The 122,849-nt window shown below is 39.0% G+C and overlaps 3 protein-coding genes and 1 pseudogene across 6 annotated transcripts; 2 read left to right on the top strand and 2 right to left on the bottom strand.

Moving 5' to 3' along the window:
• Positions 1-14,265: 14,265 nt before the first annotated feature.
• Positions 14,266-26,377, top strand: TMEM35A (transmembrane protein 35A). Its single transcript, XM_035725810.1, has 2 exons — positions 14,266-14,561; positions 24,534-26,377. The coding sequence occupies exons 1-2, from the start codon at positions 14,442-14,444 to the stop codon at positions 24,939-24,941; spliced, it is 528 nt and encodes a 175-aa protein (XP_035581703.1). The 5' UTR covers positions 14,266-14,441; the 3' UTR covers positions 24,942-26,377.
• A 1,482-nt stretch (positions 26,378-27,859) lies between these two features.
• CENPI (centromere protein I) lies at positions 27,860-92,349 on the top strand. Of its 4 annotated transcripts, none has more exons than XM_027609355.2 (21): positions 27,860-27,930; positions 29,259-29,491; positions 30,203-30,340; positions 34,270-34,388; positions 34,675-34,782; positions 47,028-47,076; positions 47,344-47,390; positions 51,138-51,227; positions 51,563-51,691; positions 51,920-52,087; positions 52,239-52,359; positions 53,477-53,568; positions 55,447-55,564; positions 55,653-55,717; positions 60,589-60,683; positions 65,114-65,249; positions 66,145-66,269; positions 67,875-67,923; positions 68,054-68,272; positions 88,591-88,632; positions 89,335-92,349. In XM_027609355.2, the coding sequence occupies exons 2-21, from the start codon at positions 29,272-29,274 to the stop codon at positions 89,434-89,436; spliced, it is 2,232 nt and encodes a 743-aa protein (XP_027465156.1). In that variant the 5' UTR covers positions 27,860-27,930; positions 29,259-29,271; the 3' UTR covers positions 89,437-92,349. The 4 variants fall into 4 exon arrangements, with proteins under 4 accessions (XP_027465156.1, XP_027465157.1, XP_027465155.1 ...); XM_027609356.2 differs by lacking the exon at positions 27,860-27,930 and adding an exon at positions 27,971-28,020; XM_027609354.2 differs by lacking the exon at positions 27,860-27,930 and adding an exon at positions 28,082-28,157.
• A 1,905-nt stretch (positions 92,350-94,254) lies between these two features.
• On the bottom strand, positions 94,255-95,336 carry LOC113931113 (annotated as a pseudogene).
• Positions 95,337-106,242: 10,906 nt separating this feature from the next.
• Positions 106,243-106,509, bottom strand: LOC113931486 (mitochondrial import inner membrane translocase subunit Tim8 B-like). The gene has a single exon (XM_035725845.1). The coding sequence runs from the start codon at positions 106,507-106,509 to the stop codon at positions 106,258-106,260; it is 252 nt and encodes an 83-aa protein (XP_035581738.1). The 3' UTR covers positions 106,243-106,257.
• Positions 106,510-122,849: the final 16,340 nt, after the last annotated feature.

Below are 122,849 nucleotides of genomic sequence, written 5' to 3'. Positions count from 1 at the left end.
AAAGTCGGCCCTTTTTGGAGCCCTAGGGTTTTTCAGGCGTTCGTTCTCCCTCTATTTTATATTGCTACAGAAAAGTGTTACATTCTTATGACAAGGTAAACCTGTTGGGTTTTTTTTTAAGATTTTATTTATTTATTTGACAGAGAGAGACACAGCGAGAGAGGGAACACAAGCGGGGGCGGGGGGGTGGGAAAGGGAGAAGCAAGCTTCCTGCCGAGCAGGGAGCCCGATATGGGGCTCGATCCCAGGACCCTGGGATCTTGACCCCAGCCAAAGGCAGACGCTTAACGACTGAGCCACCCAGGCGCCCCGTAAATGTGGTTTCTTAAGTGGATCCCACGCAGGGCTACTAAATCCTCAGGGCAAGAATTGTTTTTCAACTTCAAAAGACAGGAGGCTAGATACTGATGTGGGAAAGAAAGGCAGAAGGAAACGTAGGTAAAATTAAATGTCCTTATAACCTGCCGCCCAATGACAAAGCTCCCAACTGTCTTAAAGTTAATGCCTTGCTAGAGGCAAAAACAACCTTAGTTTGACAATAGCAAGGCCTCCAGTATCTTGTGAGTCTTCTTTAGCATATGAAAATCCTTTTGGAACTTCCCTTATCTTTACTTCCCTGAACCCCAAAGTATATATAATCAGTTGCTCCTCACAATCCCGAGGCTATAGCGGCTCTTTCTGCCCATGGGTCCTGTCCTGTGCTTTAATAAAACCACCTTTTTGCACTGAAGACATCTCAAGAATTCTCTCTTGGCCATTGGTTCCGGACCCTGCCAACACAACAACACTACTCCAAAAATATATCAGATACCACTAATTCATCTACCAGCTCCTGGACTACATTCAGTGATTCCTCTAATTTTTAGAGGGGTCAGGAGCCCAGCCAAATGAGTAAGAGAATGTTGAAGTATGCACACGTGTGTGCTGTAAAAAAAAAAAAATGTTTTTAATAAAATTAAAATAGTAAGTCCACATTTAATGACACTTAATTTTTATATTTAATAGTAATTGGACTTTAGTGGAAAGCACTTTATAGCTAACATTTCAGTTATTTATTTATTCAAAGTATAACATGCCTATTATGTGCAAGGCAGTGCACTAGCCCTAGTAAGTACAGCAGTAGGTTAAACATGGCCAAGTACCACAAATAACAGCAGATATTAAGTCAGCCAGACCAAAGTTCAAAGCCCAGACTTGCCAGATATAAGCTATGTGAACTGGGGCAACTTACTTAATTGCTCAGTGCCTCAGTTTCCTCATCTGAAAAAAATGTCCATAATAATTGCACCTACCTCACAGGGTTGTGATAAAGAGTAAATAAGTTAATATACGTAAAGTATTTAGAGTAAGCACACACTCATTGTTAGCTATTATCATCCAAAAATAATTTTATATACTGTATATGTACACAAACATGCACACACATGCATATATACCCTTTAAAAAAAGAGATAGATCTTTTACTCCCCATTCCAAAGGCTTGAGCGGGTAAAGGTTTGCCTCAATTCATGGCCTTTCCTAACCACTCTAATGGTTCTTAAGCATTATTTGAACTAAAACCATTGCTTCAGGTTTCTAGGCTTGCACATTGCTATCAAGTGAGACCAGGCTGGAGAATGCACCTTTGGTTCTCTTCTCCCTTTCTCTTCTTTTTTTTAGTCCCCTTTTATGCAGATAGCCAGCTCTAGTCCTTCCTCTACCTCTTCTTCCCTTTTCTTCTTCTTCCCATGCTCTTCAGCTCCATTATCATTTCTCATCTTGGCATTTATTGTTGTGCCTAGCACAGAGCCTGGTGCCCTAATAGGAGCTCAATGAATATTTGATGAATTGAATTGACTCCTCCCCTTGTCTACTTGAAAGGGAAAGGGCATATTTTCACTCACCCCCACCCCCACCTGTTCTGAGCATCCAAGTGAACTGCTTTAAAGAAAGTTTGTCATTTGAGAAGGCAGAACCCTGAAGGGTAAAGAGAGAAAAGAAATTAAGGAAGCTATAATGTAATTATTTAGCCATTAACTCTGTTATATTTATTTAATCTGATAAAGCATGTTCTTCTATAAAAGAGAAATCATCACATTTGTAAGAGGGGCAAGAAATATCCCATAATAAATAAAAGGTTAGACTCTTCAACTGGAAAAGTCAATAAATGGACATGTCAGAGGTGACAAGCAATATTGTTAAATTAAATAAGAGATGAGGCCAAGATAACCTTTGCTTAACTTGGTTATCAGCAAACCAAATCACAACGTGAAGTTTCTAGAAATTTGTCATTCTCACTTTGGTCCAGAGGAGATTTCTGAGAGGCTACGGCATTAGCTTTCAGAAATAAATGTATTAAAATCACTTCCATTAACCACATTCTTCAGGTGTGACTGTGTTAGAGGCTGAGAGGAATAGATGCACAGACCACGCCCTCTAAATTGTGTGACCCCATGGGAAGACTCACAACGAAAGAATACACAATAATGGGCTTTGGTAATTCTAGCAAAGCAATGAAAATCCGGATAGTGAGGGAAGGAAAAGAATGTGAGAACTGAGTTGAATGCTTAAGATTTGTATAACCTGAGAAGAGGTAGGAGCTGCAGCAGGAAAAAAAGAATGAGCAATTTGTGTCCAAGGCCCAGGAGGAGGCAGGCCAGGCTAGATGGGAGGGTTGTACCAAGTCATTAGCTTTCTGGCCTATTAGGTCACTAGGTCAGGAAAGATAATGAAGGGCCTAGAGTGCTGGATGAGGGGCTTGATCTAGTTTTCTTAACAATAGGCAACTAATGAAGAGTTTTTCATGAGATGTTTCTGGAACAGAACTCTAGATGTTGTGTGTAGGATAGATTTTAGGGTGTAGTGGCCTGGAAGTTGAGGGAGACTGCTACAGTCATCCAGATGGGAGACACTAAGTCTCTGTACTAAGGCAGGTTACACTGTGTTCTGTAAGAATTTCTCAAAATGTGGGCTGCGCCTGGGTGGCTCAGTCCTTTAAGCAACTGCCTTAGGCTCAGGTCATGATCCCTGGGTCCTGGGATAGAGTCCTGTGTGGGGCTCCCTGCTCAGCAGGGAGTCTGCTTCTCCCTCTCCCTCTGACCCTCCCCCCTGCTCAAGCTCTCTCTCTCAAATAAATAAATAAAATCTTTAAAAAAAGAATTTTTTAAAAATGGATTAAGAGCCCATCTGCAATGTAATCAGCTGGGGTGATTGTAACAAATGCAGGTTTGTGAACCACCCCCCATACCTACAGAATCAAAATCTCAGGGGGATAGTGTTCAGAAATATTTGCATTTTTAACAAGCACTGATAGTGATGTCCATTAAAATTTGAGACCTACCACCATGCATCAACTGAAATACTAGATGATTAGTTGAAAGTTCAAAAAAATCAAATCGAAAAAGCCCTAAAATAGAATATAGATAATTATGCATCTGAAATTTGGACATAGGAGGACTTTCTAAACTGAAAACCAGTAGGAAAAAAAACACCAAGTAGGTCGAGTTTACTACATAAACCCTAAGAATTTCTATATGACAAAGATATAATTAACAAATTAAATAATACATATCAAAGGAAAAAGATATACAAGTCTGGCAAAGGGTCATTGTCTTTATTGTATAAAGAGCTTATATAAACGGATAAGAAAAACACAGTGACCCCAATAGAGACCTTGGTAAAGGTTTGAAGAAATAATTCACAGGAAAAGAAATATAATTGGTCAAATAGTGCTTTGTTCTACCTCACTAGTAATGACAGAACATGCAAAGTATATAGATTGGCAAAGATTTAAAAAGATCTCTTATTCCTCAAAGTAGACCATGGACAGTGAGGCAGATGCTCTTGCATATTGCTGGTAGGATTGTAAATTGATATAAAGTTCCTGGAAAGCAATTAGAATCAAGAATCTTTTGGGGCGCCTGGGTGGCTCAATCGTTGGGCATCTGCCTTCGGCTCGGGTCGTGATCCTGGGGTCCTGGGATGGAGCGTCCTGGGATCGAGCCCCGCATCAGGCTCCTTGCTAGCAGGAGGCCTGCTTCTCCCTCTCCCACTCCCTCTGCTTGTGTTCCCTCTCTCACTGTGTCTCTCTCTGTCAAATAAATAAATAAAATCTTTAAAAAAAAAGAATCTTCTAAAATATCACATCATTTGCCCCTGAAATTCCACCTCGGGAAGTTTATTCTAAGGAGATAGAGATGTGAAGGGTCTTACAGTTAAAAATTAAGAAAGCATTGGGGCTCCTGGGTGGCTCAGTCAATTAAGCCTCTGCCTTCAGCTCAGGTCATGATCCCAGGGTGCTGGGATCGAGCCCTGCGTCGGGCTCCTAGCTTGGCAGGGAGCCTGCTTCTCCCTCTCCTCTCTGTTTGTGCTCTCTCTCGCTATCTCTGTCTCTGTCTCTCTCTCTCAAATAAATAAATAAATAAATATTAAATTAAATTAAAAAGCATCTTTAAGGTCCAACATTGGAAAAATAGGGAATGGTTATTACATAAAATATGGTCCGTCCATAGACTACTGCAGAGACACTAAAAATGACACTCATGGTATGGTGTTAGAATTCAGAAGGGCATTACCTTTAGGGTGTGGGGAGTGACTGGCAGGGGGAATGAGGGGGCTTCTGAGGTGCTGATAATATTCTATTTCTTCATCTCGGTGCTGGTTATAGAGGTGTCTTCACTTGGCAAAAATGGATCAGTCTGTACTCTTGATATGTGCACTTTTCTGTATGTATGTTACACTTTAGGAAAAATTTAACTTGAAATTGTGTCTTTGAAAAGTTTGTAACGGCATGGAAATATGTGTAGAAGGCAACCTTAAATGAAAAAGGCAGGATAAAGAATTATGCGTTCAGTATGATCCTATATGTATAAAGCAAAAAATGCATTGGAAGGCAATACAACAATTCTTTACAATTGTTGCCTCTAGATAGCAGACTTAGGAATGAATCACTTGTCAGCTTTTCACTTCTGTACTTTTCAAATTTTTTTCACAATGGACAGGCATTACATTGATAATAAGGAAAAATAGTAAAATATCAGAGAAAAAAAGTGAATTGACGCATCTTGGTAAAGCCCGCATAGTCCAGACTATGAAACTGAGAACCAGATTTTATCAGTTCCTGTGGAGGTGATTTAGACTCTGAGGGACTAACTTACATGTAGCAGATTTTTAGGCTACTGGCTTACAAGCCAGTTTCTAGTGACTGAAATATTCTTATCTCCTATCTAGGGTTATACCTACCAGCTATTTATGTACTGGAGAAACCAAACTAGCAATCAGAAGGTCACTTGCAATTTAAACAGAGATGAATGGTTTTGAGAGAGGTCTTTGGGTTAATTGTAACATGCTTTCCAGACCAGCGTTCCTGTTACTTGAAGAGTGTTGGATAAACACTGACTCTCCACTGTTCTTTTTTCCATCACCTCTAACTACTTACCAGAATTTTCTGTCATTACAATATTACCTGCCTCCTATCCTCATGTCACAGTTGCCAAGGTAACAGCTCATCTTACATGAATTACATTCTGGGTTGGTTGCTCCCAGGTGAGATATTGGGAAGCATCTTAATCTCATCTGCAGTATATCTACAAATTATATTTACAAGAAGTTGCTTCAGGGAAGAGTCACAGATGGCTAGTTTCATTCACTGTGAGCTTTTTAAAAAAATTTTTTTTCTATTGAAGAGTCTATCATTTCCTGATTTATGTTTCTAATTTTTTCTAAACTGTATCTCTTAGGTTTGGAGATACATATTACTTTTGGGGCCCTTCAGTTTCCTGATAAACATCAAGGGTTTTTGAAGAGAGTACTTAGGAGAATGGTATGGGCACTTACAAAAAATAAGGAGGTCAGAAAGGGAGTTTTTTGAGAGAGAGAGAGATGATAGTGGAACACTGAGTGAGGGTCCAGTGGGCTTATAGAGAAAGAGTTAACATAATAGGAAAGCTCTCATGTTGTATGTGGGAGGAATTACCCTGGAAACTGTCACCAAACTACCTAGCTACCTTTATGTTCTGGTTTCTAAGGTAACACAGATATTTACTACCTCGCATTTACATGGCTGGTGCTGATGTTCACTTTCTCACTTAATAAGGTCCCAGCCCTTTGCTTTTTATAGTGTTGAAATTTGCAATTCAATATTAATAGCATTCCAACACTGGCATCTCTTCCCTCAGAACTAGATGTAGAGAAATAACAGGGGGACACCTCTCCCATGTCCTGGTCCACATTGGAATGCCATCAGTACCTGAACCTCAGCTTCATGCCTGGGACTCAGCCCAAGGGCACAAATTCTGCAACAACCTAGAGGCTACAATTTCCATCATCTCCAAATCACCATCCCCAGCAAATCTTCAATACTAATGACACTCATCTCTACTTTCTTTTCCTGATGCTATGCACCTGGATTTCTTTTAAGAGCCATTATCAAGTTGAATGGAATGGTAGGACTAGATTGTTTTTAAGATGCCCTCCTATGCTTTTATGTTCCATGATTCTGTGAAGAAATGTAAATGAAATACTTTCTGCCCCGTCCCCACTGAGTTGTTTAAGATATTTTGTTTGGTTTCTGATTTTGTAATTAGGATCTTTTCCAAAGGAATCCAATTATGTTGGAAATAAAAGTGATTATCCCGAGCAGCCCTAATAATAGTAATCAAATAATAATAATAATAAGTATTCAGCATGTATGGAATCCTTATTTTGTGCCTCACTCTGTGCTTGGCGCTCTATGTGCATTATCCCATGTAAGTACCTATTTTACAGGTAAGAAAATTGGTAGCTATATTTTACAGATGAGGTAACTGACATTTAGTGAGGGATCAATAACTTGCCCAAGGTCATGCAGGAAGTGGTGGAACCAGAACTTGAACTCAGCCATCTGATGCTTGTGTCTCCACTTTTAATCTTTCAGCTTTTCATTGGTGGTTCTCAAATTTTAGTGTGCCTCCAAATTCCCTGGAGGACTTGATAGAACAGATTGCTGGGGCCCCTTTCCAGAGCTTCTGATTTAGTGGGTATAGGGTACGGCCAGAAAATTTGCATTTCTAACAAGTTCCCGAGTGATGCTGTTGTTGCTGGAGCAGAGGACCTGTACTCTGTACTCTATAGCCTTCTGTCAAGGACAGAAGAGCCTCTAGCTGTAAGAACATGAGAAAGCTTACACTCTCCTCATGGCTCAGTGCTCAGGGACCCTGGGGATGTTCTGAACTTCAGGTTCCAGTCACTGCCTCTGCCTCTCCAGGAAGACCAGACAAGAGATTCCACCCTGGGGGAGAACACAGTGCAGGGGCTGCGCTCACAGAACACAAGATTACTGCAAATGGACACAGCCTGGGTTAGGCTCAGTTTCTAACCTGGCCCTGACAGCTGGTTCTCTTGTGGAAGTAACTCAAAGAGTTAAAATTGAAGAGCAGTATTTCCCGAGTATAGTTACCTGTCAGTTGGGATTTTGATAAAACTGACACATTCAGTCCAGTGCTGTAGAGGGTCTCGATTAGCACTACTTGTGAAGCTTAGGAAAGAGCCATTACTGTGCAAGCTGTCCTCAGAGCTTGCTGTTCACACCTACCTTATAAAGAACATATGTAGGCAGAGGCACTCACCCCACCATAACCTTGTTTCTCTTTTCACTTTTCACTCTTTTCCCACCATGTGCCTTGTGTTTCCCTGAGATACCGCTGAGGTCGCTGAGTTTTGAGGCAACAGAGTCCAGGGTTCGTTAGTGTGGTCGCACATTAGAAGCAGTTGGAAAGTTTTTTTGAAAATACCAGTGCTGGGGACCCACCCCAGACCAATTAAATCAGAATCTCTGCAGATGGGCCCTGCTTATATGCCTTAAAAGGAAATTTCCAGGTGATTCTAAGGCCAGCCAAGGTTAAAAACCAATAGTGGTCCAAAATATAGGCTCTGCTATTAGGAAGACTCTATTTCTATCTCTACCACTCATAAGAAGATGACCTTGGGCAAATGCCCTCACCTCTTTGAGCCTCAATTTTCCCATCTGTAAAAATTGGCCTAGGACTCTGAAAAACAAACTGAGGGTTCTAGAGGGGAGGGGGGTGGGGGGATGGGTTAGCCTGGTGATGGGTATTAAAGAGGGCACGTTCTGCGTGGAGCACTGGGTGTTATGCACAAACAATGAATCATGGAATATTACATAAAAAACTAATGATGTAATGTATGGAGATTAACATAACAATAAAAAAATTTAAAAAAATTGGCCTAGGTCGCCTGGGTGGCTCAGCTGGTTGGGCGGCTGCCTTCGGCTTGGGTCATGATCCTGGAGTCCCTGGATCGAGTCCCGCATCAGGCTCCCTGCTCGGCGGGGAGTCTGCTTCTCCCTCTGACCCTAACCCCTCTCATGTGCTCTCTCTCATTCTCTCTCTCTCAAATAAATAAATAAAATATTTTTAAAAAAAAAATTGGCCTAATAAGAGAACTCACTTAACAGAATTTTCAGAGCATTCAGGGATCACTATACAAAACACTTAGTATCTGTTGCCTAATATCTCATGGGATTTACACATTTACATGAACTCTTCGCCCTCTGTGAGCATGTGAGTTCATGACCCCTGGTGTAGTCACCACCAGAGACCTCTACAGGTGGAGCAAAAACCTACAAATATGCAAATGATAGGATGTAAGGAATGGTATGGATCAAGAATAGAATTTCTCGGGGCGCCTGGGTGGCTCGGTCAGTTGGGCATCCGACTCTTGGTTTCTGCTCAGGTCATGATCTCGGGATTCTGAGATCAAGCCCATGTTGGGCTCCATGCTCAGCAAGGAGTCTGCTGGAGATTCTCTTGCTCTCTCCCCCTGCCCCTCCTCTCTCCCTCTCCCTCTCTCTCTAAAAATAAATAAATAGACCTTAAAAAAGAGAATAGAACTTCTCATGCCCTAAGAGACAGCAAGGAGGGCCACCTCTTTGTAGGAGCCAGGCACTGGAACTCAGTTCATTTTCAAGTTCAAGCTGAAAAATCCAGTGTTCTGTGGCGCCTGGGTGGCTCAGTCATTAAGCGTCTGCCTTTGGCTCAGGTCATGATCCCAGGGTCATGGGATAGAGCCCCGCATCGGGCTCCCTGCTTGGCGGGGAGTCTGCTTCTCCCTCTCCCACTCCCCCTGCTTGTAATCCCTCTCTTGCTCTCTCTCTCTCTCTCTCTGTCAAATAAATAAATAAAATCTTTAAAAAAAAAATCCAGTGTTCTATTTTGCCTCCAAAGCCAAATAAAGATAAGAATCATCTCAAACCAACAGCTAACATTATGATAGATGATAAAATAGAAGTTAGCATGATGTAGCAGTTAATAAAATGGACTTTTTTCAGACATACCTGGGTTTCAAATCCCAGCTCAGTAACATACAGACATGTGACTTTGAGCAATTTACTTAACCAAACAAAGCCCAGTAATGATAGTTCCTATTTTGGGGCGTTGCCGTAGGAATGAATGAGATAATGTATGTAAAGCACTTATAATGGCATTTGACACATGGTAACCCCTCAGTAAATGATAACTCTCTATTACTAAAAGCATTCTTACTAGGATTGAAGACAAAGCTAAGCTGTTGCCATTTAAAAGTGCTTAGAAATATTCCAAGCAACCAGTACTATTCTCAGACCTGGGCAAGAGGGGCTTCTGCTCTGGCACCCACAGTTTAGAGGATCCCTCATATTACAAATACATAAAAATAAATTTATTAAAGAAGACATGGCCATCTGTGTCACCCAGGATCCCCAGTGTGGCACAGCACATAACCCTAACCCTCTGCTCTCATAATTAACATCCTTCAAATGCAAGGGGAATACTTCCTATTGCTTGCCCTGTGTGCTTGAAACAAAAGGCAAATGCATCCGAATGCCTTGAAGGTTTGTGAGTTATGCTGCTGCTGATATCAGATACTGCTTTAGTGTGCAGGGAGAATTTGAGCAGCAGAAGTGCTTAGTAAGAGAAAAGATAAATCAACCTGTCAAGTCCTTCCTCTCTCAATAGCAATAGATTCTTCCATAACACTGATTGTTTCCCAGTAGTAACAAGCATTGGCTTTCTGGCTTCTCTTTGTGTTCCAATTCATGGTTCCTTGACATGTGGTAAGTGGACCTCCATTTGTACTCTTGCCCCAGGCCAGGCAAATCTTAGAAGCTGGCCTGTAGCTAGCACAGTAAGATATGAAAAAGGAATGAGGTATAACTATTGGAAAAGGAAACAAAAACCATCATTATTTGTAGCTGATTCATTTGTCGCTCCAGAGAACACCCAAGGGAATCAGTTGAAACACTCAGATGTAACTCAGAAAAAAGAGTTCAACAAAGTGACTGAATAGCAATCAATAGTTTTCCTATAAGCCAGCAACAACCAGTTAGAAGATATAATGAAGAAAAAAAATCCATTTGTGATGACAACAAAAAATAGCATAGAATCCCTAGAAATAACTTTTTAAAAAGTTTTTATTTATTTATTTGACAGAGAGAGAGCACAAGCAGGGGGAGCAGCAGGGAGAGGGAGAAGCAGGCTCCCGCTGAGCAGAGAGCCCCGCGTGGGGCTCAATCCCAGGACCCTGGGATCATGACCAAGCCAAAAAGAAGACACCCAACCAACTGAGCCACCTAGGCACCCCTAGAAATAACATTTTTTAAGAGGCATATGCTCTGCACAAAGAAAAGAAGGATATTTGTATATCTCTCAGCAACTAGGATTTGAATAAATGGAAATTGATGCCATATTTCTAGATGAGAAAGCTAAATTTTGTAAGATGACCGCTTTAAAAAATTAATCATATGTTTAATTTAATCCAGTCAAGATTCAAAGTTATTTACCATGATAAAGTGATTCTAAGTTCACCTAAAAGAATAAATAAGGAGTATAGCAATGAAATTTTCAAAGAAAGAATAATAATGATGGGATACTTGGCTTATGAGCTATTAAAATGTATATATAAGTTATAATATTTAAAACATTATAGTATTGTCACAAGAATCAACAAACAAATCAGTGGAATAGAAGCCTTGAGACTGACCTAGTAAAAAGATAAGAACCCAATATACAATAAAGGAAGCATCACAAACCAACAAGGACAGAATTCATCAACATATGAAATGTAAAAAAAAAAAATGAAAGCATAAAACAGCTTTAAAAAGTGCAAGCAAATGTTAAATTTTGAGATTGGGAAGAATTTTCTAAGCAAAAAAGCAATGGAAAAGGCATAAAAGTATTGCTACACTTGACTCCATTAAATGTATTGGCAAAAACAAAGTGGGAAAGATACTTTTTTATTTTTTTTTAAGATTTTGTTTATTTCTTTATTTGACAGAGAGAGAAGGAACACAAGCAGGGGGAGTGGAAGAATGCGGGGCTCGATCCCAGGACCCTGGGATCATGAGCTGAGCTGAAGGCAGACACTTAAAGACTAAGCCACCCAGGCACCTCTGGGAAAGGTATTTAAAACATAATTGATGTCAGTATGATATAAAGAGCTCTTATGAATCGATCAAAAACACCAACACTCAAAACAAAAATGGAAAGGGACATAAACAGCAAGTATACACATGACCAACAAATATATGAAAAATGTTCTAACACACCAATAATCCACAAAATACAAATTTTTATGAATGAAATTGGTGAAGATGAAAAACACTGAAATCCTCAATGCAGAAAGATTGTTTTTGAAGAAAGTTTAATGATACAGAAAAATGCTAACCAGTGAAAAAAAGGCAGGGTATAAAACTGACTCTATAGTAGGATCAAATTTTGAAAAATGAATTTATATATATTTTGTACATAGAGAAATATTTAAGAAAAAGGTCAATTAGAATATTGACCACTAGGGGTGCCTGGGTGGGCTCAGTTGGTTAAGCATCTGCCTTCAGCTCAGGTCATAATCTCAGGGTCCTGGGATAAAGCCCTGTATCTGCATCTGCATCGGGCTCCCTACTCAGTAGGAGTCTGCTTCTCCCTCTCCCTCTGCCTCCTCCCCCGCCCCCCCCCCCCCGCTCATGCTCTGTCTCTGTGTCTCTCTCAAATAAAGAAATAAAATCTTTTTTTTTAAAAGAAAACATTGAAAAGAAAAAAAGGCAGGAAAAAAAAGAAGGCAAGGAAGTTCTCAAAGATTATTAAAAAAAAAAAAGAATACTGACCAATCAGAATAACAATGTTCATCTCAGCATGTTGGGATCATGAGTTATTTTTTCCTTATATTTATTATTAGTATTATTATTCAGTATTTTGTACATTTTATAATTAGTATTACTATTCCCATTATCATGTAATTTGAAAGCAAAATGGTATATAATTCCTATAGTGCCTAATTCAATTGTATGTGCATTGTAGAACTCAGTAATTTACAGGTCTAATCATAATCACAAAAGACTGAAATTCTTCCACAATAAGATGTAACTGATTGCCAAACCTTAAAGCGTTAACCACTCCCAGGGATAATATGTGCATTTAAATTCATCAGTTTCCCCCATCCCCAAGGAAAATTTGTTAGGATCTGGTGCACAAAAGATATTGTTCTAGGTACTATGGGGGATATACAGAAGTTGTTCCTACCTTTGAAATGCTTATAAGCTACACTAACTGTGGGGTGGATTAGGAAGACAAAAGAAGCAAAAAGGGAACTACATCATTATACGTTAGACACTGTGCTAGGCAATTTACTTATATTGAATTCTTACAACAAACTTTTGAGGCGGAATTTTCATAGACATTTTATAAATGTGGAAGTGGAGGCTCGGAGAAGTTAAGTGACAAGTTCCCAGAGTTAGTGGCAGAGCCAGCATTTAAAGCCTGGACCTCTGGACCTGACTCCACACTATTACCTCAATGAACACTGCCTCATCAAAAAGGTGTGTGGGTGTGTGTGTGTGTAGTTAAAGTGCAAAGCAGAATCAGATCAGTGCCATACTTATGATGCAGAGTATGAAGTATATGGAGAGGCAATAGAGCAATGGTTAAGAACCTGGGCTCTTTTTTTTTTTTAAGATTTCATTTCTTTATCTGACAGAGAGAGAGCCCAAGCAGGGGGAGCGGCAGAGGGAGAGGGAGAAGCAGGCCTTCCACTGAGCAGGGGTCCCGAGGCAGGACCGTTGGATCACTACCCGAGCTGAAGGCACCCGCCCAAAGACTGAGTCACCCAGGTGCCCAAGAACCTGGGCTCTTAACCCAGGTTAAGACTGCCTAGGTTTGGGGGCGCCTGGGTGGCTCAGTCGTTAAGCATCTGCCTTCGGCTCAGGTCATGATCCCAGGGTCCTGGGATGGAGCCCCGCATCAGGCTCCCTGCTCAGCGGGAAGCCTGCTTCTCCCTCTCCCACTCCCCTGCTTGTGTTCCCTCTCTCGTTGTGTCTCTCTCTGTCAAATAAATAAAATCTTAAAAAAAAAAGACTGCCTAGGTTTGAATTCTGGCTCTCCCCCACTTACCAGCATGTACTCTTGGGCAAGTTACTTATTTCCCTGTGCCTCAACGGTCCATCCATAAATTGGGAGCTCATACCTAGCTCACAGTGTTGCTGTAAAGATAATGAGTTAATACAAGTAAAGGGTGGTTGTTTAGCACTTAGTAAACTTAGTAAACAGATATTGGTTATTATTTCAGGAAATCAGAGGAGGGAGAAGCCATATCCAGCTGGGACTGGATCAGGAAAGGCTTTGCGGAGATGACATTGAAGAAAAGGTTGAATTTGTTAAGGAATAGTGATGGAGTAGGGAAAGGGAATGTAGGGGAGGTGGGAAAGCTCAGATTGTATGGGGCCCTGGGTAGATAGGAGAGGAGGGGAGGCATGGGAGCTATTGGAATTTAAATTTCCAAAGAGAGGCAGAGGTCAAAATGCCAAATCTAAAACTCTGGAGTTAACAACTGGGCAATAGGAGCCATTAAAGATTTTCCAGGCAGAGAAAAATAAACCTTTTTCAGGAGCAATGGAGCCTGACAACTTTGCAGTTTTATCCTTGAGTGTTAACCCACTGCAGAAACAAAGAAACTGAGGACCGCTCTTTCGACTGAGGGAAAGGGAAAGGGGAGAGAAGGAGGGAGGTTGCAAAAAGGGAGTGAATAACTAGAGGTCTATAGAGATGAAAAGTGCGCCTGGCGGGAAGTGGTGGGCAGGAGGTCTCCCCTGATTCCTCCTTCCAGAGGCAGCCCAGGGACTGACCTCGAAGCATAACCTACTTTCCCCCCATTTTAAGATGTGAAGTTTCCACCTCAGTTTAGGTCTTTAACTACCAGACTGTGCTTTTGGCCAGGAGTAAGCGTAGGGCATTAGGACCCAGAGATTGTTGTAGTGAGAGAGGTTGAATCTCGATCTCTCAATTTTTCTCTCGAGCTCCCTCCTCTCCCTCCCTTTGTCATTCTAGCTGCCTGCTGCCTCCGCAGCGTCCCTCTAGCTCTCTCTGTGCTAACTGCCTGCGCCTTAGACAGACGGGGTGCGCCCAGCGGAGGGATTAGTTGGGACCTGCCTTGGTGACCCCATGGCATCCCCCAGAACCATAACTGTCGTGGCCCTCTCAGTGGCCCTGGGACTCTTCTTTGTTTTCATGGGAACTATCAAGTTGACCCCCAGGCTCAGCAAGGATGCCTACACTGAGATGGTAAGTGAAGCAAACGGGTGACGAGGGACGCACCCCCAAGGGATTGTGAGTACCTCTCCCTTTCTTTCCTTCCCGGTCCGTGGTCCGGTCCTCTTAACCCCTACCCCCACCCCGGACCATACCTTCTCCCCAACAACTTTGCGGCTCCGAAGGAGCAGCTGGACAAGAGCGATTTCATTTGTGGGCTATGCTGGGAGCAACTGTTTTGGAGCCACTGGATGCCAGTTGGGGGAGGGGTCGCCCAGCGAGTACACCCCACCTCCAAGTAAACCAGAAGGCTGAGACCTGCGTAACACCTGTCATTGGCAGGAATCCTTCCCTCCTTCTAGCACACCCGAAGTCCGGGCAACCAGTCTGCAAGTCTGATTCCTTCCCTTGGAGCTAAGAGTTTAGCAATCTGGAGAGTTTATTTATCTTAGGGAAGAACAAAGGGGAAGGAGGGAAAGATCTGGGGGAGAACGGGCTACTAAAACAAGCGATTCCTAGGGGCGGGAAAGGTATTCCTCATCCCTGGCGGAGAGCTGATCCCCTAGCCGCCTGGGCGTGTGTGTCTGTATCCTTGAGACAAAGCAGTCTTGGCCCAAATAAAGGTCACTGAGCGCCTCCTTCTGCCCCTTCTCTCTAGGGAGACCTGGGTGTTTTGTTTTGTTTTGTTTTGTTTTGTTTTGTTTTGTTTTGTTTTGTTTGTGGGCTAATCTGCAAAGTCTGCCTCTTCTTTCCTGCAAAATGGTCCGTAATTCCCACCTTGCCTCCTGTGGATGCCCGGGGTCAGGTCCTCTGCAGGTTTTCCCCTCTGCAGAGTTGGAATCACGGAAGGTGACTGGCCAAAACATTTCCTCTGCAACCTGGGGGCTGGGCTGCTCTCCCCAGTTGGGCGTGAAGAGGACTTGTTCCTATGCTGTAGAGTGTGAGGAGATGGCAGGGGATGTTTCCAGCACTTTCGGTCTCTCGTCTCTCCCCCTGTCACTTTGCCTCTTCATTTCCCCGCCCCAGCTGAAGAGAACCTGCTTCTCACTGCCTTTGCCTGACTGCCAGTAATGGGAGGGAACCCATTACTGGGCTCTCAAGGTCAAGAAGGAAAGGAGCTTAGGGGAGGAACAGGAAGAGGGAGAGAAAAGAGGCAAGAGGGTCTCCCCGTTAGGGCTGAAGCAAGGAGGACTAGCCCCACATGTTGGCAGGAATAAATAGCGCTCTCCTGGAGCCTACTGCGGAGCCTTCCAGAACCCCTCAACGTGAGCTGCAAATAGATGGAGACTGGCAGATTGTAGATGCTCAGAAAATGTTTGCAGGCAGCCCTGGCTTCTGTCTCAGGGTTTGAGCTGGTGCTTTCCATGTCTCTCTCACCACAGGATCACCCTGGGTTGGGGGAGGGTGGCCAGGACTCGAGGGCCTAGGTCTAGCCCCAGTGGCAAATACTAATGTATTTCTCCTTCTCCCTTCCCCTCCTCCCAGCATGTTTGACCAGATGGAATTGAAATCAGGTCAAAATGAGTATCCAAGGCAGCCTGCACTGGGGAGGGGAGGGGAGGTGGGGTAGCAGAAGCCACCAAAGGCAGACGGACAGTGTGGAGGTGAAATGCCACTATATTTTTGTCTTGGTGGTAGTAGTTTAGTGTTAGATTACAAGTAAATGAATATGCTATTGCTTTTCTTTACTTTTCATATATACATGTATTAATATGTTTGTGTGTGCACCCTAGGTATTTTTGACTTTTCCTTTTCCTTAGGACATAGTATCCTTCTTCAGTATACTCCCTGGCCCCCAGGCCCTCCTCAGCTGTTTTAGAGGCCCCCCACCCCACGCTGCACCCTAAGTACAATGTTAGGCTCTGCAGGCAATCCAACTAAGATGGAGTCACCAGGAATCTTCCTACCAGCTTGGCAGGAGCTCACAAGGAGGACCAGCCACAAATGGGTTTACAGTAGGTTTCTTCCTAGGGAGTGGAGCTGTCTATTGCAGTCTACTGAAAAGCAGAAGAAACCAATATCAAGATTTCATATCACAGAGGAACATATTTAAATAGGTATAAGCTAATACAGCTGTATAGAACCATTGTGCGTGCATGCGCGCGCGCGTGTGTGTGTGTGTGTGTGTGTACACACAATTCTGTGCTTATGTGTTCAGGGGCATGGAAGAACTATGTCTAGCTGGGAGGTAGACTTCACAGTAGTATGAAGCTTGAGGAGGATTTTCAGATTGCCTTTTCCAGGGTCCCCTCCTGCATTGAACATTGGCCCCAGGCTGGGGATGGCTGTTCAGCACAGGATCTACGGCACCAGTCCTGGGCTGGCCAAGCTTTATTCTTAAATCCATAGGAAATGGGAAAAATTCAGTTCTAGTACAAAGAAGGGGCTCAATTTATATTTGTTGAATGGATGAGTGAATGAATGAGTCATTGGAGCATTGTCTTGGCTGGTCACCACCCTTCAGAGTTCTCTGGTTGGATCTTGATTCTGTAGTTCAGGAGCCATTTCTTGCTCTTAGAAGGGGGTATGGCCCCGTAGGACCCCAACTCTAGATCAGATAGGCTGATTATCTGGGATTTTCTGTTTTCCATTTAGGAGTAATTCCTCTGCATTAACAGTCATGCATTCCCTGCAGTAGCTTTTCTTACAAGATCTCAAAGTGTTGTTGTTTAAAGATTATTTGTTCTTTAAAACATATCAGTGAGGTAAATTCATTTTATTAGTTATTCTTATTTTACTGATGGATCAAACTGATCCAGTATCATAGGGTAAGCTGTTGTGGGAGCAGAGATTAGAAACCAAGCCCGTGACTGAATATTCTCAGTAGAGGAGTCATTAATGATTACAACTGCCTTTTTGGATGTCAGAACTTGCAACTGATTCTTGAAAATATCTGGCATATTTTTGTTTCCTTTTCATAACAGCTCAACTACACCAATCCATATTTTTACTTTGAAACCAATTTCAAATTTAGATTTTTGGTTTTTTTCTTTTCCGCCACTGTTTTTTTTTTTTTCTTGTTCTAAAACCATTAGCATTATGCTTAGGTGTTGTCCCCTCCATAAAGAATCATTGCTAAAAACCAAACAGACAAATGACTATTAGCTTCTTTCTTGTATACTGCGGAAGCCAGGAATGGTTAATGGAAAGAACACAGGCTTTCAGTCGTATAGGTTTGTGCTTGAGTCCTGCCATTCCTACTGCCTCAGTTTCCTCATCTGTAAAATGAGGATAATAATTCTTCCCTTAGAAGGTTGTTGTAAATATTGAGATTATATATGGAAGTATCTGGTACAGTGTTTACATATAGCAAATGTTCAAGAAATGCTCTGGGTGAAGTGATGGTGATAATTGATTCCACATTATGCAGTGGCTTCCTGACTAATTTGAATGGTCAGTTTAAGGGATTGAAATCAGGCATTTAGAAGAGCAAGATGCTATTTTCATGTGCCCTGGTGAACAGAGCTTTATGCAATTAGCTAATTTTGAAAACTCCACACTTGCTGCCGGTTAATACACAGTGGATTCCATGCAGAACTTCCAGATGTCACTCCGAATTGCCCATTTGGTGTATGTCACCCCATACCTCCTCCAGATTTAGCAGGTGTCATTATAGAGTACTCTAAAGCCCACATGAATTCAACATGACTGATCACTCCCTTGACTAAATGCCTTCATTAATTCACTTGAAATTGGGAGACAGCACTTACAAATGCTGCTAAGCAGTTTTCTGGGCAGTGATGGGGAACATACAAAAGGTTGACTTGCTCTAAATTTGGTATCCAGCTCTTTGTAGCAGTGGTTCCATTCTGTAATCAAAAGGGGCCACATGTAGAATGGTGAGAAAATACCCCAAAATCCTGTCACAATGAAGCCAAGGGATTTTGGCCCCAAGGAAAACAGGGCAAGTTTCTGCTTCTTCGCATCCCCTCAGAGGGAAGCTTTGTTGATTTGGTTGATTGGCTTATCTATAGTTAAATGCCGTCCAGTTTGTATAATCCTGGGGAAATGCTCCAGATACATTTGGGCAGTTTATTTAACATCCTTAGGTAATCTTTTATGCTTCCAATCACCGCCATTAATTGCTTTCCAGCTAGGTGGTAAGATAGTGATTCACTGATGCTTAGACTGCTCTTTGAGAGAGTACTTTCATTCCCTCAGAGAGGAAACTGCCTGTGAGTTGTGAAGTGACTTTGCCTTAGTTCATACAGTCAACCATCCCAAGCTAAACTCCATCAGAGCTGATGCCAGGGCATTGGAGCATTTAAGGTCTCAGTGGCCAACAGCTATGCTTGTTACAGAGCTACCTTTGGGCCTCAAATGCAATCTGGGAAGGATCCAGTTTGGTTAGTAGGACCAGGTTTACCAGCTTCCCCTGTAGGTAGGTACTATATGACAGTGGGAAGTAGAATTGCTTAAAATGTGTTTATCATTCACATGGATATTTGGCAATTAAACACGTGATGGCTTTTTATTGCATTTAAGAAATAATCAAGAACTCACATGTGGCTTTTCCCCCTACAAAAATGCAGGGAAATCATACTGGAATCAGTATACTTTGCAGCAGTTATGTAGCCTTTATGGTCTAAGATAGCAATGAGGCTGAGAATTTTAGCCAAAATGTATTTTTGTCAGTGCCCTCTTTGGCTTTCATAGTTTTTTTTTCTCTCTATAAATTTTAGTGAAGTGTGACATACATTCTGAAATGTGCATCTAACATGAATGTACAGTTCAAGGAATTTTCAGAATACTCCTGTGTAACCAGCACCCATATCAAGAACACAGAATATCAGCTCCCCAGAAACCCCCCTCATGGCCCCTTCCAGTTACTACCTCCCCAAGAGTTATTATTTTCTGACTTCTAACAATATAGGTTAGTTTTACCTGTTTTTGAACTTTATATAGATGGAATTCGCAGTAGATTAGCCTTTTTTTTTCTTTTACCCAACTGGCATAAGTATACTGAAGTGGACCAAACCACTTGGTCTCTGTTCCCATTTTGTCCTGTTAGCTGACTTGGATCAGTTATTAATTGTAACTGAAGATAAATGTAATTAGACAGTTTTGAGCTCTTCAAATAAATGTCATTAATATGAGATCATGGACCCTGGGGTGTTGTGAAGAGTAAATGACAAAAAGAAAAAAGGTATGACTAAAGAAAGGCTCCATATGCTTTTGACTCATGTCTGAATCATATCTTCTCATACCATAAAAAAGGACCGGTTTGATTCACCACTATTATCATTAAAATAATCACCGTGGCTTGCTTGCAAACACATGGACTTCTCGTTATTGTATGGTTCATTAATAATGAAATATGTGTGTGTGTGTGTGTGTGTGTGTGTGTGTGTGTGTGTGTGCCTGCGGCCCTTGTTTGATGCCATGATGCTATGATTTTTTTTTTTACTAAATCTCCAAAATGTTCATTTAATTTACAAAAACGGGAAACCCAGATAATAAAATGCTTAGTAATTTTCTCCAAGCAACTTAGGGGCAAAACTCAAATTGAAATTTAGCTTATGTTAAGAATCTCAGCCCAAGGATATTGTTGGATGATTGCTTTTGATTAAAGGGATTTGAAACATTTGACTAAACACTCCTCTTCCCTGCTTCCCTGCCCTATAAAGAAACTAAGTTTACAGGGTCTGGGTCATTGCAGTGGAAGGGAAACAGACCTAAAAAGTGAATTGTGAGAGCCTTTTGGGAGAGTGACTCAGTCAACTCTCTTTTTTCTTACTATCAGAACAATTAAGTCTTTAGAGCTCTAGTTACTATAGATTCAAGACATGTGAACCTTCTATTGATAGAACTGAGGTGGCCCAGACCAAACACTGATGCGGCTGGCAATAGTAGGATTCTTTTGATGTCTCCATCCTACTCCACAGGAGAAAGAATAAAGGGCTTCCTATAATGTCAAGACTCCATCCAAGCTTAGTCCCATTTCTAACAAATTAAATATTCCCTGTCTGGAGTCCTGGGGAATAGATGCTATCCGTACCTACTCAGCTTTGAACTAAAGATTTGATGAAATGGCTTATCCATGTGCAGTTTCCTCTGGAGAAAGGAAAGGGAAGAAAAGAGGCCACAGCTGTAGTTTAAGAAGTTAGATAAACAACTGAAAAAGTAATATGAAGTTACACCAAATGTAAAGAAAAACAATCACCCAAGTTCTAGGAACTTGATTTAAAGACTGTGGAATTTGGCCCCAGGCTACAGATTCCACTATAGTATAGTTAAGAATCTATTCTTGAATGATGGGTGGTTAGCCTTAGCCAAAAAAGGAGCGTTTCCAGAAGCCACTCAGCCAGCATCTGGAAGTCTTGGCTCTGAACTGACTGTGGGAAACTTATCTTGCCTCCTGTGTGCATCATGTCAAAAGCTTACATTTAGGGTTTAGGAACTGCCTCTTGGGAAGCTTTGTGCTGTTAATTAGAAATAGTCCTCACTTACAAGTGTTAAGGAAGCCTCTTGTGTCTAGATTTTCTTCCCTAATGTTGCCCTGTTACTGTCACCAGAGTGCAGAAGGGGAGAGAGTGGGCAGGTGGCATCTAGTTTAATAGTGAGAGGAAACAGGTACACTTTTCCCCACCACCAGGTGCCCTAACCCTCATCTGTGCTCTGCTCCATGTGGGTCTGGCTCAGTTCAGCCCAGAGTTTTACTCTGCGGACTAGTCAACGTCTCTACAAATTTCTCTGAAAGTCCCTGATTTAACCTAAAATGGGAAGAGGGAGGAAAGATGACTAACACTCTGTGTTTCCTTTACATGCTCAGGAACAGGATAGGGACTAGGGGGAGGTGAAATTTTAAAGACAGGATCGGACAGGGCCAGGATTGGGAAGAGATAAAGCAGGGTTGTATAAGTGCAGAGCTGGATCTTGCATTTATGTAAAAGCTTTGATATTTTGCTCATTAATGATATTATCTACCTTAATCAAGAAATGTTTCTGGTGCCCTCTTAAATTTTGCATTCAAGGCAAGTAGCCTGGCTCATTTCATTTTAGTCTTAACCCTGCTCAGGAAAATGACACTCAGAGAGGTCAAATAATTTGCCTATGGACACCCAACTAGAAAGTGACAGAGATGGGATTTAAAGCCAAGTCTGTTTGAATCAAAACCCATGTTGTTGTTTTTTTTCACTAAACCATTGGTCTTTTAACAGTCCTCATAGAGGATTATCTTGTGCCACTCATGATAATTAATCCATGAAATAAGGTGCATTCACTAACCCAAAAGTGAGAGAAATGACTTAACATTTGTTCCAAACCTAGAGTGTGTGAACACTATTCTAAGTGCCAGATGCTTCTAAGAGGTTAAGTTGGCTTTTTGCCTGATTCTTATGATACTTGCCTCGCATCTGGAACTTTTGACTATTCTCTTCTTGAAAACCTTGGCCCCCATTACCCTGTCTCTCTTGGCTTTCCCCCTATTTTTCTGACCACACTCTCTTCTGTCTACTTTGTGGACTATCTTTCTCTTTCCATTTCTTAAATGTCTGTCACACAATTTTTCCCACTGTACATATACATTCTACCTGGGATACTGATGACTATCCATTCTATATCTTTATTCCAGACCTCTCTTACTGAGCTGCCTACCAGACAGCTCCACTTAGATGTCTTAGAGACACTTCAACTAAAAAATCCAAATTGAGTCCCTTACTCCTTCTTACCCCTTGCCCCACCCCCAACCTGTTCTTTCAGATGCATGCCCAAACCTGGAGAATGGTAAAACCCTTCTACCCGGGTACCCAAGCCAGAGATCGAGATCTTTCTCTACTTATCCCTTTCCCTCAGGTTCCACTTCCAGTATAACACTAAATTCTGTTGATTTTGCATTAAAGGTATCCTTGACTCATTCCCCTTCCCTATATCTCTACTGTCATTACTCTAGGTCTCTTACTTGGTCTCCTTGCTTCCAGGCATACCTCTCCCAATCCATCCTCCACACTTTTTCCAGAGGGACCTTCCTCAAAAGCAAATTATGTTGCTCCCCCTGGCTTATAGGATAAAATCCACCTCCACAACACAACATATATAGTTCCCCATGATCTCATAGTGACACATATATAGACATATATAAGAGGACATATATAGTTCTCATGATTCATGATTCATATCTATCTCCCCTGTCTCATGTCTCACTCTCACCCCTCCCTCTCCCAACCTATGCTGAACTGGGGCGGTGTTTGAAACACCCAAATCTGTTTTGTGCTTCAGGGCCTTTGCTTATCCAGTTTCCTCTGCCTGCAATGCCCTTCCCTTATTGATCTTGCAAACACCTGGACTTCCTTTAATATTCCACTCTAGCTTTTCTCCGTTTCCATCTAGGGAAACTTGACCACTCTGGTGTGGCTCCACTGTATCTACTGCATAATTTTGTTCAGCATCCATAATTTGTCTTCATATAAACTCAAGCTTCAGGAAGGCAGGGCCTTTGAATGATTGACATCTGTATCCAAAGTACCTAGTACAGTGTCTAGCGCAAGGAAGCACTTAATAAATATTGAATGAATTAATGGGTACTTACTGAAAACAAAGCAGTGGGCCAACATAATAAGACACTTGATAAAATCTCATCGATTTACTACAGGCCAATCTGAATACAGTGAAAAATATGATTATCTATTACCCTAAGGTCAATATAATCTTATTACTTTGTAATATATCCAGTGACTCCCTCCTCTATTCTATGATGTCTCCCTTTGGGCTACAATTAGATCTTGTAAAGACGTCTATTATGTGTCACTAACCATGTTGCTTTATACTGGTGTTTAGTGTATCTGTTTCCCCCCACTCGATCAAGAGCTTCTTGACCCTGTCTTGTTTACCTTTTTATCTCCATTGCATAATCCATAGTAGGTGTTCAATACATATTTGTTGAATTAAAATTAGTGAACTTGCACCAGGCTAATCAAAGTAGTGTTTTGTAAAGGCCTGGGACTTTATCTCACTGACCATGAGAATGATTTTTATCTTACTATATTTTAAAGATATATAAGGGGCTAACATTTGCACACATTTTTATTTTTCTATTTACTTAGTACTCACTTTTAATTTTTGCAGATTCCACAAATATAAACTCCTGCTAGCTTTTTTCTGAATTATCACAGATTCCAAATTAAGGAAGTCCAAATTAGTGAGGCTTTATCATACTGTGCCTTGCCTTGTTTTGATTTTGTTGGTATTTGTATGCATCTGGGTTTGGACGAGGCAGGCACTAGAAAATGTGGTTGTGGCTAATCTGTACCAGACTTTATGGGCCCAATAAATTTTCTTATAAATGCTTTTAGTGTTGTTTATGATTTATAATCAGAAAATAATTTTTAACTATAAAGCCAAATTCTCTTTGGTGCTGTTACTAAGTCTTATTTATTTATTTATTTTTTAAAGATTTTATTTATTTATTTGAGAGAGAAAGAGAGAGAATGAGAGAGAGAAAGCACATGAGAGGGGGGAGGGTCAGAGGGAGAAGCAGACTCCCTGCTGGGCAGGGAGCCCAATGCGGGACTCGATCCAGGGACTCCAGGATCATGACCTGAGCCAAAGGCAGTTACTTAACCAACTGAGCCACCCAGGCGCCCAAGTCTTATTTATTTTTAAAGATTTTATCTATTTATTTTAGAGAGAGAAAGAGAGCACAAGTGGGGGGGAGGAGCAGAGGGAGAGGGACAAGCAGACTCCATGCTGAACGCAGAGCCCAGCCCCATAGTCATGCATGACCTGAGCTGAAATCAAGTGTCAGACCCTCAACAAACTGAGCCACCCAGGCACCCTGCTGTTACTAAGGTTTAACTCACTGTGACCTGAGAAGATTGCTTGTTTTTTTCTTATCTTAATTACAAGGCTTTTATTTAGGGGCCCCAGTAAAAAAAAAAAAAAAAAAAAAAGGGACCTGGTTGGGACATAGAAAGGGAATGTTGGGGAAGGAGGCCCTTGCTTGTGTGTCTTTCATTCTAATTTTAAAATCATGGTTAATGTGGCATTCCTTGTGGTATCTCACTCTAGAAACGTGCTTACAAGAGCTATGTCCGAGCCCTCCCTCTGCTGAAGAAAATGGGGATCAATTCCATTCTCCTCCGCAAAAGTATTGGTGCTCTTGAGGTGGCCTGTGGCATTGTCATGACCCTTGTGCCTGGGCGTCCCAAAGATGTGGCCAACTTCTTCCTACTCTTGCTGGTGTTGGCCGTGCTCTTCTTCCATCAACTAGTCGGTGATCCTCTCAAACGCTACGCCCATGCTCTGGTGTTTGGAATCCTGCTCACCTGCCGCCTGCTGATTGCCCGCAAGCCTGAAGACCGGTCTTCTGAGAAGAAGCCCTTGCCACCGCCAGGGCAAGCAGGGAATGCCGGGAATGCGGAGGAGCAGCCCTCCTTATATGAGAAGGCCCCTCAGGGCAAAATGAAGTTGTCATAGGAAAGCAGAAGTGCAAAAAGTGAACCTTCCAGGCAGTTGCCTCCATGACACCCAGGAAGATGTCAGTGTGTGTTTTTCATTTGATTTATTTATCTTGAGGGAAAGGGAAAAAATATAATCTGCAAGTTAATGGTCCTATTGGCTTGTGTACACCTATACCCTAAAATGACCTCCCCACATAGACATATGTGCACCACCTTTAATCACTTTGGGGCAACTCTCACATCTTGCTGCATGTACATGTATACGGCTAACTGTTGAAATGTATTTGTGAGATGGACTCCAGCAAGCATGTGACTGTTTCCCACACAAGATTATGTGTGGGAAAATGTATTTACTGTCCGTGTGCGTGTGTTTGTGTATGTGTGTGTGTGTGTGTGTGTGTGTGTGTGTGTGTGTGCACGCACACAGGTGCGAGGAGAAGGCTCTGATCTTGAACTAATCCTGCAGAGGTATCCTTCCCTTTATAGACTGATTCTAGTGAGGGCAGAATAAAATAAACCTCCTCTAGAGAGAATCCTACTTACTTCTGGTATAAATCAAGTGATGTATTCCTGTGGGATGAGGGAAATTAAGTTGAAAACTTAAATTTACCACTTTAGAAGAAAGTTCCTTCAATTTGAGACACTGAGTTATACTGATTAGCTTCCACTGTAACAGTTGTTGAAATTTTAAATACTCCATATTGAGTTTAATTAAAATAAGGGATATATGCAGTCAACACATAATCTAATTCTTCAAGTGATAAAATTGGAGTTTTATCTTGCCTTTGCCCTAAACCAACCTACTAAGCTCCTTTGCTCACAGTTTGAAATTGAAGCAGTAAACTTGTTACCAGACATCTTTTTTGGGGGGGTTCTTAAGCCAAAAGCTGCCTCACTTCCTACTATTCTCAGCAGAGAATCCCAACCTGATCGGCAGCTGCTCTACTGTTGCGGTTGAGGGAGCAGGGATTAGTCCTGTTAGAAGTCTGTGAATCTCAAACTCTAGCTGTTCTCTTCAATCATCTGAGACTTGACAGAAGAGCTGTATCCAGGGTTTCCCTGCCAGACAGATTCATTACTCCTATTGACTCTTCACTGAACTTTGCTAGTGTAAGCAGAGATCCAAGTTACTCCTGTGGTTGTCTCCTCTACACCTCTTTATCGTTATGGTGGCTGGAGTTCAGCAGGGGGAAGGACATTTGATATGGGTTGGTTGGATTGAGCAGTATGAAACTTTGCTTTCTTCATTCCATACTGCTATTTCTCCTTGTTAGATGTGCTTTGATGGTTTTAACATTATTGTGCCAGGGATGGGGAGAGGGGTGGGGGCATTGTGTGTGGGGGGAGTACAAATAATTGTATTTTCTTCAGTGTCATTGTTCTTGTTAATTGATACCTCTGTCTTATTTCTCTCATTCTTTCAAAATAAAAATTTTTGAAATTTGGAGGAAACTGTCTGGACAGATAATGAAAATATGGGAAGAAAGGGTCATATGAAGCAATTCTGGCTCTTTAATTTTTGATTCTGGATGAGGGAGAAGAAAGAGAAGGAACACTATAATCACTTAGTATACTAACAAGGTTACCAACTTTTCAATCTCATTTAAGTTTCCCCACACTTCGGTGACGTCAGCACATAAGACAGAAAGCCAGAGAATTAGGATCAATACAATTTTCAGGTTTGGGAAGTTCTGCTTCACTAGGTGATGCCAAGGGAAGGTGGAAGAATGAGTTCAGAGAAAATTGCAGGTGTATGAAACAAAGGACTCTCACTCACTATGTGTATCCATAAAGTGGCACACGTTCCAGTGCCACAGACTTGTCATGTTAGGCAAGTTATTTCACCACTCAGAGCCCCAGCTTCATCATCTACAAAAGGGAAGGGGATTGAAGGTTTAAAATCCATTCCAATTCACAGTTGAGTCTATGAAATCATTAAGAGTATGAAAAATGATTCGAGAAATTTTCAGTTTTCCTAGATAAGAGCAGTTTATGTACTGGATAAAATATCACTCAATTCTCCTGCATGATTAAACAAGAGTTCGTGAAAGTACTCTGAAAATCATATAAGGTGTGGTAAATAGTAATTTCTGGTGTAGTCTTTCCCAAATATATCAACTTAATCTTTGATTCTTCATTTCTCCCTAAGATTGCAGTTCCCTCCTACAGTTTTGCCCAGTTTATGGATATGTTTTGGCCTCAAAAACTCAGTGAGAGCCATTTAATCTACCTTTCCTCTTTAATTCCTACTCTAGTAAGAGATTAAACCAGGGACTAGGCTCAGATCTCAAACTAAACCCTTGCTGCTGTTTCAGCCAGTTTCCTTAAGACTCACTGAAGTTAGAAATCGGTACGTGTGGCCTGGCGGGTTACGTGCAAGGTGCCACATCTAGCTTAGGACCCAGGTTTTTGGCAAACCCTGGAAGATATGAATGCCCACCCTCGGTAAAAGAAGGGCAGATCCAGCCGTCCTTTCCTCCCACCCCAGAGCTTCGCCTGGGAAAAGCGACAGCTTCAGAAGTCATAGACTCAATAACCTAAGTCTCTTGTCCAGCAAGGTTCATATTTTCCCTATAAATTCAAAGTCCCGACACTTGCAGGTCAATCTGGGCAAAATTATCACTATAATTACTCTTGTTAAATTCAGGAATCAGGACACTAATTGTCGAGTTTTACGCAAAATGACGAATGCGAACATTATCAGGACCGTGGGAACGGCAGCCAATCAGCTGGCTCCAGCAGCAACGGCCCACAAGTCGCGGGTCCCCTACCCGGGGCGGGCGGGGCAAGCGGTTCTCGGGATTGGGTCTGCGTCAGCGTCCGCGCGCGCGCCTCCTCGCGCCGTTGAGGTGTCACCCAACCAATCAGGCTTCAGCAGAGCGCGCTGCTCCGCCTAGTGCAGCCTGGATCTCTGCAGAAGCGCATGCGCGGGGCGGGGCTCGCCCTTTTGAATCCGGGAGGCGGCGTTGGGATTCCGGAGGCTTTGCGACTGAGGAGTGTGTTAGGTGAGGTACTTTTACTTTTAAGACCGCGCAGAATGGGGGCTCTCAGAGCGGAGGGAATCTCCAGATTTCTGAGCAGGATTCTCCTGCAAGGTGTGGCTGGGGTCGGGTTTTTCCCCAGCTTAGGAATCTGTCCAGTGGGTCGGTGGTCGTGGCCATATTCGCTCTCTGCTGTGGCAGTCTGAGGGGCTGGCTTCCTGAGAAGCGATGGGACGGTTCAACTGGATGGGGTTAGAATCTGCTCTCCCGCGCTGCTTTTTTAGGACCCTAGGAAACTACTCAGAACTCGGAACCTCCCAGTGGGTTAGATAGACGTACCGCTTTCCTGCTCTGGCCTCATATGTTCTTAGGGAGGTGGGGTCGAGTAACGGTCATTCCAACGATTTCCTTAGTTTTTCCCATTTGAAGCCAAAACTTAAAAGTCTTTCTGGGTTCCTCTCTTTCCTTTTCCCTGCATCCAGTTCTTTTATCACGGCCTTGCCCAGTCTGTCTCCAAAACATATCAGTCATTTCCTACCTCTTCCACCGCTATCTTAGGCCTAGGTTCGGACTACAGTCATATTTCTTCTGGACTCGTGAAGGCTTTTTTAAAAATTCGCCTGTTTTCACTCCTTGACCCCTCACATTCTGTTCACACTGCAGCTAAAACGGTCTTAAAACAAATCAGATGGTATCACTCCCCTCTCTCACATTCCTTCCCACCTTACCCCCATAAGTTTCACGAGAGCAGAGACCTTGACTGTTTTATTTTATCCCTAGTAAGTAGAACTGTGCTTTGCATATAGATGATGTTCAACAATTATTTACTGAATAAATGAATTACTTAATAGGGAACGATTCTGTTGTGAGAATCCTTAGTTTGGTCACCAGTTTGACTTTTGAACTATGCCATTTTAATTTAGCACTCACCAAGTGGAGAGCATAAAAGATTAAAAGCAAAATCAAGGCGGGGGGTGGAGAAAAATAGTGGAAAAAGTAAGACTGAATGTAGGAGATGGATTAGTTTTGGATTTGATTATGTGATAGAGCCATTTTAAGAGAACTTGCTATGTTGCTTGTACTCAGTTTTTTCCCCACAAGAAGTCCAGTTCAACTGGTGAATGTTACCCTGGAGAGTTGTTTCTCCCTATTCCTGTTTAAGTCAAGGGCTTCTGTGAAAGTTAACCTTTTTGTTTCCTGAATCATTGTCAGGATTTGTGTGTGTGTGTACTGTTTGTACGCTAGGTATTGTGTACTAAATGTTGGGAATACAAAGCCGATATGGTTCCTGTCTTTGTGGAGTAAAAAGGGATGGTTTGTTTAATGGTAACTTGACACTTGTTTCTGTGTAGAACATGTGCAATAATGTCATCTCAAAAGAGAGTGAAGGACTCTCAGGCTCAAAAGAGGACTTCACAAGTTAGTGATACTTATGAGACTAATCCGGCTGGGGAAGAAAAAGAGGACCTGAATGACTCAAAGCGCAGCTTGAAACATGGACAAGACAATACAGCGGACGATTGTGGACATGCTGATGATCAAGGAGAAGATGCTCTGCAAATAGCAGTGAGATACTTTGAGAAAGGTAAGACAGATAATTTTCCTTATGAAAGTTCTATTTCTGTAAAAATGTCCTAGACTTTTTCTTAAGGATTTTTAAAGGAAAGCATATTTTTGCTCATTCATGCTTTTGTTTATTTGATAGGCATTTATTGAGCGCTTCCTAATATCAGTATGCTGTTACACATTGCGGTTATCTGTGAATCTTTAAAAATCCTGATGCTTGGCATCCACTCTAAGACATTCTGATTTTATTGGCATGGAATGCAGGCTGGGCATCAGGATTTTTAAAAGGCTCCTCTGGGTGATTCCGATTTGCAGCAGAGTTTGGGAACTGTCCTAGTATTGAATCTGCTCATAGTCTAAGTTCAGTGCTTTTAGTTAGTTTAGAGCAGAGATGCCAGGGCATGATTCAGTCCTCACTGAAGGTGCTGTTGCTCTATTGCTGTTAAATATTCTAGAATTTTAAAGGCTTTGAAAGGTTTGGGGGAAGACATTTTTAACATAGAGCTATTTGTTTAGGAGCACCTGGGCTCAGTTGGTTAAACATCTGGCTCTCAATCTCAGCACAGGTCTTGATCTCAGGGTTGTGAGTTCAAGCTCCATGGTGGGCGTGGAGCCTACTTTAAAAAACAAACAAACAAACGCTATTTCAAGTATCCCAAGTTGTAACTGTTGGGGTTGAGGACTGAAAGAATTTTAAAGGTCCCACTATTTAATATTGTTCCTTTTTCAGGTCCCATTAAAACTTCACAGAGTAAAGATAAAATCTTGGAAAAACACTTGAAAACTGTGGAAAATGTGGCTTGGAAGAATGGGTTAGCTCCAGAAGGAATTGACATTCTATTAAATGTGGCACTCAGTGGCAAATTTGGTATGTTAAGGGGATACATTTGTTATCAGTTTGCTATTAGTTTTGCCTTCCAGACTTTGAAATAGATTGTTTATTGGAATCAGTTGCAGTTCTTTATTTGTACTATTTTCTTCATAAAACCAATCTGGTAAGATGATAAAATGGGCCTTTCTTATGTTTAAGCTACCTTATGAACCAAAAGTTTCTATGTACATATGCTGAGAATGGTTAGTTATTACATGTCTTTACAAATAGAATGTATAGGCTCTTGTCACCAAATACATGGGAGTCATTTTTAGTATTTCTCTTAAGAAGCATAGATAACGCAGCTTAAGAGATCATTTAGTCTACTTCATTGCTTTTAGGTTCACTTACCTATGGTAAATTCCTTTTGAAACTGTCTTCATTCCAGTGTGTATGATAGTCAAGATGCTTTTTCTTTTGAGAAAATGCTTCCTTTCCTGTTCTAAGTGCATTTCAAATGGAGGGGGAGAGGTTCTTGGAAGGAAGGAACACCTGGCCAGTATTTTTTTTTTTTTTTTTTTGGCCAGTATTCTTTTGCTTGAGAAGAATCTTTTAACCTACTCTCACCCAAATTCAGACTCAGAAGATATTTTAGGCCTTGAACATCCTCATTTTAAAGGCGAGGAAACTGAGACCCAGAGTGGTTAAAGAAACTTATTTAATGTCAGAGCTAGAACTGGGGAACTCAGATGTCCTAACTCCCCTTGTAGTGTTTATACTGTACCATACTGCTACTGGGTTTTCTACTGTTTTTTTTTTTTTTTTGGAAATATTAAGACATCTATCAAAACTAGATGCTTTATATACTATTTCCTGGCCCTTGCATATTGGATTCCTTTGTGTATGCCCTACCATCGTGTTTTGCAGGGGTGTGTGTTTTAAAGCAACAACACATTACTAGCCAAATTCAAAATATGACTCTCAGATATTTTAGTTCTCTCCTTTTACTTGATTAGTTCTCTGTGTTTTCCTATGAAGAGAAATTTGACCTGATAAAATTGGCTCTTCTTCTTGTAAGTGGTTTCAGATTGGTTCTAATATCTTTCCAGGAACCCATGTTTAACTGATCAGTGTCTATTGAGAATTCTCTCTCTCCCTTCTCCTCTTAAAACATGTATGGGATGTACAGGTGTTTTCTATTTTGGAATTTCCCTTTTTTGATAATCTCAGAAAATAATGGTTAAAAGGTTTTCATGATGTTTGCCAGGTCTTGTGGCAAATGCATGCCTCAGCCTTGGAAACTTGTATATAACAGTTTTAAACACAATCTCTGGCTTTCTATTCTAACTTTTCATTTTTCCCTTAAGCTGGAATTGGTGATGTCAAATATGGCCTCCTTAATTGTTTGTCTCCTTTTAGTTATTTCTGTGATATCCTCCATCACTACTGTATCTTTACCTGTAGCTCTTTTGCTAAGTTGAAATTCATATTCAGGGGCAGGTGTGCTTGCAGTGTCATAATTAAGTATAAAAGGACTTTAGACGCTTTAGAAATTAAAGAGTCGCTGGGAAGTAAGTATTGAGTCTGTATTGAATTGACCCTTTGAATTTGGTACATGTGTGAAGTGTTAGTGGTTGGACTGTTTTAAACTTTAGAAGGGTTAGGGGATGGGAGTTGGGGAGAAAAGAAAATGAAAACAAGAAACCATAGTGGAATACAGAAATTTTTATTCTTATGATTCATTACCTGCCCTCGCTGCTTCCTTCTCCACAGAATGATGGGGTAGAAATTGAGAATTTATGTAGCATGAATAAATTTAGAGATCTAATATACAGCATGATGATTATAGTTAATAATATTGAATACTAGAAATTTGATCAGAGTAGATTTCAGGTGCCTTCACCACACACAAAAAATGATAACGTGAGATAATATGTAAATTAGCATGGCTGTAGTAATCATTTCCACTATGTATATGAATATCATATCATCATATACATCTGAAATATACACACTTTTTTTTAAGATTTTATTTATGGTCAGAGAGAGCATGAGCATACACAAGCAGGGGGAGCAGCAGGCAGTCCTAGGTTTATGACCTGAGCCGAAGGCAAACGCTTAACCTACTGAGCCACCCGGGCATCCCTACACACTTTTTATTTTAAAAATAAAAAAAGAGAGGTCTTCACCCTCAGGAAAAAAAAAAAGATGTGTATAAGATGTTTCTGAGAATGCTACTTGCAGGCAAAGTTAAGATCAGTGATATTTCAGGGCGCCTGGGTGGCTCAGATGGTTAAGCATCTGCCTTCGGCTCAGGTCATGATCCCAGAGACCTGGGGTCGAGTCCCGCATCGGGCTCCCTGCTCTGCGGGGAGCCTGCTTCTCCCTCTCCCTCTCCCTCTGTCTCTCTCTCCCTCTCTCTCTCTCTCCCTCTCTCTCTCTCTCTGACTCTCATGAATAAATAAATAAAACATTTAAAAAAATCAGTGATATTTCAGTGAATGGATGTGATCATCATGCTCTAATACATATAAAACAGTGTTTAAAGACACGTATAAGATGTTTCTAAGAATGCTACTTGCAGAAGTTGAGAACAGTATGATTATAGTGAATGGATGTGATCAGCACACTGTTAATGTATGTAAAACAGTGGTTAAAGACACATGGATCCAAGATGTTTTTGAGAATTCTATTTGCATGAGAAGTTAAGAACAGTGTTTTTTCAGTGAGTGGTTGTGATCATCACATTATAATGCAAGTGAGACAATGTTTACATGCCCCCAAAATTGATGAGATATACATTTAATTCTTGAAGCCTTAATAAGCAGAAATTGATATAGGGTGTATGCAAAGGTATTTGCAACATCACTTCTATTACCAGATGGGAGAATACCATGGGAGCCCAGAGAGTATGATGGAAAGATTGGACCAGTATAGAATATTACTGCTAGCTAATTCCAAGAACAGCTATTCCATTCTGCTGTCCTTCCCACTTTTTGGGAGGGATAGAGAATACAAATATATTAATTTATTTATTCTTAAATGAAGCAGCTCATGCAAGATGTCTGTCAATAGTTTTAAATAAGTCAGAATCTATTGTGCTATTAAAAAATAATAAAATAAAAAAAATCTTCGGGTGCCTGGGTGGCTCAGTCTGTTAAGCGTCCAACTCTTGGTTTTGGCTTAGGTCATGATCTCAGGATCTTGGGATTGAGCCCCCTGTCAGGCTCTGCGCTCAGCAGGGAATCAGCTTGAGGATTTCTCTCCCTTTCCCCCTGCCCCTGCCCTGCTCAGGCGCTCGTTCTCTCTCTCGCTCGCTCTCTCTTAAATAAATAAATAAATCTTTAAAAAAAAAAATCTCTGAAATTTTCCTAAGACTTTTTTGAAGTATATTCACATACCATAGAATTCACTCTTTTATTTTTACTTATTTATTTTTAAAGATTTTACTTATTTGAGAGAGATAGAGCAAGCAAGAGAGAGTATGAGCAGGAGGGGGAGGGGCAGAGGGAGAGGAAGAAGGAGGCTCCCCACTGAGCAGGGAGCCCAACGTGGGGCTCGATCCCAGGACCCTGGGCTCATGACCTGAGGTGAAGGCAAATGCTTAATCGACTGAGCCACCCAGATGCCCCGAATTCACTCTTAAAGCATGCAATTCAGGATTTTTTTTTAGCATATTCTATTCATATGATTTTAGCATATCACCATTCTCTAATATTTTCATCACCCCAAAAAGAAACCCTGTAGGCATCCTTCCTTTTAAAATAGAAATACAGAGCCAGAGAATTTGCTTTATAGTTACATTAGAACTTAAAGTTACATTTTTGTTTGAAACTATGTTTTGTAATGATGATAAGGGATATATCAAATTACTTTTTTATTGCCTTCAGTATAAAGTGAAATTTTTAGGACTAAGAGTGAATAATAGTAAAGGAACAATCAAGATTCTAAAATGTAGTTTAATTTGGAGTTTGTCTGCTTTCTAGGGAGTGCTATAAACACTCGGATATTGAAGTGTATGATTCCAACAACTCTAATATCAGAAGATTCTGTGGTTAAGGCGGTCTCCTGGCTTTGTGTTGGCAAGTGTTCTGGTAGCACCAAGGTAATCTTTTTAAACAGTTTGATGATAAGTCCTTCAGAACCACTTAAGGGCTGGCAAGGAAGAGCCACTTATGGAGTAATGGCAGTGGCCTTTTGTGCAAAGCCTGTAGTTTTGGAACAATATAGCTTGATGCAGGGACTTCGTTCAAGCAGAAATTTTTACTGAGAAATAAAATCTATTATCCTACTTTGTGCTAGAAGCTTCTAAAACAGCCCTGAGTGGGGAATTAAGCTCTCTCCTGTGCCAGTTATATTTCTCTAAAGATAAGCATTTTGTCTCTCAATAGGTACTTTTTTATCGTTGGCTGGTTGCAATGTTTGACTTCATTGATCACAAGGATCAAATTAACTTGCTCTATGGCTTCTTTTTTGCTTCATTGCAAGATGACGCACTGGTAAGTAAAAATTGGACAATGTCATGCATCAGTCAAATGGTATGCTCTCTTGTATGTTGACAAACCAGGTGTGCTTCAAAGAGCCACACGATGCTTTTTTCCTTATTTTAAAATACATCAAACGTATAGAAAAGTAGAAAGCATAACATAACAAACACCCTTGCACTTGTCTTTCATATTAACAAATACAACATTTTTACCATATTTGATTTATATCTTCTTTTAAGGAAATAAAAATGTTATAGATAGAATTGACTCCACATTGGAGTCTCTGCTAATTTAAAGCAGTGATTGCTGTCTTTTCCCTTTAAAACCACTTTGGCAGGGCCCTATGGGTCACTTATTCTACATTTTCTTTTTTTTTTTTAAAGATTTTATTTCTTTATTTGAGAGAGAGAGAATGAGAGATAGCATGAGAGGGAAGAGGGTCAGAGGGAGAAGCAGACTCCCCGCTGAGCAGGGAGCCTGATGTGGGACTCGATCCCGGGACTCCAGGATCATGACCTGAGCCGAAGGCAGTCACTTAACCAACTGAGCAACCCAGGCGCCCCTTATTCTACATTTTCTTGATTAACACTGCAAAAACTTCATCAGAACTAATGAGAAAGAGAGGATTGCTTTTGATGAGATGCCAATGGACTGATTTTGATTAAATAGCATAGTTATTCCCATTGAAAACATTAATAACTCTAAGAAATCAATCTACTGTCCACCTGGAAGACTTTCAAGGACCATCGGTAGTTCATAGTCCCTGTGAATCATTCATCTAAACCAAATTCCTCTTACCTTTGGAAAGGGAATTCATTCATTGATTTCATTTTTAAAAATTGATGTTTTCACTGTCTTTGTTACATTGTACTAGGCGCTGTAGAAGACTCAAAGTTTTGGGGTGGCTGGGTAGCTCAGTTGGTTAAGTGTCTGACTCTTGATCTCAGCTCAGGTCTTGATCTCAGGGTTGTGAGTTCAAGCCCCACGTTGGGCTCCACACCGGGTGTGGAGTGTATTAAAAAAAAAAAAGTTTAGCAGAGAGTTTCTGTATTCCAGGGATTTATTAATCCAGTTGGGGGATTAAGGAAAGCATGTAAAACAACTCAGGAGTTAAATTATCAAAGACAGTATATGATAATGTGAGGATAATTGTGATATTTCCAGGAAGGAAGAGAGCACTGTAAACCAGTGATTTAAAAAAGCATCATAAATAATTTGGGCATCAAGCTAAGCCTTGAAGGTAGAATAGGATTTGAGATTTGATAAAAGGAAATAATATTTCATATGACAGGAACATTTCATGCAGAGTTGTGAGCTGTGTAAATTTTGTTTCCAGAGACCTTAAATAGATCAGACTGACTTAATTACAGTTGTGTCAGGGAGTGGTGGAAGGTAAGTCTGAAAAAGTTGGATGAGGAAAGATTGTAGAGGTCTTTGAAGGTGATGCTAGGGAATTGAACTTTATTCTCTATCCAGGAGGCGGGAAATCACTGATAATTTTTGGGCAGAACATGTTGAAAGCGGAATTATAGGAAGTTGTGTTTAGTAATGCCAAGCAATATGAATAAGGAGAGAGGCTACTGTTGGGAAAACTAGTTAGGAGACTAACATGATAATCCAGGTATAACATGAAGTCCTAGACTAGCAATTCTCAAAAATTTGATCTGTGGGCCCCTTGAGGCTCCCTGATCCAGGAGTTCTGAGAGGTCAAAATTATTTTCATAGCAATATCAAGCTGTTATCTGGTATTTTCATTGAGTTGACATTTGCACTGATGGTGCTAAAGTAATGGTGACTAAAACTGCTTGTGCCTTAGCAAGAATCAGGGTAGTGGGGCCAAACTGTATTAATGGTCATTTTATTCTTCACTATAGTAAAAAAAAAAAAAAAAAATGCTAGTTTCTCTCAATGTCCCAAATGAAGCAGCAAAAATTAATTCATTAATTTTATTAAATTTCAGCGTTTGAGACATGTCTTTAATATTCTGTGTGATGAAATGGGAAGTACAAATAAATCCCTTCTGTGTACTAAACTGCAATTGTCCTCAGGAAAAGCACTTGAGACATTGAGTTGTGAGCTAAACTAGCTGCTTTCTTCATGGAATACCATTTTTACTTGAAAGAATGACTGACATATAAACTATGGTTATTCAGAATGGGTATTTGGCAGATGTTTTTTCAAGAACGAAAAGCCAGCCTGTCATTTCAAAGAAAACAACTCACAGTATTTGTTGCCAATGATAGGATTTGAGCTTTCCAGTGAAAATTATGAGTTTGGAAAATTTGTATCTACCACTGTGAACTTGACAGCTTCCCAATACTTAAACTTTTCTGATGAGATTGGTAACAGTATTAATGAATGTGATTTTTAGATACTATATAATGAAATGTGTCAATATTTGGAAGGTTGGTATAACTCAGTGAACCAGTATTTTCCAGATGACCAGGTATGATGTTGTAAAATTATGCATGGGTAAAAGATCCATTCAAAATGCAAGATATATCAATGAATTTTATGTTTATATGTGTGTATTTAACATTTTTTCAATAGACTTTAATTTTATATAGCAATGAATTGTAATGGAACAGTACAAAGAGAGTTCATTGCTAAGGTTTCAGATTCCACATTGCAGCTAACTCTTAAGAGCCTACCATTTATCAAGACTAATATAGAGGGCGCCTGGGTGGCTCAGTTGGTTAAGCGACTGCCTTCGGCACAGGTCATGATCCTGGAGTCCCAGGATCGAGTCCTGCATCGACTCCCTGCTCAGCAGGGAGTCTGTTTCTCCCTCTGACCCTCCCCCCTCTCATGTGCTCTCTCTCTCATTCTTTCTCTCAAATAAATAAATAAAATCTTTAAAAAAAAAGAGAAATATACAGTTTTCTGAAAAGGCTACTAAAATAGTGCTTTCTTTTCCAACTACACATATCTATGTGAGGCTGGATTTTCTTCATGTACTTCAATTTAGAACATAACAGGTTTAGTGCTGAAGCAGAGAATCCAGCTGTATTCTATTAAGTCAAAAACATTAGAATTTAGAAATGTAAAATTATGTCACTAGTCTTTTTTTTTGGAAAATATAGTTTTCCATAAAATCTGTCATTTATGTTAGCATGTAATGGGTTTATTATTTTTTAATGTATTTTTTTTTAAGATTTTATTTATTTGAGAGAGAGAGAGAGAGAATGAGAGACAGAGAGTATGAGAGGGAGGAGAGTCGGAGGGAGAAGCAGACTCCCTGCTGAGCGGGGAGCCCGATGCGGGACTCGATCCCGGGACTCCAGGATCATGACCTGAGCCGAAGGCAGTCGCTTAACCAACTGAGCCACCCAGGCGCCCTTATTTTTTAATGTATTAATAAACATTTTTAAGTTTCTCCGTTTTTATTTCTAATATGGTGAATATCAATAGATATATAATCCAGATAAACAAAAGCTCTGTGGGATCCTCTAATTTTAAGAATGTAAAGAGTCCTGATACCAAAAAGTTTGAGAATTACTGTCTTAGTCTAAGGAGGTGGCAGTGGGAATGAAAAATTGAAAGGGGAAATTATAAAGGAAGAATTGACAGGATCTGATTCCTAAACTGGATTAAGGGAAGGGTCAGGAGATAAAGATCTGAGGTTTTTAAGTCAGCATGGCTCAGAATGATGGTATCTTTGACCATAAAAGGAAGTTTGTGAGAAGAAGGTAGTTTTGGAAGGCATATAATATATTTGAATTTAGATGTACAAAGCTCACAAGCCATGCTGTAGAAGTTCACTTAATGAACATTTATTAACTATATACTATGCCAGACATTGAATTTAGTATTGGGAATACAAATATGAATAAGACATAATAGTTAATTTATGTGAGGCCTATATGCCAGGTACTAGGTGCTTTATATACACAGTTATTCTGTCAACTTTAAGATGCCATCCTGGTAAGGTGCATCTTTATCTTATGAACCCTACAAAATAATACTGTCATTAAAACTGTCAGATGACATAATTATAAGATTATTCCTGTTTTCAGAGATGTTAAAATGTAAAAAAAAAATGTTAGACTATGTAAAGTATTTTTTTTTTCTGGTCCTGGGGTTCTGAAAGTTCTTTGTATTCTGACATCAGTATTCCTTATAAAATATTTATTGAGGTTCTCCTGGCTGGCTCAGTCAGTAGAACATGAGACTCTTGATCTTGGGGTCATGGGTTCAAGCCCCATGTTAGGGGCTTGAAATCAGTAGAGCTTACTTTTTAAAAAATATTTATTGAGCACCTATTTTCTGTACTTGTGCTGTCCATTTGGTAGCCATTAATCTCATGTGACTAGTGAACAATGGAAATGTGGCTGGGCCAAACTGGAATGTGCTGTAAGTATAAAGTACACACCTGATAAAATGTAGTTTTAACCCATTTAAACCTCTTGACAACCTTAGGAAGTATATACTTCTATCTCTATTTTATTTTATTTTATTTTTTAAAGATTTTATTTATTTATTTGACAGAGAGAAAGAGAGCACAGACAAGGGGAACGGCAGGCAGAGGGAGAGGGGAGCCAGGCTCTCTGCTCAGCAGGGAACCCAATGTGGTGCCTGATCCCAGGACCCTGGGATCATGACCTGAGCGAAGGCAGACCCTTAAACGACTGAGCCACCCAGGCGCCCCATTTTTATCCCTATTTTAGAGACGAGGAGTCTCGAGGCACAGAGAAGTCAAATAATTACCCAGGGTCCCATGACTGGAACCAGGATTTACAGTAAATTATATCATTCCCATTTTAGAGAGGAGACAACTGAGGCATGAAAAAGTTAAGTAACTTTGCTGAGGTAAGCTACCTAGTAAGAGACTTAACCTGGAAGATCTTTAAATGTAGTAAGGGAGAAGATAAGTATAGTGTGATAAATCCTATGATATTATACACAGGGTTCTGTGAGAGTACAGAGGAGAGGTAGCAAAATAAGACTAGGAATCAGAGTTAAAACTACAGGAATCTGCTTTCTATAGGAAGAGAGATACCTCTCCTGACAAGCAAAAAGGATGTGTGTTGATGGATAAAATATTATATTTGAGGAGACAGTATAAATTTTGAAATAGCTCCTGATGGAAATGGGAATAGGAAGTGATTAAAGACAGAAGTTTTGAAGGCCCAGATGGGGTTAGAGAGCATGGATATGTGATGTTACTAATATGCAAGGACAGGCAGTTTCTCCGGGGTTGGACAAGGATGCATGAGAGTGATTGAGCTGTTGGACCAGGGAGTTGAGACAGAAAAGGGAAGAAGGTGAAGACAGAAGAGGGCAGATTGGGAACATACACACACAGCTGAAGTTTGGGATGCCTTGGTGATAGTCAAGATAGGTAGTGGGATTAAAAGCTGGACTAATAGGAAATTGTAGCATTCGAGTTTAAGATTTCAGGAGGGGATGGTTCAATGTGATGACAAGATTCAGAGTGACCATGGGGTGAGAGTTGTTAAACTTTGAGTGAGAGAATGAAGGTTATTGGAATTGAAATTTTCCTGTTTCCTTACGGGAAAATTTGTTGTTGTTGTTGCTGCCCACCTATCGGTTACTGAATGAAAATGTTGAAAATCTCCCACTGTGAAGGCAAATTTGTCAGTTTTTCTTGAAAGCTCTGTCAATTTTTGCTTTATATATTTTGAATCTGTTATTAGGTGTATATACAATTATAGTTTCCTTATTGTTCTGATGAATCAAACCTGTTATGGAGTAAACTCTGTTAGAAATGCTTTTTGTTTTAGTCTATTTTGTATGAGATTGACATTGCTACTCTGGCTTTATTTTGGCTGGAGTTGCTTGGTATATTTCCATCTTTTGGGGTTTTATTTAATCTTTTTTTGTCCTCATGTCTTAGATGTCTCTTTTATTTTTTATTTTATTTTTTAAAGATTTTATTTATTTGACAGAGAGAGATAGCGAGAGAGGGAAGACAAGCAGGAGGAGTGGGAGAGGGAGAAGCAATCTTCCTGCAGAGCAGGGAGTCCGATGCAGGGCTCGATCCCAGGACCCTGGGACCATGACCTGAGCCGAAGGCAGACACTTAACGACTGAGCCACCCAGGCGCCCCTAGATGTCTCTTTTAAATACATATAACTAGATTTTATTTTTAAATCCTGTTTGAGGATTTTCTTTAACCTGGAAAATTAGTTTATTTACCTATGTAGTGATTATTGATATAATAGGAATAAATTCAAATACCTTATTTTGAGCTTTCTAAATGATCTGCTTTTTTCCTTCTTTCTCTCTTATTTTGGATTGATTGTGGTTTTCCCCCTATTCTAGTTTAGAAGTTAGTTATACATTCTGTGTATGTTCTTTTAGGTGTTTTTGTGCCTATTTTAACACGCATACTTAATGTAAAAATGTACAATGTCACTCTTCTTACTATTTTTCTTTTGGCAGATATAGTTATTTTTCATAGAATATATCATTTATGCTAGCATGTAATGGGTATATTTTTTTTAAATGAATTAACAAACATTTACATTTTTCTCAGTTTTGATTTCTACTATGGTTTTTCTTAGAGCCTAAAGGTAACCAGTATCTTTACCTTCATCTTAAACGAGGCAAGGACCTTAGAATGCTTTGGCTCTGGTCACAGCCCTTGCAGATGATATGCTATTGTCTGGTTTTAGTTCTAGCTTGTTCTTCTCCATCTGTCTCCACATACATGTGAAGTAAGCATCATTATTATCTTCACAGTTGATGTTTGTTTTGATTTGCCCACATATTTACCAATGTCTTTGCTCACCATTTATTTTTGCATCTCAGACCTTCAATCTGAGATCATTTTCCTGTGTAGAAATATATACTTTCGAATATTCTTTCAGTGAGAATCTTTTGATAGTAAATTGTCTTTGTCTGAAAATGTCTTTACAATGCCCTTGTTCTTGAAAGTTGGTTTTGCTGTGTGTAGAACTCTAGGGTAACAATTAAATTCTCTCAGGACATTGACAGTATTATTCCACTGGCTCCTTTCCGTTGTTTTTGGGTCAGTCTAATTGTAATCTGTCATTTCTTCTTTTCTCTCTGGATACTTTTTAAGAACAACTTCATTGAAATATAATTCACATATGATACAATCCACCCACTCAAGGTATACAAACATGAAAACATGGTTTTCAGTATGTTCACAGATAACGTGCAACCATGAGAATAGTCCATTTTAGGATATTTTCATCACCTCAAAAACCCCATACCCTTTATCATTCCTCCATCTCCCTATTCAGGGGTTCTTAAAAACTCCTAATGTGTTTTCTGTCTTTAAAGATTTGCCTATTTTTAATCTATTTTCTGTCTCAGATTTGCCTATCCTGGACATTTCATATAAATGAAATCATATGTGGTCTTTTATGACTGGGTTCTTTTACTTAGCATAATGTTTTTCAAGGTTCATCCATGTTGTAGCACATATCAGTGCTTCATTTTTTAACCTGTTACAGTTTTTCATAACTTAAAATTTACCACTTTAAGTGTGTAATTTGTTGGCATTCACTGCATCACAACTGTTTCCAAAATTTTTTCATTACCCTAAACAGAAACTCTACTCATTAAGCAGCAACTAGACATTCCTCCTCCCTCCAGCCCCTGGTAACTGCCTATCTACTTTCTGTCTCTGTGAATTTGCTTATTCTAGGTACCTCATATAAGCAGAATCATATAATTTTTGTGTCTGGCTTCTTTCACTTTGCATAATGTCTTCAAGTTTCATCCAACTTATAGCATGTTTCAAATTTTCATTCATTTTTATGACCGAATAATATTCCATTGTATGTATATACCACATTTTGTTTATCTGTTCACTAGCTGGTGGACTCTTGGGTTGTTTCCACCTTTTGGCTAACATGAATAATGCTGCAGTAAATGTCAGCATTCAAGTAACTGTCCAAGTCCTGCTTTCAGTTCTTTGGATATATACCTAGGAGTGGAGTTGCTGTATTATATGTTAATTCTGTGTTTAGAACTTTGAGGAATCACCAAACTGTTTTCCACAGTTTGGACCATTTTACAATCCCATTAGCAGTGTATGAGGGTTCCAATTTCATCCCATCCTCATGAACACATGGTTTTGGTTTGCATATCTCTAATGATTAGTGACGTTGAACGTCTTCTCATGTGCTTATTGGCCATTTATATATCTTTTTTGGAGAAATGTCTATTCAGGTCCTTTGCCTATTTTTCTAATTGGGTTGTCTTTTTATTATTGGGTTTTAAGTGTTCTTTCTGTATTTTAGGTACAAGTCCCTTATCAGATATATGGTTTTTCTGGGAAGTACAACTAAGCTGGAACCACTCTAAATTCTTCACTTCAGGTTTTCCAGGTCATACCACTAGTGTTAAGTTCAAACTGCAGGCCTATATAGGACTGGTTTGTGGTTGCATATTCTTTGGAGAGGCTTTATTTTCCTTTCACCCAAACCCAAGGCCAAGACAGGCAAGTTTACTTGCTGTCCTCTTCAGCACAGTGGGGTGTGTTTTTATTTCACACCCGTACACTTAGGGTGTAGCTCTTGAAGTTCCCAGTTTTTTAAAGATTTTATTTATTTGAGAGAGAGAAATGGCAAGAGAGAGCACAAGTGTGTGGGGGGGGCAGAGGGAGAGGGAGAAACAGGCTCCCCACTGCATAGGGAGCCCAACGCGGGGCTCGATCCCAGGACCCTGGGATCATGCCCCGAGCTGAAGGCAGTCACTTAACCAACTGGACCACCCAGGCGCCACTGTTCCCAGGGTGGGCCCTAAGCTTTACCATCTGCTACCCCGCTCCTACCTCCCTTTGTAGCTATTAAAGCTCTAAGTTCAAGATTTTTAAGGTTTGGCAGAAATCTTGGGGAGAGAGCTTGTTCAGTATTCAGTGTTTCCTCTTAAACTTTGTGTTTGGGAACTGCAGTTTCTTTGCTTTCATGCCAGCTCAGAAATGTGCTTAAACAGCTAGATACAAGCAGGCAGGGTTATTCAGGGTATCTAATATACAGTATTTCTATAAATGGTAATCAGGTCATTAGAACTGAGAAGGTCAATAAGCTCTAAGGCCAAGGTGATTTGTTGATAAAGACATTAAAATCTTCTGGCATGTTACTGGGATTAGGGTTAGAGTGGAAGACTGGACCTGATGTCTAAGTCCTCTGCTCTGTGAGCTTTTGGAAGTTACTAAGAGGTTAGCAGTGAATAGATAGGGTATAGGTAAGTTGGAGGAAATGAGGTTGGGTGGACTAAGTGTCAAGGAAGTCTCTCATACAAGAATGAAAGAATAGTCCCTTGAAGTAGCAAGAGAAAGTAAGAATGCTCATCCCTCCTGCTTACCCTGTGGTACACAGGAGTGGGTGAATGATGAGTCGTATGTGATTGACTCCTCCTTACCTTTGACATTTCTTTTAACCTCATGTTTTTTTCAGATTATTTATTTATTTATTTATTTATTTATTTATTTATAAGATTTTAGTTATTCATTTGAGAGAGAGAGCACAAGCAGGAGGAAAGGCAGAGGGAGAGGGAGAAGCAGACTCCCTGCTGAGTAGGGAGCCCGATGTGGTAGTGTGAACCCAGGACCCCAGGATCATGACTTGAGCCGAAGGCAGATGCTTAACTGACTGAGCCACCCAGATGCCCCCATACTGTTTTTATTCATAAACTAACCAAATTGCAAAACAAATGAATTTTATGTTTAAGCATACTTTGTAGTGAGAAATACTAAAGCGTGCTTCCCCTTTTCTTATAATAGCTTAATAGACTGAGACTGAGTTCTTCTAGGCAGGGACTGAGCCTTTATAACCCAAGAATTTAGTAACACTATTCATGGCACATAGAATATAAACTTCATAGGAGCAGGCCTTTTTGTCTGTTTTAGTCACTGCGCAATAATTTTTGTTTCATGAGTGAATGAACAGAAGATACTCATAAATGTCAAATCAGTTGCAGTGTACTTGAATAGTTTTCATGATGTTGATGAGTTTCTTGCTCAGCTTGGCAAGCAGGAAGGAGACCTACTTTTTTTTTCTTTTCCCTTTTTCTGTCTCTTAAAAATATTTATTGAAGTATGATATATGTAGAGAAAATAACTTGTATCATAAGTGATCGGCTCATTTAATTTTCATAAACGGAATACATTTGTGTAAATATCACCCTGATCAAGAAATAGGGAACGTGACTTTTAAAAGTGTTACTTCTTAAAACTTTTTTTTTTAAAGATTTTTATTTATTTATTTGACAGAGAGACACAGAGGGAGAGGGAACACAAGCAGGGGGAGCAGGAGTGGGAGAGGGAGAAGCAGGCTTCCCGTGGAGCAGGGAGCCCAATGCAGGGCTCAATCCCATGACTCTGGGATCATGACCCGAGCCGAAGGCAGACTCTTAACGACTGAACCACCCAGGCACCCCAAAGTGTTACTTCTGAAAGTCATTTTCATATAATTTGGTGGGAGCCTGACTCTTTAGTGACTCAGAGGCCGTGGTTACTATTTGTCAGAAAGGCAATTGTAAAGTTTTAGATGTATATGATGTGATTAAAAGAGGACGTCAGACTTATTATAATGCTGGAACCTAGAGCAAGTGATTGTGTGACACTCATTTCGTACCCAGAATGACAAATTGTGTTGCTAATGGTTTATATCCTAGAGATATGAGGTTGTGAGTTTTTTATTGAAAGTTACTGTATTTTGTGGAGGATATATCAGACTTGGTCATAGTATTATGTTCTCTTAAAAAAAATCCTGCTTTTTACAAGTTATGTCCAGAATCTTTTTACAAGTTATGTCCAGAATCTGAACCCATTTCTAAGTAGAGGATAGGCAGTATAGAATGCTGTACTTCAGACTTTAAATGATACAAATGTGTTTAAAGAAAGTCTTTGCTTTCATTGTATTCTCTAGTTCCATTACGTAATTTACTTTTTTGATTTCCTAACATCTAAAGCAGGTGTTGGCAAATTTTTCCTTAATGTGCCATGTAGTAAATATTCAGGTGTAAGGGCCATACTGTCTCTCACAACTACTTACTCCGCTGGTGTAGTGTGAAAGGAGCTATAGACGATACATAAACAACTGTGGCAGTATTCCAATAAAACTATATCTATAATAACCAGTGGTGGGCTGGATTTGACCCGCGGGTTGTTGTTTACTCATCCCTGCGATAGATTATGTCCTTATCTGATAAACAGATGTTCTTAATTTAATGATCTCCCATTTATGGAGGCTTTTTCTTTTATGTTTTATTTTGTGGCTATCATTTTATTTTCTTTTCTGGAAGAGAAAAACTGCCACCCTCTGGTCATAAAGATTTTCTCCTATGTTTTCTTCTAGAACAGGTAGTGGTAAACTTTTCCTGTAAAGGGCCAGATAGTAAATATTTTTGGCTTTGTGGGTCATAGAGTCTCTCTCAAAACTACTCAGCTCTGCTGTTACAACAGTGAGAAAGCAGCTATAGATAATTCATAAATGAATGTGTGTGGCTATGTTCTAGTAAAACTTGATTTACTAAAACATGTGAACTGTAGTTTGCTGACCCCTGGTCTAGAATAAAACCTCAAGAAGTGGACCCTCAAAATGAAATGGTACAAAGGAACCAGTCATTCAGCAACTGAAGTAACAGATTTATTGCATGTATGTTATTTGCCAAACAGAACTAAATGGTTAATTAAGTTATGGTATAGCCACTCCTTGGAATGTTAACATTATTGAAAATGATCATTTGAAGACCAAACAACATGGGAAAATGCTTTTTTTAAAAGATTTTATTTATCTGACACAGAGAGAGAACAAACAGGGAGGAGGAACAGAGGGAGAGGGAGAAGCAGACTCCCCGCTGAGCAGGGAGGCTGACACAGGGCACGATCCCAGGACCCTGGGATCATGACCTGAGCCGAAGGCAGACATTTAACCGACTGAGCCACCCAGGTGCCCCAGGAAAATGCTTTTGAGTGGGGAATCAAGATAAAAGTTTTAAGTTTGTATCTTAATAAATATGGACTACTGGAAGGAATACATGAACTTTTGTTAGGAGGATCTTTTTCTGTTTTTCAAATTGTCTGCAGTGTTTCTATATTCCAAAAGTAGCTTAAAAATGGTATAATGAGGTACCAATTAACACTATTGGCTTTTACCACTACGTTGTAATATGAAAAAGGGAAGCTTTTAGAATTATTGTTCAACAAAATCCTGAAGCCTTTTTACTTAATCAGATTGACATTTGAGGAAAATGTGTTGCCACTCTGTTCAAGATATATTGTCATTTCTCTTTTTAAATTCTTTGTATTTTAACAGTGCCCTTATGTCTGCCATTTGTTGTATTTACTTACCAGAAAAGAGAATGGTGAGTATTTTCATTCCAGTTGTTTTACATTTACTCTGTGGAATTAGCATTTGTATTGGCCTTTATAAAGTTAACTAGTAGCATAGTTATATGCCAAGATTTTGTGAGAATTGTTTTTTAGTACTTTTATCTTAGAGCATCTGCTTACTGGTTTAACTGAACAGAGTGTTTATATTTTTGATGTGTTGTAAGAAGATGCTGTATGAGCCACATGGTTTATTTTTATTCTGAACCCCCACGCATTGTACTTTTCTTTACCTTTTCTAGTTAAACCATTTCGTGTGAGAAAACTGCTTGATCTTCAGGCCAAAATGGTGAGTACCAAAAAGCCCTAAAATTGGCCAGTGTACTCTGTGTGTTAGTAGGCTTTGGGGATATAAAATTGAATGAGTCATGATCTTCAAGGAACTTACTGTCTGAGGAGCTTAGTCAACAGAATAAAAATTCAGAGTAGGACTGGAGTGGAGTCAAGGAGGAGTGGTGATGCTGGAGAGAAATTTTAAGGGATTAATATGATTTAACTAGGCCAAGGAGGAAGAGAAAGGCAGAGGGAACAACATAAGCAAAAACACGTAGATGGCAAACAACAAAACTGTTTAGGGAACTGGGTTGCTACGGCTGGAAAACAAGTGTCAGGGAGTAGTCAAAAACTACTCTATTAAAGTAAAATGTCTGGTTTATTTGTTTGGTTATGTTTTTGTGGATGTGATCTAGGGAAGCATTCCTCTCTGGACACATAAACTTCAGTATATTCCCTGACCATTATCTCTTGTCCTTATAGCTCTCTTGCATTGTTATTTCCACTACACTTGTCAGGTAACAGAAGTCTGTGAAGCTTTGGGTATGAAACAGTAGGAAGTTGTAGTGTCTGTCCTAACTGCTGGAGCCTGCATAACCTACCTGAAGGCATTCACATTTAATGAAAAACACAAACACATGTGCATATTCATTCTCTAGTGCACATAACATGCTTTGTGAACAGCAAAGCATTTCAGGAGAATACCAAAAATTCTTAGCATAACTAAGATCTTATCGATTTGTATTAACTGAAACAACAGCATATGTTCAAGTTTAGAAAATGATTTAGTACACGATTGTGTAAAAATTTTAAACCCAGACATTAAATGTATGGCTTCATTAATAACATTTTATATAGTACATTATTAAATTATTCCATCATCAATGCCCATTTATAAAGATGCATTTTTTTTTAAAGATTTATTGTTCATTAGAGAGAGCAAGAGCATGAGCAAAGGGGAGGGTCAGAGGGAGCGGGAGAAGCAGACTCCCTGCTGAGCAGGAAGCCTGACGTGGGGCTCCATCCCAGGACCCTAGGATCATGACCTGAGCCGAAGGCAGACACTTAACCAACTGAGCCACCCAGGTGCCCCTATAAAGATGCATTTATAATTGTTTTGATTAGCTGAGTTTTGGTGAATTTGGTCAAGTCCAACAATATCAAACCAAGAAGGCATAATGTGCTCACATGTAACCTAACATGTATAGTGGTTACAGGCATAATCTGCAGGTTGGAGCAAATAAATTGAATATGTGAATTTGTGACACCTGCAAAGGCATGTACCCCCTCTATACCCATTCATACCCCATAATTCCCAATCCATGAAGGAAACAAAATACAGAAATTGTCTTTTTTGTGGCAAGCATGAATGGTGGGAAGTGGAGCAGGCATGTAGTTATCATACACACACCAGGTCCTGTTGCGACCAATCTTTGGAACATGGGTGGGAGTTAGGTCTCATCCTAAGGGTTGGTAAGGATGGTTTCTAGGATTCTCCAGGGGGGAGAATGAGCGGCATGAGCCTATGTGACTTGGGCTATGATTTTTTTTTTCTATTTCCAGCTTTTTCTCTGCTTCCTCAGAATTCCTTTCTTTAGTTAGTATGGTCTTTCATGGTAGAGACCTTTCTCAAATGCCTGGCAAACCTTGTTTGTCCATATTTAATAGTAAAGAACTAAAATGGTGATTGGAAACTTTTGTATGTGAGCAGGACTTGTTAATTGTTGGATCTTGATGTTTCGTTGGGGAGCCCCACAGATGGCTGTGTCACTTTTCCCAGAGAGGAATTTTCTTGTTTCCTGCCTAGGGGTTGTATTAGGCTTCTCTAGAGAAACAGAACCAATAGGATGCATGTATAGATGTACAGAAGGATATTTATTATAAGGAATTGGCTTGCATGATTATGAAGCTAGCAAGTCCATAATCTGCAGGGGGGGCCAGCAGGCTGGAGACCCTGGAGAGCTGATGTTTCAGTTTGAGTCCAAAGGTAGTCTGCTGTAGAACCAGAAAGAGCTGGTGTTACAGATGGTCTTGTAAGTAGACTTCTGGAGAATTCTTTCTTGCTTGGGGGAGGCTGGTCTTTTTGTTCTATAAGGGTCTTCAACTGATTGAATGAGGGCCACACAATTATGGAGGGCAGTCTACTCAAAGTCCGCTAATTTAAGTATTAATCTCATCTAAAACATTCTCACAGAAGCACTCAAAATAATGTTTGACTAAATATCTGGGCACTCTGGGGCCCAGCCAAGTTGACACATAAAATTAACTATCACAGGTTATAAACTTGGCTACTAGCACTCTGGGATGTAAGTGGTGGAAGGGGGTGAGGAAGGGTTCTGGTACCCTCCCTCAGCTGTGCCTGTTGTCTAAACTCAGTTTCATCTTCATAGAGTAAAACTTTGATGTTTGTTAGTGTGGTGAAGGAATTTGGGGCTCTAACTGCTTCTTACTTAGGTTTTCAACCACTCCTCCTGTTTTCTGCCCCTCTTGCACTTCTGCTATCTCCACTTTTCAGAGGTATCTGGTCCCTCAAATTCCTGAGCCTTTTTGAGAGTTCTCAAACCTGAATCTGCTGCTTTTGAGCCTTTTTCTGTTCTACTTTAGGTTTTGTTTTCTCTCTTTTGCTAAGTTGGTTACTCTTTGTCCATTTTCATTCTAGGTTCCAAAATCTTGTTGGGGTCTCTCATTTGCTGTTGTATCCGCTCTTGTTCTCTTTGAACTTGTGCTTTATGCCTTTTTCATTCCTTTAGTTTTCAGTGGGGCTTTGGGAGGACCCAGAGTTAAATCCATATGTTCAATATGCCATGTTTAACTGGAATTCTTTTTAAAAAAGAAGAGAGTGTCAACTTTTTAACAACCAAGATATGTTTAGTTAACTAGACGATAAGTTCTAAAGGTCTCTCCTCTACTAAATATACGCTCTATCAAAAAACATTCCAACTCAAAGCAAATACTGATACTAATTGACAATGAGTACAGAGATTGGAAGGTATTTCAGCATAGATAAACTGGATTATTTTGGTTTTGTTATAACAAATTTAATTTCAAGAAGCTGTTATAAAAATAGGAATGCTGTATTTCTAAGCCCCATTTTCTGCCTTCCTTATTTTGTACACTATTTGACTCAACAAAATTGTAATATAATAAAAACAGTTTGGTTATTTCCTTGTAATTCATCTTAGTGGTATGCTTTCTCTGGATAGCCAGATATATCTAACACAGGTAGCCAGCAGTAATGACTTTTGTCATGATAAAATTAATGTTTTTATTAAGACTTGTTTTAGTTCTGTCAAGCTGCTTGACTACGGCATACCAGTTGCTGGATTTCCTAGTGAATTTTCCAGGAATTATGATATTAAGGTTTTAGTATTTTCTTTACCCTGTTTTCTTGGCTTCCGACCTTTCTGTCTAAATCAAGAATGAATCAACTTTGAGTCCTGAGTATGCTACCAGTGAAAGTAAGCCATGCTAGCAGGTACGACTGGTAGACCTAAGGCATGGACAGAGAAGAAGAGAGAAAATATAAAGAAGTAAAGCAGGAGAAAAGGTCATAAAAGAGAAGTCCACAGGCTGGCGAGGGTAGTTTTGTGACCATTGATTTAAATGTCTGGTTATTTATTCTTTGATTTTCAGTAGCATCTTCCTATAGCCATATCACATAGTAAAATTAGGGTCTGAATATACACTTAATCTGTTTACTTTATCGTTACTTTTTTTCCTTATGCCATAGGATTGAAAATTGAAAGCTCTTATTTCATTTCAGGGAATGCAGCCTCATCTCCAGGCTTTGTTGTCACTGTATAAATTCTTTGCTCCTACTTTGATTTCTGTATCTTTGCCTGCAAGGAAGAAGGTAAGGGATTAAGGAGTGGAAAGTCATACTGAGATTGAAATATGTTATTTTGATTAAGTTAATTTGCAGATTTGAACTGAAATATTTACAGCATACTGATTTAAGATCTAGCATTCCAGCACTGTTTCTGGAAAGTTTTTTTTTAGGGATTGGCACTTTGTTTTGATTCTATTTGATGTATTTAATAGATTCTTGATCAGAAAAAAACCTAAATGGATTTGCATGGCTTCAAAATGTTTCATAATTAATATACTTTCAATTAATGAAGAGTTTGGGATTTTATATTGCTTTGGGTTATGGGTACCTACTCATGTACTTTAATCCAATTTTTTTAGATCTATTTTAAGAATTCAGAGAATCTGTGGAAGGCAGCTCTATTTGCTGTGAGGCAAAGGAATCAGGGACCCCCTCCTGAACCTCTAAAGTTGATGTTAGGTCCAGCTCAGGTCCATCCTGTAAAAAGAGTAAGTATCTGAAACCCCAAATGATTTGTGCAGCTTTCTTAAATCCAAACAATAACCATTCAGATGTTTGAAAAGATTATAGATATTTAAATACATTTTAATTGCCCAGGATTCTATGCAAACCACATTCAGACTTCATCAATTGAACCACCTCAGCAATTGCTTTTACATTTAGTTTGTAGTCTGTTTAGTCTATTGACAGATTGTTTTATTGTCTTCCTTCTTTAGAAATGGAATTCTTGCTCAGTTATACCAGTGCTAAATTCTAGTAGCTGCAGTAAAGAATGCGGGAAAAAAGGGATGACTCTTTCTGATTATCTCAGTAGCAATGGATCATTTCCACTAGAACAGCTTAAAAGCTTCCCTCAACTCTTACAGAACATCCACTGCTTAGAGGTATGTGACTGGACCATGTGCTTATCTGCATTTTCCATTTGATCTTCATACCCTTTTATTTTTGTTATATATTTGCTTTCTGATGATTTCCTCGTTGCTATAACCTACTTTTCATATACTTAACAGTTTACTGATTGATATCTCTTTGCAGCTGCCTTCCCAGATGGGTGCAGTGTTGAACAACTCTCTGTTACTTCACTATATTAACTGTGTCAAAGACGAGTCTATCTTACTGAGGCTCTATCACTGGTTGAGTCAAACATTACAAGAAGGTAAAAATTGTTACTTAAAAGCATTAGGTGAATGAGGAAAGAAGAAGATAGTTCATATCTTTTATAAGGGTGACAAATTCTAAATAGGAGGAGCCTTCATATGCCGTAACTGTTTCTCTGATGATCATATATTCAGAGCCGGTATGCTTCCCTTGTTGTAATTTTAGAAGACAGTAAGAAAGGAGGTGTGTTAAGGAAACATTGCTGGATGGCCACCTAAACTCACCGGGTGGCTCCATTTTGATGACCATCATAGTCCAAAGCCTCTTCATCTATGTATGTCCAGAAACTTGCTGTTCAGGCCTCAGAATCATCAGATTAATGCTAACCACACTCAGAGAAGACTAATATATAAATCAGAATATCAACTTATTATTTCATAATAGAAGTAATTCTTTTTGGTGACCAAAATGTTCATGTCTGCCAACAATAGTATCTCCTTTCTGCTATCAGTATAGATGGGAGCCAAATTAGTCATTAGAAGATTTCTTAATTACAGAATTGAAGGAAAGAGCAGTAAGGGAGTTTTTCATCCAGGCCATAGTAAATAAAGCCTGATCATTTCATTCTTCCAAGGGGGTCAGTTTCTCTAGAGATCATATTTCTGTTGACCAGATTGTTTCTTTCCTGGGTAAGCAACTCCTAACTCTTCAAGTATTTAAAGTTGGTTTTAGTTGGTTCCAGGCTAACTCTCCTTTTCCTGCTCAATTTTTCTTTAGATAGGATATGATATAATTAGATTACCACTTACTATAGTTATACCACTCTGAGATTATCCCCAGCTCACCTAGTTGAAGTTTGGGGTGTTCTTAAACTTTTAATTCATACATGTATAGTCTCTTGGACTACTATGTGACTTAAGCTAATCACATTTATTATATGTCAATTTTACTAGTTTATTTTTTCACTCTAAGCTTTCCCTATATCATTAAGTTCTTGAGGATCATCTCACTATCACTTCCACATACGTTACAGTCTGCAGTGCAAGTTGGTTAGGGTGTATAAGACTGATTACTTGTTTATATTTGTCATGTCACTTTAGAGTAGTGGTAATTATGTTTTGTATAGTTTTTATTGTCATGTACCCATATACTTATGTTTAATATTTCTGCTCCAGAATGTATTTGGTACAAGATGAATAATTATGAACATGGAAAAGAATTTACCAACTTCCTGGACACTATCATCAGGGCAGAGTGCTTCTTACAAGTAAGATTCCACTTTCTTCATATATACTCCACGACTTCTACTAAAATTTATTTCGATATCCATTGAATATCTTTTCTTTAGTGCTGGGCATCATTTGTAAACAGTATTTGCTCAGTTCAAAACTTGTTATAAATAGACTTGAGTTGAATTGACGTTTATCTCTGTACTGTTGGATTTGAGGAAAGGATTTGTTAAATTACGCAAATAAGAGAGAAAGGCCTATAAGAGAACAAATTGAAGATGTAATTGAATGCATTCAACTAATTGAATTAGCTGCTAACATAGATCTCATAGGGTTACTAATTGTGTTCTCATAATCAACACATATTTTTTAATGTTCTAGCCAATTAATTATTTGGCATACTTAAGTAACCCTAGTTGTACTTTAAGCTGCAGCTCAGTTATCAGCACCATCAGGAAGCCTATACTCATTGCCCTCATCTGGTTTAGATGTTTGTTTTATATGCTTCCTTAGTTCACTGTGTTTACCTGTATCATGGCACTTTCAGATCTGTTTTTCCACATATGAGCTCCCAGCTGGTGGGAACCATGTCTAACTTTTCTTCATGTACAAGTATTTAGCTTGGTACCTGGTAAAAAAGAGATGCACAATGTGTTGACTAAATCTTAAGGATTTGATGTGAAACCATTGAATTGGAAGTTGGATGTGGATTATGGTGGTGAGGATAAAGGGATACATTTCGGTTGACTTTTAGGTTTCCTGCTTGGGAGGTAAGAAAGGGGGTGTAGAAGGAACAGGCTTGGAAGGAAAGAAATTTGACTTATTTTTTTTAAAGATTTTATTTATTTATTTGAGAGAGAGCACGAGCAGGGGGACAGGCAGAGGACAAGCAGACTCCCCTCTGAGTCGGGAGCCCAGTACGGGGCTCGATCCTAGGACTCTGGGATCATGATGTGAGCCAAAGTCAGACGCTTAGCTGACTGAGCCACCCAGGTACCCCAGAAATTTGACTTAAAAGATGCCTGTGGGATATCTAAAAGGTCATATCCAGTAGTTAGGTAATGAGTCTAGAGCTGAGGAATGAGGTTTGAGCTAGAGATACAGCTTTAGGACTCCTCATGATATAGGTGGTGGTTTTAGCTGTGTTATAGATGAGATTGTCCAGATAATTCATGTCATGAGAAGAAAGTCTAGGATGGAGTCCTGGTGCATGCCATTATTTACTCAGGGAAAAAAAAAGGAAAGTCCTGGATCTTTGGTGAAAGCATAAGCAGTCTACACACTCAAGTGTTCCTTCAGATGGAGCTGCCCAGAGTTTGGATTTGGTCTATGGCCTCTAAGGAAATTATAGCCCTATTATAATATTGTATACATTTTTTAAAAGATTTCATTTATTTATTTGCGAGAGAGTGATTTGAGCAGGGGGAGGAGCAGAGGGAGAGGGACAAGCAAACTCTGCTCTGAGTGCAGAGCCCTACACAGGGTTTGATCCCATGATCCTGAGATCATGACCTAAGCCGAAATCAAGAGTTGGGCACTTAACCGACTGAGCCACCCAGGCGCCCAAACATTTTATACATTTTATTGACTGCGCAAGAGACTGCATATACTCCAGAGTAGTACAATTTCATTTATCTTTAAAAATATTCCATTACTTGACTTTTTACCTTCTTTCCACTTGATATTTTATGGTATTTGAGAAGTATGTTGATGAAGATGGTAATATGTCCAAACATTAATTATCTGGTCCTTTTTACGAGGAACTCTGGCACCTAACCCAAGGCTTTTATTATATTGATGACAAAAAATTTAGTCTAAGGGTAAAACAACTATAGCACAGAATAAACTGGTTGTTTAGGGAGTAGTTATGGACTGAGGAGTTTCATATGAGTTTTTACTGTTGACTTTTGTTATAGGAGGGGTTTTATTCCTGTGAAACATTCCTGTACAAGAGCCTTCCTCTCTGGGATGGCTTCTGTTGTCGATCACAGTTCCTTCAACTTGTGAGCTGGATTCCTTTTAGTAGCTTCTCTGGTATGTATCATGAAAATTTGGGGTCCTTTAATTCAGTGTAATATTAATTAAAATAATTTTGAATAATCTTTTTTTTTTTAATTCCTAGAGCTGAAACCACTTCTTTTTGACCATCTAGCACAGCTCTTCTTTACATCAACCATTTATTTCAAGGTAAAAAAAACTGTCTTGCTTAGATTGAATAGGAAGTATTGTTTTATGGCCAGTGGTACATGATTCCAAACCCTTATTGAAGCAGTGGTTTTCCAGCAGGATTCCCTTGGACCTGGACTTGAGGTGCTGCATTACCCAGATCAAAGTTCATGCATAGAATATTCTGTTTTAAAGATTTTGTTGCGTACAATTTTCCTGAACTGTTTCCACTTGTAGCAGATGACAAAGTGAATGAACAGGTGGCAAATTAGTGTTAATAAAAACAAAGTGGGAAATGCTTAATCATACTTAGTTTGATTGTTGTGGTTGATATTTTTATAGATAGACTTATTTTACAAATATTTATTGAGAACCTACCATGTACTAGATGCCCCTCTTAACACTGGGAATACAATAATGGCCAAAGCAAACAAAACCCCTTTGACATTCATATTGTATATTTAGAACATACTCATTTTCTGCTAATAAAATTGTTCCAACCTTATATGATAAAATTAAAATGTGTTACTATTTTGGGGTATTCCCCAAAAAGACCACTGTGGTTTCCAAGAGTTTTACCCAAGTGAGTTTGAGAACCACTTTGTATAGAATGGTTATTCCTATTCCAGAAGAATGACAATAAAAGCAGTGTTTCTTTTGTAACATTGTTTTCCCCTTAAATCACTTAGCTGTTGGCCACATTTACAGGAAAAATGTTTTGTCCTGGTTAGTGTTTGTCATATTCAAAAGGCACTTTATTAATTACCTGTCACAGTAATTTGGATTTGAGGTTTATTTATATTATTTGTACTTACTACCTGACCAATATCATCATTCATGTGACAGTACATGCCACTTCTCCCAGCTAATGCATTTTTAGGGACTTCATTTTGCAGCCTTTTGTGATTTTCTTCCTATCTTATAATTGGGTTATTTTTTATCTTTTCTCTTATTCCACCAATCTAGAGAGCTGTTTATCTATAAATACTAGGTTGAACCATACGAAATTGCCATTTTTATAGGTCAAAGATGTTTGATCAATGGCAATTTCATATGGTCTAACCTAATAAGTATGCATACATTTATACACACATACATATATTTATATTTGAGAATGGGAGTCTGCGGAGAAAAAGGGATACAGGAAAGGAAACAGTTGGTGGGCCGAGGACAGAAGTCAGGGGAATACTCAGTATTCTTAGCTACAAAGGTGAGTCTGTTTTCCCTTCCTTTTCCTAATGTCCTCCATGCTATTCCTTATGTTCCACATATAAGTGAAACCATATGATAATTGACATTCTCTGTTTGACTTATTTCACTTAGCATAATCCCCTTCAGTTCCATCCATGTCGATGCAAATGGTGGGTATTCATCCTTTCTGATGGCTGGGTAATAATCCATTGTATATATGGACCACATCTTCTTTATCCGTTCATCTGTTGAAGGGCATCTCGGCTCCTTCCACAGTTTGGCTATTGTGGACATTGCTACTATGGACATTGGGGTGCATAGGGCCCTTCTTTTCACTACATCTGTATCTTTGGGGTAAATACCCAGTAGTGCAATTGCTGGGTCATAGGGTAAAATGAAGGGGGGGAATCAGAGGGGGAGATGAACCATGAGAGACTATGGACTCCGGGAAACAAACTGAGGGTTTCAGAGGGGAGGGTGATGGGTGGATGGGTTAGCCCGGTGATGGGTATTAAGGAGGGCATGTATTACGAGGAGCACTGGGTGTTATACGCAAACAATGAATCATGGAACACTACATCAAAAACTGATGAAGTACTGTATGGTGACTAACAACATAATAAAAAAAAGAATAACTCAAATACAATCTCAAAAAATAAAATAAAATAAAAAGATGAGTCGGTGAAAGAACCTTCTCAAGAGGTATGAAAAGAACCAGAAGAATAACAGTGCCAAGGAAACAAAGGGAATACAGGATATCAAGAAGTAGTGAAGTAATAATGTTGCCATATATCCCAGGAAGATCCAGAAAGTTAAGGACCAAAGAGTTTCTTTTGAAATTGATAATACAGAAGTTTTGTGCTATTTTTGTGAGCAGTTTCAGTGAAATGTGGGGGTAGAACCAGATTTCTTTTTTCTTAAAGGGAGAGTCATTTTGATTTTATATTTACCTTCTCAAAGAAGAGACTTATATTCTCATGTTAGCAGTGGGAAGCAAGGGCAGTGCTTACCTCCAGATGTTGAAGTGGGTTATGGAAATGTATTCAGAGGAAACATTGTCCTTGGGTGGTGAGGGAAAGCCAGGATCTGACTATAATAAGACAGAAAGCATACTCTGAAGAATATTGAAGGTATAGGTTTAGATTACCATGGAATAGAAGTTCTGGAAACTGTAATTGAAAGATTTGGGAAAGAGGAAAGGGGGAAACAAGCACAGAAAATATAGAGTATAAGAAAGGATAAGTGACCAAAGGGGCTTTCATTTTGGGAGGTGGCTAAGGATAACAGTAATGTAACATGTAGTAGAATTAGCTAAAGATTCAGTTAATGAGGCTTTTATTATTTATTAAATTTACGTGGGGGGGGGAGCAGAGGAAGAGGGAGAGAGAATCTTAAGCACACACTACGCTGTGTGCAGAGCCCAATGTGAGGCTCTATCTCATGACCCTGAGATCATGACCTGAGCCAAAATCAAGAGTCAGATGTTCAACTGAATGAGCCACCCAGGCACCCCAGTTTATGAGGCTTTTAAAAGGTAAAAGATTATATGATCTGAAGAGAAACCAGAGTATAGTTTATGAGGTTTTTTAATAAATTATTATTACTTTAGCTATTGTATAGCTTGATTATCCAGTTTAATATAACAAATAAATAGTATTTTTAAAAGTCTATTAAAATATTTTCACATTTTCAGTGCTTTTGTTTGTGCTTAGCCAGTTATGTCTATCAGCAAACAACTTTTTTCATTGAAGAATTTTGAACTGAGAAAATTCCACAAATCTACTGTAACAATGCTATTTTCATTGTGGCATGTTAATTTTCTTATTTCTGTCCACATTGATTTATGTCTCCTGTATAATTACAAAAACAGTGGACATAAATTTAAAAACCAGAATACAAAATTCGTCAAATATAGTCAGATATCTAGTCATAGTCCATAGATGTTATACCACAATTAATTTTTTTCTATTATTATTTCTAATTTGTTTCTTTGTAGGAAGAGATAACTATATTGATCATCTTCATAATACAGATTTCTTTATTCTCTTGGCATACATTTCCAGGAATAAAGTTACTGGATGAAAGGGAGTTTGAACATTTTTTATGACCTTGTTACATGCTGGTATTCCTTTGCCATACACAGTTCTTTGAAGGCAGATGGATATAATGGATAGAGTACTTAAATAACAAGGGTCTGGCAGCCATGGAGAAAGAATTGGGGTTTGGGAGACGAGACTAGAGTAAAGAAGACTGACTAGGAGGATAAAGTAATCTCAGAGATGTGAAGGTCTGGGCTAGGGTAGTTACAGTGGGATTAGAAGGAGATGGAAATGTTGGACATTTTGAAAAGAAAAAAAAATGATAGGATTTGGTGACGAAGTAATGCGTGAAGGACACAAGATGACTTTACGATTTCTAGCTTGGTATAGTAAAGGAAGCAGGGATATTTTGCCTGGAGGACTAAGATTTTGTGGGTCCCTTCAAGTAATTGATGGATTGTCCCATGGAAAGAGCAGAAGCCTGTCTGACTTCAGGAGGCAAGATTAGATACAGGGCAGTATCTTTTTACAGGTAGAGCAAACTAAAAATGAAATAAATGACCTTGGGACATAGTATATTTCCTTAGTATATTTCTTGGTGTTAGAGTAGGTTAGGCATAGGCTTAATGGCTGTATCTACTGGGGATATTTATGTAGAGAAGGTTCGTATATAGGGTAGATCTGTGCTTCTCAACATTTTTTTTAACCCACATTTCTCTCATAAACAAAAATCTCATTACTTTAACATGGTGACTGGGTGGATTAGAATAGGTGAGTGGGAAATAAAAGGATTTAAGTTTTCTGATTATGACAGTAATACTGACTACCTTTTCAAATGTTCAAGTCCTTGATTGACACTAAAATAGAACATTGTCTTAGGTGATTCCAAGGTCACTTTCAACTTGAACATATTTATAACTTGAATTTAAGGTATCAGTTTCTTTAAAAAGTATTAATTGAACTGTTCTATGAAGTGAGCATCCCATCAGTGGAGATACTCAAATAGCATCTAGGCCATTATTTGTTAAGGATATGTAATAAAGGTTTCCTGTATTAGGTTTTGGGATGATGAGAGCTTTCACCAAATTTATAGATTTATCCTCATGAATGCTCTGGGCACATCTGTCAAGACTGTATTTGTATGTAAATGGGGCCCTGAGAAATCAAGGCAAAGCCTGAGAAAGGAAAGAATAGAATTGTTTTCCAGTTACAGAAGGTAAGATAAATTTTATGATTGTCAAAAAGGGAGTAAATTATAGTTGTGACACAGGGTGAAAAGGATAGGCAACTCATTTCCATAGCAACTTCAAAGGATCTCAGGGGAGACAGGAAGGAGTGGGTGATACTGTATTTGAAGATGTAATATATGTTATAAATGAATTTAATTTAGAGAAACAAGAGTCTGTTCCTGGGCTGATAAGCTGGGGGCAGTCTTGTAGAGAAAATGGCAAAATAAACTTGTAGTCACATTAATCTGTCTCTTGGAGACTGATCAGGCTGGAGTAGCAGCTATTGGGCTCTGATGCAGAACCCAAGAGCTGGATGCAGTCATCTCCATGGTCCCATTCACCTCTAAGCCTCTGGTTTAATTTGTTAGTTCTCAACACTAAAGTGTGTCTGAATGATTTTATGAATGATTTTTGTTTTGTTTTGCCTTCTCAGTGTAGTGTTCTCCAGAGTCTGAAAGAACTACTGCAGAATTGGCTGTTGTGGCTTTCTGCAGACATCCACATGAAACCTGTGATGAACAGTCCTCTGTGAGTTCTCTTATAACGCTCCACAAGAGATGATCTGTACAAAAATGTTTGCATATAGAGTTTAATAGTGTGGCATGAGACCTTATTGTAAATGCTTAGTCATAGTTTTCTAAAATTTTTTTTGTTACTTTTTGCTCCTCCCTACAATCCTGTGAGGAAGAGTAATTCTTCAAGTTCAGTTCTGTAAATCAGCAAACCCTAAGCCTCTAAGTGACTTGCGAGAGTTACTGTAGCAAAACATTGGAGAAGTGACATTAGAACTTACATCTTTGGCTTCCGTTCAGTTTAGCTCACTTTATAAAACATTTTCTTACTTATATGTAAAGTCAGTCTGATAATGGCTAGGAAAATCTGTAACTTTGCTGTACAGTTTTGTGGGGTTTTTTTGTTTCTTTGGTGTCTTTTGATTATATATATTAATCAATTAATTGATTATATACATTATTTTCACTTTGGAATAAAGAAAGAGCCCCAGATTTCCATTATGTTGATTATTATTAAAGGTGTGCTTTGACTCTTTCTACTAAAATCTTTGGTTTCTCCTATATTATCAGCCACATTATTCTTAACCAACTGAGCCACCCAGGCGCCCACAGCCACATTATTCTTTAACATTAATTTTTAAAAATGTCTATTGTAGAAAATTGCAAACATAATCAAAAGTACAGAAAATAGGGAGATTCTCTCTCTCTCTGCCCCTGCTCACGCTCTCTTTCTAAAATAAATAATCTTTTGTTTTTTTAAAGATTATATTTATTTATTTTTGCAAGAGCGAGAGAGAGCAAGCGGGGAGTGGGGAGAGGTGGGTGGAAAGAGGGAGAAGCAGACTTCCTGCCCAGCAGGGAGCCCAATGCGGGACTCGATCCCCAGGACCCTGGGATCATGACCTGAGCCGAAGGCAGACACTTAACTGACCAAGCCACCCAGACGCCCCAAATAAAATCTTTAAAAAAAAAGTATAGAAAATGGTACAGTGTTGCTTCTATATGTGAATCATCTAACTTCAACAGTTACCAGGTCATGATTAATTTTTTTTTAAGATTTTATATATTTATTTATTTGAGAGAGAGAGAGAGCATGCACATGCACAAGCTGGGGGACGGCCAGTGGGAGAGGGACAAGCAGACTCTCTGCTGAGCAGGGAGCCTGACTCGGAGCATGATCCCAGGACCCCAAGATTATGACCTGAGCTGAAGTCAGATGCTTAACTTGAGCCACCCAGGTGCCCCTAAGTTTTTTTTTAATCTCTACCACTCCTCACTTTCTTCTTCCTTTTTTCTAGATTTTCTTAAGCAAAAAGCAAAACCCAGACATCATTTCAGCTGTTGAAAAATTATAACCAGTATAATACCAAAAGAATTAATAGCTTCATTTTATCACCATTTAAAAACATTTTTATTTTTTTAAGATTTTATTTATTTATTTGAGAGAGAATGAGCGAGAGCATGAGCAGGAGGAAGAGCAGAGGGAGAGGGAGAAGCAGACTCCCCGCCGAGCAGGGAGCCCAGTGTGGGACTTGATCCCAGGACCCTAGGATCACAGCCTGAGCTGAAGGCAGACACTTAACCAACTGAGCTAACCAGGTGCCCTAAAAACATTTTTAATTGAAATACAGTAGATGTGCAATATTATATTAGTGTACAACATAGTGATTTGACAATTCTGTATATTGCACAGTACTAACCATGATAAATGTGGTTACCATTTATCACCAAAGTTATTGCTATATTATTGACTATGTCCCCTATGCTATCCTTTTCAACCCTGTGACTTATTTTATAACTGGAAGTTATTATACCTCCTACTCCCTAATCCCCTTCACCTGCTTTGCCCCCACCCCCACCTCCATCTCTTCTGGTAGCCATCAGTTTGTTCTCTGTATTTGAGTCTGTTTCTGGTTTTTTGTTTCTTTATTCATTTGTTTTGTTTTTCCACATATAAGTGACATATGGTATTTGTCTTTCTGTGTCTGACTTATAAAGAAAAAATAGTTCTTAATATCTTTAAATATCTAATCAGCATTCAAATTCCCTATATTATCAGTCATAGTCTTACTTTATAAGTACAAGGATCCCTTAGCTTCAGTTGCACGTAGTTGCAGTTAGTGGTTAGCTTGGTTACATTAGCTCCTACTTTTCTATGTGTTCTTATCCTTATAGTGATCTCTTACTTTGAGAGGAGCATGGTGAATAGAAGCTTCTTGGGAGTTGCCTGGAAATTGTTTTTAGTTCTTCATATTCATTATTGCAGTGTGTCCATAGATCATGTATGTCTGGTTACTTTTAGAAGGAAATGAAGCATTATGAGTAGTGAAAGCATCTTGTAAGGCTGTGCTTCTCAAAGTCCGGTCTCTGGACCAGTAGCATCAGCATCACTGGGAGATGTTAGAGATGCAAAGTCTCAGGCCTTAACCTAGACCTACTGAAGTAAATTCTGGTAATCTATGTTTTAACAAAAGCTCTCATGATTTTGGTGCTAGCTAAAGTTTGAGAACCACGATCATAAATTAAGTGTTTAGCCTCTTCAAACATCCCAATTCTATTAAGGATAGTATGTTTGAGTTTATAATCTTCTGGCAATTTGCAATGTAAGTCTTAAGGCATCCCGATATAGGAGCTTTACAATTTCTGTATTTCCAAAAATCCTAGGAGCCTTTTTAAATTAGTGTCCTAAATTTTGGGAGGGCATTTATTTATTTTTATTTAAATTCAATTAACATGTAGTGTGTTAATTAGTTTCAGAGGTAGAGTTCAGTGATTCATCAGCCTTATATAGTACCCAGTGCTCATTACATCATAGGGGGGCATTTTAAAAGGAGCTTTGTGGGTGTCTGGGTGGTTCAGTCTGTTGAGCATCTGCCTTCGGCTTGGGTCATGATCCAGGAGTCCCGGGATTGAGTCCCGCATTGGTCTTGCTGCTCGGCGGGGACTCTCCTTCTCCCTCTGCCCCTCACCCCACTCTCTATCTGGCTCGCTCTCGCTCTCTCAAATAAATAAAATTTTTAAAAAATCTTTAAAAAAATAAAAGCTTTGTTTTCTAAAATTCTTAAGCAAATGGACATAAATGTAGATAACTTCAATGTCATAATACCATTTGGCATTTTTTAATACAGGGTTTTTTTGGGTGCAAAATGGTGGTTTTATTAAAGCACGGGGACAGGACCAGTGGGCAGAAAGAGCTGCTATCTATAATACAGTTCTTAGGTTCTCAGTAACTCCTTTTATTTTGGAGATACAGATGTAATGCCATGTCCCTCTCATGACCATATGCCACATGACTGTCAAAGAGGGACTAAATTGTAGTTGTAGATCACGAGGAGAGAAGGGTAGGAAACTGTTCTCAGAAGTGGTTCTTCATTGGGTATTTTTGGTTGGTGCAGTGAATGGGAAGAGTGTGCTACCATTATTTAGTAGGTGGGAGCCAAGGATGGTAAACGTATTACTGTGGGTGGGGAGTAGGAGGCAATCCTGAATAGGGAATTGTTTCATCCAAAATGCCTCTGGTGTCCTGTGGAGAAAGACTTCAGAGGATGCTGTTCTGAGCCGTCATCATTGTTCAAATTATTTCAGACACATTTGCCTGGTGCTGCCAAAAATCATAGTTAAAATATAGTTTGCAAATCGCCAGCTGACTATATGGATGCCCACCTATGTGAATGGTCTCCTAATCTTTCCCTGCTCACTCTGGCACTGAGCCATCAGGGTGGTGGGTAGTGGGAGAGTCATTATTTCTCTGGCTCTAAGACTATATATGCTGTTCTTTATTTCTTGTGCATAACCATTGTTGACTACCTGGATCAGAGGGTAAAGCTATGAAATCACATTTCTAGGTCTTTTCCTAATCCACTCAACAGTGGATTGAAGGACAGGGGTGAGTAGATGGATGAATTGAACCAGTTATACCCATGTGTGATTTAAAGAGACATAGTTCATTGATTTGGGAAGAATATGAAATATCCACATTTGGTTTTTAGTGGAAGATAGAAAGATGCCAAAAATTTTTCTACTTTAGTCTTAGGATTGAATTGAGTTCCAGTTAAAGTGAAAATATTTTTAATAGCATTTCAGCTCAGGAATTCAGGTAAAATTAGGTCTTGATTTGTATACTCAGAAACTAATTTGCTAAATGCTATGGTTCTTGGACACTGGTAATATTATCTAAAGTCTTTCTGGAGCATAATCCTTTATTTCTCTGGTATTTAGTAGAATGGTTGCCGAGGATGTTCTGTGAAATGATCTTAATGATTCTCTGGAGAGCTGTGTAGTTTTATGGTTAATCACTGTGGTTTAAAAAAAGTCAATTATACATTGGAGCACTGATCGTTTTCTGAAATCCTCAACAACTTTTTGCTATCTATTATTTACCTCTAGCTTGGAAATTGTGAAAACGTTTGCTAATGTGGATCTGAATGTCATGATTTCTTATTGCAGAGAGACAACTTTAGGTGGATCCATGAACTCTGTGTCTGAACTGATTCAGTACGTGGGGCGGCTGTCCACTACTGCAGTGCGCTTGGAAAACAACAGTACTTTCTTACTGCACTTTATTTTGGATTTCTATGAGAAGGTAGTACACATCCCATTTTTTTTCTATTTAGATTTTTGTGATGGCTATCTGCTTTACTGCTCTGTTATTTAAATTTTATGTACAACTCTTAGTTGGGTTTTGACCTTATTAGCATAGTTAAAATAAGCTACTTATTTTGAAGTTAATGATCATATTCTCACCTGAATAACTGACTTTCATAAAGTGGATAAACAAGTGCCTTTTGTGAAGGTTCAGGAACTGTTTCAGTGGACATTCCTTGGAAGAATGCTGACCCTAGACAGAAGCCTGTCTCTAGCATCACTTTTTGCTCATTCATTGTACATCCCAGACCCCTGGCAAAAACAAAACAAAACAAAAAAACACCCTGTTGTTTCTTCAGCTCTCCACTTCCAACTTTCAACCACCTTATTTCTCATAGTACCTATAATTCTGGTCTTTGATTGTTTTATAAACTATTTGATGTGGACAGAAATATTATCCTTGAAGTACCCACTAGTCTCAGTTTTCCTGGCTTCCTCCCTGCACTATTTGTCTTGTGTTATATATTTACGTTGAAACATGCTCCTTTGTTTTCCAGGTTGACAGCTAACTAATATGATAAATCAGTATTAATGGGACTTAAGGTGAAAGAAGTGCTCCCTTCCCCTTTCTTCCCAACTTGAAGATCTCTTCCCAGAAAAAAATAGAATATTTTAGTAATGACCTTGTAGAAATAATCCTCTATGGCAAGTGTGATGTTTAGTGAGGTACATTTTTAAGCAGGCTTGTGGCTACCTGTTCTATTTATGAATCAGGCAGGCCCAAATCTTAGGTTCTATTATTGCTTATTCTCTATTGCTAATTCTTTGGGTGAACTTGGTTGAGGGCATCTGGGGAATAATCTATGTACTGATGTTATCATTCTTCCCAAAAGGTGTGTGACATATATATAAATTACAACCTTCCATTAGTGGTGTTGTTTCCTCTGGGGATCTTCTATTCTGCTCTTCTCAGCCTAGATTCCAGTATCCTGAACCAGCTATGTTATATCATGCACAGGTACAAAGCATTTCTATTGTTTTATAAATGAACACATCATACTTCTATCTTTGTTTTTCAACTGTACAATAAATTATAATTTATAAATATACTATAATAAGCTTATTGTATATAATATAATAAAATATTAAATACAATAAGGAACTATTTCCATTTTCTGCCAGAACCTGTGGAAATAAGAAACATGTCTTCCTTTTGGTAATGATCTTCCAATATGGGGCTATTTTAACTGTGTTTTTGAGATATCACTGTGGGGGATATGGATTTAAAGAATTCATAGTTAATGGGAATAAAAGGCACAGCATAGGGAATATAGTCAGCGATATTGTAATAGCATTGTATGGTAACAGATGATAGCCACAGTGAGTGGTGAGCATAGTATAATGTATAGACTTGTCAAATCACTGTGTTGTACACTTGAAACTAATGTAACATTGTATATCTGCTACACTCATTTTTAAAAATTAAAAAATATTCATAGTTAAAGAATCTTGTGCAGTGGTACTGATGCACTCAGCATTGTTCATTCTCATTGCTGTATCTTAAAGAAAAATTAGTCATTTGCTAACAACTGTTTTGGGTCTACATAGCTTCTCTGATAAAAAGAACATTTTTTGGGAGATTAGGGGAGCTATTGCCAATTATATGAAACTAAGTATTATTTCTAATCCCCTCTAGTTTTTCATTTATAGGCTGAAATTACTCTTTTTAGTCCACAACTGTTATAGACCCTTTTGGCAAAACTTGTAGGATTATGCCAAGGTTAGAATGTTTGTAAACTAATTAATAGTTCCCAGGCAAGAAAAAAACATTTTTTTAAAGATTTTATTTATTTTTTTGTCAGAGAAAGAGAGCACAAGCAGGGGTAGCAGCAGGCAGAGCAGGTAGAGGGAGAAGCAGGCTCTCTGCCCAAGCAAGGAGCCCAACGCGGGACTCGATCCCAGGACCCTGGGATCATGACCTGAGCCAAAGGCAGACGCTTAACCGACTGAGCCACCCAGGCGTCCCAAGAAAAAAAACATTTTTAAGTTTCTCCTTTATCCTTTCTACTGTACCTTTTTTCTACATTAAGAAAACATGTTTTAAATCAGTGAGTGCTCTTTTTTTTAAAAGATTTTGTTTATTTGAGAGAGAGAGACAGAAAGCATGAGCAGGGGGAGGGGCGGGACAGAGGAAGAGGGAGAAGCAGACTCCCCCTTGAGTGGGGAGCCCTATGCGGGGCTCAGTTCTAGGACCATGACTTGAGCTGAAGTCAGTTGCTTAACCTACTGAGCCACCCAGGTGCCCCATCAGTTTCTGCTCTTGAACCTCTATTAATTTTTTTATAATGAAACATTAAAAGCATTTCGATCATTGTTTTTTATTTTTCAGGCATAATTTACATACAGTCAAGTGCATATCTTAAATGTATAACTTAATGTTTGAGCCTCTATTTTTATTCTTTGAGAAGAGTGTAGCACAGAGGAATAAAAACCTTAACTAGACAGCTGGGTATTGGTGTATGTGGACATCTGCATATATTTACATTTAAAATGTACACTTTTGTTTATGTTTACATTTCAAAAGCATTTAATGTTCAAAATTTCATTCTATTCTCCCTTTTAGGTATCGTAACAATTTGACTGCTGCCAAGAAAAATGAGTTGGTACAAAAGGTATGGATGGTAAAGCTCTGTGTTAAATCATCAGTGTTTAAAAATTGAGTTTTGGATATATATGATCTGGGAATAAGAAGGAAAGGGAGAATAGGTGATAATGAAAATATTTTTTTTTCTTTCCCAATAGACAAAATCAGAGTTCAATTTCAGCAGCAAAACCTATCAAGAATTTAATCACTATTTGACAGCCATGGTTGGTTGCCTGTGGACATCCAGACCTTTCCAGAAAGGATTATATATTGACCCTGAAGTCTTAGAAAAAGCTGGAATAGCAGAGTATAAAAACAGTTTAAATTTAGTTCATCACCCTGCTCTATTGAGTTATGCTGTTTCCTTTCTGCTACAGGTAAGGGCATTTAAGGGATTTTTAAATTTTATATAGGAATATTATAACAGCAGAAATAGGAAATGCCATAAATTTAGTGTGTCTGAATTGTAAGACGTGTTCAGTCATTCCTTTTTAAGTGTCAACTAGATTTTGGGCATTGTGCTAGGTTCTGGAGATTCAAAGTTAATTTAAGTAAGTTTTTTTTTTATTTTTATTTAATTTACTTTGTATTATTATGTTCAATTAGCCAACATATAGTACATCATTAGTTGTTTTTTTTTTTTTTTGATGTAGTGTTCCATGATTCATTGTTTGTGTATAACACCCAGTGCTCCATTCAATACATGCCCTCTTTAATACCCATCACCAGGCTAACCCATCCCCCCACCCCTTCCCCTCTAGAACCCTCAGTTTGTTTCTCAGAGTCCATAGTCTCTCATGGTTCATCTCCCCCTCCAATTTCTCCCCTTAATTTTTCCCTTCCTACTATTTTTTTTTAACATATAATGTATTGTTTCAGAGGTACAGGTGTGTGATTCAACAGTCTTACACAATTCACAGTGCTCACCATAGCACATACCCTCCCCAATGTCTATCACCCAGCCACCCCATGCCTCCCACCCCCCACCACTCTTAATTTAAGTAAGTTTCTACCTCCCAAGAGCTTGCTTGGCCTTGTGGCAGACAGACTTGTAAATGTTACTATAATACAGAGAGGTGAAATGAGAAAAGGTACAGTCATGAGAAAGCTGGGGGGAGTGATTATTAGTTCAGTTCTGCTTGGGTAGAGGTGGGACCAGGTAAGAAAAGGCTGTGGAGAAGTGGAAGCTCTCATAAAATTCTTCTAGACATGATGGAAAATGTAGGCTAGATAATATTATAATTAGAGTTGGAGTCTTCACCAAATACTGCTGATTCAATGGATATCAATATGCTGGAAGGGAGTAAATGTGGTCTTCTCAGGACTTTATCATCAGCCCTGTCATTTTCATTCCTTACCATAGTGTTAGGTCTTTGTTACTGCATTCCTTTATCAGTGACATGAGGAATTCAAATGGTGTGCATATCAAACATGTGGATGACACAACAGGATGGGATTACAAATACAGTGATAGAATCTAGATTCAGAATTCCCTTAACAGATCGGAACATTGAGGAATCAAACAAAATGAAAAAGAAATGTACAGAATGGGGGAGATATTCATTGAATAATTGCTTAATGTGTGCATGCACTGAACCAGGCACTGTGGTGAACAAGACACATCTGGGTGTTGTCCTCATAAAGCTTATAGTCTAGTTGGGGAGGCAGTCGTTAAATAGACATCTTAGAATAAAGAATGATGAGTAATACAGGGAAAGTACAGAGGAAAATGAAAAAATGTACAGGGGTGCTTACTTGATTCAGGCTTTACAGAAGTGATGCTAATCACAGCTTTGAATGATGAGCATGATCTTGTCAAGATAGGAGCAGTATTTGAACAAAAATGCAAAGATAGAGCAGGGGACAGTAGATTTTTTCTGTTAGAGGGCTAGATGGTAAGTATTTTAGGCTTTGTAAGCCATGTTGTCTCTGTTGAGACTATTCAACCTTGCCAGTGTAGCGTGAAAGTAGCCGTAGACAGTGGATAAACAAATGAATGGAGTTGTGTGCTAATGAAAGTTTATTTACAGAAACAGGTATTGGGTTGGATGTGAGCCATGGGCTATGGTTTGCTGGCCCCTATTTAGAGCTTGTCATGTTTGAGGAACTTAAGTAGAACTGTAGGGTTTGAGCAGGGGTTCTACCCTAACAGAAGTACCCAGGGTGCTTTTCCAAAGTATACATCCTTGATTGTTCCCACCCTGAGACTCTGATTTAATAACGCTAGGGTGACATCCAGAATCTTCTTTTTTAATATAATTATTCTGATACACAGCAAGGGTTGAGAACCACTGGGCGAGCCAGTAGCATGACAGGAGATGAGGTCTTGAAATGTAGTCAGGGACCAGATGGTGAAAAAAGTATTATGTAGGCCTTCAAAAACATATTGATTGATTTCAGTATCTGAATAAAAATTACGTTTTTAAGTACATAGAGGGATTTCAGAGCTGTAGAGTTTAGTGATTTTCTGATATTCTTTCTTCTTTTTCTCACCTTCATAACTTGTCTGATCTATCATATATATAAAAACTTGTTTCAAATTAATAGTATTTATATTACTATTAATGAGAGTACTGGATGAAATTTGAAATAATTTTAGTTCTTTTTGCCTCTGGACTAAATCCTACTAAAACTGTACAGTGCATATACTACATTTTATATATATTTTGATATATTGGTTTCAGTTTCTTTTCATGCTTTAGAGGTTGCTTTTTAAAATTTAATTTCAGGGGCACCTGGGTGGCTCAGTCGGTTGGGCGGCTGCCTTCGGCTCAGGTCATGATCCTGGGGTCCTGGGATCGAGCCCCACGTCTGGCTCCCTGCTCGGCAGGGAGCCTGCTTCTCCCTCTCCCTCTGCCTGCCACTCTGCTTACTTGTGCTTTCTCTCTATCTCTCTGCCAAATAAATAAATAAAAATCTTTAAAAAAAATAAAATAAAATTTAATTTCATTCCTAGAATATGTAAGGCATTTACCTGATTCCAAATTCTGAACTATAGAAATCTCGCTTCCATCCTTGTCTCCTTTTCTCTTCTTTGTCTGTAGGTAGCCATTTTTATTGCTTCTTGTTTTTCCCATCTAGTGTTTCCTTTCTTTAAACTTAGTAAGCATTGTTTGGGGCACCTGGGTGGCTCAGTTAAACGTCTGCCTTTGGCTCGGGTCATGATCCTGGTGTCCTGGGATCGAATCCCACATCGGGCTCCCCTGCTCTGCAGGGAGCCTGCTTCTCCCTCTCCCTCTGTTGCTCCCCCTGATTGTGCTCTCTCTCTCTCTGTCAAATAGATAAATAAAAATCTTTAAAAAATAAACTTAGTAAGCATTGTTTTGTAATCTGTGTCCGATAATTCCAGTATCAGAAGTTTTCATGTGTATCTGTTGCCTCTTTTCTGCTGCTGCTTCCTCATGTTGCTTGATTTCTTTGTGTGTCTGGTTATCTTTGGCCATGTGCTGGATACCTGGAATATTATTTGTAGAAGGAATCGGAAGATTAGAGTGAGATCTTCCTAGAGAGAACTTTCATTTACTTTCTACAGGTACCTAGGAGTACTCTTTTGTGTGGGACTACCCTAATCCAAGTTCTATGCCTAAGGTTCCTTGGATCATAGGTGGATAGACTGCCGGCCTGTGAGAAGGCTAATTTACTTCTGGTGAACTCTTACCTTGAAGGTATAGCCTTTTGGGTTTCCAGTGTAAAGTGGGGGTTGGTTTATAAGAGTTCCCACTTTTGGCAAACCCTGTGCTTTGACTTTAGTTACCTTAGTCCTTTGAAGCTGTGGAAGTGCAGCTCAGTTTTGCAGCTGATTCCTCTGGACTGGCAAATTGGTAAAAGCCAAGAGTGACTTTGAGAATTAGGTTTACCCATTTGGGTTCTCATCTTCTAGATATTGGCTTACCTTACCATAGATTTTGGCTTTCCTTACCATAGAGTTAGGTCTTTTTTACAAATTTTTTTTTTGTGTTGTAGATTTCAAACATACACAAGTACAGAGAATAGTACAATAAACCCCCACATGCCCATCACCCAGCTCAGTATCTACTCCCACCCAGTTTTACTACCCAATTATTTTGAAGCAAATACCAAAGGTTATACAATTTTGCTGTAAATGCTTCATTATATACCTATAAAAGATAGGGGCACTTTTTAAAAATTTGTCTTTTTAAAACAGCTTCATTAAGATACAATTCAAATACAATACAATTCACACATTTAAAGTGTACAGTTCAGTGGCTTTTAATGTATTCACAGAGCTGTGCATCATCATAATATATTTTATAATATTATCCCAAAAAGAAACCCTTAAAACCCTTAGCTGCCACTCCTGTCTCCCCATTCCCCACCCCCATCCTGGCAAATACTAATCTATTTTTTATATCTGTGCAGAGTCACTTATTCTGGAAATTCATCAAAATGAACTCATACAATACATATTATTTTGTGACTGGCTTCTTTCACTTAGCATAATGTTTTCAAGGTTCATCTATGGCATAGCATGTACCATTACTTCATTTGTTTTTATTGCCAAATAATATTTTTTAGTACAGATGTGCTTCATTTTGCTTATCCATCAGTTGAGGGACTTTGGGGTTATTTCCACTTTTTGGCTATTATGAATGATGCTTCTATAAAGATTTGTGTACAAAGTTTTGTGTGAACATGTTTTCCTTTCTCTTGGGTATATACTTAGGCGTGAGAATGCTGGATTATATGGTACCTCTTTGTTTAACTATTGGAGGAACTTCCAGACCGTTTTCCAAAGTAGCTGCGCCATTTTACATTACTACCAATAGTGTGTTTCCAAAGTAGCTGCACCATTTTACATTACTACCAATAGTGTGTGAGGGTTCCATTTTCCCCATATCTTCCCCAAGACTTGTTATTCTGTTTTTTTTTTTTATTCTAGCCATCCTAGAGGGTGTGATGTAGTAACTTACTGTGGTTTCAGTTTTCATTTCCCTGATAGCTGTTTATGTTCAGCATCTTTTTATGTGCTTATTGCCCATTGCCCATTATATATTTTCTTTTTTTTTTTAAAGATTTTATTTATTTGAGAGAGAGAGAGAATGAGAGATAGAAAGCACGAGAGGGAAGAGGGTCAGAGGGAGAAGCAGACTCCCCGCTGAGCAGGAAGCCCGACGTGGGACTCGATCCTGGGACTCCAGGATCATGACCTGAGCCGAAGGCAGTCGCTTAACCAACTGAGCCACCCAGGCGCCCCATTATATATTTTCTTTGGAGAAATGTCTGTTTAGACCCTTTGCCCATTTTTATTTTTATTTATTTTTTAAAAAGATTATTTATTTGAGAGAGACAGAGAGAGAGAACACGAGCAGGGTGAGGGGCAGAGGGACTAGCAGACTCCCTGCTGAGCAGGGAGCCCGATGTGGGGCTTGATCCTGGGACTCCAGGATTGTGACCTGAGCCAAAGGCAGACGCTTAACCGACTGAGCCACCCAGCCACCCCAAGACCCTTTGCCCATTTTTAAAATAGGTTATTTGTCTTATTGTTACTGACTCATTGAGAGTCATTTCTATATTCTGGTTTTAAGTTACTTATCAGATCTATGATTTATAAATGTTTTCTGTGGGCTGTCTTTTCATTTTTTTGTTCATCTCTTGAAAGACAAAAGTTTTTAATTTTGGTGAACTTTTTAATTTATGAATTTTTTTCTTTTGTCTCTTGTGCTTTTTAAAAATGGCTTTCTTTGTCCCCGTTCCCCCAGCCCCTGGCAACCACCATTCTGCTGTTAGCTTCTATGAGTTTGATTATTTTAGATTCAACATGTAAGTGGTATCATGTAGTATTTGTCCTTCCGTCTTTGGCTTATTTCACCTAGTATAATTTCCTTCAGGTTTATCCATGTTCTCATAAATGGCAGGATTTCCTTCTTTTTAAAGGCTGCATAATATTCCATTGTATGTATATACCACATTTTCTTGACACATTCATCTGTTGATGGATATTTAGGTTGCTTCCCTGTCTTGGCTATTGTGAATAATGCTGTAGTGAACATGTGAGTTTAGATTGGTCTTCAAGATCCTAACTTCAATTCCTTTGGATGTATACCCAGAAGTGGAATTGCTGGATCATATGGTGTTCTATTTTTAATTTTTTTGAGGACTCTCCATACTGTTTTCCATAGCAGGGCACCAATTTACATTCCCACTTATAGTGTACAAGGGTTGCCTTTTCTCTACATTCTTGCCAACACTTTTTATTGTTTGTTTTTTGATAAAATTAATCTTAACAGGTGTAAGGTGATATCTCATTGTGGTTTTGTTTTGCATTTCCCTGATGATTAGTGATGTCGGGCACCTTTTCATGTATCTGCTAGCCATTTCTATGTCTTCTTGGGAGAAATAACTCTTCAGTTCCCTTGCCTGTTTCTTAATTGGGTTATTTGGGGTTTTTTGCTGTTGAGTTGTAGGAATCCCTATGTATTTTGTATATTAACCCTTTATTAGCTTAGTTTGCAAATATTTTTTTCCATTCAGTATGGCTGACTTTTCACTCTGTTGATTTTTTCTTTTCCTGTATAGAAGCTTTTTAGTTTGATGTTACTCCACTTGTCTATTTTTGCTTTTGTTGTCTGTGCTTTTAGTGTCCTATCCAAGAAATCATTGCCAAGGCCAATGTCCAGAAGCCTCTTCCCTATGTTTTCTTCTAGGAGTTTTACAATTTTGGGTCTTACATCTAAGTCTTTAATCTATTTCAGGTTAATTTTTGTGAGTGGTATAAGGTAGGGGTCCAATTTCGCTCTTTTGCATGTGGATACCCAGTTTTTCTAGCACCGTTTATTGAAAAGACTCTCCCAGTTTTGTGTTGTTAGCACCCTTGTAATTTCTGAACTCTATTCTGTTCCATTGGTTTGTGTCTATTTTTATTTAAGTACCATACTGTTTTGATTACTGGGACTTTGTTATGTATTTTGAAATCAGGAAGTATGATTTCTCTAGCTTTGTTCTTTCTCAAAATTGTTTCAGCTAATCAGGGTCTTTTATAGTTCCCTATGAATTTCATGATTTTTTTTCTTTCTGTAAAGAATGGCATTGGGAGAGACCCCTGGGTGGCTCAGTCGGTTAAGTGTTTGCCTTCGGCTCAGGTCATGACCCCAAGGTGTGGGATCGAGTTCCACATCAGGCTCCTTGCTTGGCGGAGAGCCTGCTTCTCCCTCTGCCTACTGCTCCCCCCTGCTTGTGGTCTTTCTCTCTCTGACAAGTAAATAAATAAAATATTTTATTTATTTATTTGACAGAGACATAGCGAGAGAGGGAACACAAGTAGGGGAAGTGGGAGAGGGAGAAGCAGGCTTCCCACTGAGCGGGGAGCCCGATGCGGGGCTCCATCCCAGGACCCTGGGGTCATGACCTGAGCCGAAGGCAGACGCTTAACAACTGAGCCACCCAGGCACCCCAATGAATAAAATCTTTTTTTAAAAAAGAATGCCATTGGGATTTTGATAGGGATTGCATTGAATCTGTACTGTTGCTTTAGCTATACTATGGATATTTTACCAATATTAATTTTCTGAATCCATGAACATGGGATGGCTTTAAATTTTTTGCATATATTTTAATTTCTTTTACTGGTGTTTTATAGTTTCTCAGTGTATAAGTCATTCATCTCCTTTGGTTACATTTATTCCTAAGTATTTCATTCTCTTTAAAACTGTAAATAGGATTTTAATTTCCTTTTTGAAGATTTTATTTATTTATTTGTTTGAGAGGGAGAGCATGAGCAGGGGGAGGAGCCTGGGGGGGTTAGAGAGAGGGGCAAGGAATCCCAAGCAGACTCCACACTGAACATGAAGCCCAACATGGGGCTCTATCTCATGACCCTGAGATCATGACCTCAGCTAAAACCAAGAGTTGGATGCTTAACCACCTGAGCCACCCAGGTGCCCCTCTTAATTTCCTTTGTGGATAATTGGTAGTTAGTGTATTGCTTGTGCTTTTTATGTCATAGCTCAGAAATCACTGCCTAACCCCAAATCATGAGTTTATTCCTATGTTTTGTGTAAGAGTTTTACAGTTTTAGCTCTTATATTTAGATTTTTTTTATCTGTTTTGTGTTAATTTTTGTATAGGATGTGATATAGGTAATCTAACTCGATTTTTTTACATGTGGCTTGTCAGTTTTCCCAACACCATTTGTTGAAAGATTATTCTTTTCGTATTAAAATATCTTGGAACCCTCAAAATCAATTGATCATAGATGTATGGATTTATTTTTGGACTCTCAATTCTTTTCCATTGATCTGTGTCTATCCTTACACCAGTACAAAAATGTCTTGATTGTAGCTTTGAAATCAGGAAATATGGAACCTCCAGCTTTGTTCTTTTCCAAGATTGTTTTGGTTATTCTTGTTCCCTTGAAATTCCATATGATTTTTAGAATTAGCTTGCCAGCTTCTACAAAGAACCACCTGGGATTCTGATAGGTAATCCCTAGATCAATTTGGATAGTATTGCCATCTTAACAATGTTGTCTTCTGGTCTGTGAACATAGAATGTCTTTCCAGTTATTTAGGTCCCCTTTAGTTTTTGTCAACAATGTTTTATAGTTTTCATAGTGTAAGTTTTATACTTCTTTTGTTAAATTTATTCCTGATTATTTTAGTTTTTTGATGTTATTATAAATGGAATTGTTTTCTTTTTTTGAGTATAGTTGACACACAATTTTATGTTAGTTTCAGTTGTACAACATAGTGATTCATCAAATTTATACATTATGCTATGTTCACCATGAGTGTAGCTACTCTCTGTCCCATTACATGGCTATTACAATATCATTGACTATATTCCTTATGCTGGGTCTTTTATTCACATGACTTACTCCTTTCATAACTGGAAGCCTATATCCCCCACATCCCTTCACCTAATTTGTCCAACCCCCCACCGCCTCCCCTTTGGCAGCTATCAGTTCTCTGTATTTATAGGTCTGATTCTGCTTATTGTTTATTCATTTGTTGTATTTGTTTTCTGTTTGTTTTTTTTAGGTACCACTTATGAGTGAAATCATATGGTATTTGTCTTTCTCAGACTGACTTATTTCACTTAGCATTATACCCTCTAGAGTCATCCATGTTATTGCAAATGGCACAATCTCATTCGTCTTTTATGGCTGAGTAATATTGCAGCGTGTGTGAGATGTGTGAGAGATATCTATCTATATATACATTTATCTATCTGTATACACATACACACGTATGTATCCCATATCTTCTTTATCCATTCATCTGTGGATAGACATTTGGATTGCTTCCATATCGAGGCAATTGTAAATAATGCTGCAATAAACATAGGGGTGCATATATCTTTTCAAATTAGTATTTCTTTTTTTATTTTAAGAAATTTAACTGTCTGCTGAAGTTTCTTTTTTTTTTTTAGATTTTTATTTATTTATTTAATTGACAGAGAGAGAGACACACAGCAAGAGAGGGAACACAAGCAGGGGGAGTGGGAGAGGGAGAAGCAGGCTTCCCGTGGAGCGGGGAACCCGATGTGGGGCTCGATCCCAGGACTCTGGGATCATGACCTGAGCCGAAGGCAGTCGCTTAACCAACTGAGCCACCCAGGCACCCCTCAAATTAGTATTTCTTTGTAAGTACCCAGTAGAGGAATTACTGGATAATGTGGTGATTCTATTTTTAGTTTTTTGAGGAACTTACATACTGCTTTCCACAGTGGCTGCACCAGCTTGTATATCCACCAACAGTGTACAAAGGTTTTCTTTTTTCCACATCCTTGCCAACATTTATTTCTTGTCTTTTTGGTTTTAGCCATTCTGACAGGTGTAAGGTGATATCCCATTGTGGTTTTGATTTGCATTTCCCTGATAAAGAGGGATGTTGAACATCTTTTCATGTGTCTGTTGACCATCTATATGTCTTTGGAGAAATATCTATTCATGTCCTCTGCCCATTTTTAAATTGGATTATTTCTGTTTTTGGTGTCGAGTTGTATAGGTTCTTCATACATTTTGGATACTAACCCCTTATCAGCTATATTATTTATAAATATCTTCTCCTGTTTAGTTAGGTTGCCTTTTTGTTTTGTTGAAGGTTTCCTTTACTGTTCAAAAGCTTTTTATTTTGACATAGCCCAATAGTTTATTTTTTAATTTAATTTAATTTTTTTAAAGATTTTATTTATTTATTTATTTGAGAGAGAAAGAGAGAGCATGAGCCAGCTTGGTGGGGAGAGGGAGAAGCTGATTCCCCTTTGAGCCGGGAGCCAGATGCAGGGCTCAATTCTGGCACCCTGAGATCATGACCTGAGTTGAAGGCAGACACTTAAGCTACTGAGCCACCCAAGTACCCCCAAATAGTTTATTTTTGCTTTTGTTTCCCTTGCCTTAGGAGACCTATCTAGAAAAATGTTGCTATCGCCAATGTCAGAGAAATTACCTATGTTTTCTACTAGGGTTTTTATGGTTTTAAGTCTCACATTTTGGTCTTTAATTCATTCTGAGTTTATTTTTCTATATGGTAAGAAAGTGGTCCAGTTTGATTCTTTTGCATGTAGCTGTCCAGTTTTCCCAGCACCATTTGTTGAAGAGAATGTCTTCCTCATTGTATAATCTTGCCTCCTTTGTCATAGATTAATTGACCATATAATCATGGGTATATTTCTGGACTCTATTCCATTGATCTATGTGTCTGTTTTTGTGCCAGTACCATACATTTTGATTACTACAGCTTTGTAGTATATCTTGAAATCTGGAATTGTGATACCTCTAGCTTTGTTTTTCTTTTTCAAGATTGCTTTGGCTACTCTGGGTCTATTGTGGTTCCATATAAATTTTAGGATTATTTGTTCTAGTTCCATTAAAAATTGCTGTTGGTATTTTGATGGGGATTGCATTAAATCTGTAGATTCCTGTAGGTAGTATAGACATTTTTAAAAAATAAATTTATTTATTTATTTGTTTCAGAGTTAGAATTTAGTGATTCATCAGTTGCATATAACACCCAGTGCTCATTACGTCAAGTGCCCTCCTTAATGCCCATCACCCAATCATCCCTTCCCCTCACCCACCTCCCCTCCAGCAACCCTCTATTTGTTTTCTAGAGTTGAGCGTCTCTTATGGTTTGCCTCCCTATTTTCATCTTATTTTATTTTTCCTTCCCTTCCCCTATGTTCATCTGTTTGATTTCTTAAATTCCACATATGTATGAAATCATATGGTATTTGTCTTTCTCTGACTTATTTCACTTAGCATAATAACCTCTACTTCTATCCACGTCATTGCAAATGGCAAGATTTCATTCTTTTTGATGGCTGAGTAATATTCTTTGTGTGTGTGTGTGTGTGTGTGTGTGTGTGTGTGTGTGTGTGTATCACATCTTTTTTATCCATTCATCTGTTGATGGACATCTGGGCTCTTTCCTGGTAGTATAGACATTTTAACATTTGTTCTTCCAGTCCATGAACATGGAATGTTTTTCCATTTCTTTGTGTTATCTTCAATTTCTTTCATCAGTGTTTTATAGTTTTCAGAATATAGGTCTTTCCCCTCTTTGGTTAAATTTATTCCTAGGTATTTTATTCTTTTTGGTGCAGTTATAAATGGTGTTGCTTTCTTAATTTCTCTTTCTGCTACTTCATTATTGGTGAATAGAAATGCAACGAATTTCTGTATATTAATTTTGTATCCTGTGACCTATGGTATCCTATGACTGACTGAATTCATTTATCAGTCCTAGTAGTTTTTTGGTGAAGTCTTTAGGGTTTTCTGTATATAGTTTCATGTCATCTGCAAATAGTGAATGATCATTTTAATGTATTGTTGTATGCAGTTTGCTCATATTTTGTGGAGGATTTTTGCCATCTGTGTACATTAGGGATATTGGTCTGAAGTTTTATTTTTTTGTGGCATCTTTGTATGGTTTTGGTATCAGGGTAATGCTGGCCTTGTAGAATGTATTTGGAAGCTTTCCTTGCTCTTATATTTTTTTGGAATAATTTGAGGAGAATAGGTATTAAGTCTTCTTTAAAAGTTTGGTAGAATTCAGGGCACCTGGGTAGCTCAGTCAGTTAAGCATCCAACTCTCAGTTTCGGCTCAGGTCATGATCTTGTAGTCGTGAGATCAGCCCCGTGACAGGCTCCATGCTAAGCACAGAGTCTGCTTGGAATTCTCTCTCTCTCTCCCCCTCTCCCTGCTCTCTCAAGTACATAAATAAATTGTTATTTTTTAATTTTTTAAAGATTTTATTTGACAAGGAGAGAAAGCAAGAGAGAGAGCGCTAAGCAGGGGGAGCAGCAGGCAGAGGGAGTAGGAGAAGCAGGCTCCGCACTGAGCAAGGAGCCCGACTTGGGGCTCGATCCCAGGACTCTGGGATCATGACCTGAGCCGAAGGCAGATGCTTAACTGACTGAGCCACCCAGGCGCCCCTATAAATAAATCTTTAAAAAAACAAGTTGGTAGAATTCACTTGTGAATCCTTCTGGTCCTGGATTTTTATTTTTTGGTAGTTTTTTTTTTAATTACCAATTCAGTTCTGTTACTTGTAATTGGTCTGTTCAGATTTTCTATTTCTTCCTGGTTCAGTTTTGGAAAATTGTATGTTTCTAGGTATTTATCCATTTTTCTAGGTTGTCCACTTTTTTGGCATCTAAGTTTTCATAGTTATTCCCTTATAATCCTTTGTATTTCTGTGGTGTTATTACTTTCTCTCATTTCTGATTTTATTTATTTGGGTCCTTTCTCTTTTTCTTGATGAAGGTAACCTCTGGTAAAGGTTTATCAATTTTGTTTATATTTTCAAAGAACCAACTCTTAGTTTCATTGATTTTTTTTTCTTTTTTTACTCTCAGTGTCATTTATTTCTGCTTTTATCTCTATTATTTCCTTTCCTCTACTCTCCTTGGGATTTGTTTGCTCTTCTTTTTCTCGTTTTTTTTAGGTGTAAGGTTAGATTGTTTTTTGAGCTTTTTCTTGTTCTTGAGGTGGGCCTGTATGGCTATACATTTCCCTCTTAGATGTACTTTCACTGTGTCACAACAATTTTGGACTGTTGTGTTTTCATTTTCATTTGTCTCTGTGTCTTTTTTATTTCTTCGATTGCTTCATTGCCCCATTGGTTGTTTAATATCATGTTGTTTAGTCTGCATGTGTTTGTGTTTTCTCCAGTTTTTTTCCTTGTGATTTTTTTCTAGTTTCATACCATTGTGATTGGAAAAGGAGCATGATGTGATTTTGGTCTTCTTAAATTTATTGAGGCTTGTTTTGTGGCCTAACGTGTGATCTGCCCTGCTGAATGTTCCATGTGCACTAGAAAAGAATGTGTATTCTGTTATTTTTGGCTAGAATATCCTGTGTATATCTATTATGTCCATCTGGTCCAATGTGTCACTCAAAGGCATTGTTTTAGAATTGTTTTCTTAATTTCATGTTCAGATTGCTCATTAATGCTGTATAGAAATGCAGTTGATTTGTGTATATTGATCTTACATCCTGAATCCTTGTTGAACTAATTTTTTTTGTTAAACTCATTTTTTAATTTTTACAGCTTTTCATTGGATCCCTTAGGATTTTCTGTACACAACATTATGTTTTCTGCAAACAGATAATTTTATTTCCTCCTTTAAAATCTAGATCTTTTGTTTTTTTTTCTTGCCTAACTAATTCCATTCCCTGGAACCTCAGGTACAATTAATGTTGAAGAAAAGTGGCAAGAATGGACAAGTTTGTTTTTTTTTTTTCTTGATTATTGGGGAAATAATTTCATTTTTCTGCAGTGTGATACTCGGAATTTCCATGGATGCCCCTTATCAGGTTGAGGAACTGCCTTTCTATTTTTAGTTCCTTGAGTGTTTTTATCTCAACAGTGTTGAATTTTGTGAAATGCTCTTTTCTTTATCTACAAATGTGATCATGTGGTTCCTACCCTTTCTTCTGTTGATAATGTTAATCTGCTAAATCCCACTTGGTCATGGAGAACAATCCCTTTTAGATATTGCCAGATTTGGTTTCTCGATAGCTTGTGGATGATAAGGGATATTGATATTTCCTTGTATGTCTTTGTCTGGTTTTGGTTTCAGGTTAATTCTGGCCTCTTAGAATAAGTTAGGAAGTATTCTTTCTCCTACTGTTTGGAAAAGTTTGTGAAGGATTGGCATTAATTCTTCTTTAAATATCTGATAGATTTTACCAGTGAAGCCATCTGGTCATGGGCTTTTATTAGTGGGAAGATTTTAAATTTCTAGCCAACCTTTTGTTATAGTTCTGTTCAGCTGTTCAGTTTCTTCTTGGGTCATGCTCAACATTTAGTTGTTTATCTAGAATTTGTTTCATATACTTTATCTAATTTATTGATGTACCTTATGATACTTTTATTTCTGTAAAGTTGGTAGTGATTTTCCCCTTTATTCCTGATTTTAGTGATTTGAATTTTCTCTTTTTTGTGTGTATTTAGCCTAGCTAGTTTGTCAATATTGCTGACCTTTTCAAAGAACCAGTTTCGTTTCATTGCTTCTCTACTTAATAATTTTTTTAATTTTAATTGTAATTAAATACACATAACATAAAATTTACCATCTAATGACATTAAATACATTTACATTGTTGTGCTACCATTACTACTGTCCATCCTCAGAACTCTTTTCATCTTGTAAAACTGAAACTCTACCTATTAAACAATAACTCCCTATTCCCTCCTCCCCATAGCCCTTTGTAGCCTTCATCCTATTTTTAGTCTGAGTTTGAGTCTACTCTAGGTACCTCATATAAGTGGATTCATACAGTATTTGTCCTTTTATAAATAGCTTACTTCACTTAGCATGTCTTCAAGGTTCATCCCTAATATAGCATGTGTACAAATATCCTTCCTTTTTTAAGGCTGAATAATATTCCACTGTATGTATATATGACATTCTGTTTATCTGTTTGTCCTTTTTTTAAATCTCAATCCCTCTTATTTAATTTTTTTCATTTTAGTATAGTTGACACACAATGTTACATTAGTTTCAGTTGTACAACATAGTGATTCAACTTCTCTATACATTATGCTATGTTCATCACAAGTGTAGCTACCATGTGTCACCATACAATGCTATTACAATACCATTGATTATATTCCCTATGCTGTACCTTTTATTTCCATGATTCATTCATTTCATAACTGGAAGCCTGTATATCCCGGCTCCCCACCACTCCCCACCACTCCCGGCACCCTACCCCCATTTTGCTTATCTGCCTTACCCCCCTCCCTCTGGCAGCCATCAGTTCTCTGTATTTATAGATCTAATTCTGCTTTTTGTTCGTTTATTCATTTGTTTGGTTTTTTAGATACCACATGAGTGAAATCAGACAGTATTTGTTTTTCTAAGTCTGATTTATTTCATTTAGCATAATACCCTCTAGGTCCACCCATGTCTGTTTTATCTTTTGATGAATACTTGGATTACTTCTCATTTTTGGTTCTTGAAAATAATGCTGCTATGAATATGGGTATAGAATTATCTGTTCAAGTCCTTGCTTTTCAGTTCTTTCGGTTATATACCCAGGAGTAGAATTGCTGAATCATATGGTAATTCTATTTATACTTTTTTGAAGAAACACTTGTACTGTTTTCTATAAGTTTTCCCATATTGAGTTTATATTCATATCAGCAGGGCAAAGGGGTTCCAATTTCTCCATGTCCTCACCAGCACTTCTTATTTTTTTTTTTTTAATAGTCATCCTGTGGATGTGAGGTGTATCTCATGGTTTTGATTCTCATTTCCCTAATGATTAGTGATGTAGAGCATCTTTTTATTTGCTCATTGGTCATGTGTATATCTTTGGAGAATGTCTATTCAAGTCCTTCGCCCATTTTTTCAAATCAGGTTGTTTTTTTGTTGTTGAGTTGTAGGAGTTGTTTATATAAAAAGTCTTGGGGTGCCTGGGTAGCTCAGTTGGTTAAGCATCTGCCTTCGGCTCAGGTCATGATCCCAGGGTTCTGGGATCGAGTCCTGCCTGCATCAGGCTCCCTGCTCCACGGGGAGCCTGCTTCTCCTTCTGCCTCTCTCTCTTTCTCTCTCTCTCTGTCTCTCATGAATAAATAAATAAAATCTTTAAATAAAAAGTCTTGATAATTACCCCTTATCAGGTAAGTGATTTACAAATATTCTTCCCCATTCCATAGATTGCCTTTTCATTCTGTTAATTATATCCATTGATGTGTAGATTTTAAGTTTAAGGTAGTCTTATGTTTTTTTTTTCTGTTTTTGCTTTTGTTTCCTGTGTTTTTGGTGTCATATCCAAGAAATCATTGCACAGTCCGAGTCATAAAGCTTTTCTCCTGTTTTCTTCGAGGGATTTTATAGTTTTTTAAGTCTTATGTTTAGTTTTTTTTTTAATATTTTATTTATTTATTTGACAGAGACAGACACAGCGAGAGAGGGAACACAAGCAGGGGGAGTGGGAGAAGGAGAAGCAGGCTTCCTGCTGAGTAGGGACCCTGATGCAGGGCTCGATCCCAGGACCCTGGGATCATGACCTGAGCTGAAGGCTGATGATTAACCGACTGAGCCACCCAGGTGTTCCTGTTTTTCTATTCTTTATTTCATTTATTTCTTGCTCTAATCATTATTATTTATGATTGACTCTTGTACAACACAGGTTTGAACTGCATGGATCCACTTCATGCAGATTTTTTTTAATAAATACAGTATAGTACTGTAAATGTATTTTCCTTATGATTTTTATAATAACTTTAAATTCAATTAGCCAACATATAGTACATCATTAGTTTCAGATGTAATGTTCAATAATTCATCAGTTACGTATAACACCCAGTGCTCATCACATAATTTGCTCCTTCTTTTCACTACATCTGTATCTTTGGGGTAAATACCCAGTAGTGCAGTTGCTTTGTCATAGGGTAGTTCTATTTTTAACCTCCTGAGGAGCCTCCATACTGTTTGCCAGAGTGGCTGTACCAGCTTGCATTCCCACCCACAGTGTAAGAGGGGTCCCCTTTCTCCGCATCTGCACCAACATTTGTTATTTCCTGTCTTGTTAATTTTAGCCATTCTAACTAAATTTTGAATTTTGGTAACATTTTCTTTTCTCTAGCTTACTCTATTGTAAGAATACAGTATATAATGCATATAAAATATGTGCCGATCGATTGTTTATGTTATTGGCCAGGCTTATGGTCAACAGGCTGTCAGCTAAGTTTTTGGGGAGCCAAAGTTATACACAGATTTTTGACTGCACCAGGGTTGGCACCCCTAACTGCATGTAATTCAGGGGTCACCTGTACTTTCTTCTTACTTTGGGTTTAGTTTGCTTTTCTGTTTCTAGTTTCTTAAGGCAGTAGGTTAGATTATTGAATTGAGATCTTCCTTCAGAGACTTTAAATGCTGGGTTTTTAAAAATAGTCTTTGCCAAATTTTCTCATTTTCTGGGGAGTGGGTCCACAGAACTCATCTCATCCTGGAAGTGGACCTCTATATGGACACTTTTTATCATAAAGGAACCACATTCAGTTTCTTGAATATCCTTCTAGAGAGATACTGCATATTTCTGTGTAAATAATCTTTTACAACACTATATACCATATTTACTTTTCTGCCTCTTGAATTTTTGACTTAATATTTAGGCTTTTGTTTCATTTTTGTACATAAAGGCCACCTCATTCTTTTTGATGTCTCCATGGTATTCCATCATATGAATCCATATTAGAGTTAAGCATGTAAGTTGAACATTTAAGTTGTTTCTAGTTCTTTTATGAAATTATACTCTAGTGAATATTCATAAACCGTATACATCATTTCATATATAAGTGTGTCTGTGGATAAAATTGCTCTAAATGGAATTGTTTTCATAGTGTATATCTTTTTTTATTTTGTTGGGTATCATTAAATTTTAGGTTTTAGGGGCACCTGGATGGCTCAGTTGGTTAAGCGTCTGCCTTTGGCTTGGGTCATGATCCCGGGGTCCTGGGATCAAGCCCCATGTCAGACTCCCTGCTCAGCGGGAGTCTGCTTCTCCACCCCCCCGCCCCTCCCCGTGCTCGTGCTTGCTCTCCTTCTCTCTCTCAAGTAAATAAAAATCTTTAAAAAAACAGATTTTAGCTTTTAGTAGAAGTTATATGAATTTACATTATTGCTAACAATGAATGGTTTGTTGGTTTCTCCATACCCTGTCAAATGGTTGCATCTAGTTCTTATTTGGTAAAACTTGTAATGAATTATAGATAGGGTAGGATTGATTTTCATAAGTGAAATAATTTTTTCTTCTAGACTGTGTGTGTTAGAAGACTCAGTCTCTAAAGTAGTAAATATTATCAACTTGAACATAGGTAAGCAAGCTCATTTTGGAGGATCAGGAATTGATTGATATATTCTTTTAAATCAGAAAACAGTTTTTAAAATGTTTAAGGAAGGTTGGTTCTGACTAGAAGGTTTAAATTCTAGTAGCGTAGAGCACATTTGGCAAAATGTAAAACTGCCATTTTTATAACTGATGATGTTTCTATATGGTTCTGAAAATACTGGGTTTTTAATGTCAAGTTGTGTTTTAAAAGAGTGCCTTTTGAGCCCTTGTCACCAGCTAACTGCTCACTAAGTATCTTACCTTCAAGATGGTAAAAATTACCTCTGATACCATGGCAGTATGATTTAATGCTCACATTTTTATTTTATGGAATTTTAACATTGTAAATATTTCAAACTAGTCAGCTTTTTAGAGATAATTTAGTAAATTTAGTTTGGCCAATCCATTCTCAGTATCAAAGAGCTCCACTTAGTTAATGAGTCAAAATATTTTGAACATTTGTAGAGCCTACATTTCAGGAATTCTGAAGCTCTAGATTTTATTATCATAATTACCTTTGAATCAATAGTTGCTTCTTTATTCACTCAACAAATATTTATTTTGTGTTCACTATGCTTCTCACACTGGGAATATAGTACCTGAGAAGACAGATACCATCTCTGCCCAAATGGAGTTTATATTTCAAATAAGAACAAATAGTAAATAAGTTATGAAATAAGTAAACATGTTAATTTTGAATTTTGAGAAATGCTGTGAAGGACATAAACAGGGTGGGGTAAGAGAAAGAGTGACTGGGGAGTTGTCAGGAATGGGTGTTCAAGAAAGGCTTTTTGAGGAGGTGGCATTTGGTCTAAGATTTCTTCTAAAAGATGAGAATAAGCCAGCCTAGGAATAGCTGGAATAAGAGCATTCCAGGTGGTGGGAATACAGTGGCTCAAGGGGTTCAAGGAAACAAGGAAGGCCAGTATGGCTTATAGCTTAAGGAACAAGAGTGAGAATGGAGTGAAATAAGATGGCAGAGATTCAGGGGCTATCTCTCTTACAGATCTGTTGGGAGTGCCGTGGGAAATGATTGAAAATTTTTAAAGCAATAGTATGGTCCAAGTTTATGTTTAATAGAGATCATTTTGGCTTTTTTTGTGGAGCATAGAGTTATAAGAGGCCCGAGTGGCTGCAGGGGTATCAATTAGGAGGCTCTTGATAGAGTCTAGACAAGAGATACTGGTAGAGATTTGTATACATATGGTGGTAGTAGAAATGGATGGAAGTGGACTGATTTGAGATATATTGCAGAGGTAGAACAGACCGGACTTGATGAATGGCTTCATTAGAAGTGAGAGGCAAACCATAAGAGATGCTGAACTCTAAGAAACAGACTGAGGGTTGCTGGAGGGGAGGTGGGTGGGGGGATGGGGTAACTGGGTGATGGGCATTAAGGAGGGCACTTGATGTAATGAGCACTGGATGTTGTATGCAACTGATGAATCACTAAATTCTTCCTCTGAAATTAATAAAAAAAAAAGTGGGAATGAGAAAAAGAAAAGGACTGAGTTTTTTTAATTGAGCAACTGGGTTGATGGTGATTCCATGTATTAATAAGAGGAATACTGGTCAAAGAACAGGAGAGGTTATTTTGGTTTGGGGGGAGGGCAAGCTGAGACTCAAGTTCTGTTTTGACCTACTTAAGTTTGAGGTGCCTGTTAGACATCCAAGAAGTGTAAATATAGGCAGTTTGAAGCTGGGCTTGGAGTTCAGGAGAGAAGTTGAAACTAGAGAAATAAATAAGAATATATAATCAGTAAAAACATGTTCTTTTTACTTTTTAACTTCTCAGAGATCAGGATTCATCTTGTAATTGATGTCAGCCAGGCAGCAATGAAAATATAGTTGTCATTTGCTGTTTTTGAGTGTGCCCAGGCAGATTACCAGAAACAGACCTTGCAGGATGGTTGTCAGCAGGTTGGGGAAAAAACTTGGAGAAAATATTGGAACACTCTTTTAAGCCCCAAAAACGAAATGTCTTAGAGAAAGAGGGCAGGAAAACAGTGTACCATACATGTTATGGACTTTCCTTGAAGCAGGAGCCAAAAGTAGGTTAGGTTTATGTAAATGGGACCCCAACCCTGGTATCTTTTAGTTCTTTTAAGAAATGTTACATTGCCAACAGTCTGGCACAGAAGATGATATTGTGTGAAAAAACATAGTTATCTGCAGCTCTTGAGTAGAAAAGTAATTCAGAAGAGTAGGACTCCAAATTAGGGAGAATATGGAAGGTTATAGTGAGTGTTTACTCAAAAGGAATGCAAGAGGGTAATAGGAATAAAATGTAGCAAATGAATCAGACAGTGAAGAGACGTCCTAATTTTCTGGTAATTTTTGCTAACCAAATATTTTCATCTCCTATCTCCCCACTTTTTTTGTTTTTTAAGGAATGTCCAGAAGAAACGACAGTAAGCATGAGCTCTGTTCGGGTAAATAAATTTATTTTCATCATGTTCAGGGATTTAGTATAGCTTCATTTCATCAAAAAATTTATACTTTTCCTTTTCTCCCAGTCTTAAGCCTGCTGCCTTCACAAAGGCAAAGTGAAATATTTGCCTCCTGAGTTATTTCTGGTGACTTTTATGTGAATTTATTGGCACATATCCTCTACAGTCTTCTCTAAGATATAACTATTCAGTTTGACTCTTGCTCTTGTATCTGTGCATTGTCTCATTTTATAGTACAGTTGCATGTATTCAAAGTGTGACTGTAATGAGGCTGATTTAACAAAACCTAACATAGTTGTCTCGTTATTATAGAAACTCTGCTGTGTAGATATTTAATGTAGGCAGTAATATAATAATGTCTGCTCCCATGTTATCCATTTTAGATGTTAAATTTCTGGAGCATGTGGATGATGACCCATTTCCATTTCATAGTACTTGTTCAGTTGAACAGCTAAAATTTTTGCCAGTATAATCAAAGGAATGTTTAGCCCTTAAACTTTGGGTACTTTCTGGTTTGGATGTTACTCTAGTGCCTGAGTTCCAGTTAGGAACTTGGCCCCTCTGAGCTAACTCTTGGTATGTGCATTCAGGACACTGGGAACTTTTCCTAGGGAAAGAAGAGGAGGTAGAGAATAAGCATAGTAAATATTTGATAAGTAATTTTCCCTTTTTTTGTGCCTGCAGGGAAAGAAATGGAACTGGTATTTGGACTATTTATTTTCAGAGGGGTTACAAGGCTTGAAACTTTTCATAAGAAGTAGTATTCATCATTCTTCTGTCCCCTGATCAGAGAGCATAAACCACAGCATCAACATTAAGTGAATTTTGACTGAAACGAACTGACCATACCGGACTAAATTCTTTTCCTTGTTGCTAGAGAGGCCAAGTGGTTCAACTTGAGTTTCCTAATCTTTTCATCAACAGACTGCCATCCTCAGGGAGTACTTGGACTGGCCTTCTGTGCGTGGTCCAGGAGAGCCTCAGTGTGGCTAACTTTATTTTTCAGGATCTAGAGTCTTTAGCCCACTAGTAAAAAATGACTTCATCATAAGGCTCTGCCTTCCACCAAATTATACGTAGATACATCTGTTATGTGACAGGATTTTTTACATTCTTGTGGACTGTAAGTTGCATTGATGGAAGAGAGCAGGTAATATATAGTGGCATTTAAGCCACAGACATACTTTTGCAAAATGCCCTGCCTCTGAAACCTCTGGAAATATTGCCATTTTCCTTATTGTGAACAACAATGTCAGCATCAAGTTAACAGGATATAACATTTTTTTTTTCTAACTCTAACTAGTTGGTAGCTTCCTGGGCCTTCACTGGTAGCAATTTGATAAGAGAAGGAAGTGGAAAGGATTGTGGGATAATCTAAAATGTTCCTATTTATTCCAGTTTGATTTCACAAAACTATACTACTTTGTGTGTGTATGTGTAATATATGTCCCATTTTTAAGTGGTCAGGCCCAAATAAACAGACTTTATTTTCAGTGATAATTCTGAAGCTTTTAAAAAAATTTATAATAGCTAGAATATCTTGCTGAAAATTCAGCCTCACTACTACTGAGTAACTTTTCCCCTTTTAATAAAATTCATATCATTTGAGAGAAATTAAGCTAAGTTTACTTTTGTTTTTAAAGGCACATTCTTGTGGGGTTTTTTTTCCTTTAAAGCAAAACAAAACTCTATATTATTAGGTAGTGTTCAGACTAGAATCCCATTCATTTTTTGATTCAATACATATCTAGCTTACCATGTGGCAGATACTCTTTTGTGTGCTGGCTGTATAGCTGTGAGCAATACAAAGTACCGCTTTTGTAGAATTTACTACATCCCTTTGGAGAAGGCAGACAATAAATATATAAGCAAAAATATAGTATGAGGTGCTATAAAGAAGCAGCAAGGAATAGGGGCAGAATATTGAGAGGGTTACTACTTTAAGGCCTGTTTGAGGAGGTGACCTATGCAGAAACCCTAATGAAATAAGTGTATGAGCCATGTGAATATCTGGGGAAAGAGCATTCTGGGGAGAGGTAAAGGCAAGTTGTGAAAGGCTTAAAAATGTTAACTTAGTTGGCACATTTGAGTAATAGCAGAGAGGCCAGTAAGGTTACAATACAGTAATTAAAGGAGAAGAGTGGTAAGAAATGAAATAGGAGAGAAATCAGAGAGTAGTTCATGAAGGCCCTTATAATGTATTATAGATATATAATAGGAAGCCATTAGAAGGATTGAGAGCAGAGTGATATACTTTGATTTACCTGTATGGAGCTGTAGTTTGAAGGTTAGACTGAAGAAGATTAAGGGTTAAAGTAGAGAGACCAGTTATTAGAGTTCCAGGCAAGAATCTTAGACTAGTGTGGTAGATGATGGGGAGGTGGTTAGATATTGGATTTAGGCTCTACCTTAAAGGTAGAGAAGATAGGATCTGCTGTTAGCTTGGATACGAAGAAAGGGAAAAAGAGGAGTGACAGGTGACTCCTAGGTTTTTGAGCAACTGGGTGAGTTCTGGAATGCAGAGATGAGGCATCCTGGAGGAGGAACAGATTTGGAGGAATGTGGACTCAGAAGTTCTGTTTTGGCCATGTTAGGTTGGAGATGCTGAGTAGGCAGGTGGATATCCAGGTCTCGAGTTCAGGGTACACGTTGGGACTGGCAAAATTAATTTGGGCATCATTAGTGAATAGCCATGACATTGTATGGGATCACTTAGTGCAGCTAGAAAAAAGAAGATAAAGACAGCAAAGGACTGAGCCCTGTGGTGTAAGCCAACATTAAGAAGTAGAAGAGAAAAGGAGGAACCAGCAAAAGGCTGAGAAAGACCCACCAGTGGCTAGAAGAAAAGTGAGGAGACTGGTTGTTGTGCTGGAAGCCGAGTGAAAAAAGTGGTTAGAGCAAGAGAGGGAGTATTTATTGGTGTGGAATGTTGCCTATATACCTGGGTAAGAAAGTTTTAGCTGCTTTGAAGTAAATGTGATAGTGTCCCCAATAGATAACCTTTCTCACTTAGAGAGTTCTCTTTTAAGTTTGCAGTCCAAATAACTTTCCATATTGTTATTCAGAACATGATATCTTGGTTGTGAAGATCAAGTGGAACTTTCATTTGTGAGAAGGGATTTAATTATTTTTCATGAAATTTAAACCCTAACAATCTTTCAGTCATGGAAGAAATTTCTAAACCTAAGTTTTTGTTCCAGGAAAAAAATATTTTTCCCTTAGGTTTGTCTTTTTGTTCAGTAGTGATTTCCTGGGTATCTTTTCTGTTCATATTCTTCTCTTGATCCAGTTTTTTAACCCACTTAAGATTAGATGTGCAAATAAGCCACATCTAGTTATTTGAAAACTCTTTTTTGAAGAATGTTCATGGCAAAGAAAAAAAAATTTAAGAATAGCTATTTAGCTGTAGAGCAAACGTTGCCTAGGAAAGAAAAATAGAAAATTTGATTTATTATCCCAACTGTGTGGAAAGAATACTTTCTTTACTTAGTATTTATGTAAAATTGTTGATGTTACAAATATTGACTTAATAATGTTCAATACTAAGTTGCTGTTAGATTTCTAACATTTTGGAGTCCCTGGGTGGCTCAGTCTGTTAAGCAGCTGCCTTTGGCTTGGGTCGTGATCTCAGGGTCCTGGGATCGAGTCCCAGTGGGGCTCTCTGCTCAGCGGGGAGTCTGCTTCTCGCTCTCCCTCTGTACTCTTCCCCTCTCTCAAATAAATAAAATCTTAAAAAAAAAAAGATTTCTAACATTTTCTTTTTTTTTTCTGCCAAAACAAACTTTATTGCACCAAAAAGAAAAAAAAAAACTTCATTTATGTACAGTCAGATATAAAGACATCTCTTTTGACTCCTGTGCATATATTTCCTCAACTCAAGATTAGGGCATAAAAGGCAGGTATGCCAGACATGCTCTGCCCATGGCAGGGCCAAGGAGAGGATTGTCACTTGAAAGTGGGAACACTTAAATGGATGACAGACAACCACTGAACCAACAGACCAAGGGCATTCTCCTAAGCCCTGTGCTTGCTCTCAGAATGGAAGAGGGAAATTGGAAGCAGGGTCCCTTTTTGAGTCTCCTTGTTAGGAGGCCCAGCCTTAGGTATCTGAGATAAACTTCCGTTCCCCAAGCCTACTTCCTGTCCAGTTTGTTTCTCCTTTGTGCCCAACCCCTTCCGAACTCCCCCTGGGAAGTCCCACAACCCACAGGCAGAGGCCTCCATAGCAGCGGACAGGGCAGGCCCAAGTCATCCTCTCCTGAACACTGGCCCGATACTGACTGAGGCCCTGTGGCACATGGATCGCCAACACCCCACTGGGAGCCATAACAATAAGAATCTGGAAAGTATGAGAAGAACACACCAAAAAGGGGAAGGCTGGATTCCCTCAGTGCCCAGGACCACAGGGCGCCTAAAGCACATTTTTTCTGAGCCAACCAGCTAAAGGATCACTGCAGCTAGATACAGAGAAGCAACACAGCCAGACAAATGCCCATCTGAGCTGGTGACAGAGCAGCTGGGAGGGCGGGGAGGGGGGGAGGCAAGAGAAGCGGAGAAGCCCAGAGTCCCAGCCCCAGCCCCTCTGCCATTGGCCAACCCTTGCTCCCCACAAGTTCCTGGGCATTGAAGTGAGGGGGAGGGGTGGGAGTGACTAGAGGCTGGGGTGAAAATACACTAGGACAGCCAAACAAAACACAACAGGACTAGCATCAGTCTCCCCACTGCACCCCACCGCCAGGAGAAATACCCTCATCGTGGCTAGCATTCAGGAACATCTGTAAGAGACTATTCTACGTAGTGGCTCTTATCCCCCACACACAGCAGCTGGCTGCGTTGGGAACTTTTCAAATCAGTGATTGCGGGAACAAAATCAGCTTCTCATGGTGCCTGTGCAGGCTTTACCAGGACCTTGGTTCAGTCCCAGTCACATTTACCTTCTGTCTTAAATCTAGAAATGGGCGAGGGAATGGGGGCGCAGAGGAGAAAGGTGCTCAGGTGCTAGGTAAAGCTTACTGATCAGCAGCCTAGACTCCACCACTGTTCCTTCTCTTTGGTCTGTCTAGAACAGTGACTATAAATTAGGAAAAACAAAATTATGCTGGCCCATGGGAAGTAATGGGAGAAGAGGCAGGGAGGAAAAGGGCATTGGGAAGCCCTGCTTCAAGACTGAAGACAGACAACCACCCAGACTGCTTAAGTGTCACAGACAGCCCCCCACCCAAAGCTCCCTTCCAGATATCCCCATCAATCATTTGGGCACACTCCCTCTTGGAATTACAGTTTGTCTCCCACCTACCCCTAAGGAGCTGACCCTGTGGAGAGGTGTGTCGTTTGGTTGGTTCTTGCCAGAGGCCCTTGCCCTAGGTGCTCCTGCATAGGTACCTTGGCCCCTGCTATGGGATGAACACGGCCCCAGATGCTCCAGAGCCAGGGAGGTCGGATCAGGAACAGCCTCCCCACGCCCACACCCTGGGATCCGAGCTTGCTTGGTTCTTGCCATCTTGCAGGATGTTGTCACATTTGGAGGGAGATACACAGTGCCTCTCCGTCCCTGGGGTGGGGGGGAAGGGACTTTGCTGGGACTCGAGTGGGGGGAGGGGAGAAGGGAGCAGGGTCTAAACCCTCAGGCTCCCGTGCAGGTTTGTCTCTGTCCCAGACGAACTGCTATCAGAGTCCATTTCGGCGTTCTTATTATGGAGCCTCTCCAGCACTTTCTGACGAATCAGTCCCAGGCGCATCAAGAGGGACTGGTAGTCAAAGTGTCCACGCTTCTCTCCAAAAGGGTCCTGCATAGTCTGGCCTTGAAGGTGCAGGCAGTCTTTGCAAGTCATCTCATTGAAGTAATACTCCAGGAAGGAGTTCTCCATCACCCCTCGTAAGGGCTCAGGGCAGGGACACTTTCCTTCCATCATGTCACAGACCACCACTCTGATGGTCTCATGCCGGATACATTCATTGTAATTTTTGCTGTCTCCTGGATGTCTCTCCTGCTCAAAGCCAGGCTCATTGCGATAGGGGTTCTCAGTCATTAGGGACTGGATGGAGATGAGCACGGAAGAGATGCTCTGGGCTGGGCTCCAGGCGGGGCCAGTCCACGTACCTAGAATACTCAAGCAGACTTTCCCATTGCGGTAGAAGTTGGGGTTAAACCTCACTGTGTTATTGCCCGTTGTCATCAGTTTGACCCGAGGTGGGTGGATGGGATAGTCGGGCGGACACCGAAACACGAACAGGAAGAAACCCCCTTCATAAGGAGGGTCAAATGGGCCTGTGATCAATGCATGAATCTTAGTCATGTCAACAGTATCAGGTACAACGAACATTCCTGGAGGAGGCTCCTTATAAATGGACATGATATCCCGCTTGATCCGAAGTAGTCACTGCGGCGCGGTTCGTTCGCCGTCCCAGTCGGAGCTGAGTGTGGGGTCCCAGTGGCTAAGCAGCGCGGCCCGGTGGGCAGCGGCCGAGGGCGGGAGCCCGGGCAGCGGAGCCAGGCCGCTCCCCGGCCCCCGGCCCCGCCCGCCGCCGCCGCCGCCGCCGCCGCCTACACATCCGGCGGGAAAGGCGGCCCGAACCCGCTGCCGCTAACGCCAGCAACACCGGCGACACCGCTCGTCCCGGGGCCCGCCGCCCCGGCGCCCGCCCGCCGTCGCCGTCGCCGCCTCCTCGGTTGGACTCTCCGCCATCGCGGCTTCGCTTCCGGGACTGCTCGGCAGCATGTCCGCCGACCAGAGCGGCCGCTGCTCCCTCCTGCGCCCGCACCACCTAGAGCCGGGCCTTATTTTTCTTTTTTTATCATAACTTCTTCCTCTTGGTCTTGAGGATGATCTGGAAAGAAAAGTAGATAAATCAAGTCTGTGGTGTCTCACATAAAATTTCTGTTGTTTGCAGACAGTCTCTATATCAGATACATATTATATCACTCAATGGTTTACTAGAAATAAGAAAAATTATTCTCTAAAATTGGTATTACATTGGGGCACCTGGGTGGCTCAGTCGGTTGAGCATCGGACTCTTGATTTTGGCTCAGGTCGTGATCTCAGGGTTGTGAGACTGAGCCCTGCCTCAGGCTCCCCACTTAGCTGGGAGTCTGCTTTTCTCCTTCTCCCTCTCCTTCTGTTCCTCCCTCTCCCCCCGCCCCTCCCCCCCAATTGTACTCTCTCTCTCACATAAATATATCTTTAAAAAATGAAATAAAATTGGTATTTTTAAAATCTCTTTTCAATTGATATAACTTTGTACTTAATTTTTTTAATATAGAAAGACTATTTATGTCATATAAAAACATTCTATTTTTTATAAAGATGGATGCTATGGACTGAATGTTTATTTCTCCCAAATTGAGACATTTAAGCCCTGACCCCTAAAGTATTGACCCATAATTGTATTTGGAGGTGGGGCCTTTGGGAGGTAATTAGGTCATGAGGGTGGAGCCTTCATCAATGGGATTAGTACCTTTATAGGAAGAGACAAGAGAGGTACTGATCTTTCTCTCCACCATGTGAGAATACAGCAAGAAGGTAGCCATGTACAAGCTAGAAAGAGGGCTCTCACCAGAACCTGTCCATGTTGGCACCCTGATCTTTAGACTTCCAGCCTCTAGAATTGTGAGAAATAAATTTGTTTTTTAAGCCACTCGGTCTATGGTATTTTGTTATAGCTGCCTGATCTAAGACAATGACCAACAATGTTAAACAGAATATATTGTTGACCTGAATCATCAATGCTTTATTTTTATAATAACTCAGAAAAGGATGTCTTCCCAAGGAGCATAATAAGTACCTGTGAATTAAAGTCCACTTTTAAGTATGTAACAGGAAAGCAAATTTTTTCAGCTTTCAAGGAAGAATATTAGCTTATCTAACTAGATTTGCTGCACAGAGCTGAAGGCTTAATGTTAAGGAGTCCTTTCATTGCTTCTAGTTCTAGGTTTATCATTAAAGAATTGTGTGACCTTGGAAGACACTTAAGTACTTTGCCTCTTGATTCCCTCTTTGGTAAAATTTAGATTCTAATGTCTATCTTTCAAAGGTTTGGTATATAAAATGATAGAAAATCTGTGAAATTTCATTGAAAAGCCATAAAGGGGAAAAAAAGATATAAAAGTTTTTTCTACCTTTGAAGTATATCAATTCAAAGTATAACAATAGAATGTAATTGAAGACTGTCCCAGAAGGTAGTAGCTTACTGAAGTAGTATGCATTTTTCTATACTTTACCTTCTGATTGAACAGAGTTGCGTGAGCCTTTCTGGAAAAAGTGCTGAATGTATGAATAAGCATTTATTCAAAAATTTGACATCCTGATCATTTATGGGTATTCCAGCCCTGGATACAATAACACAGTTAATATCACATGAAATTGAACAAGACTGCAATTTTGATACTCTTTACTCTCCCCTTGTATCTATTTGTAGACAATTCTGTTACCCGAGGCAATGAGAGAGAAGATAGTATATAATTTTTAAAATTAGTACTTTTAGCTTTAAAAAATTAGAAATCATTTTTCTATTTACAATCAGCTTTGTAGCTAGGTTAAATTTGCAAACATGATCACCAGTTTCCGCAGTCAGTTGAAAATTAAAATGGGGAGGTTTTCTGGATGGCAATGTAAAGAGTTCATTGGAACTCCCCAGAGAATTATCTAATTGGTCAAAATTAAACCTAATCATTCAGTCTCTGGAGAATAATAAAAGGATTTACAACAAATTGAGAACCATTTATTCAAACTCTACAGAATTCAGTAATAGTAGTAGTAGGCTGTAACATCTGAAGTAGAGTCTACACCCATTCACCCAACTCTGTTTCAGGAGAGGTATTCTAGGAGGCTTGGAAACCAAGTGGCATCTCCTCCCAGATACTGTTCTATAATACAGAGGTTCTGTGAGGGAGAGGTCAGAGAAAACCTCAACGACTGGCAACATGCTGGCCCTGGCCTGAGGGGCCTGACTTTTTTTAGATAGTGGAGCAATTTATGCCTCCAAGGAACTGTTCAAAATAAAAATCAGCTAACAGTTACTGGGGGCCAAAAGCATAGCATGATACCAATGGAGGCAGATCAGAAATTTAACAGGGAGATCAGAAAGAGACAGCAAAGGAGGCCTGATGATGTAGAATAATGTGCTCTTACCTAAGGCCGCACTTTTAGGAGCAACTGGAGAGGAAACTGCTTTGCTATTAGTCCTTGGCTAAATGTGGAACAAACTTGTAAACTCCCTGTAATGTGAAAGCAGTCTCCAAACCATGCAGATCACACAGCAAAAAATGAAAACCTTAGTGGCTCAGGGGCTTCAGTACAACTCGGATCAATCAGTGACTGACTGCTAAACTGTAACGACCCAGGAAGGACCCTTAGGATGCCAGGTTTAAAGATAAAAGCAAGAAAAAATCCAAACAGGAAAAGTAAAGGCTGCATACTGTGGAGGAACAGACTTCACAGACTTAGTGTAGCCAAGTTACTAAACAACAGCAATAAACCCCAGAGTAGGGACAATCAGTATTCAGAGCTGCTACAATATATTATCTGAACTGTTCAGTTAATGAGAGGCAAAGAAACAGGAACATGTGACCCATACACAGGAAGAAAAGTAGAAATTTCCTTTGAGGGCATCAGATGTTGAACTTGGTGGACAAGGACTTCAAAGCAGCTATTTTAAATACATCTAAAGAGCTTCAACCATGTTTGAGTAATTAAAAGAATATATGATGATAATGACATGAAAAAGAAAATACCACATCAAAAACTAATGATGTATGGTGACTAACATAACATAATTAAATTTAAAAAAATACCAGTGAAGGATAGAATGCATACACACTCCAAATGAAAATTCTGGACTGGAAAAGGGTGAAGAAAAATGAACAGAACCTCAGAGAAAGTGGTACACCATTAAGCACACAAACACACTCATAATGGGTATACTGGAGGAGGAAACAAAGGGACAGAAAAAATATTTGAATAAATAATGGCTGATAATTGCCAAATTTGTTGAAAACAATCTACACATTCATTAAGTTCGAGGAAATACTAGCAAATCAAATCCAGGAGTGCCTGGGTGGCTAGTTGGTTGGGCATCTGCCTTTGGCTCAGGTCATGATCCCAGGGTCTTGGGATTGAGCCCTGCATCAAGCTCCCTGCTCGGCGGGGAGCCTGCTTCTCCCTCTGCCACTCCTGTTGCTTGTGCTCACTCTCTGTCTCTCAAATAAATAAAATAAAATCTTTTTTAAAAAAAAGGCAAATCAAATCCAGCCACATGAGAAGCATTATACTCCATGACCAACTGGGATCTATCCCGGTCATGCGAGGTTGGTTTATTAACATCAATGTAGGACCTCATATCAAAACTGTTTAAGGGTGCCTGGGTGGCTCAGTTGGTTAAGCGTCTGCCTTCGGCTTGGGTCATGATCCCGGGGTCTTGGGATAGAGCCCCGCATCGGGCTCCCTGCTCAGCGGGGAGTCTGCTTCTCCTTCCCTCTGCCCCTCCATGCTGCTCATGTACTCTCTCTCACTCTCTTTCCCTCTTTCAAAATCTTTAAAAAAACTGTTTAAAGTAAAAATACATATAATATATTGCAAAGACATCCCATGTTCATAGATCAGAAGACTGAATATTGTTAAGATAACAATACTCCCCAAACTGATCTACAGTTTCAGTGCAAGCCCTATCAAAACCCTAGCTGGCATTTTTGCAGAAGTTGACAAGCTGGTTCTGAAATTCAAATGGAAATAGGCCATGAACAAAATAATACTGAAAAAGAACAAAGTTGGAGGCCTCACATTTCTCTATTTCAGACTTTGCAACAAGGCTACACTAATCAAGACAGTGTTGTACTAGCATAAGGATACACGTAGATCGATGGAATGGAATTTGGAGTCCAGAACTAAACCCATTCATGTAAAGTCCATTTGATTTCCAACAAGGATGCTGAGATACTTAATGGGAAAAGAATAGTCTTTTCAGGAAGTGGTGCCAGACAACTGGATATCCACATGCAAAAGAATCTGGTTGGACCCCTATATCCCATCATGTACAAAAATTAATTCAGATGGATCAAAAACTTAAGTTTAATATCTAAAACTGTAAAACTAGGGCACCTGGATGGCTCAGTCAGTTAAGCATCTACCTTTGGCTCAGGTCATGATCCCAGGGTCTTGGGATCAAGTCCCACATTGGGCTCCCTGCTCAGTGGGGAGTCTGCTTCTCCCTCTGCCCCTCCCCCTGCTTGTGCTCTCTCTCTCTCTCTCTCTCTCTTGTGTGTGCACACGTGCAAAAATAAATAAAAATAAAACTGTAAAGCTAGACAAAAACTAAATCCTCATGACCTTTCGTCATTTTGTAGCTATGATAACAAAAGCAAAACATTAAAGAAAACTTCATGAACTTCATCAAAATTAGAAACTTTGTGCTTTAAATGAGACCAACAAGAAAGTGAACAGAAAATGCACAGAATGGAAGGAAATATTTGCAAATTGTATATCTGAGAAGTGTCTTGTATCTAGAGTATATAAAGAACTCATGACTCAATAATAAAAAGACAACCCAATTAAAAAATGGGCAAAAGTTCCAGATATTTTTCCCCAGAAAAGTCTGTGAATGGATAATAAGAACATGAAAAGATGCTCAACATCATTAGTCATTAGGTAAATTCAAATCAAAACCACAGTGAGATACCACTTTGCAACCATTAGGATGGCTATAATAAAAGAACAAGTGAGGAGGTGGAGAAATTGAAACACTCATACATTGCTGACTGGACTATAAATGATGTAGCCACTTTGAAATACAATTTGGCAATTCCTCAAAATTTTAAACAGATACTATATGACTAATTCAACCTCTGACTATATACCCAAAAGAAATGAAAACATTTCCTCACAAAAATTTGTGCACAAATGTTCATATGCATAATGCTGTCAAATAGCATTATTTATAATAGCCAAAAGAGGAATCAACCCAAATGTCCAACTGATGAATGAATAAATAAAATGCACTATTTCCATATAGTGGAATAGTGTTTGGCCAAAAAAAAAAGGGGGGGGGATTGAAGAAGTGATACATACTATAGTATGGAAAAACCTCAAAAATTTATGTGAAGTGAAACAAGACAGTCACAAAAAAGCACATATTGTAGGTTTCTGTATATATGAAAATGTCAACGATAGGCAAATCTGTAAAGACAGGAAGTAAAGTGGTTGTCTATAGGGCTGATGGGGAAAGGGAAGCAGATAATGGCTAATACTATAAACTGAACCTTTCTGTCCCCCCACTTCCCAAGTTCATATGCTGAAACCTAATCTCCAATGTGATGATATTTGGAGGTGGGGCTTTTTTTTTTTTAAGATTTTATTTATTTATTTGACGGAGAGAGACATAGCGAGAGAGGGAACACAAGCAGGGCGAGTGGGAGAGGGAGAAGCAGGCTTCCTTGCAGAGCAGGGAGCCCGACGTGGGGCTCGATCCCAGGACCCTGGGGTCATGAACTGAGCTGAAGGCAGATGCTTAACGACTGAGGCACCCAGGCGCCCCATGGAGATGGGGCTTTTAGGAGGTGATTAGGTCATGAGGGTGGTGCCCTTATGAGTGGGATAAATCCCCTTATAAAAAGAGGCCCCAGAGGACTCCCTTGCTTCTTTCATCCAGTAAGGTTATAACAAGAAGATGTCTGTCTATGAACAGGAACTGGGCCCTTACCAAACACTGAATCTGCCAGCAACTTGATCTTGGACTTCCCAGCCTCCAGAATTGCGAGAAGTAAATTTCCGTGGTTTATATGCCACCCAGTCTATGGTATTTTGTTCTAGCGGCCCCAACAGACTAAGACAGGGAGTGGCTGCTAATGGGTTATGAGGTTTCTTTTTAAGATGATGGAAATGGGTTCTTAACTCTGTAAATATAACAAAAACCACTTAATTTTATGTAATTTTAAATGGATGAATTTTATGTTATTAAGTTATACCACCAAAGTTGTTTAAGAAAACATGTAAGGACTGTTTCAAATCTGTTTTGGAAAAGGATGAGATGAGTAATCTTTAATATATCATGTTTGCATAATGATTACCCTAACTGTATAATAACAAATGTAGAAAAATTATAGTCATAAAATTATTATTTGCTTCTCTTCTATCCCATGCCTTGTCCTCTTGCAGTCTAGGAAATTAGGAATATACAAACAGAGTTATATGTGAGAATTATGCAACTATCAAGTATTTTTAAGAATCTTTAGGGGTAAATATCAGATTTACATATTTATTTGAGACATTTTAAAAGGGTCAGCAAGGAAAACAGATAATGCTGAAGTAATTTTCTAAAATACAGATAGATAAGTAGAAGTAGGTTATGAGATCATATGTGGGTAAAAATCATTGTAGTATTATTTCTCTTTAAAATTTTTTGATCAGGGCACCTGGGTGGCTCAGTCAGTTGTGGGGCTGCCTTCAGCTCAGGTCATGATCTCAGGGTCCTGGGATCGAGCCCCACATCGGGCTCCCTGCTCAGCGGGGAGTCTGCTTCTCTCTCTGCCTCTCCCCGCCACTCATCTTCTCTCTCTCTCTCTCTCAAATAAATAAATAAATAATCTTAAAAAAGTTTTTGATCAATGATAGAGGCACTGGCATATTTTTCTACCAAGAATAAAATATATAATATAGCTATAATGGCTATATTTAAACAAGTAAGACACAATAGACTTCTAAAAAACAGTTCAGTTAATTTCCTCTATCCTGAAAGAGGATACAGCCAGGGAATGATATTTTAAACAGAATTGGGAAGCTCTCATGTTTTTAGGTGGATCATTGTTAAAAATATATACATTAATTTATTTAATTTCAGGTGAGAATGATAAAAAATAGGCTTATTTCAAAAACTTAACCCAGTTTCTAAATATTCTGTATAAAAACTCTTAGTCATGTTTAGAATTCCATGTTATTGTTGCAGAATCTAGGATAATTTACCATCTCTCCCTGCTGGACATTTATCCCACTACAAGGAAGTAAGAATTCAACCTCTGCAACTTAGCCTCTATAAGTGCAGAGAAAGCTAGAGTAGGGAAAATGAGTATATTGAGCTGAACAGGGAACTAGAGGACAATTACGGTTTTCTGCTTTTCCCGACTTCAAAGAGCCATTTCCCTTGTATTTGGAAGTGAATTGAGCTGAAGACGAACTTGAGGCTTCTTGGCCTATGACTTAGGTTAAGGGGTCAGACAATAATTAAATCTTGCTGGGATCTACACTTGAAAAACTCTACCCCTAACAATCATTTACATAAGATTAGACATATTGGCTAACAACTACATTAGCTCTTTTTAACCTAGGTCTCAGATGTCTCCTTGACCTTAATGAGCATTAAATATTTTTTGTAATGTTTTGTCTTACTCTATCACCAGTAGGTTTAACTTTGACTTCTTAAACATTTTATATTTTGTACTTTTATATTATTAGGTTTCATTAAGCACTTTTTAAGGCTAGTTTTGCTAAGATAACTCTGTTTTACATTTTACTACTTTTTCTTATCCTGGTAAAATATACACAATATTTACCATTTTAATCATTTTGAAGTGTACAATTCAGTAGCATTAAATACATTTACAATGTTGTACAACCATCACCAATATCTAGTTTCAGAACCTTTTCATCACTCTCCCCAGAATGTACCCATTAAGTGATTGCTCCTCATTTCCCCCTCTTCTCCCAGCTCCAGGAAACCACCAGTCTGTGTTCTTTCTGTGGATTTGCCTATGCTGGATATTTCATATAAATGGAATCATACAACATGTGGCTGTTTGTGTCTGGTTTCTTTCACTTAGCATAATGATTTCAACGTTATGCAACATGTATCAGTATGTCATTCCTTTTTATGGCTGAATAATATTCCATTGTATGGATATACCACCTTTTATTATCCATTTATCATTTGATGGATATTCAGGTTGTTTTCACCTTTGACTATTGTGAATAGTGCGGCTATGAACATTCAGATTTTTATTTGAGCACTTGTGTTTCAGTTCTTTGGGGTATAAACCTAGGAATAGAATGACAGGGTCATATGGTAATTCTATGTTTAACTAATTGAGGAACTACCAAACTGTTTCCCAAAGTGTCTTCACCATTTTACATTCCCATCAGCAATGTACGAGAGTTTCATGTTTTCCACATCCTCACTAACACTTGTTATTTTTCATTTTTAAAAAGTTAGAGCCATGCTAGTGGGTATGAGGTGTTATCTCATTGTGGCTTTGATTTCCATTTACCTAATGACTAATGATTGTTGAGCATCTTTTTGTGTCTTGTTGGCCATTATGTATCTTTCAGAGAAATGCACCTTTGAGTCCTTTGCCCATTTTTTAAAATTGGGTTGTTAGTCTTGTTGTAGAGTTGTAAGACTTCTTTATATATTCTGAATACAAGATGCTTATCAAATATATGATTTGAAAATAGTTGGTTGCCTTTGCACTTTCTTGATAGTGCCCTTCAATGCACACAATTTTTAAAGATTTTATTTATTTATTTTAGAGAGAGAGAGCACAAGTGGGAGAGGGGCAGAGAGGGAGGGAGAGGGGAAGGGAGAGAATCTCAAGTAAACTCCACATTTAGCACAGAGCTGGACATGGGGCTCGATCTTAGGACCCTGAGATCATGACCTGAGCCGAAACCAAGAGTCGGACACTTAACCGACTGTGCCACCCAGGTACTCCACAAAGCACACCATTTTTTTTTAAAAAAAGATATTTATTTATTTGACAAAGAGAGAGAGAGCACAAGCAGGGGGAGTGGCAGGCAGAGGGAGAGGGAGAAGCAGGCTTCCTGCTGAGCTGGGAACCCGATGTGGAGCTTGATCCCAGAACCCTGGGATCACGACCCCAGCCCAAAGCAGATGCTTAATGACTGAGCCACCCAGGCGCCCCAATGCACACCATTTTTAAACTTTGATGAAGTCCAATCTAGTTTTTCATTTGTTGCTTGTACTTCAGGTGTCATGTCTAAGAAATTGTTGCCTAATCCAAGGTCATGAAGATTTATATCATTGTTTTTTTCTGAGAGTTTTATAGTCTTAGCTTAGATCTTTCATCCATTTTGAGTTAATTATTTTATATGGTGTGAGTTAGAGGTACAAATTTATTCTTTTGCGTGAAGATATACATTTGTCCCAGTACCATTTAGTAAAAAGGCTATTATTTCCCCAATTGAATTGTCTTGGCATCCTTGTCAAAAATCAATTGGCTATAGAAGTATGGGTTTATACCTTTAGTTTTGTTCTAATGATCTGTATGTCTGCTCTCGTGTCAGTACCACACTGTCTTGATTAGTGTAGTTTTGTGGTAAGCTTTCAAACTGAGAAGTGTGGATAGTCCAACTTTGTTCTTTTTCAATGTTGTTTTGGCTATTATGGGTCCCTTGCATTTCCATATGAAGTTTAGGATTAACTTTTTAATGGCTGCAAAGAAAGGCAATTGGAATTTTGATAGAGAACACATTGAAACTGTAGATTAATTTGGGGAGTAGTGCTATGTTAACAATTTTAAATCTTCCAGTTCATGAACACCAGATGTGTTTCCATCTATTTAGGTCTGCTTTACTTAATTTCAACAAAGTTTTGTAGTTTTTAGTGTACAAGTCTTGCACTTCTTTTGTTAAATTTATTCCTGTTTTATTCTTTTTGATGTAAATTGTAAATGTACATTGTAAATGGAATTGTTTTCTTAATTTCATTTTTGTATTGTTCATTATAAGTATATAGAAATACAGCTGATTTTGTTTTTTTTACTAAAACTTTTTACACTTTGAATATTACCTTCCTATTCCCAGTCCCTTCAGTCCCTCACAATACCATTCTACTCTCTTCTTCTACAAGTTTGACTATTTTAGATTATTCATGTAAGTGGTATCATGTAGTATTTGTCCTGTGTGTGGCTTATTTTATTTAGAATAATGTCCTCTACATTCACCCATGTTGTCACAAATTGTAGAATTTCTTTGTTTTTTAGGCTGAAAAATATTCCAATGTATGTATATACCATATTTTCTTTATTAATTCATCCATCAGTAGACACTTAGGTTGTTTCCAGTCTTGGTTATGGTGCATAATGCTGCAACGAACATGGAAGTGCAGATATCTCTTCAAGATCCTGATTTCAATTCCTCTAAATATATACCCAGAAGTGGGATTGCTGGATCATATAGTAATTGTACTTTTAAGTTTTTGAAGAACCTCCATACTGTTTTTTATAGTAGTTGCACCATTTTACATTCCCAACACTTTACAAGGGTTCTTTTTTTACTCTCCATATCCTTGACAACACTTGCTATCTTTCAGTTTTTGTTTGTTTGTTTTGATAATAGCTATTGTGATAAGTATGAGGTGATATCTCATAATGATTTTTGGGGGGGAGAATTCAGATTTATTGAATAACTGTTGTGATAAAACATGGAATTTCTGATTCCAAATAAATAAATTTCACTTTTTGAACATTTGATCTGTTACTTCTTAGCACCAATAGGCTTGGTAACAGCCTCAAGTTCACCTGACAACAGGCTGACAACCTTCCCCCACTGGCCCTTCAGTCTGCTTAACAACAAGTCCTTTGCTTCTGTCATTCTCCCAGGGGATGGCTTACTGCCCTCCTTTCTGTACAATCTGGGCAAACCGACTGGTGATGGCAAGAGTAGTGTCAATGAAGCAGTCCACGCAGCTAGAGAGACAATTTTCATTGCGAGAGTCTAGGCGATTCCCTGGCTTCTCCACACATTTATCCCAGCACAGCTCCATGAAGTGATGCACCTGTGCAGTGAACTGCGCTTTCTGTCGTTCGGCTGCCACCAGGCGCTGTAACTCTGCTTCGTCCGACTCACCCAGCTCCACCATCGTCCCCCTCCAGCTCCCTCTCATAATGATTTTTTTAAAGATTTTATTTATTTATTTGTCAGAGAGTGAGAACACAAGCAGGGGGAGTGGGAGAGGGAGAAGCAGGCAACCCCCTGAGCAAGGAGCCTGATGTGGGGCTCAATCCCAGGACCCTGGGATCATGACCTGAGTTGAAGGCAGACGCTTGACTGAGCCACCCAGGCAACCCTTTCATTATGATTTTGATTTGCATTTCCCTAATGATTAGTGATCTTGAGCACCTCTTCATATACCTCTTGGCCATTTGTGTATTTTTCAAAGAAATGTCAATTCAGTTTCTTTGCCCTTTTATTTTTTATTTTATTTTTTTAAGATTTAATTATTTTTAGAGAGAGAGAGCCAGGGTGGGTGCAGAGGGAGAGGGAGAGAGCGTCCTAAGCAGACTCCATGCTGAGCAGGGAGTCCCACACAGGGCTTGATGCCACGACCCTGAGATCACAACCCAAGCCAAAACTAAGAGTCGGAGGCTCAACTGACTGCACCACCCAGGTGTCTCCTCTTTGCCCTTTTTAAAAAAATCAGGTTGTTTCCTTGCTATTGAGTTGTAGCAGTTTTGAAATACAACTGATTTTAGTATTTTGATCTTGTATATTGTAGCCTTGCTGAACTTATTTAATAGTTCAGATAGTTTTTTAAAAGATTTATTTATGGGGGCGGAGCAAGATAGCGGAGGAGTAGGAGACTTGGATTTCGTCTGGCCTCAGGAATTCAGCTGAATAGGGATCAAAACATTCTGAACACCTACGAACTCAACAAGAGATCGAAGAAGAGAGTAGCAACAACTCTCTGAACAGAGAAGCGACCACTTACTGGAAGGTAGGACGTGTGGAGAAGTGAATCCAAGGCGATATTCGGGAGGATAGACGGCAGGGGAGGGGGCCTCCGTTGGCCGCTTCTGGCAAGTGATAGAGCCGCGGAGCACAAAATCGGACCTTTTAGAAGCCGGCTCCGCTGAGGGACTTCGCTCCAGTGGCTAAGCGGGGGGTGGAACCCTCGCAGGACAGTGTGGTCTCAGGACCCTCAGGGTCACAGAAAGACCGGGGATGCCTGAGTGCGGCAGAGCTCCCAGGTATCGGAGCGGGGAAGCCGGCTGCAGAGACGGAGCCGAGGCGTGGTCTCTCAGCTCGGGGTTGCCATAAACTGTGATCTGTGGCCCAGTCGGGCCACTGCTCCTCCAGCAGGGACCCAACAAGCGGCAGAGCCGGGGAGACTCACCTTCCTCCCCTGGGAGGGGCGGCGCAGAAGCGCACCGCAGGGATCTGCTGGGTTTGGAGACTCCACACGGGGTCAGGAGTCAGAGATAGAAACACTCGGTCACTGGCCGGGTGAGCACAGAGTGCGGCCGGAGACCGGGGAGACAGGAGTGATAGACTGCTTTTCTCTGGGGGCGCACTGAGGAGCGGGGCCCCGAGTTCTCAGCTCCTCTGGGCGGAGATTGGGAGGCCACCATTTTCACTCTGGTCCTCCAAAGCTGTACCGAGAGCTTGCAGGGAACAAAAGCTCCTGAGAGCAAACCCGAGCAGCTTGCTTAGCCCAGAATGACAAGGGCGGGGCAATTCCGCCTCCGGCAAAGACATTTGGGAACCACAGCGACAGGCCCCTCCCCCAGAAGATCAGCACGAACAGCCAGCAAGCCAAGACCAAGTTTATCGGTCAAGAACGGGAGAATTCCGGCGCTAGGGGAATACTGCACATAGAATTCATCGCTTTTTTACCATGATTCATTAGTTTTTCAAAGTTAATTTTTTTAACTGTTTTTTTTTGAATTTTTCTTTTTCCCTTATTCAACCAACATCTTATCAATCCCTTTTTTAAAAAAACATTTTTTATTTTTCATTTTTAGAGTCATATTTTATCCCTTCATAGTAGTTACACTTCTTTTGGCATATATATATAAGTTGTTCTCTCTTTAAAATTTTGAGATACAGTTTCTTCTAACAGATCAAAATATAACCTAAATCACTAGTGTATGGCTTTGTTCTAGTCTCCTGCATGATCACATTCTTTCCCTTTTTTTTCTTTTCTCTCTCTTTTTTAAACCTTCTTCTTTCTTCATTCAAACAACTTCTTATCAATTCCTCTTATAAAATCTTTTATAATTTTCATCTTTACAGTCATCTTCCATCCCTTCATTGTATCAACCCTTATTTTGTACATATATAAATCTTTCTTCCTTTAAAATTTTAGGAGGCACTTTCTTCTAACAGACCAAAATATGCCCAATATCTAGTGTGTGGCACTGATCTATGTGCACTAGCCTGATCATATTTGATCATATTCTGTTTTTTTTGTTTTGTTCTGTTTTTGTTTGTTTTAATCTTTTTCTTTTTTTTTCCTCTTTCTTTTTTCTTTCTTTCCCTTTCTTTTCCCCTGGTTTCAGGTCTTTTCTGATTTGTATAGAGTATATTTGCTGGGGACGTTGTTAACCTGTTAGCATTTTGTTCTCTCATTCATCTATTCTCCTCTGGACAAAATGACAAGACGAAAAAAATCACCTCAGCAAAAAGAACAAGAGGTAGTACCGTCCGCCAGGGACCTACTCAATACGGATATTAGTACGATGTTGGACCTAGAGTTAGGAATCATGACTTTAAAGATACTAGCTGGGCTTGAAAAAAGCGTGGAAGTTATTAGAGAAACCCTTTCTGGAGAAATAAAAGAACTAAAATCTAACCAAGTCAACATCAAAAAGGCTATTAATGAGGTGCAATCAAAAATGGGGCCACTAACTGCTAGGATAAATGAGGCAGAAGAGAGAATCGGTGATATAGAAGACCAAATGATGGAAAATAAAGAGGCTGAGAAAAAGAGAGAGAAACAACTACTGGATCACGAGGGCAGAATTCGAGAGATAAGCGATACAATAAGACGAAACAACATTATATTGGGATCCCAGAAGAAGAAGAAAGAGAGAGAGGGGCAGAAGGTATATTGGAGCAAATTATAGCAGAGAACTTCCCTAATGTGGGGAAGGAAACAGGCATCAAAATCCAGGAGGCACAGGGAACCCCTCTCAAAATCAATAAAAATAGGTCAACACCCCGACATCTAATAGTAAAACTTACGAGTCTCAGAGACAAAGAGAAAATCCTGAAAGTAGCTCAGGAGAAGAGATATGTAACCTACAATGGTAGAAACATTAGATTGGCAACAGACCTATCCACAGAGACCTGGCAGGCCAGAAAGGACTGGCATGATATCTTCAGAGCACTAAACGAGAAAAATATGCAGCCAAGAATACTATATCCAGCTAGGCTGTCATTGAAAATAGAAGGAGAGATAAAAAGCTTCCAGGACAAACAAAAACTAAAGGAATTTGCAAACATGAAACCAGCCCTATAGAAATATTGAAAGGGGTCCTCTAAGGAAAGAGAGAGCCTAAAAGCAGCATAGATCAGAAAGGAACACAGACAATATAGAGTAACAGTCACCTTACAGGCAATACAGTGGCACTAAATTCATATCTTCCAATAGTTACCCTGAATGTAAATGGGCTAAATGCGCCAATCCAAAGACACAGGCTATCAGATTGGATTAAAAAACAAGACCCATCAATATGCTGTCTGCAAGAGACTCATTTGAGACCCAAGGACACCCCCAGATTGAAAGTGAGGGGGTGGAAAACCATTTACCATGCTAATGGACACCAAAAGAAAGCTGGGGTGGCAATCCTTATTTCAGACAAATTAGATTTTAAAACAAAGACTGTAATAAGAGATGAAGAAGGACACTATATCCTACTTAAGGGGTCTATCCAACAAGAAGATCTAACAATTGTAAATATCTATGCCCCTAACATGGGAGCAGCCAATTTTATAAGGCAATTAATAACAAAAGCAAAGAAACACATTGACAACAATACAATAATAGTGGGGGACTTTAACACCCCCCTGACTGAAATGGACAGATCATCTAAGCAAAAGATCAACAAGGAAATAAAGACTTTAAATGAAACACTGGACCAAATGGACCTCACAGACATATTCAGAACATTCCATCCCAAAGCAACGGAATACACATTCTTCTCTAGTGCCCACGGAACATTCTCCAGGATTGATCACATCCTAGGTCACAAATCAGGTCTCAACTGGTACCAAAAGATTGGGATTACTCCCTGCATATTTTCAGACCACAGTGCTTTGAAACTAGAACTCAATCACAAGAGGAAAGTTGGAAAGAACTCAAATACATGGAGGCTAAAGAGCATCCTACTAAAGAATAAATGGGTCAACCAGAAAATTAAAGAAGAATTAAAAAAATTCGTGGAAACCAATGAAAATGAAAACACAACGGTTCAAAATCTTTGGGATACACAAAGGCAGTCCTAAGAGGAAAGTATATAGCAATACAAGCCTTTCTCAAGAAACAAGAAAGGTCTCAAATACACAACCTAACCTTACACCTAAAGGAGCTAGAGAAAAACCAGCAAATAAAGCCTAAACCCAGCAGGAGAAGAGAAATAATAAAGATCAGAGCAGAAATCAATGAAATAGAAACCAAAAGAACAGTAGAACAGATCAACGAAAGTAGGAGCTGGTTCTTTGAAAGAATTAACAAGATTGATAAACCCCTGGCCAGACTTATTGAAAAGAAAAGAGAAAGGACCCAAATCAACAAAATCATGAATGAAAGAAGAGAGATCACAACCAACACCAAAGACATACAAACAATTATAAGAACATATTATGAGCAACTCTATGCCAGCAAATTAGATAACCTGGAAGGAATGGATGCATTCCTAGAAATGTATCAGCCACCAAAATTGAACCAGGAAGAAATAGAAAACCTGAACAGACCTATAACCACTAAGGAAATTGAAGCAGTCATCAAAAATCTCCCAAGAAACAAAAGCCCGGGGCCAGATGGCTTCCCAGGGGAATTCTACCAAACATTTAAAGAAGAATTAATACCTATTCTCCTGAAACTGTTCCAAAAAATAGAAATGGAAGGAAAACTTCCAAACTCATTTTATGGGGCCACCATTACCTTGATCCCAAAACCAGACAAAGACCCCATCAAAAAGGAGAATTACAGACCAATATCCTTGATGAACATGGATGCAAAAATTCTCACCAAAATACTAGCCAATAGGATCCAACAGTACATTAAAAGGATTATTCACTATGACCAAGTGGGATTTATCCCTGGGCTGCAAGGTTGGTTCAACATCCGCAAATCAATCAATGTGCTACAATACATTAACAAAAGAAAGAACAAGAATCATATGATCCTCTCAATAGATGCAGAAAAAGCATTTGACAAAGTACAGCATCCTTTCTCGATCAAAACTCTTCAGAGTATGGGGATAGAGGGTACATACCTCAATATCATAAAAGCCATCTATGAAAAACCTACAGCGAATATCATTCTCAATGGGGAAAAGCTGAGAGCTTTTCCCCTAAGGTCAGGAACGCGGCAGGGATGTCCACTCTCACCACTGGTATTCAACATAGTATTAGAAGTCCTAGCCACAGCAATCAGACAACAAAAAGAAATCAAAGGCATCCAAATCGGCAAAGAGGAAGTCAAACTCTCACTCTTTGCAGATGATATGATACTGTATGTGGAAAACCCAAAAGACTCCACCCCAAAACTGCTAGAACTCATACAGGAATTCAGTAAAGTAGCAGGATATAAAATCAATGCACAGAAATCAGTGGCATTCCTATACACCAACAACAAGACAGAAGAGAGACAAATCAAGGAGTCGATCCCATTTACAATTGCACCCAAAACCGTAAGATACCTAGGAATAAATTTAACCAAAGAGGCAAAGGATCTGTACTCAGAAAACTATAAAATACTCAGGAAAGAAATTGAAGAAGACACAAAGAAATGGAAAAACGTTCCATGCTCATGGATTGGAAGAACAAACATTGTGAAGATGTCAGTGCTACCTAGAGCAATCTACACATTCAATGCAATCCCCATCAAAATAGCATCCACTTTTTTCAAAGAAATAGAACAAATAATCCTAAAATTTGTATGGAACCAGAAGAGACCCCGAATAGCCAGAGGAATCTTGAAAAAGAAAAGCAAAGCTGGCAGCATCACAATTCCGGACTTCCAGCTCTATTACAAAGCTGTCATCATCAAGACAGTATGGTACTGGCACAAAACAGACACATAGATCAATGGAACAGAATAGAGAGCCCAGAAATGGACCCTCAACTCTATGGTCAACTCATCTTTGACAAAGCAGGAAAGAATGTCCAATGGAAAAAAGACAGTCTCTTCAACAAATGGTGTTGGGAAAATTGGACAGCCACATGCAGAAGAATGAAAGTGGACCATTTCCTTACACCACACGCAAAAATAGACTCCAAATGGTTGAAAGACCTAAACGTGAGACAGGAGTCCATCAAAATCCTAAAGAACACAGGTAGCAACCTCTTCGACCTCAGCTGCAGCAACTTCTTCCTAGAAACATCACCAAAGGCAAGGGAAGCAAGGGCAAAAATGAACTATTGAGATTTTCTCAAGATAAAAAGCTTTTGCACAGCAAAAGAAACAGTCCACAAAACCAAAAGACAATGGACAGAATGGGAGTAAATATTTGCAAATGACATATCAGATAAAGGGCTAGTATCCAATATCTATAAAGAACTTATCCAACTCAACACCCAAAGAACAAATAATGCAATCAAGAAATGGGCAGAAGACATGAGCAGACATTTTTCCAAAGAAGACATCCAAATGGCCAACAGACACATGAAAAAGTGCTCAACATCGCTCGGCATCAGGGAAATCCAAATCAAAACCTCAATGAGATACCACCTCACACCAGTCAGAATGGCGAAAATTAACAAGTCAGGAAACGACAGATGTTGGCGGGGATGCAGAGAAAGGGGAACCCTCCTCCACTGTTGGTGGGAATGCAAGCTGGTGCAGCCACTCTGGAAAACAGTATGGAGGTTCCTCAAACAGTTGAAAATAGAGCTACCATACGATCCAGCAATTGCACTACTGGGTACTTACCCCAAGGATACAAATGTAGGGATCCGAAGGGGTACATGCACCCCAATGTTTATAGCGGCAATGTCCACAATAGCCAAACTGTGGAAAGAGTCAAGATGTCCATCGACAGATGAGTGGACAAAGAAGATGTGGTATATTTACACAATGGAATATTATGGAGCCATCAAAAGGAATGAGATCTTGCCATTTGCAATGACGTGGATGGAACTGGAGGGTGTTATGCTGAGTGAAACAAGTCAATCAGAGAAAGACATGTATCATATGACCTCACTGATATGAGGAATTCTTAATCTCAGGAAACAAACTGAGGGTTGCTGGAGTGGTGGGGGGGGTGGGAGGGAGGGGGTGGCTGGGTGATAGACATTGGGGAGGGTATGTGCTATGGTGAGCACTGTGAATTGTGCAAGACTGTTGAATCACAGATCTGTACCTATGAAACAAATAATGCAATGTATGTTAAGAAAAAAAAAAGAAGATAGCAGGAGGGGAAGAATGAAGGGGAGTAAGTCGGAGGGGGAGACGAACCATGAGAGACGATGGACTCTGAAAAACAAACCGAGGGTCCTAGAGGGGAGGCGTGTGGGGGGATGGGTTAGCCTGGTGATTGGTATTGAAGAGGGCACATTCTGTGTGGAGCACTGGGTGTTATGCACAAACAATGAATCATGGAACACTACATCAAAAACTAATGATGTAATGTATGGTGATTAACATAACAATAAAAAATTAAAAAAAAAAGATTTATTTATTTCTTAGAGAGAGCTCAAGTGAGAGGGGCAGAGGGAGGAGAGAAGAATCCCAAGCGGACTCCACACTCAGCATGGAGCCTGACCCGGGACTTGATCTCATGACCCTGAGATTACAACCTGAGCCAAAACCAAGAGTCAGAGGCTTAATCAACTGCCAGGTGCCCCTCAGATAGAGGATTCATTTTGATTATTCATATACAAGATCATGCCATCGGCAAATAGAGATATTCTTACTACTTTGTTTCCAATCTGGATACCTTTTATTTCATTTTCTTGGCAAATTATCTTGGCTAGTAGAACCTCCGGTACAATGGTGAATGGAAATGGGGAGAGTGGACATCTTTTTCTTGTTCCTGAACTCAGGGGGAGAGCTTTCGTTCTTTCAGAATTAAGTATGATGTTAGCTCTGGATATTTAGTAGATATTCTTTATAAGGTTTAGAAAATTCCTCTCTATTCTTCATTTGCTGAGTTCTTTTATTATATAAAAGGGTGTTGAATTTTGTCAAGTGGTTTCTCTGCTTCTATTGAGATGATCATATGGTTTGGTTTTTGTTCTTTATTAATACCATGAATTACATTGGTTATATTTGTATGTTTACTCAACATTGCATTCCTGGGTGCAAATCCTGCCTGGTCATGGAATGCAATACATTTTATATGTGGCTAGATTCAACTTGAGAGTATTTCATTGAGGATTTACAACATCTATATTCAAGAGTGATATTGGTTTGTAATTTTCTTGTGATATCTTTGTTTTTGGTTTTTTTTAAGATTTTATTTATTTGACAGGGAGAGACAGTGAGAGAGGGAACACAAGCAGGGAGAGTGGGAGAGGGAGAAGCAGACTCCCAGCTGAGCAGGGAGCCCGATGCTAGTCTCCATCCCAGGACTCTAAGATCATGACCTGAGCCGAAGGTAGACGCTTAACAGCTGAGCCACCCAGGCACCACTCTTTGTCTGGTTTTGATACTGTGGTAATACTGGCACAAGAATGAGTTAAGACATGTTATCTCCAGGGGCACCTGGGTGGTTCAGTTGGTTAAGCATCCGCCTTCGGCTCAGGTCATGATCCCAGGGTCCTGGGATCGAGCCCCGCATCAGGCTCCCTGCTCAGCGGGAAGCCTGCTTCTCCCTCTCCCACTCCCCCTGCTTGTGTTCCCTCTCTTGCTGTCTCTCTCTCTGTCAAATAAATAAATAAAATCTTTAAAAAAAAAAGACATGTTATCTCCTATATTTTGGGAGAGTTTGTGAAATATTGGCATTAATGCCTTAAATTAATTTAATTTAATAATTTTAATTTTATACATTAATATATTTAATTATTAAATTAAATACTTTAAATTCTTTGGAATTTACCAGTGAAGCCATCTAGTCCTGGGCTTTTCTTTGTTGGGAGGGTTTTGATTACTGACTCAATCTCCTTACTCATTGTTGGTCTGTTCAGAATTTTCTATTTCTTCAAAATTCATTCTTGGTAGGTTGTATGTTCCTAGGAATTTATCCATTTCTTCTAAGTTATCCAATTTGTTGGTATATAATTGTTCATAGTAGTCTCTATGATCTTATATATTTTGTGGTATCAGTTGTAACATCTCTTTCATTTCTGATTTTATTTATTTACTTGTTTTGCATCTTCTCTTTCTCTTGGTTAGTGTAGCTAAAGGTTGTCAATTTTATCTTTTCAAAAAACTAGTTCTCAGGGCGCCTGGGTGGCTCAGTCATTAAGCGTCTGCCTTTGGCTCAGGTCATGATCCCAGGGTCCTGGGATCGAGCCCCGCATCAGTCTCTCTGCTCGGCGGGAAGCCTGTTTCTCCCTCTCCCACTCCCCCTGCTTGTGTTCCCTCTCTCGCTGTGTCTCTCTCTGTCAAATAAATAAATAAAACCTAAAAAAAAAAAAAACTAGTTCTTAATTTTGTTGCTCTTTTCTATTATTTTTCTGGTCTCTATTTCATTTGTTTCTACTCTGATCTGTTTTTCCTTCCTTCTGCAACTTTTGGGCTTAGTTTGTTCTTCCTTTTCTAGTTTTTCAAGGTGTAAAGTTAGGTCATTACTTTCATTTCTTTTCCTTAGTGGAGGCATTTATTACTTCCCTCTAAGAACTGCTTTTGCTGCATCCCATAGTTTTGATATATTGTATTTTTATTTTCATTTGTTGTGAGATTTTAAAAATTTCCCCTTTGATTTTTTTCTTTGATCCATTGATTGTTCAGGAGTGTGTTGTTTAATTTCCACATATTTGTGAATTTTCCAGTTTTCCTTCTGTAATTGGCTTCTAGTTTCATATCATTTAGTTGGGAAAGACACTTCGTATGATTTTAGTCTTCTTAAATTTGCTGAGACTATAATGTAATCTATGCTGAGAATGTTCCATGTGCACTTAAGAAGTATGTACATTCTGCTGTTGTTGGATAGAATGTTCTGTATATATCTTTTAGGTCCATTTGGTCTTTAGTATTGTTCAAATTCAAAGTTTTCTAATTGTTTTTCTGTCTGCATGATCTATCCATTGTTGAAAGTGAGGTATTAAAGTCCCCTGCTATTATTGTACTGTTGTCTATTTTCCCCTTCAGATCTGTTAGTATTTTCTTAATATATTTAGATGCTGCAATGTTGGGTGCATATATATTTGTGATTGTTGTATCTTCTCCTTTTTTATTATTGAAATATAGTTGACATACCTTATATTAGTTTCAGGTGTACAACATAGTGATTTAACAATTATATGCATCACTCAGTGCTCACCATGATAAGTGTAGTCACCATCTGTCACCATACATTATTACAATACTGTTGACTATATTCTCTATGCTGTACTTTTTATCTCTGTGACTTATAACTGGAAGTTTGGACCTCTTAATCCCCTTCACCTATTTCACCCATCTCTGTTTGACTTATTTCACCTAGCATAATGCCTCCAAGGTCCATCCATGATGTTGCAAATGGTAAAATTTCCTCATTTTTTATGGCTGAATAATATTCTCTCTCTCTCTCTCTCTCTCTCTCTCTATATATATATATATATATATATATATATATATCTCACAACTTATTTTTCCATTCATCCATTGATGAACACTTAGGTTGTCTCCTAAGTCTTGTCCAATGTCTTGACTATTGTAAATAATGCTGCTATGAACATGGGGGGGTGCAGATATCTTCCTGAGTTAGTGTTTTTGCAAAAAATCCTTCCCATATTTTTGTTTTTGATGTCACAGTTTACCCCTTTCTATATTTTGTATTTATTAAAAAATATAGTTATAGTTATTTTAATACTTTTGAGCTTTAATCTTTATACTAGAGTTAAGGGGTTAACACACCATCATATTATAGTATTAAAGAATTCTGAATATGACTGTATACTTGCCTATACCAGTGTGTTTTATATTTTCATGTTTTCATGTTACTTGTTAGTATCTTTTAATTTCAACTTGAAGATCTCCATTCAACATTTTTTTAAAGATTCTCTTTATTTATTTAAGAGAGAGAGAGTGTGTGTGTGTGTGCACAAGTCGTGGGGGGCGGGGGCAGAGGCAGAGGGAGAAGCAGACTCCCCACTGGGCAGGGAGCCTGACACGGGGCTGGATCCCAGGACTCTGGGATCATGACCTGAGCCAGAGGCGGACATTTAACTGACTGAACCACCCAGGTGCACTCATTCAACATTTCTTATAATGCAGGTGTAGTGGTGATGAACTTCCTCAGCTTTCGTTTGGGAAAATCCTTATCTATGCTTCATTTCTACAGTATAACTGCCAGATAAAGTGTTCGTAGTTGGCAGGGTTTTTTTTCCCAGCACTTTGAATATATCATCTTACTTTCTCCTGGCCTATAAGGTTTCTGCTGAGAAATCCATTGAATGAGTTATGGGGGTTTCCTGATAAGTGACAAGATTCTTTTCTGTTGCTGCTTTTAAGAGTCTGTCTTTGTCTTTGACTTTTGACAGTTTTATTATAATGTGTCTTGAAGAAGATCTTTTTGAGTTGAATTTGTTTGAGGACCTATGTACCTCATGAACTTGGATAGCCAAATGTCTACCCAGATCTTTAAATAAACTTTATGCCCCCTTCTTGCTCTCTTTTCCTTCTGGGACTCCAGTAATTCATAGATTGTTTCTTTTGATAATATCCCATAGTTCAAGTAGGATTTTTTCATTCTGTTTTCTTTGTTCTCATGTGACTGGATAATTTCAAAGGTCCCTTCTTTGACATCACAGAGTCTTCTTTTTGATCCAGTCTAATGTTAATACTCTCTATTGCAGATTTCATTTCATTCATTGTATTTTTCAGCTCCTGATTTTTTTTTTCGGTTCTTTTCTGTGATTTCTATCTCTTTGTTCAACTTCACATTTTGTTTGTGTGTTATTTTCCTGATTTTGTTGAATTGTCTTTCTGTGATTCAGGCTGGCTTTCTGCATGTGCTCACTAGCTGTCTGCAAAAGTTTGATCTCACTGTCATCAGGAATTTGCCCAGGGAGCTGGCTAAGGGTTTAGGGAGAGATGTGGGTAGAGCTTACTTGGCTTTTCTGTTAGACATGAATTTTTCTTAAATACTGTATTCTTTCTCTATCTCCATTTCCTCCACCCAATGTACACAGAAGTACATTGAGGCATCATACTATGGCTAATAATAAATTGAAGAAAGAAAAGTAAATGGAGAGAGGTATGATTGAGATCATTGTACTCATTACACATGGCTGAACTTCTCCACCGAAAATCTTAAGATAGAATTTGAAGGCTCTGAGAGAGCTTTTTCATCCTACGATTTTCTAATAACATCAGATTCCATACTTCTTTCTTTAATACACTTAGATTAGGGGAATAAATTTTAGCAAAAACCACTTTGGTTATTAGTTATCTCTGCCACTTAAGCAACCCCATTAGTACTTTGGCCAGCTTATAAAAGAAAAACCTCTGGTACTGTATTTAAGGAGGTGGTAGACTAGAAGAGGCTTTTTCTTAGCAGAATTTCAACATGAGGCTCCAAAGTCTAATGGTATAGTCTTTTGCGTTTATTCATTATTCACAAATTAACTCCTTCTCTAGAGGTTAATTTTTACTATGTCCTTAATTCTGTTTAAGGATCTCGTCAGGAAATTTTTAAGAGCCTCATTTCTGAAAAAATTATACAGACTAAGTCCTTGTTTGGAACTTCAGCCTGATTCTTCTGAGCGTTCTTTGGAACCTTGTTTTTTTAAAGCTCATCTTCTAGTTTAATGTACCTTGGAGCTTATAAAGTACTTATATTTACCTTATCTTGTTTGAACTTTAGAACTCTGTAAGGCAGGTAGTGTTAGACAAACATATACACACAGAAGCTCCAAGAAATTTCTGCTGGCTTTCCTCTAGCTTTACATATTTGAAATCACCTTTTTGTTAGAAAGTTCCCAACATTACCTAGTATAGGAATTGATTTTTAAGATTAGTGTAAAACTGAAAAAAATGATTAGTGTAAAATTGAAATGGCAATTTTCCAATTCAGAAGTCTTCACCTCATTTAGTTCTCATGATTGGTATGGTCAGTATCTACTGGAGTTTCTAGCCTATCTTTTCCATTGATTTGCCTCTGCTTGCTCCAGCTGAAAAGTCTCTCTCAACAGAAAGCTTGCAGGAAATGCTGAGATGAAAATTATTTCTATAAGTATTTTATTGCATTTAAAAACCCTGTGTTCAGGCAACTAGCCATACAGATCATTTTAATTTATCCATTTTTATCTCCAAGAACTTTATGGGACAACAGGGACAAGAATATAATGATAAGATGGCTGAAATAGCTATACCATCTGCCTATTTGTCCTAATTCTGCCCTCTGAAAGGGCAGAGGATAAGTTCAGTTCCTCTTACACATGGTAACTCCTTAAAAATTTTAAGACAGCTGTAGCTCCTTTTCTTCTATGCCCTAAGCCTTCTGTTTTTCCAGACCAGTGTAAACGACCAGACCTTTACTGTCTTGCTTGTCCTTCCCAGCATGCCATCTAGTTCATTGATATTTTACCAGATGCTACCTACTTTATTAATACAGCCTACAGACCAAAACAGATCATGTTTGGTAGCCATGTTTGTTCACACAATAGAATATTATAGAGCAATAAAATGTATTAATTACAGTTCCTTGCATCAAAATGGATGAATCTAACAAAAATAATGTTGAGCGAAAGAAGCCAGACACAGGATGCCTGGGTGGCTCAGTTGGCTAAGTGGCTGCCTTCGGCTCAGGTCATGATCCCATGAGGGTCCTGGGATCGAGTCCTGTGTCGGGCTCCCTACTTTGCGGGGAGCCTTGTGCTCTCTCTCTCTCTCTCTCTCTCTCTGTCAAATAAATAAATAAATAAAATCTTTAAAAAAAAAAAAAAGAAGAAAGAAGCCAGCACAGAAGTATACATATTGTTTGATTACATGTATATAATGGTTCAAAAACAAAACAAACAAAACAAAAACCCTAAGCTATTAATGTTCAGGCATTACCTAATGATTAATGCTTAGGTGGTAAAGCTATAAAGAAAGATGACATGATTTTCACAAAAGTCAGGTTAATGGTTGCCTTTGTGGAAGAAAGAGGACTTAGTGATTGGCAAGGGGATTCTGGGGTGTTGGTAATGTTCTGTTTCATGACCTGGGTTCTGGTTACATGCCTGGTTCTCGGTTAACTATTGAGCTATATATCTCTGTGTGCTCATTTTTCTGTATGTGTTATTGTTTACAATACAAAAGGTGTTTCTTAAAGTACAGTGTTTCACTGCTTTCAGTTTTCTGATGCTATTCCTATAATTGTCACTTTCTCAAAGATCATTGATAGGGATCCAGTAATCTCATCACTAAGTTCTTTGGGGTCCTAGGGTCCAGCCAGATAAAGAGAAATTACTCCTTGTGTTTCAAACAGGAAATTTGATAAAAAGAATTAGTTACAAAGATTTTGAAAAGAATATAGAGCAAAAGGGAGAAGGAGAGGAAAAAGGAGGAAGAGGTGATACAGAGATCAGAAACTAGTATTTCTGGAGTGAAGTTTGTACCTACTATTGCACTATGAGCGACATTATTACAATCAAGTATAGATCTACCAAAGTAGTATCACGTTAACCAGGTCTAGAAACTACTATTGCTGGCACTACAAGTCCTACCAGCAACTGCCTTCAATCAGATCCAAAAGCAGGAAGCATCTCTCTCCCACCTGCCCTGTGATTGCCTGCTGGTGCTTCCTATTGGCAGATCCTAAGAGCAAGCTAAGGTGGCAAGAGAGCCTGGGAAATGTACAGAGCAAAGTGTAGAATGGTGGGAGTGAAGTTGAGGGGCAAAGGGTAAGTTACAGGCACAAGTCCCTAGAATTTCATTTTTACAGATTGTTGAGATGTTGTCTTTGGAGTTGTTTAACTCATTTTTGGATATAACATTCGTACCAGTAATTGTTCTACCCTTCCCAGACCAATGAGTAATCATTTTCTAACACAGGGAAAATAGAAGATAAATTGGTACTGGATAATTCTGCTTTCTCTATTTCATTCTTTCAAGTGTGAGTGTCTGAAAGCTTTGAACAAAAACTTGACCTAATAGTATAGTGGTTAAGAGAGCACACTCTGAAGCTAGATTGCCTAAGGTTCAAATCTAGACTCTGCCATACTCTAGGTATGTGGCCTTGGGCTAGTTATTTAATCTCTCTGTGTCTCAGTTTTCTTATCTATAAAACAGGAATAATAATATCACCTTCCTTTCATGGTTGTGACCAGAATTATATGGATTAATATATGTAAAGCACTTAGAACAGTGCTTAGTATATAATAATCACTTGATGAATGTTAACTATTATTATTATTGCTTCTTCACCCAACTTATCATCATTAAGCACATTAAGTACCTAGGGAAACATTTTGCTTAGAATGATAGTAGTTGATGGACTCAGGATTCTTTTATCTAGCAATTCTCCTTTGAAGTGAGAATCTTTAGTGAAGATGCTGAGGATTTGCAGGGAGAAGTTGTGAGATTGAAAAAATAGTTAACTTGTTTCTTGTTAATGGTTGCCATAGGTATATATTGTCAGAAAAAAGCACCAAGATACAATTGACAATTCAGTGACTAGCCACTAAGGAAAAAAAAAAAAGAAAGAAAGGGACGCATTGGAAGGTAAGTGGGAATGAGATGTCAATGGTCTACTTTTGTTAAGTAGGGATAAAGATGTCTGTGGGTTCTATGGCTACCAGTAGAAGAGATCTAGGGCAGACATTTAGAGATGAAAGAAAAAAGTACTTGAATGTCAGAATGCTTCATCACAAGCCTGCAATTACTAAAATTCTATAATCAGTACTATTCCTAATTTTATAACATCTCAATGAATATATTCCCTTTTTTAGAGAAACTCGGATTGTAGAAGATGTAAAGCTGTGTCATCTAGGTTAGTTTCTCTGAATGCTTGTCCTAGGAGGAAAAACTTGTTCAACTGGACGATAGTATAACCAGGAAAGAAGTTTCAATCTTACAGCATGAACTAGTTTACCTATGAGAATTTTTTTTAAGATACAGGGTAGAATGAGAAAAGTGTTCTAATTAACTTCTGTTGTGTAACAAGCCCACCCCAAAGTCAAAAC

This window comes from Zalophus californianus, chromosome X, assembly GCF_009762305.2.
Source record: "Zalophus californianus isolate mZalCal1 chromosome X, mZalCal1.pri.v2, whole genome shotgun sequence".
In the NCBI taxonomy this organism is placed as follows: Eukaryota; Metazoa; Chordata; class Mammalia; order Carnivora; family Otariidae; genus Zalophus; species Zalophus californianus.
This window is presented reverse-complemented; position numbering and strand designations above follow the sequence as displayed.

Excerpts from the sequence above, each read along its gene's own strand:
- CENPI (XM_027609354.2), top strand. The coding sequence starts at position 28,135 with ATGGGACGGTTCAACTGGATGGG. Across the intron at positions 51,692-51,919 it reads AGGTCCATCCTGTAAAAAGA|AAATGGAATTCTTGCTCAGT; the intron begins GTAAGTATCTGA and ends TTCCTTCTTTAG. Across the intron at positions 66,270-67,874 it reads CTATGTTATATCATGCACAG|GTATCGTAACAATTTGACTG; the intron begins GTACAAAGCATT and ends TCTCCCTTTTAG.
- TMEM35A (XM_035725810.1), top strand. The coding sequence starts at position 14,442 with ATGGCATCCCCCAGAACCATAACTGTCGTGGCCCTCTCAGTGGCCCTG. Across the intron at positions 14,562-24,533 it reads AGGATGCCTACACTGAGATG|AAACGTGCTTACAAGAGCTA; the intron begins GTAAGTGAAGCA and ends ATCTCACTCTAG.
- LOC113931486 (XM_035725845.1), bottom strand. The coding sequence starts at position 106,509 with ATGGTGGAGCTGGGTGAGTCGGACGAAGCAGAGTTACAGCGCCTGGTG.